The 109,620-nt window shown below is 40.8% G+C and overlaps 4 protein-coding genes and 2 long non-coding RNA genes across 9 annotated transcripts; 2 read left to right on the plus strand and 4 right to left on the minus strand.

Annotated features, from left to right (window-relative positions):
• Positions 1-8,042: 8,042 nt before the first annotated feature.
• Positions 8,043-17,314, minus strand: DNAAF10 (dynein axonemal assembly factor 10). Of its 3 annotated transcripts, none has more exons than XM_057423379.1 (8): positions 15,762-15,862; positions 15,457-15,676; positions 14,586-14,716; positions 14,010-14,111; positions 11,838-11,953; positions 11,440-11,574; positions 9,910-10,007; positions 8,043-8,936 (listed from the first exon to the last, which is right to left on the minus strand). In XM_057423379.1, exons 2-8 carry the CDS (start codon positions 15,588-15,590, stop codon positions 8,729-8,731), a joined length of 924 nt encoding a protein of 307 aa, XP_057279362.1. In that variant the 5' UTR covers positions 15,591-15,676; positions 15,762-15,862; the 3' UTR covers positions 8,043-8,728. The 3 variants fall into 3 exon arrangements, with proteins under 3 accessions (XP_057279362.1, XP_057279363.1, XP_057279361.1); XM_057423380.1 differs by having other exon boundaries at positions 15,457-15,575; positions 15,762-15,779; XM_057423378.1 differs by lacking the exon at positions 15,457-15,676 and adding an exon at positions 17,122-17,314 and having other exon boundaries at positions 8,044-8,936.
• Positions 17,315-17,461: 147 nt separating this feature from the next.
• PNO1 (partner of NOB1 homolog) lies at positions 17,462-22,900 on the plus strand. Its single transcript, XM_057423409.1, has 7 exons — positions 17,462-17,680; positions 17,823-17,972; positions 20,084-20,167; positions 20,670-20,730; positions 21,473-21,590; positions 22,063-22,133; positions 22,616-22,900. The coding sequence occupies exons 1-7, from the start codon at positions 17,462-17,464 to the stop codon at positions 22,681-22,683; spliced, it is 771 nt and encodes a 256-aa protein (XP_057279392.1). The 3' UTR covers positions 22,684-22,900.
• Positions 22,901-24,875: 1,975 nt separating this feature from the next.
• Positions 24,876-67,543, minus strand: PPP3R1 (protein phosphatase 3 regulatory subunit B, alpha). Of its 2 annotated transcripts, none has more exons than XM_057423388.1 (6): positions 67,539-67,543; positions 42,582-42,622; positions 32,570-32,746; positions 29,997-30,056; positions 28,995-29,179; positions 24,876-26,825 (listed from the first exon to the last, which is right to left on the minus strand). In XM_057423388.1, coding segments are annotated over exons 1-6 (513 nt in total). In that variant the 5' UTR covers positions 67,541-67,543; the 3' UTR covers positions 24,876-26,777. The 2 variants fall into 2 exon arrangements, with proteins under 2 accessions (XP_057279371.1, XP_057279370.1); XM_057423387.1 differs by lacking the exon at positions 67,539-67,543 and adding an exon at positions 63,240-63,263 and having other exon boundaries at positions 42,582-42,621.
• LOC130606825 (uncharacterized) lies at positions 43,737-45,201 on the minus strand. The gene is made up of 3 exons (XR_008974075.1): positions 44,890-45,201; positions 44,761-44,785; positions 43,737-44,356 (listed from the first exon to the last, which is right to left on the minus strand). It is a non-coding gene; the product is annotated as an uncharacterized LOC130606825 (long non-coding RNA).
• A 1,982-nt stretch (positions 67,544-69,525) lies between the features above and the next one.
• On the plus strand, positions 69,526-90,922 carry LOC130606827 (uncharacterized). The gene is made up of 3 exons (XR_008974079.1): positions 69,526-72,263; positions 87,913-88,018; positions 90,775-90,922. It is a non-coding gene; the product is annotated as an uncharacterized LOC130606827 (long non-coding RNA).
• A 4,781-nt stretch (positions 90,923-95,703) lies between these two features.
• CNRIP1 (cannabinoid receptor interacting protein 1) lies at positions 95,704-102,507 on the minus strand. The gene is made up of 3 exons (XM_057423389.1): positions 102,172-102,507; positions 101,325-101,469; positions 95,704-96,672 (listed from the first exon to the last, which is right to left on the minus strand). The coding sequence occupies exons 1-3, from the start codon at positions 102,348-102,350 to the stop codon at positions 96,508-96,510; spliced, it is 489 nt and encodes a 162-aa protein (XP_057279372.1). The 5' UTR covers positions 102,351-102,507; the 3' UTR covers positions 95,704-96,507.
• Positions 102,508-109,620: the final 7,113 nt, after the last annotated feature.

Genomic DNA, 109,620 nt, shown 5'->3' on the forward strand with positions numbered 1-109,620 from the left:
CTAAGTAGACACTTTTATCAGGAGTCCACCATAAGCCCTTTCTGGCAATTACTGGAAAGCCAGTACATCCAAGCACAGAGAACCTGCCCTTTTATCCTGTGAGTCTGTGTCTTAAACCTCTAGAGATTCAGCAAGCATACTGAAAATGCTAAACCAAAGCAGACTTAAATGAGATCAAGTCAGTCAAAGTACAGCTACACTGTGATGAAACTAAACTGAGGAATTTTGCGTTACCTCTGTCTGTAGCTTGCATTTAAAAATGTATTCGTCTAAACTTGTGCAACATCACATTTGAAACTATTTCAGGAGTGAGTTAGTCTGCACCGGTGTTACCTGAGCTGCAGATCACTTCACAACAGTTCCTGACCAGGCATATTTAAAGTCAAGTTGTGGCCAAAATCATTAAAAAGCAGAGTGTGAGACAGTACCTTTTAAAATCCCAGGTTGGAGTGAGCAGACCAGTTTGGGAGACATATGTAGTACACTTTTTTTCTGAAGGATCTCAGCCGCATGGGGCATTTCTGAGGTAGGCATTTTGTGATTGAGGCCTGTTTCTTTGCAATGTAATGTAATAAATTTTGCTCTGTGTGGGCAGACCAGGAAGTTACCAGAAGAGGGTGTAGCAGGAGTAAGCTGAAGCATGAATATCCATCTGTTGGCCAGTACCTGCTTGCCTACGTGCACTTGCCACTCAGTGGAAGAGGGGTGAGTATCTGATGTTTCCTTTGGTATGTCAGAAGACAGACATTCACAAAAGGACAGTTACAGGCAGCTTCGTGGCTCAATGGCATATTCATTGTAAGTTATGCCTCTGCCTGTATTCTACAGAGACCAGATATATGCAGGGAGCAGGGAGGCAGGTCAGGAATAGACATTTTACAGTGATTTATTACAAGGCAGATGGTGAGTCCAGAATGAGAGCCCAAGATATCTGGCTGCCAGGTTTGTGTCCTGCCACTAGATAGGGTAAGAAGGGGAATGGAGTCTTGAGGCTAACTCACAGGAATGTCTCACATCTTCAGGAACTTAAAAGCCTATAGCAGTGACACTTAGGACACTGGAAAAGAAGAGTAACCTCCAGAATTTTCCATCTTGTGATACAGTTTGCTGGATTTGGGGACAGCGTATGTGGCAGCGTAAGCCCAAGTGAACTTAGACTCACCTCTCAGTTAAAGTGCTCTGGAAATCTCTTTTTTTTTCTGCACTCAAATTAAATTAGAGGGCTTTAAACCTACTAAACACAGACTCTTTGCCCTTTTGAAAATATAACATTTCTAATCAAAATACAGATGTGAAAGTACATGGAAAGAAGGAAACTGAGTTTGATGTAGCTTTGTTTTAGGGAGGAAAAATAATATAATTCAATAAGACTAGCTTAAACCCTCTGATTAAAGCTTTTTTGACATAACAGATAGGGAGGGTGAGATCTACACTGAGATAAAGATAGTTAGTACAGATCAAAAGAGCTTGTGTTCATGCCAACTAGATTAAATGACAGGATGTGGTGAAGTCCTGGCCACCATATCTGGTTACTTTACATACAAAGCTTTATTTGCTGAATGTAGATATATCTATTAGGTTATATGCATTTATATATGGAAACTGTAGAAATAAATTGAAAGCAATCTACCATGTGTAGAGTATTTGTTCTGATGCTGTTCTAAGATTGCATTTCTTCCAATTAGTGTGGAAAGCTGTAATTTTTTATAGCTGTCCCTCTCCCTAAGATTGTTGAAGTAAATTGTATTAGAAGCTGAGGTTTATTTCTAAATGACACCATTCTTACTTGTTAGCTTCTGTGCATGAATTCAATAGAACCATATATTTCATATTCCAACTTAATTTTAGTGGAAAGCCTAGGACAACTTTAGGAGTAAATTAAACTTAGGACCCAAATTGCAGTTGTCATCTTAAAGGGTTTTTTTACATTTATTTATCTTGACATAGCCCCTGAAGAGGCAGGCTATGAAGCTGGAAAGCTCTTTGGTCTAACCCAGTATGACTGCTTTTATGTTTCTCATACACTCTGCAACAGCAGGCTGTGGGAGGAAGGGAATGTGAATGTCAGAAAGGGAAAACACTACTGGATATGAAGATGCCACAGGCCCATGCCAGTGTGTACTTCTGTAAGGCAGCAGGGTCTATCTTCCACATCTGGTGAACAGGCCAGAAAGTCCTGCCTGGTTGAGCTATGCCAGAAAGAAGCATGAAGGAGAGATTCTGTCATCTCTGCAGGAAGATTGATGACTCAGAAAATGAAAGGTTTAGCATGGGATGCAGCTGAACAGAACAGATTCCATTAGCTGCACCTACCTTTTATTGGTATTTTTCATTATTGCTGCAGTGCTGCCTAGAAACCTGAGGCTCACAGTGCTCCAAGCTGGAAATATTCCTAAGAAAATTGTCTCTGCCTCAGAAATCAATAAGCAAAAGACAAAAAATTGAGAGACTAGGAGGGAAAACCTTCAGTATATAGAGGACATCACTAGTGTTGAAGTATTTCTGGCAGACAGATGCAGGATGGGCTGGAGCAACATCCCAGCATAATCCCAAACTGGTTTGAGTTGAAAGGGACCTTAAAGTTCATCCAGTTCCAGCCCCCTGCCATAGGCAGGGACACCTTCCACTAGACCAAGTTGTTGTAAGCACCGTCCAACCTGGCCTTGAACACTGCCAGGGATGGGGCAGCCACGGCTTCTCTGGGCAACCTGTGCCAGCGCCTCAGCACCCTCACAGTAATGAACTTCTTCCTTATATCTAATCTAAATCTCCTCTCTATCAGTTTAAAGCCATTCCTCCTTGTCCTGTCTCCACATGTCCTTGTAAGAAGTCCCTCTCAGATTTCTTGTAGGCCCCCTTTAGGTATTGGAAGGCTACTGTAAGGTCTCCTGGAACCTTCTCTTCTCCAGGCTGTACAATCCCAGCTCTCTCAGCCTGTCTCTATAGGAGAGGTGCTCCAGCCAGAGCCAGAAACAGCTACAACTGTAGTATAAGAGGTGCATGTTTCCATTATGCTCCATGACACAAGGAAGAGGGCAAGAGGGTGCAGTTCCTTTAGTGCTCCCAGCATATCTACAAATAAGAACAGCTCAGGGCTTTGTGCCTCACATCTGTGCTAAGTGAGGATAAAGCAGCATTTCTATGCTGACAGAAATGTTCACACAAAAAAATCAGGTCCTCGGTATGTTATGAAACACAAGTATTGCCCATGGTGGGTTTTCATGTAAGCAGCCTGCACTTGTAAGAGAAGGAACTGGAAGCAGCTGGGACTTGTAGACTTAACCAGTAATTTACTTGAAAGTAGTTTCAACTGCAAGACTGGATCAGTCAAAGAGTGGGCAACTGCTATATGCAATCTGGTAATCAGGCTGAGCTACTGTTTCTGAATCACTGCCACACAAAGATGTCCCATTAGGGCTCAATTGCTTTGCAGTTCTGAGGGCCTTAATGCCTTCTGCAGCCCACACGTCCTCTGGCTTCAGAGAATATCTTAAATGTTTCATAACCTTCAAATCCCAAGCAGCTCAGGAGAGCTTGCCTGTGCTTGCATTATTTATGTTGCTGATGGGCTTTTCAGAGCGATGAAAAACTTCAGCTTCACTGCCATGTTTAAGAAGGTCAGGGCATAATGTTCTGATCAGGAAGTATCCCGAGAGGCTGGCAGCCTTGGGTGGCCTCTTGCACACTGACAAGAGCTCGAGAAGCCATTGGTCTGGGATGGGAACCCCAGTTTGTGCCTTCTGCACAGGCTGTTTTTACTGCCATGCTCAATAGAGGAGGGAACTTAGAGGTACCTCCACATGGTTCTGCAGCCCAGCTCTCTCTCCACATCCGCAGATCTGGAGATGGTGACTAAAGATTTACTACCATTGTGGAGGCAGGGGAGTACAGTCAGGAGGGAAGGAGATCTCTTGGGAGTAGAGAAAACTGGAGCAGACACATCTGTCCCGGAGGCTGTAGCTTTAATACTAATCTAACCAGGCTTGTTCTCTGGCTCAGAGACCAAATGGCATAGCTCATGATCACACTGTTCAATGGAGCTGGTCTCCAAAGCAGGGCTGCCATACACAGGCTGCCTATTAGGAACACCTCCTGCTCATGCTATAGTCCTGAATCCCACCAGCAAGTTACTGGGCTAGTTGCTAGCTGGTCCAGAACGACTAGTAAAGAGTGTAACACTGAAGAGGATTACAGGGAAAAGATACTCTGTTATGATCCCCTTTGCTGCAGGATCCTGCAAAACTTCATAGAATCATAGAACCATTAGGGTTGGAAAAAACCTTAAGATCATCAAGTTCCAACCCCCCTGCCATGGGCAGGGACACCTCACACTAAACCATCTCACCCAAGGCCTCCTCCAGCCTGGTCTTGAGCACTGCCAGGGATGGAGCATTCACAACCTCCCTGGGCAACCCATTCCAGTGCCTCACCACCCTAACAGGAAAGAATTTCCTCCTTATATCCAATCTAAACTTCCCCTGTTTAAGTTTTAACCCGTTACCCCTTGTCCTATCACTACAGTCCCTAATGAAGAGTCCCTCCCCAGCATCCCTATAGGCCCCCTGCTATCCCTATAGGTCCCTGCCTTTTCACTGACAACTGCCAAATACAGACCACCTGCACAGAAACCTTGGAGGGCTGTCATCTCCAAGGAGCCGTACAAATGGTGAGAGCCAAATATTTCACTATATTGATGCGAAAGAAAGAAAACCCACCTGATCTGTAATAGCTGAGGATTTGGGCAACCACCACAACTGCGTCACACGTACCTGTATTCTGGCTGCAGTCATGCCCATAAACAGGGATGGTCTGCACAGGAAACAAGCGGTAGCTGTCAAGCAGATATACTGTCTGAATGTGGTCACTTGTGGCAGAGCCACTAAACTCAGTAGCACATTCCACTCCCTGGCCCTGGGCAAGGCAGGGGTTTTCCAGAGCGCTGCGTCAGAGGATTTGGCCCCGTGCATTATGATTTTATTTAGAGCACACTTCTTCAGCCTGCAGAGGCAAGGTGTCAGTCTTGAGCAAGAGAAAAAAGGACTATAAATAGAGCAGGCTAGGTTGCCATAGGCAGCTTTTGGTCTGATTAAGTTTCTTGTTTAGCCTGGGAGAAGCAGAAATCCAATCTGCTGAGGAGACGCAGCATAGTACAGGCACTAGCAACAGCTTTCCTCTCCAGCCAGGAACTGTCTTTCATTTCCTAGGTACACAGATAAAGCCACCCACCTTCCCTGAACAAGGGCAGCACTACCCTTCACCTGTGCTTCCCTCCGGCTCTCTTTGCTTTTTGCAAACTCCTGCTTTGCAAACCATCACGTATTTTCATCAGACCAGCTACTCATGAGGCAAATGCATTCCCTGATATTCAAAACAACAAATGGTGTGAATCCCAACATTAGGTACCCAGATGTAACACACATTTCAGCTTCTTGAGGTCTATGGAGCTTTAAGAAGTGTTGTTTATTAATCCTTGCTCTAATTTGGATCACCATCATGCAGGCTCAATAGGGGCTACCCCTGGAGTTGGTGGTGTAATGGACATTTTTGCTGCAGGCCAAGTACATAATAGAAATACCACCAAGAGCTCAGTGCTGCACTCAGGAATTTTGTTTTCCCTCACAGGTACCTGTATTTCTGCCCTTAGTCTCTGCTTGATTCAGAAAGAAACCCTATTTCCACAGATTTCTGGTGCCCAGCATACCTTTTGGTGGGTATATTTTATTTACAGCACAAAGCTAACGGAGGCCATCTTTGAACAGTGATTTTAGACTCAAAGCACTTGAATTGATTCTTTGAACTGTGCACTGCCAGCTTTTCAAAGCTGCAGCCAAGATTGCAGAGCGGTAGTTCCCCTGTTCCCTCCTGCCGGGATGCACCCGGAGAGGGACAACATTTAAAATTAGTTCAGAATATGCTCTCAGCATTGTGCTATGCACGCAAGCAGATGGGATTACTTGTGTCAAAAAAAATCATATACTAAATATTACGCTTGAAAGCAAAGCATCAAGTCTTAAGGACAGCTGGATCTCATAAATCTTTGCCTTCCACCAAATATGTAGCCTAGATCCCTTGGAAGAGCACTTGCAGACCTACGTACATCTAAGATGCTACACAACCTGCCACTTGCTTGCCAAGCCAAAGTGTAACTTGCACGTACACCTGCGCCAGAGGTTAGCACGGCACGTTCTTGACAGATGGTCAGTTCTCATTAGCCCTTGCTCGGGGATCTTGATATCTTGGGCTCAGCAGCTTTGGTGCCAGCTCACAGCACTGGGAACCCCCCTCACCAGGGCATCCCCATGGCTCTGGCCATGCTGGGGCACCTTCCCTGTGCCAAGCTGCCAAGCAAGACGCCTCCTTCACAGGGAGACAGATTCCCACTGGTCAAACCTACAGGCTGCTTTACTGCAAGTGAGCTTTTTAACAGTTTCATGCACCTTCCAGTTTATTACTATTGGTTACTGTGCTTTCATCCCTGCTGGTCATTGCTAAACCTGAGATAGAAGGCTAAATTTGAAGGGAGGCTAGAGCTGAGGATCAGTGACCTATTAAAACCATGGACTTCCACAGACACATTGAGTTTATGGTCTACTGCAATTTTCCTGCTGGCCCTGCTCTGCTACAAGGCATTAATGATTTCTCCATTCCACAAGGGTTAAGGTTTAATAGCCTGTGAGCCTTTTCTACCCACAGGTGCCTTCCCTCTTTGTCCTTAGCTGGTTTAATCAATTCAGATACCCAGGAGTCACTAAGGACAATTTTCTCTCACTTGTATTTAGCTGGAATCCTGGATGACAGAAAAAGTCCAAAGACTCTCAGCCCAAACTCTGTCCCTTCATACGCTTCGAAACAGAGCTGCTCGACAATAACAGGCAAATTTGCATTTCATTTCCCTTTCAAATTTGGGATTAAGCTCTCCCAATATAATTATTCTGACACAAGCTGTTATTTGGAGGGGCTGTGCTTCTAGATTTTGGGAAGCTGTAATTTCTTATTATAAATAACTGTAACACTGTAGTAGCACAGAAGTATAGCAAGGTCCAGTTTGGATCCATGTGGACCTTTTAGACCTGCCCACCCCCTAACATGGGACTCGCTGCAGTAGAGGACTCTGCATTCCCCAGCACACTGAAGAGGCAGATAAACTTTGGTAAAGGTGCCGGGTCTGCATGTTTGCCATGTCTCACTATCTCATCCCAGCCACAGTGTCGTTCCTCACCTCTCCTTTAAGCCCAGGTTCTCTCTACTCTCAGTAGCCTCTGGCTTCCACACTGCCTCATCTTTGGCTGTTTCCTCTTCCTCCTGCACCTTGCTTGGACAGCAGTTGGTGGCAGGACCAGTAAAGACATAAGGTTTTAGCACCTCTCTGCAAACCAGCCTCTAGTTTCCAGGAGCAGTCCCCAGATTAGGATTAATGCAACTGACCTGAACTTGTCAGACAGGAATTCCTCATTCCAAAATTGAAGAAAACAGAGCATCTTCGCAAATGGCCCCACAGGGGCTTTTTTTGTTGTTAACCTGGACAAAGCCAACATTTTCCCATCACAACGTGGTTTTAGGAAAAGTGAAATACTTTTACCTGAAACTTGCATATGCACATACAAGTCAGCAGAAAGCTAATACCAAAGATGTGACAAGTGAAATCATTAGAGTTTACTGAAATTAGGAAACCCTTCACCATACACCCACAAATGGAGGACAGTAACTGGACATGCCTGCTAACAAGAACTGGCAGCAGCACACACTGGTAAAAATCAGGAAAGAAACACACTGGAGATAACAGGGAATTACAAAGTGAAGTTCAGGCAGGCGAAACTATGGTAACAAAGCTACTCAGGGACATCAGGTTTTGAAGAAATACTGAGTTCATTAAAAAAAGATAGGCTGGTTTTTCCCAATGGGGATAAGTTTTAGAGACTTGCTGCAAAATAAGTTCAGTTTTATCTAAGTTCTGTTCTTGTAAACCTATACAAGCCCATTCCTTCTCTAAATCTCTCAAAGTTTGAATAACATACTTTTTGTTCATATTAAGACAACACTTCGTATAATTTTATTTGCAAAATACCAAGTTGTGAACAGATATAAAAACAACGGAATATAAAAACTTGTCACAAAACCAAACTAAAAATAACAGAAAGGTGCATTTTGCTCAACAGTTTAATTTCAATATGATCTCCAATAAAAAGCTTACTCTATTGAACCTGAATATTTCAGCATTCATTATAGGATGCTTTCACATAGTATAGAAACTAAGTCATCTAACAAATCCTCTAATTAATATAGCCAATAACATAAAGACTTTCTGTGAGGAAGTATATAACAGTTTCCATAGCATGAATGCATATGGACAATACTATATATAAAAAAGCCAAACTATTTAACAAGTCTGAACAGATTTACACTATGATTAAACCGAACACAAACAATTTAAAGTGATTTCTGAAATTACAGGTTGAGCTAATACAAAGGTACCTTTTATTTTAAAGGTAAATTCACATTTCTAGAAGGTAAAAGCTTTGTGCCCAGGCAACTTCATGTCATTGAGGCACGATCAGTCAGACAACTCTCACTGCATATATCTCAACTTTCAATAGAAAGATCTGGTTTCTATTTCTTTAATCCAGTTTTTAGTAAGGGAGAAATTAAATTAGGAAGAGGAGGGCTCTCCCTCCCATATTTACAGGCTGCAGACTACTCTGCTCTCTCATCGGAAATTCAAGTTTTCCTGTCAAACTTTGTTAAGCTTTGTGACTATCAGCACCCTCAGAGTTTGGTCAAAGGCACCACAAACACACAGTCCCTTTTTGTCAGGGCTCCAGTCTAGGCTAGAAATCGGCTGCGTTGACAGAGTCACATTCTGCAAGAGACTGACAGAACCTGCCACCCCCATCTCGGCTCCTTCAGAATCCTTCTTCGAGCGCTGAGCTGGGTACTCGCTGGCAATAAGGAAAACAAAAACTTGCACTTAGAATTCACTGATACAAACACGTCATTATCCTCGTTACTTTTAAAAGAAAGGTTTTCTCTGTTCTGTAGGCGATGCAAACAAATGCCTTAACAATAATGAATAATCGTAGAATCACAGAAAGGTTTGCGTTGGAAGGGACCTTAAAGCTCATCCACTGCCAACCCCCTTGCCATGGGCAGGAACACCTTCCACTAGACCAGGTTTGTCATACCCAGCTATATCCACACTGCATATTTAGTAAATATTTCATGAAAGAAAAAATGGGGCAGGAAGCCTCATTTGAATTGAATCCTGACAGCTCTTTCCTATAGCACTTCATTTTTAAACTGTTTGACTTTTGCCACAGGTAAGAGAATTTTATCTCAGCTATCCCTCTGAAACAGCACACCTATTTCACTGCATTTAGGATGACTGAATAATTTTGCCATGTAGCATAAGAAGATGCAAACATAAGAATCACTGAAAGTCCAGGCTTTCAATGCTCTTCTCAGGCATAACCAGTACCATGAAAGAATTTTAAGAAATCAGTTTTCTTCCATTTATCACCTTGTTAACCAAGGATATAATTAGATCTTGATTATATTAAGAAAACTGACAAGGATAAAATTCACCTGTGCAGCTGTCACATTCTTTTATGGATTAATTATAGAATCATAGAATAGTTAGGGTTGTAAAGGACCTCAAGATCATCCAGTTCCAACCCCCCTGCCATGGGCAGGGACACTTCGCACTAAACCATGTCACCCAAAAATGCAGCTTCCAGATCAAGTACTGGCCCCAAAATTACCCTTTCTGCTGCATTTGTAAGCAATAATTTTAACGAGATATTCTGAGGTTGGAAGCAGGACCCTAACTCATCATTTTTAGGGAGATTCTTTCTTAAAACATTAAATGGCTGGTTTCTTATTGCCCCTGTTGCAGACTGGAGAGTGATCACTTACTATTTCCAGAGATGAAGGCTCCCAGCTCCTCCACTTGTCATAAATATATCTCTGTTCTGTGGTAGGTGTCGAACCTGCCAGATGGTAGATTTTTGCACCTAATAAAGAAAAATCAGTGTTGTATGGAAGTCACTTACAGATGCAATTAAAACAGCAATCACTTGCATGAAGAGAACCTGGCCTTCTCATGAACATGCCTCCCGACCTGCTGCCACAGGAGCGGCCAGTTCCCACACAGGAGAAGCCAAGTCAGGCCTCCAACACACCCTGGTCTTCCACAGGGATAAGGCAGCATCCCTACCAAGGCCACCACTCACTGATACTTCAGCTTATTTGGGACTGGCCACATGAACAAGGTTAGAGAGAAGTGAAGTGGCTGTGTAGGCACATCTTTTGGAACTGCTGTGGAACTACAGGATTGCCAAGGGCTCTTAGGGGACACAGTCACCACAAGGTTAATTTCACTCTCTGACATCTCTTAAAATCATTACTGGAAGGGAATATAGTGCAAACAATCTACAATTCCAATTTACATCTTAGCCAGGGCACGGCAAGATCACATAGCAACAGAAATCACTTAGGGAAATAAACCCAACATGCATACTCTGACTTACTGCATATCTGTCTGCAAGTATCCAAAAGGAAAAGCTTAAATGCAGTGAGTGAAACGAATGCCATTTTCACACTTTGATTATCACAAACACTAATTCAGTAAATACTTTTGTGTCATCTAATGATAGTACTTCCAACGTCTTATCTGTTTTGAATGGTGGTATGGAAAATAATAAAGATGTTGAAATTCAGCTTTTTTCTAATTTAGGCATTCCTAGAGAAGAACTTCACCAGAAAAGTTCCTTTTCTCCAGATTTATTATCACCAGATCGTGTTCACGAAAACAAAACAACAAAAAAGCCCACCTCAACAAAAGAAAAGAAAAAACAACCTGTTTTATAAAGAAACTAATCAGTGCAGTGGTCACAGATGGAGGAAAAAGGTTATAAGAGTTCTCCATATTTAAGAGCCTGCAGGCCACTAAGTCTCTCCAATAGACTTTTTCACTCACCCTCAATATCCCAATCCAACAATGCTTTGTTCTGAAGAAAAATAAATTTCTTCTGTGTCTCATATGAGGTCTGGTGACTGCAGGAAGAAAAGTGCTTGCAGAGGGCTCATGTTTTGGGGGATATATTTTAAGATTTGAATCTGCATGCTCATCACAATTTAATATGGCCTCTAATAAACATGACTCCCAGATTAAGGGCAGAGCTGAGTGCACAGAGGTGCAACTGCAACAGAACCCAGAGACACCCAAGTATCAGGTTATAAAAGGGAGGAAAGCTGGGTGAGTGCTGGCAGCTGATGCACACAAGCCCTTTCACTGCTGCACCAGGGGCCACATCAACCATGCTGCCACAAAGTTTGTACCAATTACAGGGGCATTATCAAAGACAATAGTTTTAGACCTGTAGTTCTTCAACAGCAGATATTCAAAATGCTTGTCTCTTACTAAGAAATCCTGTCTCCCCATACCTTCTCTGAAACAGAAGCAAAACCTTTGGTTGGATGCTGAGTTCTCATATCGAAAACATGAAATTTTCCCTCAAGTGACGTGGCCACCAGCTTGTTCATATTTACATCTTTTCTGTCAAACTCCACACTGCAAACCTGGAAATATATAAAAATACATTCAGCCTTGAAATTTAGCCACTGCTAAAAAAAAGAAGGGGAAAAGTTTTGCTAATTGTAAATATGTATTAACCATTGGTTCTTTTTACAATGACAACATCACCAATTTGGAAATAACAATCACCTGAAAACACAAATCCACTGAAAAATACCCTGTGCTGTCCAGACCAAAAATCTGGGGGCTACAATTTCCTGAACCTGCATAGGACCTGGGGTGAAATATACTTTTATAGTTTCCTTACCCCGTTCTTAATATTGGTCTCCCATCTTAGTGACATGGTTTTTAAGTCAAACAATTTAATGTCCCCATTGTCATATCCAGCACATACAACGCGTTCCTCTTGATTGTAAGCATTGCCTGGACACAGAGAAAGAATTCATCAGCATGCACGAACCTTCTTTAATCTGTAAATTTCAGACCTCCTAAACCTGCAATTTCAACTTAAGAGTTACGTCAGCAAAATATTACTATTGGGATACTAAGATTTAAAGAATTGTCTGGTTTTCAAACCTGACGGGTAGAGAAAAATACAGCTTCAAACCTGGCAGTCTGTTTCTTTTAAAATATTAACAAAACTCTTATTCCCCTTGCCAAAAACTGCCTAAACCACATAAAGTTCTGCACTTGTAAACCTACATTAAATACATTCCTTCTCTTAAAACTTTATCTGCTCTCAACCATGCTCCCCAGACAGCACAGCAGCACTGGAGCATAAAGTGGTTCAGCAGTTCCTTAGCCAGCCTCTCAAGCACGAGCTATTACTGCAGACACAGACTTGTCGAGAAGCCCTGGGTGTTACCAAGGCATCACAAGACAAACACAGAAGCCTGCAAGCAAAAAACTCTCAGCTGACAGGATCAAGGAAACATAGCAGTGTCTGAAAGAAGTTAGCCCAGAGCATGTAGTTCAAGATGAACCCAGCCTTGGCTCAAGCTTCAGCAACTTGAAATAAATTGAAGAAAATATGAGGGCACTTTTTTCCCCATTCATCAAAGCAGAAGACAAAGATAACAACAGCAATGAGTATTAGAGTTGCACCTTCTTGCCAGGGAAGGTCATGTCCTTACTATCAATTCTGTAATTACAATCCATGCGCTTATTAGCAGTTCATAAAACTTACTCTGGAGACAAAAATGGAGCTAACCCAGAAACACCAGCTAGTGTAGAACACAAGCAGCTTGCCCTCTCCAGAAGAAAAATGCAGAGCACAGATAAAGCATCACTGTTGTCTTTTATTAGCTCTTAGCTTCATAGATCTTCTCTTAAATTAATGCTTTAATGTTTGATAATTGGAACTACAGTGCAACAGCGACTGGTTCCTTGTGTGCTGCAACATTTCATAGAATCACAGAATCACAGAATAGTTATGGTTGGAAAGGACCTTAAGATCATCCAGTTCCAACCCCCCTGCCATGGGCAGGGACACCTCACACTAAACTATCTCACCCAAGGCTCTGTCCAACCTGACCTTGAACACTGCCAGGGATGGAGCATTCACAACTTCCCTGGGCAACCCATTCCAGTGCCTCACCACCCTCACAGTAAAGAGCTTCTTCCTTATATCCAATCTAAACTTCCCCTGTTTAAGCTTTAACCCGTTACCCCTTGTCCTGTCACTACAGTCCCTAATGAAGAGTCCCTCCCCAGCATCCTTATAGGCCCTCTTCAGATACTGGAAGGCTGCTATGAGGTCTCCATGCAGCCTTCTCTTTTCCAGGCTGATCAGCCCCAACTTTCTCAGCCTATCTTCATATGGGAGGTGCTCCAGTCCCCTGATCATCCTCGTGGCCTCCTCTGGACTTGTTCCAACAGTTCCATGTCCTTTTGATGTTGAGGACACCAGAACTGCACACAATACTCCAAGTGAGGTCTCACGAGCAGAGTAGAGGGGCAGGATCACCTCCTTCGACCTGCTGGTCACGCTCCTTTTGATGCAGCCCAGGGTGCGGTTGGCTTTCTGGGCTGCAAGCGCACACTGAAGCCAGCTCATGTTAAGTTTCTCATTGACCAAAACACTTACACTCTCATCAACAAAACATTTACACTCCTTCAGGACCATGCAGCTGAAGATACTGTTTTTAACATTCCTAGGCATAGAAATTAAGCTTGCACAGCTTCTCAGTGAAATCATAGAACCAGTTGGGGTAGAAAAGACCTTCAAGATCATCAAGTCCAACCACAAACTATGACCAAAGGTGGGAGGAGAAAGAATCCAAAACCCAACTATCACAAAATCAGCTCCTTTTGGGAAAAAGTAAAAAATACATAAATCTGACAATGCTGAAAAGCAAAATGTGCTACTTATGTGCCCATACAAAAAAAAAAAAGCTATTCCATAGCATCCTGAAATGCTCTGATAATCATCAAAGCAAGTCATATTACAGGAAGGAATGGCTATAATCTCATACATTACCAAATGCTACAGTCCAGCAGTCTCTTTTGCTCTCCCCCTGCACAGGTTCCATATTAGCGACAGGCATATCTTTCTGTCTCGGGTCCCACACCTTCACAGTTCCTGGGAAAGAAGGAGAACAGATTTTGTGTTATGCATACACTGACACATTGTGTTAATCTTCCCAGGGAAGGCCTTTGCTTTTGAGCCTGATCATTGAAAACACAGGAGCATTTCTCTCCATAAAGAAAGCCTGACTGCGTTTAGTGGATACAAAAAAAACAACCAAACAAAACCCAAACCCAGCAAACAAAGTAATAAAGCAAAAGTGTTTGATCAGCATGTATTTTCTCTAGCTATCATTTTGCATTTATTCTACATTTGTATTCTTACTGTCTCAGTGACAAGTTTCTTTTGCTTATCTGCAGCTTCTGAAAGAATTAAGAGGAAATTTGTCCCAAGCAAGATTCATGGGACAGCATAGGAAGAGCTAGGAACTAGTTGCAACAGGTTTGTAACTAGTTCAGATGGCAGACTCTGCCCTGCCATCAGAGTTCTCAGACCAACTGAAAAGACTTTCAGAGTTCACTGACTCACCATCTCGACTGCCAGTGACAATTTCTGGTGCACCTTCCCCAATTCCTAAGCCACCTACACCATCTATACTGTTTATGATTTCCTTATGACCTTTCACAGAATACACTGGTATTTCAGGAGCTTCTAAATTCCTAGGCAAGAAAGAAAAAGAACAGATAACACAGCATTTTCCTTGACACTTGGGATTTGTTTAAAAATGAGAGGAAATTGAGCACAAATTATATAAACTCAGATTAACAGTGGGACCAAAATATGGGTATCACCATTACGAACCATGAGTCTCTGATTCCTTCTTTGGCTATGGCTTTAGACTGGTTTTGCTCGGCTCTGGACTTCCCTGTTTGTAAAGGCAGCTGTGGGATTCAGCACAGCAAGAACCAGTTTTTATGCTGGGCTTTAAATGAATCATGCCACAGATCAAACCACTCTAATTAGCTGTACTCTCTAAGTATATAAAATGACTTTGTTCACTGATCCCCACCTAGCTCTAACTCCTGCTCTTCAAATGCAAGCTGCATCCAACCGGGGGTTTTACGGTTCTTTGCCGATTCCCATCCTTTGAGAATCCTTCAGAATTTTATTCTAAATTTCAGCTAGGGACTAATCCGTGCTGCTATTCCAACAAAACAGAACCAACAGTTCCTTGTAAGTGAAAGATATTATTACTATGATTATCAATAAAACAACCATATAGAGAACACCCCCTTTTTGACCACGTAACTTAAATTTGTGGCAAATTGATTATCAAATAAAATTTACAAATAATTCAGGGACCTGAAAAAAACATTTGAAGATTAAAAATTTAAAATCTGTATTTAATCTAGACATCAGATTTAGGTTCTTACACAGGTTAGGTTGTTGTATAGGTTACCTTAATTGGTATTCATGCATCCATTCAAAGCCTCTTTTCAGAAGAGGACCGAGCAGAACTGTAAGAGGTGTTCGTCGCTGCACACAGAAGATGCCAATGGAACAGACTGAATTAAACCACTGTGCAGAATTCATGCTGATTTACAGAACAAGCATGGTCCAAACACAGCGGCCAGCAAAGCTTATGAGCGGATCTCAATCACGCACAGCACAGAGAGCATCTTACATAAAAGCCACACACAGAAACATCGGTTCAGACAAGTACAACATGAAGTGAAAAAGCTTCCAGTGAATACCTGTGCTTACCATATGTTAAGGTTTCCACCAAAATCTCCTGTAGCTAAGTATCGCTGCTGCAGAGATGTAGCACCAAAAGTTCCACATTTTATAGGTTTAGCCTTTTCAATCTTGTAAAGAAAGGATACATTCTGTGTCAGCACATGTTAATAAACAACACAACTGCAGACTGCAGGAGCACTTCCTTGCGAGTCCAGGGGTGACAGATTTCGGTGACATGTACGCAGGCTATTCGGGGTAATACGCAATGGAAACGCTATCAAAGGCAAACACTTTGTGTTTATTTCTTTGCACAAAGAACAGACTTCAGCTTAACGGTCTTAGAAAAACAGAACAAATCTCACTTCAGCTCAATAATGATGCTCATTAGAGGCTGCTGTCTCTGCTGAGTTGCAAATACAACGCGGAGGGACACCAGAGCCCCGCTGGTACACCAGGACGGGAGAGGGACACCAGAGCCCCGCTGGTACACCAGGACGGCAGAATTAAGCAGTTAATCCGTAGCAGCTTCGCGTACGTACCCGCAGTGCCTCGGCCCTACAGACCCACAGCTTATTTGCTTGTGCCCTGCGGGTCTCTATGGACCTGAGGCACTGTTACCCCGAAAATCAGCAAATCCAAAAGGTCAGTTGTAGTTAAAAAAACAAAAAAAAACAACCCCAAAACAATAACAACAACAACAAAATCCCAACCAAACAACAAACCCCACCCTCCTCCCCCCAAGACCCCAAACAAACCCACAAAACCAAACAATGAAATCCCCCAACACCAAACACAACCGGAGCCGAGCCTCCAGCGTTCCCTCTAACGCAAGCCATGACAACAAGGCAACAAACGCACGGCAGCCTAGGGCGACATGACTGACAGGAACAGCAAATTCAACAGGCAAACCGGGTCCGGTACCGATTATCCTTCAGTTTTTTAACCAGCTAGCTCTGTACAAGCGCCCGTGTCCCCCATCCCAGCCGAGATCAGGCCGGCGCTGCGGCCCCACGGCAGGGCCTGGCGGGCCTCATCCCTGCAGCATGGATCACAGGATCACAGAAGCAGAGAAAGATCGAACGGTTTTGTTGGAGGGGACCTTCTAAGCTCATCCAGTCCACCCCCTGCAACGAGCAGGGACATCCTCAACTAGATCAGGTTGCCCAGCACCACATCCACGGCCTTGAACGCCTCCAGGGATGGCGCATCCACCACCTCTCTGGGCAACCCGCGCCAGCGTCCCAAGGTAAAGCATTTTCCCCTCGGGTGCCCCCCGTACCTCCCCTCTCCCAGTTTAAACCCACCACCCGCGAACCCGCTCCCACCTTCCCACAGGCCCCTTTCAGACACCCGCAGTCTCCTCACGGGACCCCCCCCCTCCGCTCACCTCCCGCAGCAGCTCCACGCGGGCTCCCCGCAGCTCGTACAGCTGGATGACGCCGGTGCCGCGCGCGGCGCTGCCCAGGCACAGGAGGCGGGCGCTGCGGGGCACCCACTTGCAGTCGAACAGGGTGTAGCTGAGCGGGTGCTGGACGTGCGCCACCACCTGCGGCCGCTCCAGCCCCGACGACATCCTCGCACACCGCGCACCGGCCCCACCGCGCACCGCTACCGGCACCGGAGGGGGCGGGCGCAGCGAGCGGAAGTGAGCGGTGGCGCTGTTCCGGCGAGGCGGTGTGGAGGCACGCGGGGCGGCGGTTGGAGCAAGACACCCCCCTCCCGCTCCGATGGCTCCCCCTCCGTGCCTCGTTACGGACGCTGAGGCGGCGGGCGATGGCGGAGGCTTCACCAGCGTCGTGTCCAAGCGGAACCGGAGGAAGCGGCGGGCGACGGCGGCGGCGAGCGGGGAGGAGCCGGAGCCGGCGGCGGGGAGCGCCATGGACACAGCGGAGCCGCGGCCCAGCAAGAGGCCTGCATTCCCGCCGGTGGCTGCTGAAGCGCTCCGGGTACGCGGGGCGCCGGGCGTGGAAACGCGGCCTGGCCTGTGCGGGGCCGGGAGGAGCTGGGGCGTGCGGGGCAGCCCGTCGGCCCTCCGGCACATGGAGCGGTGCGCGGAGCTCGGCCTTCACGGCCTTCTCTTCCCGCTAGGTTGGAAAAGGCGAAATACGGAAGGTTCCCGTGCCGGCCAACAGGTACACGCCGCTGAAAGAGAACTGGATGAAAATATACACGCCTATCGTGGAGCACTTGCAACTTCAAATCAGGTTTAACTTGAAAACGAGGAACGTGGAAATCAAGGTAAAGAGAACTCCTTCTGCTTCCCACAGCTGGGGCTGATCAGCCTGGAGAAGAGAAGGCTGCGTGGAGACCTCATAGCAGCCTTCCAGTATCTGAAGGGGGGCTATAGGGATGCTGGGGAGGGACTCTTCATTAGGGACTGTAGTGACAGGGCAAGGGGTAACGGGTTAAAACTTAAACGGGAAGTTTAGATTGGATATAAGGAAGAAGTTCTTTACTGTGAGGGTGGCAAGGCACTGGAATGGGTTGCCCAGGGAAGTTGTGAATGCTCCATCCCTGGCAGTGTTCAAGGCCAGGTTGGACAAAGCCTTGGGTGACATGGTTTAGTGTGAGGGGACTGGAACTGGATGATCTTAAGGTCCTTTCCAACCCTAACTATTCTATGATTCTATGATACCGGAAACACTGTGCCTGTTCTCATAGGTGTTCCTGTTCTGTGTATTAGACTAGAGAAGCATTCTAAATCCCAGATAATGCTTGGAAAGATGGAAACTGCACGGTTTCACTTAACCAAAAAATCCTCACGGGGGTTAATCTTGTCACATTTGTTAGTTTCTGCTTAGAAGCAAGTTATTAATGCAGGTAGTTTGAAAGTGTTAATCCTTTCTAGAAGGGGCCAGCCTAAGACTGGGGGGTGTCAGTTTTTATAGGAGAAAATGACATGCTTAAGAATTACCAAGACTCTTACTCCTTGTGTTAGATGTGATTTTGGATTATAATGTTTTTTTAGATTTTTAAGGCTACTAAATACTTATGTGACAATTTTGAGCTAACAGTGTCTTGAGGGGGGCACCAAACCTAATGGCTTTTGTTTGTGGCAGAAGATAAGGGCTGGTCGTTTAATAGCTTGTGTTACAGATTGCACTGCAGTAGCTTAGGATACAGACACCAATATAGAATTGTAGCTCTTGTAGCTGCTCACTTTATTCTTACACCTTCTCAGGAGTGTTTATAGTAGCTCTCAAGCGTGTAGCTAAACCTCACACTGTGCCTTTGACGTACAGCTTACTGTGTTAGCACTGTTGATGTAGGAGATCCTCTAATGTAAGAGTGAAAACAGAGACACCAACAGTGATTTTTCTTCCGAACCTTAAAATCTTACCACAAGTTTGATGGTAGCAACTAGAGAAATGACTTGAAGGAAAAGGGAGGGAACAGCAGGAACTCCTGCAGTTCCATTGAGAAACTGCGCAGGTGAAAGAAGAGACCTGGGATTTCAACAGTGCTTTTTGGTATGCATCAATGGTAGAAAGCCAGGCGGTTTTATTCTTGCTCAAGCCCATTTAGTGTTGCCCTTATCTGTCAGGAATGTAAAATGCTTGAGAATTTAAAATCCGTTTCTGTCATTTCTCTGACTTGGTGCAGAAGCTGTAAATGACAGTTCAGAAGAGCTTTTACATACTCCAGCTCTCAACATGACTGTCTTCCTTAATTGTTCCTTGGTTTGCTTTTGTTACAGCTTCAAAGACTGCTCTTTCCTAAGTTGTCCTTGTTACGGTCTGTAAATGCAGATATACACAAACTCTTCCACGGTGGCAGAGGAATGGCCCAGTATTAAAACATGAACTGAAAATAAATGGCCCCTAACAGCAAATCCTGTGGTGTGCTGGCACGGGAAGAAAAAAAACTAAAGCAGCCCAATACTTGCTGCTTCTCCAGGTCAATTTGTTCCTGTTCTAAATATCATCTGAATTCATATGTTTTATTGAACCTGTCTGGGTTTCGCTGAAACATCTCTAGGCTCTTGGCATTAGAGCAACTTTTGGGGTTTCCTGCCACCATCCACTTCTTTTTCTTCTGTGCTGCATTTAGCTTGTGTTCTTTGGTTTTTTCTCCCATAAAAGGGCTCTCAGTCAGATGTGTGGTGGGGAGGGCGTTCAGCAGTTTCTCTCTTCCCTCCCCTCCAAACACAGGCTGTGGTAGTTGATGCTTTGTTCTTGTTATAAAACAGCACCATGACTAGTTACCTTAGTGCCAGTAAAACACGGTACAGCACTGTCACCTGAATGTAGGTGTTTATGGTTAGAACGTATCGCCAAGATTTTTTTCCCCCCAAGTCCTGACCCTACTTGCACAGCCTTCATTTGCAAATGTAACTTCTTGTCTTGCAGACTTGCCAAGAGACAAAGGATCTCAGTGCTCTAACAAAAGCAGCTGATTTTGTGAAAGCATTTATCCTTGGGTTTCAAGTAGAGGTGAGTCTCCCAACTCCCAGATTGTGAGAGTGCTTCATTGGCTTCCCTGAAAATTACAGGAAGAAATAACAATCCTCGGGTGGTTTTCTAGAAATAAATGTTTGAAACTGTGACTAGAGTGGAAGTCTTAATTTCTTAAGCTAATGCAGAGTAAGAAAGTAACCTTCAAACATCACTTAATTAAAATTACAAAGTTGGAGGACATATTTAGCTGTGTGCAAGAGGCAAGCATGAAGCAGTAATCTGGCTCTGACGTGCTCTGCATGTAAAGGGACTCTCCATTTTGCTGCCCATAACCTTTGCTCTGTTAAAAACTCAAACAAAACCACTCTTCGCAGTATTGTATAAGCTGCTCCTTGCTGCAGACCTGTGCTGGCTGTTGTTTGATACATTAAGTGGAGAAATACTACTGATGCTGTCTTTTTATATAAAGGAAATGTGAGCTTTCAGCTCCCTTGTGGTACTGCAACGCTCATGCTGATAACAGATCTCTTTATTTTAGGATGCTCTTGCTCTTGTCAGATTAGATGATCTTTTTCTAGAGTCGTTTGAAGTTACAGATGGTAAGTAGTTTGTGCTGTGGTGTTCAGGTAGCTGTGGGTACCATCTGCAAGTACATTGTTTTTGTTCCTTTCCCCCTGCTCCAGTTATGTCACTTACCCTCAGGGTTAAGGAAAAACTTCATTACACAGTTACTGTCTGGGTACAGGTGGCTTGAAAGGGTTGTAATTTTTCTAAGATGTCTTAACAAAGCCCCTCAAACCTCCATCCTTGAAAGTACATCACTTTATCAGAGAGATTTGATTTTTCTTGTCACAGGGTAAACGTTTTAAAGGTGAAAGGGAGAATTTTGGTGAATGCATCCATTAGATTTTTAAACTAGAATGGGCTTTGCTCCTCTCAGAATCCTGACAGCAGCTGGTAGGAAGTAGACAGCAGAAACATCTATTAATTCATGTATTTGTGGGATTCCTTGGAGCATCTGAAGCTGATCTATTTTATTTCTAATGGTGCCAGCTGAGTGCACTTTGGCTATTTTTTTCCTCAACAGTAATTGCTCAGTAACACAGGGAATGCCTTCTGCAGCAGTTCTGTATCAGAATTTCTCTCTGATGCCAGAGACCTCATGGTTACACTTAGCAGCAGATGCAATTTTCAGTTCTAGTAACGTTAGTGACTATAGATATTTATATATTGCACTTGAAATTGCTTTTGTGCTGCTTACACCAAGTTGCTTCCAGCAAGGCAAGCATTATAGAAATACACACCACTGCTGTTACACTGAGCATGTTATTCTTGTTTTAGTCAAACCTTTGAAAGGCGATCATCTGTCAAGAGCAATAGGGAGAATAGCAGGGAAAGGTGGAAAAACAAAATTCACTATAGAAAACGTAACCAGGACACGAATCGTTCTCGCTGACGCGTAAGTATTGACTGACTTCCTCCTGGGCAGAGCACAATCCCCCAACTAACCCATGTCCTTTTCCAGGAACAAAGATAACCTAAATTTTATCATTTAAGTGTTATTTTTAACAAATGCTATTTGAGTATTTGACCTTTTGGTCTGAGAATGATGGGTGTTACCAGTACACATAGAATTGAGTAATGCCCCAAAGCACAACTTCTTACAAGTAATCCAAGTTGAACCCACTGACCCTAGAACCTTTTCCTCCTAAAGCTGCTACTGCTAAACTTTCAAATTGTAAAAATCTATTTTAAAAAGGATTTAGAACAGCACAGGGTTTATACTGCAGGTTTTCTGGTTTTGAGGTTGTTTCTATTTACAAGTGTAGAAAAGGCACTAGTACACTAATCTGAAATTCCAGCTTTATTAACTATGTAGTAACAGAAGGTTTTTTTCCCCTCATTAACTGCTGCTACTTTGGTTTTTACAGAAAAATTCACATTTTGGGATCTTTTCAGAACATTAAAATGGCACGAACAGCAATTTGCAATCTAATTTTAGGTGAGTCCTGTTATCTAATCTTCTCCTTTGCATACAGATATATCTTGCTGTTTGAGAAACTGCTTTCTGTGCTGTGTTAACTTTCTCCCCTGGTGGCCCATAGCTGCATTTGGAGCAGGTAGCTTGCTAGGAGTTGGCTTGTTTGGGTAAGAATCAGGGAGCCCAGCACTTTGATTCTGTCGTCTCCAAAGCCCTGTCTGGGGTGTGGGAGGAAGAGACTTTCTGCTCTTTGATTCAGCCTGTAGCATTCTCTGCAGGCTATTTGGAATGCACTGTCTAGAAGATGCCAAAGGGGACAACCCAACCCACACTGGCACCAGTAGTTTAACTCTGCGCTTGCAACCATAGGATGCAAGGTGATGGCTAACCTTGACCATCCTTCTCAGCTGTGGGCTTATCACAGACGTGACAGCAAAACATTTATTTCTGTAACACACACACATTATCTTGTTTATTGACTGAGTTCGTGCTTTCTTCTGCAGGAAGTCCTCCATCAAAAGTTTATGGCAATATTAGGGCAGTGGCCAGCAGAGCAACTGAAAGGTTCTGAGCTGCAGCACAGGTGCACCACCAAGGACCGGGGCTGAGAGTTGCGTTTTCTGTACACACAAGAGGCCTGGAGCTACAGAAGCATTCAGTCTTCTCCTTGATTTGGAAGCCCAGAAGAAAACTGGGACTGTTCCTGCAGTCTGATTTCCTTCAGACATGCTGCCCTATTTCACCACACCTGGTATTTCTGTATAGTCATTAAAAGTCATTTTAAAGTGGTTGTGTCTATCAGAAGTACGAATACCTGATTTTACTTATCCTCAAACAAAACCATGCTTCATTACTGACTCTGAATATCAAAGTATCAAGAAACTGCTGTCAGAACTTCAGAAAGCCTTTAACGTTTTGAGCCTAAAGGGAATCAGCATAGTTGAGTGTTTATAACCACACATCAGTTCATTATCCTCCTGGAAAGAGGAGTCAACTGGAACACAAAGTTCAAAAGCAAGCTACCCACCGAATCGCTGCTACTTATGGAAGAGCACATGAAAACGGTAAGATGAGAGAGGTAAATACCGTATCTACACCTAATCCTAGAATCTGCACCTATAGATTATTTTTTTTTTTTATTCTCTTGAAAATGGTCTGTATAAGGCAGCCTTGTGAAGCCAAGAGCCATTGGTTAGGTACAAGAACCTGCCAGTGCACCAGAGGAAAAGAACTGGCAAGTGCCGAGTATCTGCCTTCTTAAAATGCTGTGTGCATGAAACAGAGTAGAGAGACAAGAGACCTGTCACGTCCCCATTTAATTTAAACAAGCCAGACTTGTTCCAAAGTCTCTTGCTGGTTAGCACATTTTCAGTTCAGGCTTTTGAATGAAAAAGCTTACTTGAGATTACCAAAAACATTAGGAAATCGAGCAAACATTTCTCTTGGTGTTCAAGTTTCCAGTGCAGCACTTCATTAGGAAGAATTTTTTCACTAGGAGGGTGCTGAGGCACTGGCACAGGTGGCCCAGAGGAGCTGTGGCTGCCCCATCCCTGGCAGTGGTCAAGGCCTGGCTGGACAGGGCTTTGAGCAACCTGGTCTAGTGGAAGGTGTCCCTGACCGTGGCACAAAGGTTCAAACTAGACAGTATTTAAGGTCACTTCAACCCAAAGCATTCTATTGATTATAGCCAGATTCATTCAAGTCTTCAGTTGCTACAAGGTTTAAGACTTGCCATGTTACTTAAATGTACAGCTCCTGGCAGTATGAGCTACACAGGGGAGATCGTGTCCATTGAGCAGCTGAAGGTAGAAGAGCACTACCTGGTTAGCACATTTTGTTTGTTCATTAGCTGCTTATGTCCTTTCATCTCAATTAGCTCAAAAGATAAGAAGGGAGAGTGAGGGAAGGACATACAAAAGTAACCTGATCTTCACCCTAAAGCAGCTGCATGCTCATACCAAAAGCAGCAGAAAGGAAGAGAGAAACGCAGAGGAGGGCCCAGATAACTGCATTACAAAGAGCAATAGCAAACGGCTTCCGTAAGGGATGTACCTACTACAGCGAGGATTAATTCCACCAGCAGAGGTCTCACACCTTCCCTTGAGAAAGGAGCTGCCTTTAATTCTCCACCTACATTCAAGGTTAGGGCTTTGTTTTTTAAACCACTTTCCACTTAGCCCAACCATTCTGAATTTAGCAGGATTCAAACCAAGGTATTTTATCTAATTTGGACATTTAGCAAAAAGAACCAGATGTGCCTTTAGTAAAAACACACACATAAGTGGTCCTGAAACACTGAAATAAAGCCCGGAATTATTCAGTAATTTCCAGTAAACCTTTATAACTGAAGAGGGAACAAACAACTACAAACAGCAGTTTTGTTTTCTTTAGAGCAGGCTGCAGCGCTGCTTCAAGTTGAACAGGGAAGATCCAGGTAAATACTGAAGCAGCTCAGCCAAGGTTCAAATATTTTATTTTGTATTCATGTAGTATGAAGGTTCTTATAGTTCCCACAACGTATGATGGAGCATGCAGAGGAAAAACTAAACATTCAACATAAATCAGTTTTCCCCACACAAACTGAAAAAAAAAAAATAATCCAAAAATAAAAACCCCAAAGAAGAAAAAAACAGAACAAAAAAAAATTGAAAAAAAAAAACCAAAACAAAACCCAACCAACCTCATCCCTCCCCTTCCAACCCCCCTAAGGAAATAACATAAGCACTAATTTCTAGAATGCCAGCCAAGATATGCACAAGCAAGTAAGAGAAATCAAAAGCATTTGCTAAATGTTTGTAACAAATACTTATGTACAAAAAATTCACAAAAGACTAGTTCCCCCTCGAAGCAGAGCACATGGCAGTTGACACTGGAACAGATACAACCACTGGCTGGGATTATAAACCACGTACTGATCCAGAGGAAGAAAAGTTACATGTAGTGGAGATTTTTGTTTTGAACATTAACATTTACCAAAGTTTGGCAACATTTACCTTTTAAATTATGCAAATTATGTAAACAAGAGGAACATTTCAAATCGATCTACATGCAAAACTTTATGTCATGCAAGGACACCAAGCACCTGGATTTCTCTCTCACAGACAGAGCCCATGATGTGCAGCACTCAGTTGAAGGAACAGCTATGGCAGATAGGTGCTCGACTGAAGTAGGTTCAGACAACCTGCACTTCCCACTGCTGATTATAAAACAATTTTTTTTCTCTTTAATAGAAAAACTACTATACAGGAAAGATGAACTGTCCTAAAAAAATCTAGCAAATGTTTTTCTTCCAGCCAATAGTACCACTGCAGAAAAGGGAAGGGATGATATAAAGTTGTAAAACATGGCTCACTACTTTTATATCACACAAATATATCAAGTTACCATCCGTTACAAATCATGATATGGACAAATCTAGAAAAGAAAATAATTCCCCAGGCAAAGGACTGGAGAACCACAAGAGGTATAAATTTAGATAGTGTGAAGTTTTCCTCCTCTATGGCATAGGTTAACAAGATTTTCCCCCTGTATGAATCCTATATACATATATATATATATAAAATATTACCAGTTATTTATGCTACCTGTAGTATTCTTTAAACGCAGAGGGGAAACTATCATGGTTGAAAAACAGAATTTAAATGGCAAGAACATTTTCTAATGTAAGTGCTGTAGAAAATAAGTAGATGGGAATCCTGCAGAGTTACATCAATCCTAATTTCATTAAGCTAAGCACAAGAAAAAAATCATGGATGTGTCTAACACCTTGAGCAGCTGTTATCTAAAATGAATCCAGAACAGCAGATCTGCCTTTGCTTCAGGGCAGCTGTAACTGCTCCCAATTCCTAGATGACGAAATCTAGCGGCCATCAAAGCATTCCACAGTTACTATATGCACGAGGGCTAGTTCTTGGCAGTAGCATTAAACTATATTCTCATATTAAGTAGAACTGTACTAAGTTATTTAGCAAAGAGACACAGTCCCTGGTAATATATTAACAGGTATAAATAAACTTAGTCTCCTGTGTTACAAAAAATGTAATTAAGGTGAATTAATAAGAAGCAATGCTTTGTCAGCCAGTCAATATATAGAAACATCTGAACAGTCACAGGAAAAGGAAAAGAGCTGACCTAACACCCAGTTAAAATTTTACATTCTTCTACTATATATATAAAACTGTGTGAAATAAAAGTAAGGATGTATATCCATATATTGAACTGTTAATATTCTGCTTGGCACTTTGTACTCTAGTTTTGTTTCTGAATCAAGTATATTAAATTAAAGCCCACCTAGCTACTACATATAGAAAGCTACATATATATCTATATATAAATACACACACACATATATATATATAGATAGATATTTCCTTGTTATAAAAGATGAAGAAAAATAAATTAAAAAGCCAACCCCTTCCCTTTCTCCACCACACTGATATGCTCTTTCCATCTTTGCTGTCCTTCAGACTTTAAAGTGCTACACTGAGTTATTGAGAGAATAAAAGTTCAATAACACTTAGTTGGCTTCATGAGGCTCATGTTGGAAAATGTGGCTTCACAGAGAAAATACTTCCATTTAAATACACAGAGAGCATTGCTGGACGTCTTGAGCAGATCTTCAGAGATGGAGAAGAAAGCAAAAGTGTTGGGTGGTGCCCTACAGAGTCACACATCTACCACCATCTTTTTGTGGATATCTAGGCCTCCTACAACCTGGGAGAAGAAAAGTTGTTTGTAAGTAGGTGAGAACTGAAAAATCAGCAACACACAAAGAACACACTTTATTCAGAAGATGCACTCAGGGTGATCATAATTACAGTACTTCCCTGGCCTCCCCAAAATAATTTGCATCTCAAGCACTGCGAGATACATGAATGAATTATGTATGAACCAAAGCAGTTGTATTAGTACGATCTACACACTCAGGGGGCTGAAAAACAGTCTAAATTACATCATTTTGGCTTTTCCCCTCCAACTCATTCTGACTTCGTATTACGTTTCTGTATGTTAAATGAAATGCTGACTTGACTTCTGAAACATCCTGTAAAACTGTGCCTCTGCACAGGGCCTTAGGAAAGGCAGCAAGATTGCTGACAAAACTGCACGCACCCAAAAAGGAATTACCAGTGTTCAAAGGCACATGATTCATGCACAGAGAAAGGAAAGGAAAAGGTGCGAGGTCAGAGGAACTCTTGTAATGGAGACAAATTTCAAAGGCTAAATAATATTGCCAGATGTGACAAACAAAATATTTTTGTAGCTAGATGGCACAAAATTCAAGAAGCTAAACTGCAAGAACAAGAGATCATAGGAATGAAAGGCGTCTTGTCAGGAGGTCAACAAAAACTGAAGAAACTAAAATCCCAATAAGCTAGGAAAATCAAGCCGTAGTACAAGACAAGGAGTCTGGGCAGAAGCTGGAGGACAAAAGAAAAGGCTATGTTATATCTGATGGACGGTTAGAAGACAACAGGGCAAGAAACAGGTATTTCACTAATGCAGGCATTTGCAGGCTGCAAGTCTTTGAGTTCTTTGCAAATGTCCAGGTTTTCACATGATGTGACAAAAATAACTACTAAAAAAACCATGCAGACAACAGAGCCTTTTTATTTTAATAGTCTGTAGAAAGGGCAGGATTTTTCCTTTAAGCTTGCACTGATCATGAAAGTATGAACGAGTTATGTTTGAACTGAAGTAAATTTGAAGAGTAGGAAACAAGCAGTGCTTGAGTGCCTGTTGACTCAGTGCTAACCCAGGTGTACGTTCATTGATACACCATTTAAAATTAACACGAAAACATTCATTATTGCCATTTTCAAGTGTTCAAGTTTTAGTGTGTTTCGATTTAAATTTAAAACTTGTTGTCAACTAATTAAACAACCATACAACACGGGTGAGACTCAACCAGTTCAAGCCTCAAGTGCTACTTACATTCAAGCACTCTGCTCAGTAAAACCCAAAGTTTTTAAAACGTGCCTTTCAACTGTTTGTCCCTTTCAAGAGCAGCACTTGAGCTGTTACCCTGCTTGTAACTGACCCAAATCCTGCTACCCTGGCCCTTGTAAAACCCCTGTGTTCTGCAGATGGTGATAATCTCCCCAGACCTCTCCACACTGTGCAGAGATAAACCTTTCTGAAGGGTGATTTGGAGCAGACACTCAGTTTAGAGACTGGGGGATTAACCTACAGGTTAACCTCTGTGGAATACACTTCTCCCCTCCCACAGCACCCCTGACAGGACACTTTTTGAACGAGACGTGCTGTGCTCATGTTTTAGCACTCTGGTTTTACAGTTTTCAGATGGTTTGACGCACTTCACCTCTACCCTCAGGAACAGGACATGCTGCCCACAGTGCTCTGGATTTTTTTTTTACCCCATGTATTCCATTACACAGCCACAGCCATTTAAAACAACCAAAAGTGCCGTTTCTTTTTCAATCAAGTAACTGTTGAAAACAAGGAAAACCAGCTTCCTACGTCAAGCCAGTCACATCTTTAGAGAGACTAGAATCTGTCTTCATGTCAGGCATTTTTGTCTATATACAAAAATAGTTTAGGATTGGTCTTGTGTTTAGAATGGTATAAAATGACACGGAAATTACCCTGTAAAACTTCCTCTGCTCTGAGTGATCTCTTCAGGCATGCTGGATTCAAGGGGAAAGTCTGCATCCTGAAGAAACCTATTCTTGACTGGCTCATCCACCCTAAAGACACTGTTCTATTGGAAGCCGTAAGACAAAAATGCCACCTATAATAAAGCTGTGTCAAAGAGTGACTAGTGCCAAATCACTCTGCTTTTATAATCTTACCCTTTATACTATTTACCATTTTTCCTCCTTTTAGAATTAAAGGCTATCGAAGTTTTCTTTAGAGGTTACTTACAGCACAGAATTCTTCAAAGGATATTCTTCCATCACCATCCTTATCTGCATTAATTATGGTTTTATCTACAATTTGCTGTAACTGAGTGTCTTTGAGATTGTTCCCAACCATCATCTTCAGCACCTGGAAGAGCTCTCCATTTGAGATATACCCATCTTTGTCCATATCATAAATGCGAAAAGCAACTGCAGAAGACAGATGTATGTAAAACTTTAAGTAACAAACGTGGTCAGAAAAGAGCAATATACATTCATGTGCTTTGCACTAAGCAATGACACAATCCTGCACAAACTGAGAAAAATCCTATGTTTTAAGTGAGATTTCTGACAGCCTTGGAACCATCAGAAACAATATAATGAATGCTACTACGGAATTTAAACGAAAAACCTCACTCGAGAATTGTCAGCTGAAATAGTTCTAGCATCAGCAGTAAAATAACTTTATAAACACTGAACTGGAAAATCTTTACCACCACAAGGTAAAGTACCCACGTAGCAGCTCATTTACAAGCACAAAAAGTAACAGCCTTCCAGGAAATAGATTAATCAAAATCCCACCTGGTTGTTTTGCTGCAAATCTGGCATTAACACTGAATTTATTACTTATTGGAAACTACATCCATGCATGAACCCATCCCTTCTACACTCCGAAGGCTTGGGTCACGTTGTGTTCCTCAGACACAGTTCTCAAAACAAGAACTTGGTGCTGTTCTATGACAGCAGCAAAAAAATCTGCTTTACAGGAGCGTAAGACTAACATCAAAGCACATTATTACACAGTTCTGTGAAGTAAAAAAGAATGGGAAGCAACTGAAGATATTCAGAAGGCAGCCTCAAACCTTCCCCGCAGAACACTGGCGAATTCTTCTACAGCTGTGTGCAAAACACGTACAATCTACCTTCATGATTTCCCACTGGATTTGCCGGTTTCTCAATGTTGACCAACAGAAGCATATTTTGGAGAACTAAGAAAATTTTGTTTAGGAAAATTCAAAATACTTACACCTCAACTTCTGTTCCTTATCTCCTTTGACACTGAACTGGGAGACTCCCTCTATAAATTCTAGAGTACAAGAAAAACATTTACAAAAAGTGTATTTTTTTTAATAAACCAAAGACATAAACATTCAGAACTTTTTAGAAACTGTAAGAAGGATCTAAATTACCCTAAAATCTTTAAAGTTTTGTGACATTTAAGTGTCCATACTTTGATACTTACGTGTTCTTTAGTAGGAAGTACTCCAAATCCAACACTGTGCTCACTGACCAGATTTGTTCACACCAGTATTTAAATAATTTTGTTGCCAGACTTTCGTAAGAATCTGACCTAAAACTCTTAAGATCTCTACTAAAGCTACTCAAACGGGGATTCTAATTTTACAGCTCAAGATTATTTTCTCAAATTAAAGCAAGAATTAGACTAAAAATTAAAACTGTTCTAAAACAACTTAAAAAAAAATCTATTTTGCTATTGAAAAATAGAAAAAAAAGGAAAATTAACACTGTACAACAATGATGCCATTCCAGGAGCAAACCCCTGAGTTGCCAAGAAAATAAAACCCTGGGATGTGCTGTGTCTGGTTAAGATCCTGTAAGTAGACTTCTTGGGAGTTTTGGGTAGTAAAGGTAACAACAGAGCAAAACCAGAAGCTAAACTGTGGTCAGAAAGAATACAGAGGTGCAGCAATACAGCATTAGGTTGAAAGGCCTACTCCAGTTTGAACAAGTTTTGTGACATTTAATCAACAATCCAGGTATGATTTATCAATAAAATGCTGACTGGACTATTTTAGCATTATGCTTTAAGATTAACCAAAAACAAATAAAATGTTTAGGTCTTTCAACAAGCAAAATGTAATTTTGCTTTTCTTGAATTATACAATTGTTTGGCTTGGAAAGGACCCTTAAAGCTCATCCAGTTCCAAACCCCTGCCACGGGCAGGGATACCTCCCGCTAGACCAGGTTGCTCAAAGCCTCATGCTGCCTGGCTCTGAACACTGCCAGGGATGGGGCAGCCACAGCTTCTCTGGGCAACCTGTGCCAGTGTCTCACCACCCTCACAGTAAAGAATTTCTTCTAACCTAAATCTCCCCTATTCCACTTTACTGTCTTTTTCCTCCAAGCTTCCATCTGACAGAAATAAATAAATTAAATGAACCAAACTTGGCCAGATGACAACAGCAGCATTCACTGCCACTTACTGCAACAGCATCATTTCACCATGGAAAATTGTTTCTGACAACTTCCTGTTCCCACCCAAGAGGGACAGCTCTCAATAATTATATTAATCACAGCTCAATGTCACATACAATATAGCATCATCTTTTATCACTGCTTATTTTTCACAAGGGGATTTTGAACAATTATATACAACAATTACTGCTTTGGAAGCGGATACCAAGACAAAGTCTCAGAACTTCAACATTCTAGTTACACTGTAGTTCTCTCTACAGAAATTTAACTGGTTTTGTAAAGGTTAGTAGCTTTTATATTTTAACATTTTATTTAAAATGTCAGCCTGTAATAGACGTGAGATTGAAGAGCTTTCTACACTTAAAAACTGGTTAACCTTTTCTAGTCATAGAATCATAAAATAATTAGGGTTGGAAAGGACCTTAAGATCACCTAGTTAAAACTTCCTTGGGCAGCCCATTCCAGTGCCTCACCACCCTCACAGTAAAGAACTTCCTTATATCCAATCTAAACTTCCCCTGTTTAAGTTTTAACCCATTACCCCTTGTGCTGTCACTACATTCCCTAATGAAGAGTCCCTCCCCAGCATGTTTATAGGCCCCCTTCAGATACTGAGATCTCCACGCAGCCTCCTCTTCTCCAGGCTGAACAGCCACAACTTTCTCAGCCTGTCTTCCTATGTCATGGGCAACAAGAGATGCTATTACCTTGAACAGAAGTTACAAACATCATCACTTCTAAGGGTCAGAGGCTGTTTTAACACCAACCAATAGTGAAGACTTTTAATCTGCTGGCCCGTCTAATCGCAAGTATTTAAGATAAGTCTAAATTTTGGAAGAACATACTAAATCAAAACTTGCAGTTTTCACTTGAAGGGCCTACCTAAAATAATCCTGTACAGGAAGTGTCAACAGAAAAATCTGGACCACTTCCTCAATTTTGAAAGCTTTTTCAAAATACTCCCAAGAAAAGACAGATCGAACATTTGGGTAAGTACAGCTTCTGGACAGACACACCACTCACAGTCTACCCACTTTTTCAGTCTCTTCAGCGTAAGAATATACTTCAGATTAGCACCACAATGAAGAGTCTGAATTACTGCACTTCAAGGGATACTTCATGAGCAGTCCTAACCGAGTATACCCTGGAAAGCTATGACTAAACAATACGCTTTTTTAAGCATTTTGCTCAGGAGCGCTCTAATGTGCCAGAGAAACTAGTTGTACTGGAATTCAGTTCCACAAGCAATTAGGACCTTATTTTGATTAACAAGTTTTTTTCCTCCCCTCTCCTCTCACCAGAATCAAGATTTGAATTCTTAAGCTCCAGAAATTCCATTTATTAGAAATCCTGATAAACAGACACAAAGCACCATGTCTTACCTTTGAAGTCCACTTCTCCATTTCCATCTGTGTCAAATATATCTATTACTCGCTGTACTAATGGATTCTGTTGCAATTCAGGTAAAGACATGAACTCTTCCACGCTCAAAGAACCAGAGTTGTCCAAATCAAGCTTCTTAAATCTCTTTCCTAGCCGTTTGATTTCATCAGCATCAACTGAAAGGGAAAAAAAAACCCAACACCTATTCTCAGAAAGGCTTCGGTAAACCCTTTGCCAGTTAAACACAATGCACATTTCATTGCCTTCCTACCAGAATTTCTCCTAGTTTACTACAACTATTAAAACACTCCTGGAAGATTATAAAGATAAAATCAAACTGAAGACAAACACAAGCCTTTCCATTTTTTGTTTTAAATAAGCCTTACCTTTTTTCCTCCCTGCATCAGCCATAATACAGTTAGCCTCGTGACTCCCTGGATACCCCATGCTGACACAACATGTTTAAGGATTGAGGGTGCTTAGCTAGTTCTTAGTCAGACAGCTCTTACAAATACCAGGTATGAAGAAATTAAGGATGAGAGGGAGTTTTCTTTGAAGGCTGTAGCACTACAGCTAACCGAGGCTAACACGTCAGAAAATCTATTAGTAAGCATATTAGCAAAACTACTGATTCTTCAGCACACCAAACATGGGATCTCTTGGGCTGCAAGCCAAGTGAAGCTGGTTAACACAGTCCCACTGTTGACCAGTTATCACTCTAAACATCACCCAGACAAGACCCAAGATAAGTTTTTTAATCCATCTCAAGCACGAAGCAGGCATACCTGTAGCCACAACCTGCACACATCAATTTTTGCTGTTCCAGAACTTCCAAGCCATTTCAGATCCTGCAGCAGCACCACTTATTTATCCTCTGCAATTTATAAAGGATCTCAACCTTACATTTCAGACTTTGCCAGGAACAGACTAAGTCTGTGAATACATTAAAATGATTAAAAAGAATCTTGTACTCTGTTACTACTGAAAAGCTGAAAAAGCTTTCCCCACAACAACCAGAAAGTTCCCTATCAGCAGCTTCAGTTACAACGCCAAAGTTAGTTCATTAACTGCTTACCATGTTCGGGTATGAAGGAGGAACCAAGAGTCCTAGGAAGTCCTAGAAAGCACCCAGCACACAGTAAACAACACACCGTATAGAACCTGCAGCTTTCCAACTCCCTACACCAATGCCTTTGGCAACATGAATAGTCTCCTCAACATTTCTGAGATATATTTAGTGCATTTGCTCCAATAGTAACAGAAATTGCTTCTCAACTTCTACAAGGCACATACAGACCACCAGCTCCACTTTCCATCATATTAACACCTCCTTGTCTTTTGTAAAAGTGCAGCATAAAACCAAACAGCACTTACTCTTTCCAATACATAAGGTCAAGCCAACATGCAGAGCTTTACGTTTGGAAATTGTAGCCTATTCAAAGACATGATCCTTTACCAAAGCAGTAGTGAACTTCCACTTAAACTTCTCGGTATCTTTCTTGAAAAACCAACTAGACACAAACCCAGAGATGTTCACAACTGTGCTATTTCACAATGAAAGGCAGAGAACACGCAAGAAATCCAGAAGCACAAGATGATCTTCTGTTAGGCTTTTTTTTTTTGCCTAAATAGTAAATTCTGACATGCTGCTGTTAGTCAGTCTTGGTAACTCTTTGCCAACTGCTGAGGCAGAGAGCAAAAAAGGTTCAGTACTCCCAGAACAATCTTCCCCTTTGCTGTACCAGCAAGTGACAGATCTGATTGTGCCTCTAGGGCTATAAAAATAAGGCTAAACAGCATCTGCAGAGGCTTACAAGTTTTTTCCTCGGTTTCTAGTCTGCAATTTGGTATTTCAATTAATTAGGCTCTCAACTACAGTAAAGCTACATTCTTTTGTCCACCAGCTTACGTGGTAGCCTAGTACATGACTGAAGGTGTGCCCTTAACAGCACGACACTGCACTGCAGGATCAGGAGCACATTACTGTTGGCATAACTACACAGAACCAGCTTCCCTCCCAGATCATGCAAAAGGTGCCATACCACTACAGGGTAAGCTGTGTATAGAACATAATGATGAGACTAAAAGGCAACAGTATAAAGAGAATGGCAAAGCAAAGCTGACAATTAGCCTCTACAGTTGCTTATGAGTTCATCAGCACAAAATGCTGCTTCTTACCAATATACTGAAGGTATCTGCCAACTCTTGATTCTGCCCACAGTAACTCTTGGGTTTCCATTTTCCTCACAATCTTGAAACAGTAAATGGAGTCAGACTTTGAAATGGTTGGCTCAGTCTGCCTTCACTCCCTGCCCTGCTGCCAGAAAGCTGTTGGACCCACTGGAGTTTAATACAAAGCTGGCACCCTGGCAAGCTGTGAACATGGGAACCTCATTTCTACTGCAAGCTCTACTCCAGAGTTGCAACTCCCACAGGAGTTAATGTCCCTCCCCCCAAAAAATCCTCACAACATTTGAAAAAGCACAAAAACATTAAGCATGGCTTGTCACACAACATATGTAAATGCATTTTCCAATGTAAAATGCATGTTTGAATAGACATAATTTATACCTATATTACAATAACGCATATAAGGACTTGTCCAGCCAGCACATCAGTCTCCCTCGACTTTTATTAGTCATGGTTAACATGTTGTCCTGGTCCAACCAAAACTCTCCTGCTTCACTATCTGGACTCAGAAATCAAGACTGACTACATCTTTCACGTAACTCACCGTTATTTCGTAAACACAAATCCCTCAAATGATCTATTTTGAAATCAGAAGTTTGCAATTGCATCTAGATCTCATGCCAAGAAACCCTGAAATAAGACCTGTGACAGCCATGAGAACTATCTCCTAGTGGGAAAAACAAGAGCAACAAAAGGTACACGAATTATTTCTTTAAAAAACAAATTCACTTTAATAAAACTAAACAGCAAATGGAAAGTATTACCTGTAGTGTATATAACGTGCTGTCATCCTCCTACCAGATCAGTGAACTCCCACTTCCAATATTAAGATTAGCACTGACTAAAACGGAACAATTTAAGCCACCTAAGCAACCTCAAATACATTATAGTTCTACCATTTCACAGAATCAGAACGGAGAAAAATGAAAGCAGCATTAACACAGATGCATCTCTTCTACCTTACCGCACAAACTATAAAGAGTTAAGGAACTGCAAGCTCTGAAACATTTCTAACTTACACTTAAGAAAACCCTAACACGAGAACACAAGAATGCCATTTTTACAAATCAGGATGTAAAACACCAGGACTAAAGACCAGCCGGCATTACCAGCATAATTTTCTCAGAAGCAGCATTAACCAAAGTCTTGTTTCATAACTCCAGTTCATCTCCTGGTTTGGGAGCTAAAGGTTAGAGTTGGAAAGGACCTTAAGGTCATCTAGTTCCAACCCATCTACTTTTCCTCACAAATATATAAGCAAAGACTGAAAGTGAGACCTAGAGTTCTGTCAGTGTTCTGCTATTAACTGAAGCTAATTACCACACATGCAAGTCAGTCAAACACTGGTCCACAGCTTTAAATTACTCCAGCTGGCACAGAAGACAGACAAGATCAACTATGCCATCACATTTGCCTGCTGAAGCAGAGAGCTAAAATCTTCCATGCAAGATGTGCTACAAAAACTTTTGCCAGAAAGGTACTTTGTATCTCGAGCTGACCTATCCCTAGCAGGGACCTACCAATATGAATTAAGTAAGGAATAAAATTTAACAAAATAAAATAAAGTTTCCTGGTGCATTCAGAAACTGATCCACCACAGTGTTAAAATGAATGCTACAATGAAGACACACACTCTGCCATCATCTGGCTGGGCACAAGAACCACAGTTCAAACAGTCTGGCATTCACAATTAGCCAGATAGTAAAATGTGCAAACCAGCAATGCTTAAGAGAAGCTAAAACGCTGATTTGTTTCTGCTAAAGATGGTACTCAAAGAGGTCAAGATTACGGATAATAAAAACAAGAATCAGATGATGGCAAGGAGAAGAGGTCACGTAAGACTATTTCTCAAGAATGTTCTTTTATGTTTTGCTGAAGGGCAACAAAGCAATGACTGCCTGAATTATGAAATTAAGAGTCTTCATACTTTGAAAATGTTCATTTCTCTTTCTCCACATATACCCACATACAAGGATACCTCATACAGTCAATCCATTCAACTACAATACAGTCCAGGTACAGAACTGTAGCAGCATTTCCTACTAGAAATGGGATTATAAATTTCTCATTTTAAACCCTGAAACATTTAAGCAAAGCATCTGCCTACACTAGTGATCTGAGAGAAGTTCTACTCTTGGGGGGAAAAAGCAAGTCAAGAACAGTAAAGAAAAACTTAGTATCTCTGCCAAAAGCTGACCAAATATCAAATTTAGTCCAGTGTTTTGTTTCTGGCAGTGGACACGCTTTGGAGGAGAGTACTTGGAGGAGGAAATAAGGAAAAAGCAAAGTAATTACAGGAACAGGAAAATTTCCTTTAACAGTTCATGGGCATAAAACCCTCCGTTCATAACTAACATATGGATGAAAACAACATCTGCAGATCAGTGTTTCATAACTGACTCTATGAGAATTTCCTATCAGAACAATTTCATTATTTTTTCCTTAAATACACTGTGAGCATCTCACCTACCTTTAAAATCCTTTCTACAAGCAGAAATGTAACAAGCTTAGAAAAGATAAATCAGTATTTCAGTAACAACTTCGTCATTGTGAAATAGCTTTAAAAACAAAGTAAGAACATAAAATAAGGGCTGAAAGCATTTGAGTATAAGCTTTCAATTTGCATTGGTTTTGTCTATTCTTTCCTCGAGTCACAGCCATAATTTCTACTGACTCTCTTCCTGGAATAAGCTTACCCGAAAACCATGTAGGTTTTCTGGGGTTTGGGGCTTGTTCCATTTGCTTTGTTTGGGTTTTGGTTTTATTTGTTGGTTTTGGGTTTTTTTTTAATAAAAAAAACCAACATTTATGTATAACAGCAGATTTCAATAATACCCTATTTATTTTTTGTTCAGTCTCCTCCCTGAATATGCATATACAACAGCCCTCATCTATGATGGTGTGCCCCTCTCACAAGAGCACTTTTAACTCAGTGTTTAGCAGCAGTCTTTCTTAACATGTCACTGAAAAGCAGAGTACTGAGCAACATTTTCAGAGCCTGAACAAAATACACTTCTTTTCCTTCTCTGAAGGCTCCTTACAGACAACCTAATGTCCACACAAACACCCTGAAGCTATATGGGAAACACCAGGCACAAGACAGTTCAGATACAGTAAAGGTTTCCAAGCTGGAAGGACTGATGGTGGCAGCAACAAGCAGAATTTTACAAGACAAGCTCAGGAGACCAGGACAGAGATGAAAACGCTAGGAAATCCAAGGAAGTTCTACTCTAGGAGGTTCCAAGTCCACAATAGTGTAAAAAGGGCAGTAACATCCCTTGAGCAAAATAAGGAGGCTCAAGCTTTGTTTACATCATTTGAAGCAGAGTTTGCCTCTGACTCACGACAGGGGACTGAGCTTCCTTCAGCTCTGGCTGCAGTGGGCGTTCCTCTAGCCTCGAACTCAAGTTAGCCTTTCCTGTGCTTTGCCCACCAGCTGACACCAGGCTCTGTGCTACCTTATGCTTTTCACCAGAATCAGGTGTCCAATGGTAGCTTACAAATTTACCTGGCTGGAAATGACACCTGCAAACTGTTTTTCTTTACAAGGCTTTGCTGGCAGCCCTGTAGAAACATCAAATTATTCACTATTTTAAAGCACACTTTATTTCATAATCCATTGTGAATTTCACTCACCTTGTAACTAACACAGTAAGGTGGAGGGTTTTAAGCATTTCCAGTATTATGGATCTTTTGTTAAAGAACTATCCATATTTCTAAAAGACTCCTCTTCCATCCAAGTATTAAAATTCTACAGCAAACAATACCTGCTTTGTCATTCATTTGCATATATCAGGTTTAAATGCAAGGACTCCATGCTTCCAAGAAATTACACGCAAATGCTCTGTCTAGCTCCCGTTTTAGTACACAAAATTTCCTTCCAGTTGGATACTAATATATTGACACCTACAAGTGAATCCTCTGCTCCTTCCCCCAACACAACAGCAGAGGATGATCCATTATAGAATCACAGAATAGTTGCAGTGGGAAAGGACCACAAGTCATCTAATTCCAACTCCCCTGCCACGCTATGTTTTAAAATAACTGTTTGTTTCAAGCTGTTATTTACACAACTGATGCTCAGTACTGTAAAAAGCATTCAAGTGGCAACTCAAAAAGCTTCATTAAAAACAAATTTCTGGAGTGCAGCAAGTGCTCTGCACTGAAAAAAAAGTGATGTCAAAAAATGTAATCATATTTTCCAGACAATGTTAAGTTACATGGTTATCTTTCCATTAATATGATAACCCAAAGCAAAGATCTGAAAAATACAAATCTCTCTGAAATCCACTGCAGTGATATTTAACAGGAAAATTGCTTATATATTCAGAAGCACTGTACATCCGTTGCTGCAGAATGCACAACACTTTAACAGGTATCTGTGAAGCATACAAACCTTCAAAGAGCTGGATATTTCTCGGCAGAGGTGCTGAGCACTCCTGAAATCTAAGTAGTTACCTAAGCTTTTAAACCTGTATTTAAGAGGCTGGTTTTCAGGTAGTCTTAAAATACTGGCTTATTGGCTGAAAGTTATAAATAACGAAAACCAGACCAAAGTGCAGTCACAGATAGTTGAGTTTCCACATATTTTTCAAAGATGAGGTCATTATAAACAAGATTATTGCTAAGGTATTAGAAGATTTCTGTAAATAAAACATGCTCTGAAATTGGTTTTAAATGTTCCCAGGTTAAAAAATGAGTATTTCCCTCCCCTCCATAAAAATGGATTGCAGAGATCTCAAAATAAAAAGAGACCTTCAGCAAAAGCCCTCACCTCTGTCTAGAGTCTGGTCTGATTCAGTAATATAATGTTTCAGAGCTCAGCCAAGACAGCCATTTCAGTCTTGGAGATCAGATTTCAAAAAGATGACGCCCTTGAGAACACACTCGACCACTTGTCTTGTATATGCTTACATGCAGCTGGCCTGATCCTTTTCATGACTTCAGATGTGTCAATTACAATTTCCTAAGTTAAAGAAGAGATACTAGCCTCCTTATCCTAAAACCAAAACATACTATAAAACTCTTTATACTACAAATACTATACTATAAACTGTTTTCTATTACAAGATACTGTACTGTAAAATATTGTTTACTACGAAACAGTTTTCTTCACAGTTCTCTGCTATGATAAAATTGTCTCATGGATAATTTTATATTGCTTGGTTGACGCCAAATTACCACCAGGTAAAAAAGTATTAGATTTTCAGTGATTTCTTAGACGCAGCACAGCCGAGAAGCAAGTCCATACTCTTTAAGGTCTCCAACAATCCCAATTCACCCACTGAAGAGAACAAATGTTCTAAAATGAAGGGCAAAAATAATATTCTCAACTATTTAATAGTGTGCATCCTCTGCATAGTATCCTGAATTTGCTTCCTGGAACTGCCAAATTTAAAACAAAATTATTCTTATAAAACAAGATACCAAAAAAGCGACTGCACCACCAAGCAGAGGTTGTGACCTGATGCCACCGTGCTGACAGCATAAAGACATTATTACTGGCAGCTTCCCAAAAGGCTAACCATTCAGACTCTATCAAATGGTCTTAAACATTGATTGGTCTTGCCCTGGAAAGCATTTTTCTTGTCAATAACAAGTACTTGGAAACAGCACAAACATTTGATACTTGAAGAACAAGGTGAATACATACTGAGTGGACTTAGGGACATGCTACTGTACACATTTGTGTCCCAAAACAAACAAGCTCTTTCAAGCTTTTCAGGCATGCAAAATCTTTTAAGCACAGTGTGATCATAGAATAGTTAGGGTTGGAAAAGACCTTACGATAATCTAGTACCAACCCCCCTACCACGGGCAGGGACACCTCACGCTAAACCATGTCACCCAAAGCTCTGTCCAACCTGGCCTTGAACACCACCAGGGATGGAGCATTCACAGCTTCCCTGGGCAACCCATTCCAGTGCCTTGCCACCCTCACAGTAAAGAACTTTTTCCTTATATCCAATCTAAACTTCCCCTGTTTAAGTTTTAACCCCTTACCCCTTGTCCTATCACTACAGTCCCTAATGAAGAATCCCTCTCCAGCATCCCTACAGGCCCCCTTCAGATACTGGAAGGATGCTATGAGGTCTCCACGCAGCCTTCTCTTCTCCAGGCTGAACAGCCCCAACTTCCTCAGTCTGTCTTCATACAGGAGGTGCTCCAGTCCCCTGATCATCCTTGTGGCCCTTCTCTGGACTTGTTCCAATGGTTCCATGTCCTTTTTATGTTGAGGACACCAGAACTGCACACAATACTCCAGGTGAGGTCTCATGAGAGCAGAGGAGCAAGAGCACCTCCTTCGACCTATCACTGCAGTGATAAGGCACAATCAAGCAAAGGAAATGCCTGTGGTAACTACACCTTCCCTAGTGTATGCAGTTGGGTTGCTCAAAGCAGCAGCTCACTTTCTGTGAGAAGGGTCACTGAAGCAGAAAAAGCTTGGAAGTGTGAAATCTCAGATTTACACAACGATATCCTCTACATAGTTTAACAACAGAAAGTGATGATGAAATCTCCTCTTTCTTTGCAATAAGAGGGGTCAAATAAGCTCAGTTAATAAAACTTTAAGTTGGCAGTTGGTACCAATGACCATAGCTTTTCCTACCATCAGAAGTTAAGGATGGCAACACACTGCTTACAACTCTGGCAGAGATGTATCTAGTTAAAAAATAAAATCTTCAGAAGCCAGTTTGTCCGTAAAGAAAAACTGGCCAATGGTGCAGTCTCCCAGCTGTGATACACACAGTTCTGGAAAAGACTACCAAAATCTTCATCAAATACACAACTTCCACCCACATGTCCATATTTATCAAAACATACACTGAGAGCATAACACAGCAATGCAGTGCTGTGGACAAGATTCTCAAGTGTTTTCAAACTGATGACTCAAAATTATAATTCATGTGGACATGTGTATTGGCAGAGAGGACTTGCAAATTACTGAAGCCTCATTTCCCTGAAAAGCGTATTTAGAAAAAAGATTCCTCCGTGATCATTTATTTTCTATTACCATTTGACTTTTGTGAGCTGGAGTTCAGTTATGATTAATGTTGTGAAAGTTATTTAGAAAACATTCCTTATCTTGAGGAATTTATTATCTTGTTTATAAACAAGATCTGATTCACCAAAGATGAGGCAATCTTATCAGGCAGCCCATACACACATACACAGGTCTACACATGATTTAGTGCTGAAGAAAAACATTCAAGTTAAAAAAGCAGTTAAAAATAAGCATAACACCACAGGGACATTTCACAAGACAGCCCTTTCTTTGGGCAGCTTTAAGCAAGCAATACTTTGTTATTTTTACAGGGCAGAATAACCCCACGAGACAGAGCAATGAAGTTTAGACTCACATGGCCAAAAGCAAGTAACACCAAGGGGCTTCTCACCTGAATGCCTGGCTGCAAGCACACACAGGGAAAGAAATGCTCGTTTAGCCTCCATCTCTTTCCTCTGAGGGTGCAAAGACAGCTCAGGCAATACAGTTCACTCCTAACACAGCACACACCACACCACCAACTGCTGTTCCACATCTCTGTGGAACTGGGGCTGCTGGAGAAGCCCCACCAGTTCTGCTACTGGTTGTAACACTTCATTGTTTGTTTTTTTTTTAAGATGGACTGTTTTTTGATTTACAAACCAACAGCAAAAGCTGTATTATTTCTAGGGATAATATTTCACCTTTTAATTTTACTCTTTTGGTTAGTATATAAAGTGAGTAACACTTCAAGCAGGAAACTGATACATGAAAGCTGTGTATGTCTATCTCCAAATAAGATTAACCTAAGAATATGAAGTAGCAATTACACTTACAGTGCGAGCACATTTCCAAGGGGTAGCTTGCCTCATTTCCCTGAAACACAAAAAAAGAACAAAGTTGCTGTTATTCCTGAATTGGCTTAGAGGAACTATTTTAAGTTTCAGTACTGTAAAGATCTCAAGCAATACAAGTTACACGGTTATTTAAATGTGTATGTGTATTTCAAATCCAACAACCATGGTCAGTGTTTTATTTGGATAGGTCTATGTTACCAAAACATACAAAGAAATGTAAAAGCATTGTGAGGTCTCCTCTGATGAGAGTTCCCATGAAAATATCAGCAGTCCACACAGTAAGAACTCCAATCCCATATTCTACGCTCCAAAACCCAAACTCACAGCTTGTATGTTGTGCAAGCGCTACTTTTCATGTCAGAATAATATTTAATTTCAAAACTTCGCATAATGTGCTTTACCATTTTATTGGATTCACAGAGTCACATCCTTATGAATCATGATGACAAATGTTACTCAGTAAGGATAAGAAAACTAGCATGTTTTCTCCTCTCAGCCACCTGCCCATTCCCCCCGTAAAAGATTCACAAAGGAAGAATGATGCAAAAAAGCGGTTTACATGAGCAGAAATTCAGACATACCAGCTTTACACTTATTTTTGCAATAGACTATGTTAGTATGTTACTGTTTTGTAGCTGAATGGGAAGTTAAACTAAGAGTTTAAATCCTTGCTGCACTACAACACAGTCATAGGAAGAAAAGTTCAAACTTTGAGGGTACAGTCACTTTGAATTCACGCATCCTGAAATCTGCAACTACTGCAACACAAACGCCAAAAGACACTAAAATTAAAAGGTGGTATTTTTCCCAAAGGCCTCACTTTGAACCAGAGAAGAACACAGTACACACATGCTTAATGTTTTTTCATAATCAGTCAGCAAAGAAGTGAACAGGTAACTGAAGAGATTCATAACCAAACATCTTCAAAAGATTATTTTTAAGGGAGTGTTTTATACAAGAAAGCAAAACATATTTAAGATGAGTCTAAGACACATTCTATCCAGCAGTGATTCTCTTGCAATGTGGAGCGCAAGGGATTCCATAGGTGAGCACTTGCACAGGAGGACCTCTCAAAAAGGATACAAAATTGAACAAAAATACAGAGATTACTTGATAGAAGGGGGAATTAAAAAAAAAAAAAAGGAGGAACTACATTTAGCCTGGAAGCACGCGTCTGCATTTCCTAATAAGGACAGGAAGGAGCAGAACATCTCATGAATCCAAACATGTCCAAGAGATGTGTTGATGGGGGGGACTGTTTGCTTTTTTTACCTCCAGAACACATTCACTTCACTTATCCCCCACAATCCACAAGCACTCTTGCTTCTTTAAAAAGTTAATACCATGTGCTTTGTAAGAGGAGCAGGAGAAGATACAGCCTTCACTTCTCCAGTGTCTGCTTACAGCAAGACAAAGTAGCAGAATAAGAATGCAGAGGAGGACCATCAGGTTCCTGAAATCTCCAAAGCATAACTGAGATATTTACAAGAGAAACTTATTCCACTGTGGCATCGAATCCAACACAACAGTGCCATGTGGAAAATACTGGATGGAACCCAAAGTCTTAGAAAAACCAGTGAAGACCAAAACAGGTAGTAAAAGCCTAGTGTATGTATATGGATATAAAAGGGTAGGGGGTATAAAACGGGTGAAAGCAGAATTTTGAAACAAGAAGAAACAGGAACCAGGGGATCCAGCTAGGCTGCTCAAGACACGAGGTCATGAAGAGGCAAGAAAAACACCAGACTGGAAAGCTGCAAATTAAAGGAGAAAGTTGAATTAAAACCAGTGCACTTATGCACATGCACACACAAATATACAATCATTACTACATTAGAAGACTGTTCAGGGCACTTGCATCCTTGTTCAAGTGTTGGCAGACAGTTAATTTCTAGTAAAAGCTGCTAGAAGCAATCTGCCTAGAAGCATAAAATGCTTCTGAAAACTGAGCACAAAAAATTAAAACACAGAAATAACTTTTTTTTCTGTTCACAAACTAAGTGTAATGTTCATAAGGAGTCTTACTATGCATCTAGATGCCATAATCAAATTATCTAAAGGACGTATCAAAACTACATGGAGAACAAAGAAAAAGTGAATAAACCTCAGCTTAATTTTTCTGCGTAAATTACTGCTAAAAAGTGTTAAGAATACTTACCTATCCAGGACTGGAACTTGGATATCTACAAAAACACAGAAAAATCTAGTAAGTAAAAATATAAAAACCACACAATTATTCAGTATTTGTTACACAGTATTCAAATAAGGCGTTTTAAAAAGTAGTTACCTGCTATGATGTGCCAAGTGCTCATCTCCACAGGAGAATCCAAAAGTCTAAGTTTTAAAGATTTTCATCTGTTTTTTTCTTCCTTTTGTATAAATAAATGTCGAAGCTACTCATGCCAAGATTCCTGTTTGCACAGCTGTGACCTGGACAAACACAAAGGTGTTCCTCTATGCCAAAGACCTGATCCTCAAAGATGAAGATTAATGATTTGGGTCTGGGGGGAAGGCATTTTCCATCACCTTCTGAACAGCAATACAAAAATGTCACTTGTTTGTTCCCAAGTACAATCAGTACATGTACACGCTCTAGGAAATACAAATACAATATAAGCCCTGAAACACAAGTGCTAAATAGGTCAAGTATTTTCTCGCTGTTTAAGAACAGGTAAGTAGTAGTTCAGCAAAGTAACACTTCACAGATGTATTTATTTATAGTTTTCAAACTATATTAATTTATACAGACAAAAGTCCCTGTAAAATCTCCAAACAGCACATCATTTCACCTCCGATGCAGAGAAGTCAATTTATACAAATGACTGTAAAGTAACAAGGTTCTAATACAATATTGCCAACTTTAAAAAATGATTATAACGTTAGTATTTCCTGCCAGATGTATACTTAGAACACCTCACCATGAAGAGTATCTTTACGTATACAGTATATTAGCACATTTAGAAATGACTGACACATGGTTTGTTGAAGAAACATAGCTTTTACTGCATCAACACTCAACAGCAGATTTACTTGGCACCTAAGCCTAGTATAAACCATGTTTTCCTCAACTGCATCTAGACAGCAGTACTATCACACTGCTGGAGTGGCAATAGCTTCTCTTGAGTTACACAATTAGAACAAGTGGCTGGAATACTACAAATACTTTGAATAGCCTTATTATTTTAGAAGCCTTGACATTTTCCTGAATGCTGCTAGATCCCTTCAAGTTATTCCTGGTTAAACAGCAGCAAAATCATCATGTATACACAGAAGCAATTACAGATGAAGGAACAGTCCAGAGTCTACCAACAGAATGCTGACCAAACACTGAATACTGCAGAAGTACCATTTTACTAGAGAGAAGTTAAAATATGTCACTAAAGTATTTCAGTTTATAGAACATGTAGTTTATTCCTTTAAGAAAAAATGTTCTTTTCAATTTTATTCTCCAATTATTGTTCTATGATTCTATGATTATCTTCTTTTTCTCCTTTTCAGCAGCTGTGCCTTTTTACTGATAAGACTGGATAAGCCAGTAAGAATAAACTCTTACTGGACTTAAGTCTGTATTTCTTCTGTAAATTACCCATAAAAATGGGTAATGTTTCTTGATTTATCTTTCTTTGGTAGTTACTTCAAATACTAATCTCTTAAAATCAGTTTTCTACATGCTCCTCCAAGGTAGGATAGTTAAGTGCAATTATCTTGACAAGTTTCCTCTTAGTGAAAGACATGAAGAGCTGTGGATAGAAAATAAAAAAGGAAATCCGCAATTAGCAAAATTAGGAACAGAATCTAAATTCTTAGTTGAAAGTGTTTTACAAAACAGCTTGTACACAGTAAGACATCAGACTGCAAAACAGTTCTTCAGCACACATTAGAAGAATACACCTCCTGAATCAGTTTGTCTGCATGCTACCTTTCAGCATGATCTACAGCTTTTTGTAAATAGCTGACACTTAAATTAGTATCAGCCTTCAGTTCGTTTTCTGCTTCTATAAAAGCAGAAACTGTGTTTAAAGGCCAGCAAGCCACAATGTCAGCTTAGGATTCATCTCCAACACAGTCCTCAAAAGGTGGTGTGCGAGTGACTATAAATACAAATGAACTCTTGGAACAGTTTAAAGTTACACTGTTTCAAAGCTTTTGTTTTTATAGCAAGACAATGAATTAACGGGACAAGTGTCAAGAATGGTCTCTTAAGATCTGTTTAGTACATGTACAAGAGTAGTTGTCAGAGATTTACTATTTCTGAAGCAACATACAAAAAAGCATAATAAGCTCATCCTTGCTGTAAATGGTCTCAAACATGCAAACTGCCCTGACAGTGCTGTTGGCTGTTACACCCATGGCTGTTAGACCTATGCACCAAAGCTTCACATAGAAACAAAATGGCTTTAAGATAATAGAGGGCAGATTTGGATTAAATGTTAGAAAGGAAGTCTTCGCTATGAGGGTGGTGAGACACTGGCACAGGTTGCCCAGAGAAGCTGTGGCTGCCCAATCCCTGTCAATGTTCAAGGCCAGGTTGGACAGGGCTTGGAGCACCCTGGTCTAGTGGAAGGTATCCCTGCTTATGACAGAGGGATTAGAACTGGATGAGCTTTAAGGTCCCTTCCAACCCGAATCATTCTATCATTCTACGATTACTAATGTTTCTGCATTCGTGTTTTTGTGCATGCACACCTCACCGGGTGTTATCAAGACATTACATGTTGTGCTTCCTATATTTGCTCCTGAACCTTCCACACTATTATCTTTGTTATCACAAGAAAGAAATTACAGTGTGCAAGTGAAACAGTTAACCAAACCATGTCAGCTGTGGGGGAAGAACTAGGGATCATCAAGATAATCAACTTCAGTTCTCAAGTTAGACAAAATGGTGTTTTGCATCATCCACTACTACAACTGGACAGGAATGGGAGTAGTAACAAAAAAAGATGGCAGAAGGTAGGCAAACCTACTCAAAAGACCTTTCTTCCTCTTCCACAGACAAAAATGCTTCTCTATCTTTTTGCATTCTTATTCATTAACAAGGACTTGTGGAAATTACCTGTTGCAGAGAATTCTTCCTCCTCCTCATCCTCCTTTGAGTTCATTTTCCATGCTTTGCCATTTTCATACAGCTTTAACAATGAAGAACTGCCAGCTTGGTGAAGAGAAGTTTGGGTTTGGTGACAGTGACTGCTGTTTAACAAGTTACTAAAGCTTTGACTGTCATGGGTCAGCACCATGTTCTTCAAACACCAGACAAGTCGGCAAACTAAAAAGGATGGTATTTGTTATCAAGGATCTAAAAGCTTTTGCATTAATAGAACATTCCACAGGTACATCCACACTGCTTTAAATATGTATTAATATCAGATGAAGCTCAGGAAGCTGCAAGTCACTTCAGTATTTCAATTTCTGAATCAGATGTTGGTCACAGAAGCATGCAAGCTCTCACGTACTGTAATGTGTATATTTCATATGTGACTTACTGGAGCAATTGAAGCCTAAAAGGAGTTTACCAGAGCACAGATGAAAGATGTGCCCACAGTCTCTGTAGGCACCACACAAAACATGGCCTAAAACAAGACAAACAAGAACAAAGTCTGACTGGAAAAAAGCAGCAAGAGAAACACCTTCATCTACCACATTCAGAAATGGGGGGGGGGGGAAAGGAGCAAACTAAAACAACAAAACCACCACTGTAACACCCTCAAAAAAATTACTCAATACAGAGAAGCAGTGTCTTAGCCCAACAGGAGCATGTGAATCAAGGAAAACATGTTACCAGTTATCTTCCAATACACTTAACAGGAATACCTCATTTGTACATTACAGAAGGAAACTTGTAAAGGAGATGTTATAGATAGTATCAGGGAATTTGGCATTTATGTTTGACTCAGAGTAATTAAGTCACCTTTTAAGTTTTTCATTGCAGTCACTGGAAAAAAAGAAATCTACTTACAACTGGGATATCACAACACAGTTACCCAAAACTAAGACTGGACTTAAAATATGAACTGATAATAGTGCAGACTAACAGCCAAAACCCAGAATTTAACATCTACAAATAAAAAAAAACAAAACAAAACAAAACCCAAACAAAAAAACACCAAAAAAAAACCCAAACAAACCACCACAAGCTTGGTGTCGTATTTTCTCATGCAAAGCAACTACTAAGTGCTCGCTTTGCACAAGAGTATTCCAAGCATAGGGAGTGCAACTCCCACAAATTATCTCCTCGGAATTAGCAGCTCTTTTAGGCACAACGCTTCTACTCAAATACTAACAGAATAAATCTACCTGAGGTTCTTATAATCATACTAATGTTGAGTCAGATATTGTGATGCAAAAGAATTAAGTAAAGCCAAAAAATTCAAGAGCATTATATTAGAAGGCATGTAGAAGTTCAAGCAACTTCAGAGCAGTGACAGTTTCACTGCTGACTCCATATTGTCTACCTAGGTTCTATGAACATGGCCCACAGAAGAAATTAAAGAAATACATAAAAATGCCTGATACCCAGCTCACATTCAGTAAGTTCCAAAATTAAATATCTTCTAGCAATATGCTGTACTGTATTTCCCAATCTTACGTTATTTTCCCAGGCCATCAACAAACCCACACAACTCTTCCGAGGGGCAGCTTAATTCCTTGTCCCTCTAATCCTGAAGCTGAGATAGTATGAGAGCAGTTTAAGGTGCAAGACTTGCAAGCCAAACCCAAAGAAGACAACAGTTTACTGAACCTTCAACAATTACAATTTTCACAGCTTCAGCTCTATGCCCCACTCCTTCTTGTAACCAAATCCGTGCAAGAGTCCCATTGCATATTTCACAGCTATCACCTTGTCTGTCCACAAGTCCAATATAGTATCTGAAAGTTGGAAACCATCTCATTACACTTCTGGCATTTGGAGCGTCAAATCTGGGCACCTTGTTATCTTTTGGAGTGAATATTTAGTTGTCCACAAATTCAACAGAAGGAATTAAACAGGAATTCTTGCAGGTTATCCAGAAAAGCAAGGGATTACATGGGAAAAGGCAAGGAACAAAAACACAGAAGCAACAGTAATGGTACCACGTAAGTAGCACAGACCACAAATCTGACTTGTAAAGGAGTCTGGCATTCAGCTAGTTCATTCAGAGTTGTGCTCTCCTGCTCTTTACTGAGTAAAGCTTCCCATTAAAATCAGTAATTTTTATTATTAACCAAACTTTAATGGCTTCATGTACTGAATTTACAGAATGGCATGGGTCATGGAAGAAACGCAAAACATGGTCTTTACCAAAGAAATCTTGCAATGGTGCCTTATCAAAAAAATTACAGTATTTTTATGGAAGAGTATCCATTATGTTTCTTTAATTCTTTACTCAACCAGAAAACAGGTGAATATTACAGCAACAGATTATAGTTACTTCCTCCTGCACTTCTGAACACAAGATCCATTTGCCGAAGTAAACTATGAAATTTCTATATTGACCTTAAGTCTTGGTTAATGCTTCCTATGACCTGTTAAGAGTTCCCAGTGTATGCAGAGACAAGGACTGGATTCAACATGCACCAAATTTTAAGATGCACCCCGCATATATGCATATATATATATATATATATATATAAATAAAACAAAAAAAAATACCACACAAAGCACGCTTGAACTTGCTTTTAAAGTTATTCCAAGTACTTTGGGGACACAATCGCTTTGCCAACTATGACTGTTGGTTATTGGGAAAACCCATAAAACTGTGAGAGGAAAAAAAAAAAAAAAAAAAACACAAAAGCCTTGCAGGAAGGCTATTTAATCTAGTTCAAGAGTTCAATTTATGTAGGAATTTCTCTAATGATTTTTAATTTCTCTGACTCAGCTATAACACAATACTTGAAGCTTCTCAAGCTGAAGACGTTAAGCCAAACTTGTCCAACACACAGAGAAAAACTGGAAACTGCTATCATCTAATACTTGGACCCATATGGAAAGATTGTTATTTTACAACTCTAAATTTACCAAGAGATTGCTAATATGTTTTCATCTACCTTCTATTCACATACACAAACATTATCCAAATGTTGATTTGGATACAAGAGTTGAAGAAACTGAGAAGCATGTTTTAAAGGCCCAGACAATGTAGTTACGGAAATGTCAAATGCTTTAAAAGGTCTAAGAATATTTTCTCTTAAAAAAATTAATCTAAAAGATGTCATGACAATTAACAGGTTTCATTTAGGATAAAAAAAAAAATAGTTATATTTAGTTAACACATTGTTGTCCAACCAATTTATGGCTTCCTTTGAGGAGACAGAGGCATTTTATTTTCTGGCAGCCGCAATTTTCAAGAGGATACAACTATCTAGCATGATACATCCGTAACTCCTCAGCACCTCTGTTACAATTCCAGCTAGCTGTTTAAGACTAGTGACATAAGCCTGCCAACATACTCTTCTATTCCACCTTCCTCTTTGGTTACGGCCTTTGTTCTGTGACTGCAGCATAAACTGTTCTCTCCTCTGTACCTGCCGATGAGTGTAATCATCAGCCCTTGAAGCTATGGTAAATTCTGGTCCAACGCTTTCAGTTACACGTCTTAGAAGGTTTACTAGAATGCTGATAAACCACTGAACTTGTGTCAGAGTTCACTTTTGATGTGTGATCTTAACTCTAAAGGTGAAACTACAAAGGTACAAGGGACAGATCTTACAGCTGCTGTGAATATTCTCAGTTCCTCACCTCAATGCTAATCAACAGTAAATATCAAGGAAATCTGCAAGTATTCCGTAGTCAAAAAAGGGCACTGCTAAAAAAAAAAAAAATCAAAATCCCCCCCAGCTTATTTTAACTTGCCTTTGGAAGAAGATTTCAAGTTTTAAATGTGTTACCCTCAAAGCAGCCTAGATTTGTTAATGCTGCCTCTCAAGAAAACACTCCGTGACCTTCAGTACTGAAGTAACTCAAAAAAAGATTAATACCTAATTCTTCAGCATGGCATTTACATTGCAAACATCTGAGATAATGAACCAAGGCAAAGGGGATTGCTGGATTTGGGATTACAGTAGAGATCAAGTCAGGTTAAAGCTGTTACAGCATTCTGGCACTGTTGCTCTTTGCAAGTACATAAAGTGTTATAATTCCCTTTGCCACATGTAAAAAAAAAAAAAAAAAGGGAAAAATGAAAAAGTCTTACCACAAAACCCTTATTTTGGATGTATTTATTCAATCTGTTCCTAACAAAAGAAGTGACGATTCTGTAGAATATGCTTCTCTCTTGGGTGTACATCAGGTTCCACCACATCCCCCCTCAGGATGCAGGAGGCAAGAAAGACCATAAAAATCCTTAGGGAAAGCCTGCAATTTACTCCTTAGTCACCATCTAATCCAGCCTGCTCAAGCTCTGTCAGTCATTTTAAGGGAAGCCACTTGTCCTCTAGCTGGCAGTTGGCCAGTCACTTCTGCTATGCTTTATTTAAATCCTCCACTGTCCACAGGTCTCCTCCAGCATGAGATATTAATGGCTTAAGGCCATCACAGTAGCTATTCTAGGATATCACAGGGAAGCCCTAAACCAAGAAGCAAACCCGGAATTAGAGATAGCTACTGTTGCCAAAGCTTCTACTAAGCAGGAAAACTAAAGGAATCAAAAGTGTAACTGTAAGAGGATTCAGCCTTTAATAAAACTTTGGCTTTATTAATATTAAAAGAAACACAGAAATAAAAAGTGCATCTACTAAAATGCAATAAAAAGTCCTTTTAAATTTTCATGTTTTCGATTTGTTTAGGACTGAAAAGCAATCCATAAAGTGTTCATTTATAGCAGGGATTATTTCTATTCATATACATAAATGCCATAGCGTTTCCTATCTGAACTCAATTACAACTGCAGAGCTTCTAGCAAAAATCTAAACTTAATTGATCTTGAAGGTACGATGAAGTACTTGTTTTAATCGTGTATCTACACATACAGACATACAACATTATTTACTTAGCCGCAGATAAATGGTGCCTCCAAGAAAAATTGCCTCCCAAAACAGAATGAGACATAAGGACCAAATAGAAACATGAAAGAAAAAGTTCGTAAAACTCCGTAAGATGAAAGCAGGATCAAAGATGGAAAGCAGCTTTACCCCAAAGTCCTAGTCCTGAATTTGGAGGAGAAAAGAAGTCATCAAATCAGACCATATACCGGTAATACCATTCACTAGATACGAGTCTGTGTGCACAAATAATTTTCCAACAAGTCTGATGTACACATCGTAAAAATCTAAAGGATAAGTGAACTGCTTTAGACTTTGCATCATTTGATTGTTGCATCTCTAATGTGTGAATAATAAAGTTCTCTTCTATGATCTCTCAGTTTGCAATATGTCAAGTAGATAATTGACAGTACTAAAACCAAACATACTGCAGTTTTTAAAACAAGGTGAGGCAGAAAAAAAGACTGCCACATTTATAGAAAACTAACCAATTTTGTTATATGGAGGAGAAAAGCAAAACCTCTTATGTACAAGAAATCATAAGCTCTCATGACAAAACAGCTCGGAGCTCTCACAGCAAAATCTTGCTTAAGCACTGCAATCTGTAAATACAACTTATGAGAAAAACAGTCACAGGAACAAAAGCGTTAACATTATGAGCTAACATACAATTCCCTCTGTGGTATTAGACAATTTCACTTTTGGCAGTTCCCAGCTACTGCTCTTTAGAGGCAAGAACCCAATCTACTTATGCAATCACTACAGAGCTGGCATTTCTAAAGCTTGCATCACTTTTGAAAATTCTCAGAAGCCTGTAATTTTAAATGTATAAATGAATAATGAACTCTCCAAAAGGAGTTTCCCAGAAAGATTCTGGAGCAACTCAACCTTTAGTAGGGGAACAATAAAGTTCTGCCATCACTAGATCAGAGTATGCTCTGATGCAATTAGGAGTTCACATGACAAGTTAGTCCTCCACTGCTTATGGAGGAGTCACAAAAAAGTTTTCAAGATGCTAATTTACTTGTTCCACTTATGTTGACATATTGGTTTCACCTTCAAAACCTCTTCCTAGGTTTACTACAGAAGACTCTTCACCGAAGTTTATTCAATTCCCTTAGCTAAAGCAAAGACCACAGCAGCCTTCTTTCTCAACTTTAAAGATAATTACAATGAAGTTTCCCAATCTATCCACCCCATGACTGCGTTGTTACACAAAGACCACACTAGTGAAAATGAAAACAAAACTATGCTGTCCAACCAAAAAATCTGGAATCCAAGTACAACACAAGTTAGAAGATACAAAGAAGACCACAAGGCAACAGACATATCAATGAAAAATTATATATATAGAAAAATCCCAACCATAAATCCCCATGAATAATGAAAGCGGAGTTGTAAAGAGTTCTAGACAGCATTTCAAAGGCAGCAATTTTGTCAGAATATAATGCAAAAGCTTATAACAAAGAGTATGAGAGAAAGCACAACATGTGACTGATTATACCAGTGACTAAGGCGCCATGGGATTATCAGAGCTAAGGGTCAACGTCTTCATAACAAAGAAATTACATCAACTTACACTTAATGAGGTATTAAAGGGAAACAAAAAACGTATCATGTTGATCTTGTTCTTCAAGATACTGATAGATATAAACTGGGCATTGGCCACTTATGATCATCTCAGATTTAATCACTTCATTTCCAAGAAGGCATTTCCCTTTATCGCCAAACACGAACATAGCAACTGCAAGCAGTAAATTGTGTCATGCTTGTGTGAAAAAACAGCTCCAGATTTGGAAAAATAAAGTAACACAGAACAAAGAAAACAAAGCTTTGCTCAAAACATGAAACCAGAGCATAAGAAGTATCCCTGAAAACCTGGAAGGACTGTGAACCAAGTCACAGTTTTCACTGGCAGTTACACCAGATCATACTCAAGATATTATCTAGCATCTTATAATCTCTGAAATAAAGACAGAACTACCCAAAAGAGTCAAAACACCTGTTTCACAAGTAAAATATTTAGTAGGCAATTAAAGCACTTTCAGCTTCTCCCTTTCTCTGCAACAATTTGGAGATAAAAGTTTCTGCCCCAAGAAAACAGACCATGTTCAAAACTTCCACCCCAATATAAAGCAATAGAACAACAGTCCAGCAGAACTGGGAATTAATAACTGGCTGCCCTACATAGAAACAGGAACAGAACAGCTATTTTACAAGAAGATATTAACTTCACCTAAAGCCATATTGAAATATAATTTACTATATATAGATACACTCCCATACGGCTGCTTTCGATTATACCAACTTAATTCTCAGCTTCCAGGTACTATAAAACCAAAAAGAACTATGGAGCTTCAGCTAACAGCTCTCTAGAACAATCCCAGTAAAAACTCTGCCAAGTTAATGGGTAGCTCAAATACATCCCCCCAGAATTAACAGAAATAGTCAAAAAATGAGCTGCATTCTCTGTAATAGATCCAGTGAGGTACTCTCGCCCCTGGATTCATGAGAGGTGTGAAAGGCAGGCTTCCTTTCCTCTGCAATGGTTTGTAAACATGCTTTAGTATGTTGTGGAAATTATTGTCATTTAAAGGTTCACTACTTATTACCATGCTTGCAAATTTAAACTTTTTCAGGGGGTAATTTTCAGAAGCTAGAGGCAAGCATTAACAACATCTATAGAATCAAAACCCCTACCCTCTTAAAAATATGGTTTGCGACACTTCAAATACAGAAAAAAGTAAGTAAAACTAAGGGTGACTCAGTCTCCAGGAGTTTCTGAAATTCCTGATTTTGTCTGTACCAAGATGATCACATATAACACCGAAAGCCCTAATTGTACAGGCAGAATAGATCACTTCTTTTTTCTATTCCATTCTAATAGAATCTACTGCTCTTCAGCAATGCTATGAGCATTAGAAAAGGAGCACCACAGAATCATAGCCTGGTTTGGGCTGGGAGGGACCTTAGAAATCATGGAGTTCCAATCCCCCTGCACTGAGTGGAACATCTTCCACTAGACCACGTTGCTCAATGCCCTGTCAAGGTTAGAGCACTTCCAGGGATAGGGCAGCCACAACTTCACTGAGCAACCTACTTCAGTATCTTGACTACTCTCACAGTAAAGTATTTCTTCCTAGTATCTGATCTAAATCTTCGCTCTTTCACCTTAAAGCCATTCCCCCTTGTCCTGTCACTACATGCCCTTGTAAAAAGGGCCTCTCCAGCATTCTTGTAGGCTCCCTTTAGGTACTGGAATAATACTTTTCATAGGAGAGGGTTTTCCAAAAGTCAGAGAGTAGCAATAGTCACAGAATCCCAAGTAGAGAAAATAAACCTCCTCCCTAGCTTCTGCAAGAAATGGCTACAGGCCTGCTTTGTGCCTGATCAGATATATCTCACATGTGTATGAGGCTGTGGCAAATATGAAAGATGAGAACCTAGCTGGAAATGAAACAGGAGCATGTTATCCCTAGACAGCAACTGACAAACAGACCAATTAATGTATTTGTTCCCAATGTATCTCATAAAGGTCTCTCAACACAAGCAGCTTGTAAACTTGTGAAAGCAAAAAAATAAATAAAATTAAATAAAAAGGGAGATGAGCATCAGTTAGTAAGCTTAGAAGGCTTCAGTTTTTCAGGAGATTCAGACATAGATTCATCGTTCCACTACAAGCAGTATTTGTAGAGGGGAAAGAAAATAAAGACATTCTAGAAATGAAGCTAACAGGCTGCATCATACAACTGAATTATACTCCTTGGTGCAAAAGACTATTCTACAGTGGAATACAATTCCCTATTCATAGAAAGAGGTTAGAAATACTCAAACCAATGTGATCAGTGCATCTTTCTCTACCAACCAATTATCCTGAATTTCAGATTTTAACAATGTATTCAGTAATGAGTTAACTGCAAAGATTAAGGCTTTGGCAAGACTTGCACAGGTATTTTTTGAATGGATCTGAGAAGGCATGAAGGAAAAATAAAGTTGATGCAGCTGTACTGTATACAACAGTCTACTAAGAGTTTAGAAGAGTCCAACTTGATCAGGAAAGTTTAAGTGCCAATTCAGAGAATATAATCAATTCAGACAGGCTGTAACCACAGGGACTTAAAACAGATTCAGGACAGTCACACAGATCAGCAGGCTACTTGATCAAACGGTCTAAGAGCAGAGAAACAGGTTGCATAAATAGATGCTGTCATCAGCCTTCCCTCCCAGTTAAAAAAAAATCATGGAGAATTTAATACCACTTAGTGCTAGAAAGGGCCATCTGAGGTTGGAAGAAGGGATAAGTGTTTTATGGCTCTCCAAGAGGAGAGAAAATGGAAATAGTACAGTGAAAAAAATCACAAATGGAAAACGACAATAAACAGAATTGTCATTCAGGATCTATCGCAAAAGAGGCTGAAGAACACTGCAAAGAACTGTGTGAAGGACACATATCTGAAAACAGAAAAAGTTATTTGACTTCATGAACTGACAAGAACAGAAAACAATCAAGGAAGCAAAGATGCAGAACTGGGCAAAATGTGCAAGTCAAAGGAAGAAGCAGACTATGCTGAAAGGGAATTGTTGCATAGAAACAGAATGTGCAAAACAGATTGTATTCCAGTATTACTAACCATCTCTAAGAGTTAACAGTAATCTTAATACTTTGGGTTTGGGGTTTTGTTTTTTTTTCCTCCCTTTTCAAAAGGAAAATAACTTCATCAGAACTTACAGCTGTCAGCTATTAAATTGAGACATTTTAACAAGCTCTGGTTTAGGTTATGCCACTCAGGGACTCATGAAGAATTCAGTAAAGAATAAAGATGAGTCACACAGTTTGAAAACAGGCCCTACCAACACTGTGATCCAATAGAAAGGGATCAAAATCATTGTAATTAAAATATCAAGAATTTTACAAAACATTAAACAGGTTTGCCAGGTATTACCAGCTTCCATTTTAAGTCACACAGAAAAATACCACACTGCTTTCAATTAGGGTTTTCACTGCAATGGAATATTCCAAACTCTTGAAACGGTTTTCTTTATATGACCTGTGTCATGGAGAAAATACTGACTTGTTTTTTTAAATCATAACATTGAGGCGACGTCCATTCAGGAGTTGGTCATCTGAAATAGTATTCAAATGCAATTAAAACCATAGATTATTTTAGTTCAAGTTCAACAGGGCAGGAACTAACTTGTATCATATTTATGTAAAGAACACAAATATTTAATATTCAATATCAAAGAGAGACATCTAGCACTTTAGCTACAAGCTAATAAAAGTGTACTAAAAAGATTAAATTAGAATTCCAACCCAGTTTTAATAGCTTATAAACAGATGTCCCATCCCTGGAAGTGTTCAAGGCCAGGTTGGATGAGGCGTTGAGCAACCTGGTCTAGTGGAAGGTGTCCCTGCCCATGGCAGGGGGTTGGAACTAGGTGACCTCATAGCAGCCTTCCAGTATCTGAAGGGGGGCTATAGGGATGCTGGGGACAGACTATTCATTAGGGACTGTAGTGACAGGACAAAGGGTAATGGGTTCAAACTTAAACAGGTGAAGTTTAGATTGGATATAAGGAAGAAATTCTTTACTGTTAGGGTGGTGAGGCTCTGGAATAGTTAGAATAGTAGAATAGATCAGGCTGGAAAAAACCTTAAGATCATCTAGTTCCAACCCCCCTGCCATGGGCAGGGACACCTCACACTAAACCATGTCACCCAAGGCTCTGTTCAAACTGGCCTTGAACACCACCAGGGATGGAGCATTCACAGCTTCCCTGGGCCACCCACTCCAATGCCTTGCCACGCTTACAGGAAAGAACTTCTTCCTTATAGCCAATCTAAACTTCCCCTGTTTAAGTTTTAACCCCTTACCCCTTGGTCCTGTCATTACAGTCCCTAATGAAGAGTTCCTCCCCAGCATCCCTATAGCCCCCTTCAGATACCGGAAGGCTGCTATGAGGTCTCCATGCAGCCTTCTCTTCTCCAAGCTGAACAGCACCAACTTTCTCAGCCTGTTTTCATATGGGAGGTGCTCCAGTCCCCTGATCATCCTTGTGGCCTCCTTTGGACTTGTTCCAACAGTTCCATGTCCTTTTTATGTTGAGGACACGAGAACTGCACACAATACTCCAAGCAACGTCTCACGAGAGCAGAGGGGCAGGATCACCTCCTTCAATGTGCTGGTTACACTCCATTTGATGCAGCCCAGGATATGGTTGGCTTTCTGGGCTGCAGGTGCACACTGAAGCCGGCTCATGTTCAGTTTCTCATCCAATAATCCCAAATTCTTCTGTGCAGGGCTGCTCTGAATCTACTCTCTGCCCAACCTGTAGCTGTGCCTGGAATTGCTGTGACCCAGGTGTAGGACCTTGTACTTGGCTTGGCTGAACTTCCTAAGGCTGGCATCTGCCCACCTCACAAGTGTCAAGGTCCCTCTGGATGTCATTCCTTCCCTCCAGTGTATCAACCAAAACACACAGCTTGGTGCCATGGGCAAACGTGTTGAGGGTGCACTCAATCCCACTGTCCATGTTGCTGACAAAGATGTTGAACAAGACTGGTCCCAACACCGATCTCTTGAGGGACACCACTCATTACTGTAAATGATGTTTGCATAAATTTTTTTGGTAAAGAGTCACAGCACTTGCTGAAGAAAAGATTCATTCATCCTGTTAGAAATCAAAGCTTATTAATTGCTGCAACTAACAATACAATTAAAAACAGCTGTCCTGAAGAGCTGTAAATTCCCTTAAGATGTAAATCTACATAAAAGCAAGCACGAAAGCACATGCAAAGCAGCATTAGAAAAAAATACAGCTATTTATAGGGTCCACAAGTCCCAAAATAAGTCAAGCAGACGCATCCCTGCAGAGCCCCACTGTCTTTCAGTAACAATTACCAGTTGCTTTGGAAGCTCACAATCAAGAATATAGTCATTCAAATTCAAGGCACAGCACAAATCACAAGTGCATCCACTCCGCAAAGAATGATGCAACTGTACATGTAAATATAATCTGCCCACAAAACCACAGGCTACTGTTTTTCTTCGACTTCCTATCTTCTCTTCATACATTGTAGTTCCAAAACTACTGCTTGAAAACCTTAAAGGCACCATATAATACGTATGTATTTGTACACCAGTCTGGCATGAACTGCAACTCAAGGAACACTTCTAATCTTAATGTTTTAACCACGCCTTGCAAGATGCTGGGTAATATGGATTAACGTCACAAAACATTTTTGACACAGCACAGATGCTAAACAATACCTCTGAGAAAGCAACCACAATCTAACTATTGCTAAAAAACACCCACTCTCTCACTTAAACCAACTCCTCCCAATTCTTCTGGAATCTTTAGCTGCTCTGCCCCTACTACCGAGCATTACAGTACTACTACATAACTACATATAATGCCAGACTTTAAACCACCATCTACTACTTCCTCCCAATTTTAGTCCCTTTTACTCATGTGACTTTGTTTTCTCATTAAGAAAGGGAATTTGACCACCTTATAGCTCATTGCTCATTTTTTCTTGGCTTCTTAAAAGAAAACTTTTCAAAAGTGAACTCGCACCAACAAGAGGGCTGCAACTTAACATTCCAGACTACACACAATTCAAATTTACTAATCTCTCCAATTTTATATTTGCCACTAATCTGATTTTTTAATGCACTATATGAAATAAAAAATTAACGCCAGCAGTGCCAAATACAAATGCTTTAATATTATTACTAAAATAACAAACCTTAGTGTTTTCAATGAACTATTTCAGGAAAGCTAACCCCATTTTTATGAGAATCCCTGAAAAACTTTAATAATATGTAGGGAACAAATACTTCACTAGATACCTCTATGAAGAATAACGATTAGAGTGCTAAGATAGTTTCATTAAATGAAATACAAAAATCAAGTTTATTCATTTGGGATTTTTTGTTATTTCTGGTTAGAATTTCTATTAATCCTTTTTTTTTCTAGACTTGTTAGCAGATCTACATGCCGTAAAGCTTTTATCAGAAAAATCCGTGACATGTTGCTCCAGTGTTATCAACAAAGCTGACCCATGACTGCTCAGACACCAAGGTGCTAAGCCTGTTAAGTAGTGGCTCAATAGTAAATTCAACTTCCCCAAGGGAACATCATTACATACACAACACCGAAAGAGCTGTTCTGTCGTTACGTCTACAAAGCATGCAAGAAGTTCTTTGTAAGCTCAGGCCTAATGCCATATCCATGAAGTTTATTTCAAAAAATAAAAAACTCCTTTTCAAGTCCTCTCTGCCAGCCATAGCATCTCTGAGCACAGGGAATTCAAGGGAGTTCTTTCAACTTCAGCGATGCTATTCAGAAACCATGCAGTCAGCAGTGAAACAGCAGTTTTGTCTTTCACTACCTATTAAAAAAACCCCAAACACCTGATAAATGTACAAAAGGGAGCTATTCGCAGGGTGACAACAGAAAAGGGGCAGAAAAAGAGAGAAGCACTGTAGCTGAGGTCTTCCTTACCAAAGTTTCTAGCTGTTTAAAATAAACAGTAAAAAAACCTCCGTATCTGTCACAAATACACCACAGAAAGAAGTTCCACAGCATTTCAAGATGATCCTATGATTATATTGTTGTGAGAATCACAGCTGAAACCATTTTTCCAGTAGCTGGGCTTCTTCACAAAAATATATTAATCCTGGCCTTCACTTCTGGGCTTCCTGTCTGCTATCCCATCCCCTATTCTCCTATCCTTCCCGATTTGTTACTTAAGTTCTTTAGCAAAAGCCTTACTACATTTTTTTAATTCTTACTTTACCTAATTTGGACCATGATACAAAGTGTCTGCGAACTTCAAACTCCATAAGCTTTTTAAAATAGGCACTGTATCAGCTTACTAAGGGAGTTCTGATCTTTGCCTTAAAGAGTTTGCTTAAAAAAAGTCCACCAACACAAGATTTCACACATATTCACCTGAGAGTATTTCCTCACACAACCTGTTCACAGCTTGGAAGCCAAGATTGCTCCTGTTGGCAGTTCATGAGCAATGCTGTCCTTTAATCCAAAGCATTTAAAGGGTTTCTGAGACTTCTTTAATGCAGTTAAGGATTATATATATCACTAGGGATTCTTCCTTAATTGTGGAATGGAGTATCAATAGCAGAGCCAACTGAATGTCAAGTTACAAACAAGTCAGATATAGTCTCCAGCCTGTTTTGCACCATCTACATAGCTTCCCAAGCAGTTAAAGTAGTAACACGCTTGTGGCTGCGCTAGGTACAATCTAAAAAGCAACACATAAAACATTTTAAAGGTCTTTGTGGAAAAGGCCTAAAAAAGCAGGTACCAAATTAAAAATTTCAAGCTATACATTTAGAAAGCTACATTAAAATGCTAAGATTAAATTTTCCTATTTAAAAGAACTGTCACCCCAAAAACTACTTTACTTGAGAGATGTGGGTTTTATTCTTAGAAACACCTGAAACTTTAACAAAGAAATAACCTTGCCACAGACTTTTCCCATTCAGATTACATAGAACAGGCCTAAATAGGAAGACAAGCCATAGCTTAAGTTTAGCCCTGGTTAAACTGATCTCAATATTCGATATTCCTAAGGAAATACAGAATTTCACACAGTGACCAAAACAATCTAGCTACATCATACATCAAGCAGAATATATTGCTTCTAGTCCTGTATTTAAATCACTACGAAATCATGAATTTCAAATACTTTAAGTTTCCTGATCATTGGTCCAGGGAAACAACAGTGAAAATACTCCTACAATACTTGAACTTACATACTGAAAGATTTATCTGTTCCCCAGATTAAAAGATGTTGGTCCATATCCAAGTCTGTCCCACTTCATTCAGCACATTAAAGCAATCTTTGTAGCAGATCTTTCTCAAACTGCTGGTGTTGAGATTATTTTAGGCCACTGACATCTAAGAAACTCAAAAGCTTTTACGGGATATAAAAAGCCCATTTCCAGGTGTAATCTCTAAAGAAATCACTTGAAGTGGGTAACGCTGCTACAGAGATGTTGAAAAAAGGCTGCGTATGCCCAAGCTTTCAATTACTGAGCACCACCACATGCCTTAAGCCAAATGGACTGTGCCAGCACATTTTCTGGTGGCTGCATTCTAACTCCAATAATTCATCAGCCCCAAGACCTCAAAATTTATTTACTTTAGCAATTAATTTGATTTAGACTTATTTTCAGAGCTACAAATTTTCATTTCTGACATCACATACTCATGTATAAAAAGGGCCTTAGATAAGTTATTACACCTCACAAAGACCTCAAACTTTTTCATATGTAAAACAAGAACAACATTTACCAGCTTCAGGAAAGTACAGTAAGGTAAGCTCCTATGGGTCTTTGGGAAAGAAAGAACATATTTAAGTATTTATATAATCAAGTCAGCCAATAAAATTCTTACAGTTTCCCCAGAGTTCCAAATTTTTTTTCTGTTTTAATTAACAGCGGCAAGTAAAATGAGATATTTATTTTCTTACTATATCCTACTCAGAAGGTTCCAACTGTGAAACCTTTAAGCATAAGCACTATTGACTCCTCTCTCAATGTAGATTTATGCCTTTCACCATTCCTTCCTCATCACTTCAATCTTGACTCCCCCAGTGCTTGCTCCTCCAGAAGCAGAGGAGTATGATCATAACAAGGGCCTCAACAGGAGCACCTTCCCCATTTCTGCTGATGATTCTGGCAAAGCAAAAGCATGTAGGAAGCACGGGAACAGCCAGCCCTTTTTGCCCTTGTGGTCTTTCTGTAAGGAACACACAGGAATAAAGCTTAGGAAAAGAGAAAAATATCCTGGCCAGAAGAAGAAAAGGATGGAAAATAGGGAAATGTGTCACTAAATGAACTGGCTGCCGATCAACAAAGAACAACGCAGTGTAATTTTTCTCCCAATTACAAGTTTACAAATGATACTACCCAGAGCAGGGAGAACAGGCTTGAGAGGAAAGAGGAGTGGCAAGGAAATAAAGACCAAATTGCTTTCAAGAAGTCATATATTAGCTCAAATTACAAGAAAGTTTTTCCTACAAACACATTTTCTGGTCACCATTTCATATAACTAAACCAAAGTCTTAATAGTTTCATGTTCAACTCCTATTCAGACTTGTAACATTTTAGGAGAGGGTACAATTTTCTTAAACTCGGCTAAACACAGGCAATAAAAGAGGGCAGGAAAGTAAAAGATTTCTTTTACTAGCAGGGAAATCAAAGCAATGTTGAAAAATATTATGCCAGTGCAATTTATGAATTACAGTAGAATACTATTAAGCAATATATTTAATAGTACAATTAAAAAAAGCTATTCTTTCTGCAACGTTGCCAGGTAAGCACTGTCTCAAAGCCTAGCTACAAGCAAGCTGTAAAATCTTCACTTGTAGATTAATTGCTTCTTGAATGTATTGTGTCAATCAAAACTGATAAATAATTTTCTTATAGTAGCTTGCCTACACTTTAAAAACTTCCTATATACCTTTCTGACATACAAAAATGAGTGAAATGAAGAGACAGCAAGAGACCAAGAAATGGTTTAGCACTAAAATGGGTATTTCTGCCTCATTTGTTTCCCCAGAAATAACAAAACTACTAAGACCTCCCTTTCTGGCACCGATTGACAGAAGACAGTCCCATCTCTTTTAAGATATGAATTAAAAAAAAACACAACAAATTGGATGTTATTAAACTCACTTCTTTAAACCTTCCCTTTCAGTGCTAAGTCAGATGCCTTAGAAAATGAATATTCTGAAGATCCTGATTCATGTCCACCACAAACCACTTTCCCCTCAACTGCTCAATTTTCATTTCTCCCTGTTAAACTGTTTAACCATCTAAAGGCAGAAATCTATTTCTATTGCAGTAACAGTGGAAAAAAATATAATTAGTTTTCAAAATGTCTCCTCCTCCACCAACAGGATCTGTAGATCACAGGGTTAACTTGCATATTTAAACTGGGCCTCTGTGCCTCTACAAATTACTTCCAAAATAAAATATATTTTTTAAACAAAGTGGCTTAAATAAGCCTACCAAATACTTCTTCAGACCTAAACATGTGCTTTTTGAATCCTAGACCAGTTATTCTACCTGTGGTGGAAGACCACCAGTAGGCTGTCAGGCACAAGATGGACTACCCGAGTGCCTCTGAGTTCCTGCTACCTGTCACAAAACTGAACTGACTGTTTCAGATGTCTGTAATGATAGCTGCGAAATGATTTGGTAATGGAGTAACTAGGTTTTTCTTCGGCTAAGAACCAACCTACTTAATACAATCCCTGGTAAACAGTAAACAATGATTTAAGACAGTCTTCTGGGTTTTTTCTGGCTTCTTGTGAAAAATGTTCTGCTGGAACAGGAGGCTTCAGTAGTTTAGAAACACTGTTAGATTAGATTCAATTAGAGAAAATGCACCAGAAGCACTGCTACTCAAGTGAGTCAAAACAACTGAATAGTCTAGCTAAGATGGTGCACCATGTAACAGTTTGGGGTGACTCCTGAGGAATTCTGTCTTCTGTCCTACAATTAGAAAGCTCAAGAGCTGGATATGAAACCAGAATATACACCACCCAAAGAAAACAGAATTTACCTATCCAAACCTGAGATTGTTTAATAGCACCTATCTGTGCTATTTACCTTTTCCTAGAAAATACTACTCACAGAAAAAACTTGCTAAGTCAACTCTGACAGAAATAGCATATCAACATTACTTCTACCATTATGTAATGGACACATCATCTTACGCTCTGTCAATAGATTATTTTAGAACTGACTGCAGCAAAACATCCAGCACTACATTCTTTGACTCACTAGATGTTTATGTTTTATCGTAAGCTACCTACTATGAACACAATACATTCACCTATTCCTTCGCTATAACTGACAGCTCTCCAGTCCTGTACAAATACAAAAGAAATGTTACTTCAAACTGTGAAAAAGAACTGCTCTCTGCAAATTAAGTAAAGGTTGAAACAAGGTCTATCTCATTACAAGTGAATGCTTTCAGTGACAACATCCACAGTGTAGTGACAGTAAAAAGAATGACAGCTAAAAGTTTTTTTTTTTTAATGTTTATCAGCTATTTAGTTTTAAGCTTGGTTTTCAAACTATGAGGCATCCAAGATCAGCTGTTATCAGACCCACCACACTGATACAGCTATAGTGAAGACTCTCCTGGTGTAGTTACTGCTTATATGAGCAAACACCTTTACTGGTAGAGATAATATCCAGCATACCTTTTTTCCCCCAGCATCTGCATTTGCATACTGCAATTGATCAGACACAAACACTGTTTAAGAAATCGCAAAGTAATCGTCAACATTATTGCACCACCAAAATATGCTAGGACAAGTTTAGTTACAACAGAATGGAGGAAAAAACAAAGTAAATCACAGGTTCATTAAAGGTCACTAACACAGGCATCATGATTAAATAACATTTTCTTCACGTTTATACATATTAGTGTATCAGGCAAGTCTTTGAGAACAAAATTTGCATGGAAGACCCAACTAATGAAAGCATGAGCACAACTGCTGTGTGGAAGATGATCACTGTTCATCTATACATTCACAGTAATTAGCAGTACTGCAACTACGGCAACAATTTTTAATCATAACTTTTTTCAAGTCTTTATTTCACTAATACCTTGTTCTCAAAATACAAGTTGTCTTTTCTCACAGTCTTAATGTAATCCCAGACTGCATGAAGGCATTCAGCAAACACATTGGTTTAGTGTCCAACTGAAAACAAACCTTTATACATTTCAAAGTATTTTTCCAAATACATGCCTAACAGACATTGAAGTGCACATGCAAAGACAGACTGAGCACAGCACATCAGCTTCTGCTGCAACTTTATTTTTTAATGGAAAGACTGCAAGCCCCTGCTTAAAACCAAAAGGAAACCCATTTTCGACTCTGTGAGATCTAATGTGAAATGTGATAAACAGCTGGCCTTGCTATTTAAGAACGAAAAAGTTTACACCACTTCTATTTCTCCAGCTGTAAAACCAAGATATTGCCAGAGTCTTCCTGAAGCCAGGGTACTGGATAATTTAGGCTAAAATAAATGTTTATTAAAAAAGGGCGTTGATTTCTTGGCAGCGGTGAAAAGCAGGAGACACCCCTAGTGTCGACGTAAAATACTACAGGACTCCATACTGTATCTCTGGGTTAATTTTACGGCAGCAAAAGGGAAATTTAAATCGTCATGATTTAAAAAACAGAGCGACTCAAATACACACACCTGAACGTACCGCATACCTTCTTCCTGCGGTCTCAAAACCCACATGCCTATCATATTTGAAGTGTCAGCTTTCTAAACGCGCCCCAATTAAAGTATACATTATCTAGCCTGTCTCCCTGCCATGGGCTACGTGCATTATAGCTTTCCGGTCTGCACACGAACAGAGAAACGCTGCTGCACCAAGGGCGGGGGGGTGGGAGGGAACCCCATTGAGACTGTAAAACAACCCCCACAGCACATCGCTACCAAAATGCCGGGCTCGCCGATACATCTGGAAAACAAATGAAGCGCAGGCCGGGGAGGGCGATCCCCGGACTGAGGGGAAGGGGGGGGGGGGGTGGAGAAGCGGGTTTGGGGGCGGGAGTGAGGTGAGGGGGTGCCGGAGGACGAGGCGGGGGGAATGGAAGGACCGAGCGCCATGAGCGCTGCCGGGGCGGGGGGAGGCGGCAGGAGGCGGCGGGGCACACGGAGGCGAGGCGGCGGCGGTAGGCGGCAGAAGGGAAGCGGGCGGCCGTGCCTACCCCCCGGAGAGGCGCGGGACGGCCACAGCGGCGGCCAGCGCGGAGAGCGGGAAGGGGAAGCCCAGCGAGGCTCTCGCCCTAGGGAGGACGTGGATGGCTCGGGGGCGGGAGGCGGAGGAGACAGGTCAGAAGCAGGGCAGCAGCTGCGAAGCGGAGCGGCGACCGGGCCAGGCCGCGGGGCCATTGCCTCGCCCCTGGAGGACAAAATGGCGGCGGGGCGGGCGGGGTGCGAGGAAGCGGTGGTCGTTGTGCTGGGCTCTGTACGAGCGGAGGAAGTGGTGTGGTGGTTCCTTTTAGAGGGTCTTGCATGTTGAGTGTTGCCACAAGATAGGTCTGTGTTTACTGCTGAGGTCTCTGTCCAGGGAGAGGTTCCTTCAGGTGCTCCAGAGCTGCTGTTTGGCTGTGTTCCTCCACGCACACCCTGCTTAGGTTGTTGGAGCCCGTGGTGCTCGAGCTTCCCTCTTTGTTCTTGTGTGGATTCTGCTGTCTGTGGAAGAAAATAACCCATGCAGAATGTTCAGCACAGGTGGCCAGTGGAAGCACAGCTGTGAGTGGTGCCTCCTTTCTTCATCTGGCTGTTTTCTCAGGGTTTTAATGTTACGTTATAAAAGGCTATCTAGGTTGGAAGATGCTCAGTACTTCACAGATTTTGGGGTATCGTGTTTCTAGAGTGTTAATAATGAGTTACATAAAACTAAAAGAAATGTGCTGTGATGAAAGTGTTTATGTGTACGTTTGTGGTTTGATGCTGGTAGCTAATGCTTTGTGCCCTGGGTATTTTGCAAAGTAAAAGGACTGATAGAGTTGAACGCAAATGAAGATGAAAGATGCAGTCTCAGTAACCCCTTTGAGGCAAGATGTAGGGCAATGCAACCGCTTGCATAAGTAAGGCTGCCCCTCAGGGAGTGATCTCTCTATATTGTAAGGCTTTAAGTAGGCCAGATGACACCTTCAAAAACCTCTGTGAAGGGCAGAGCAAAATACTGAGTAAAAATTGGTTGATTTTATGTTCTTTTTAGCTGTTTTTGCTCTTCTTTCTGTGCTCGTTCTGCTGAATGTGTTTATTTTGGAGCACCACGACACAGCACATAACACCGTGACAAATGGTGATGTGAAAATAATAATTGCATATAAAATATTGTTGTGTTAGTACTGCGAAAGAGAAGATTCAGTATCATGTTGATGTTTTTTTTCGGGCATTTGACCCTTGGCTCACAATAGCTACGTATTTTGCCAGAGAAATGCCTGTCAATTCTTCCAAGTTCAAGGTGAATGACAACCTAATTTGTAGGCAAAGGGAGGGCTGAAGTACTGATTTAAAACCAGGTTAATTTTTTTTCAGGACCATAGCTGAGCATGAGCTTTCCAGTTTAAAATCGTAATTTTCCTTCCCTTCAGCTCCTTCTGGAAAAGGAGCTGCTGCATCATTGTTGCCCTGTTTGTGGGAGTCTGAGCTGGTCAAGGGCTAACACAAGTTACCTTCAGATTTCCTGGAGAAACCTGGAATCTTGACATCAACTGCTGATGTGCAAATGCTAAGAGAAAAGGGGCATCTCCTGTATGGAAGCCTGATACGGAACGTAGATAAGAAAGGGTGACTGTGAAGTTCAAGAACAGATCAGAATTTCTCATTTAACAGATTGAAGCAAAGTGCAGCAATAAATGTGCAGTTCTTAGAAACTGTTAGTGACTGACGAGGCTTCTGTTCAGAAGCTGATATCCAGCATGCCTTCACACCTGCAGAAAGGAGTGAGCTTGACCAGGAAGAACGAAGAGTGGACTGAGGAGATTGCGCAGAAAAAAATCTAGCAATAAAATAAGTAAATCGAGAACATGGTGATGAGTGAAACGAAGCAGTGGAGAACAGAAGGTAATTTGCACCAGCGAAAAGTAAACCAAACACTGAGGCATGACTGTAAGCTTTAAGTTAACAGCAAGTCAGCAAAAAAGGCCTTGCTGTAAGAATCTGGGCCTGGCCACAGTGGGAGGTTATACATGGTGGAATGGCCTGATACAGGGAAGGGATCTCCTGCCTTTTCTTATTAACAGGTAGAGGTGGCTAGGACAACTTTTCTTTTTTGGGGAACAAAAAAAAAAACCCAAAAAAAAACAATTCTAGTTGCTAGGATGTCTAGAAATAAAACATTCCTAAATTTCACTGAAAGCTAGTATTAAAACCGACTGGACCTCAAGCCAAAAAAATAAAAACTAAAAATGAACAACTTAAAATCTCCAAAAGACAGATAAATTCTGATATAAACAAATCTTGCTGCTTACATCTGTGTCGCTGCAGGCTTATCTAGCTGATGCAAATTTGGAGTAAAATCAGCTAAATGAAGTTGGCTAAATGAATATGGCTAGAATTTCTATTGCATAATGTAATGGGACTAAAATAAACAGAAATGAGGAATATAATAGCATAATTGTTACGTTTTTAAGTTGAAAGTACAGACAGCCAAGAACTTAGAAAAAAATACAAATTTTGTCTTTTAATGCAGATATGTCACTGTTAGTAGTTTTGAAGCTCTAGATGCAGTACAAATATGAGCTAATTAGTTTTTAATTCCTTTCTGCTGTGCATATTTGTCAAAGGAGCTTTGCTTTTATATCTGACTTCTAAAAGGTGTTAAAAATGTAAGATGGCATTTGTTAGTGAGTAGATTAGAGTCTGCTGAAAACCATGACTTGCATTTAACAATTTGTATTATTTTCTGACTAGTAATTTTGGAAATACTGATACTTGAATATGTTTTTAGACTAAGTTTCAGACAACTCTGTATTTTGTCAGTTTCTGGGTTTGGTAAAGTTTCTCTGCAGCATAATTACAGCCATTCAAACTAGGATAAATATTTGTACCCATATAATTGGAAGCTGTTTTAGCTACAGAGAAATAAACATATGTAAACTCTGTACCTGTTTGGGTTCTTCAGTGTTATTAACAATAATGATGTGATTTGCATAGGGCTTGACCTAATGTTTGGAAAACAATTTCCATGCTCCTGCTTATGTGTCTGGACTCTAGCTGCAGGTCTTAGAATGCCTGTTTTAAAGTGCTATTTGTGATACCTTATCTGTCACTAAATTTTTAGTTCTTTATTTTTAATACAGCATGAATCTGTGATCCCCTGAGTGTATCCTTCTTTGTCTTGCCTTGTGCTGGTCCTTATGTAAACATCCCTTACTCAAAAACATAGCTGGATGCAATTTGTATGGAGCATTCATCTCTCTGTTAACCTCAGGGTGAGGGCTGCCACCTAATCAAATAATCTTCCACCCTGACCCTTAACAGGCTGTAAGCAGCTTTTCCCAGGAAAGCAGGTAAAGTCTTGGGACAGTGCAGTAAAGCTTGAAAATACATGGTTTTTAAGCATATGTATGTGGGTTCCAGTAGGTGTGTCCTAAAAATAAACTCTTCTTTAATGCTCTAGAAGGAAAAAAGGAAAGCCACCTTTTTTTGGCCTGGAGGTAAAGTGCTTTCAGCTGCAGTGGGCAGGGAAGCTGTACTTTGTGAGCAAAGGAGGAAGCCTTTTTAGATGGAAATGAAAACCATCCATTCTCAGCATGTTTGAACTCTAATGATGTAAAATGAACTCTAATGTCTGTAAAACTGATGCACTATATTTATTCGTTTCATTTCGTTTGTAACAACAGGTAGAATAATAAGCAAATCTTAAGATACACAATACTGACTAGAGCTGCCAAGTGACTGGAAAGATAAAGTGCCTCTTATTTTATCTCTCTTACACCTACATCTGTCGTTTCAGTTGAGAGAAATGAAAGGGAGTCTGCCCTTATTTTCTTGTGTATTTGTGACAGCATGTATGACTTGCCAGCATTTGGGAGGGAAGGAGATGGTACTTCTCAGACCCAGTAATGCTCAGCTGAACAAAAGAAAGGAAAGGTCAAATGCAAGAGCTAGAGGCACAGGGGAACATTGCTCTCTTTAACTAGAAAATGAAGAACAGGACTGTCCTTAAGACCAGAAGAAAGGTGCAGGCCACAGAAGTCTTGTGAAGCTGTAGGTTAATAGGGTGATCTTTGGCTACCCATTGGTTTATTTTGCATCACTGCAGAATGCTGGGATTTTAAATTGCTAGAGCAAGTGCAACTGTATAGTTGTCTCTAGCATATGTGCATTTAATGAAGCTGTGGTTGTAAATGCTTCTGGATCTGTAGATCCTGCTGCCCAAGGTGGTGTGAATTAAATGACCTGACAGTAGGGTTATTTCTTCAGTTACCCTTTTCAACTCTTTGTGGTAATTAACAGCCTACAAGGACTGGAAGCCACAGATTGAAAATCCCTGCATGGCACTATTTTTTTCCCCTTAACTGAGTTATAAAGAGTGGTCTTGTGATTTCCTGGACTTACTACCAGTTCTGGCTAGAATAAACCAGTAAAAATAAACTGGATAAATGGGGTAAAAATGCTTTCTATATATTTGACCCTGTGCCTGTAATCATATCACTGTATCGACTAGTGCTGCGCAGAACAAATATATGGAAATAATTTGCAAGAAAGATTGACACTAAAAGGTTACATTTTTCTTGAGACTGTGCTGTTTGCATAATAATTTCATATAGTGATCTTATTTGCCTAGCAGCTGATAACATTTCTTGATGGCATCCAGCTGTAGCTAGGGTTGGTATAATTGGCAGCTTCTTTCTGAAGACATTTGTTCTGGGGAACTCTGATAAGAGCTGTGGGCTGACTGCTCAAAGACCTTGCAACAGCTGGAGGTAAGTGCTGTGAGCACCAGTGCAGTGTTTGATTTTTTCACTGATGTGCTTGTCTACCACTATTGTAAAGGCTTATTGCTTTTGTTTAACTTGCTAGAGATATGCATATATCTGACTTGTGAAATTCTTATCTTTTGTAGTAGCTGATTCTGCAGAAGAGGTTGGCCTGCACAGGATATTAATGAGCTATTAATGTATGTAACTTCAATCTGTGGAAACAATCACTTGAGTAATTTTAAGATGGTACCTGTTTATCATTGGTCATGTGTTGGCTGACTGGTTCAGGTTTTGGACCAGTACAAATTCTGAAGGTGATGACTCGGGCAGCAAGCTAGACCAGTAAGTTTTTTACTGTGAGGGTGGTGAGACACTGGCATAGGTTGCCCAGAGAAGCTGTGGCTGCCCCATCTCTGACAGTGTTCAAAGCAAGGTTGGATGGGGCTTGGAGCAACCTGGTCTAGCGGGAGGTGTCCGGGCCCATGGCAGGGGGTTGGAAGTGGATGATCTTTAAAGTCTTTTCTAACCCAAGCCATTCTATGATAATTTAATAGTGAAACAGCAGAGTCTGAACTTTAACAATGCCAAAAGGTCTTAATTTCTACTTGTGGCAGAGAGAAAAATGGGGAATTGCTTGATTGTTGATCTTCTAATAGTTTGAGTTGGGGACAAATTTTGAATACCAGTAAGTAACCCGACTCTCTCAAACCTAATCAAAATAGATGTTGTTGTCATGTGGAGTACCTTTTAGCATATCCCTATGTGTTGTGGGGAGTTTAATGAATATGTTTAGTGTGAAGTCCTCTGTCTATTAACGCTTTCTGTTGTCATGGAAGAGACAATAATTGCATTAAAAAATGCTGTCTGTGTTATGATATGGTAGATTGCATCCATCTTAGCTATGCATTTTTCTATAGCTTTGATTACCATGATCTCAGTGCTCATGTAATCTCTTTTAATTTATAGCTATCATCTGTGTGAAGAATTAAGCTGCTTGTTAGGACTTTCAAAGGAAACATGATGCAGCATGATCACGTGTATTCATATAAATGTTCAGAGCCCCCTCAGCTGAGGAGATGAGACAACACTGGGGTAAGCACCATGCATGTGTGATTCTCCGCTCTCTGCATCTGTTCCATGCAGAGACTTTCTTGGGACTGCCTGTTGAGGACTCTGGTTTGAAGTTTCAATTTGAGAACTAGGAGGAAGTATACCCCATTGCCAAGTAGGTCAGTTTGCCATAGGTTGTGATTTTTTTTTTTTCCCACAGGAATTCAGAAGTGCATCTAGGAACGCCCAAGGAACTTATGTGATTCTAGTACAGAATACTGCCTGTATTTTTACAGTTGTGACAGGTTTTACTACTGTAGTGAAACTGCATGGTGAAACTGGTTTTGGTGATGCTCTTTTCTTGAGCGGCAAAGCACCTGGTCTGTCAACTGTGCCTGTCTGTTGGTGTTAGAATCATCATTGGATCCTGCCTTTTTCTTACCATGGTAGTCTTCTGATATTCTGGATCTGCAGCATGGGACTAGAAAATCACCTCAGCTGTTAGGTGGTGGGTGAAGTTTCAGTCCTGCTCCACATCTTTCAGTAGAAGAGTGAAAATATGCTGTTGGATAAGGATTCTGTGTTTTGTTCCCATAAAGTAGGTTCAGGTTCTGAATCCAAAGCGTTTTGACATCCTAGGTTTTATCCTTTCACCCTAATGATGGAAGGGATAGACTCTGCCAGTGAATGCTTGGTCTTTGCATTTTTAACATAGTATGGTCACCTAAGGAGTCATAAAAGGATTTTGTTTACTGGCATCCTCTTCTTCCTTAGAGAAAGAGTAGTTAAAAGACCACAACTGTCTTTTTTTTTTTTTTTTACAGTTATTACAGCTGCTGGGAGCTCTTGGTTTACACAGAGGTTAAAGAATTCCTTACAGGAATTATAACTTGGCTGGACTTGATGTTAATCTCTGTTAATCTGATGATCTTGTGTTATTTAAGTCTTTGGGCCTCCATGTTGCAAGAGGCTGCGTAATTAAAGGGGGCATTTGCCAGGGATGGGGTGCAGCTTGTAACTGTGGTAAGCTGTAAGTCATGATGCTTCTGCCTCCTACCTATTTGGCAAAGTACTATCTACATGCTGGTGTGGGATGGATTTGTAACTTCAGTGGATTTTACATTAGCTTCTGATCAGTCATGCTGTTACTGAATTCTCCCACAAGAAAAAAAAAGATCTTCCTTTTCAAGAAGGGCTTGCAGAGTTCCTAGAGGATATTTCAAAAAATCAGAATAAAGACATTTGCTCATATTTTCATACTGGACTTACGCCCCACTAGTTCTGTCTCCCTGCAGACAGGCATGCATAATGAAAATTAAATTCCTAAGTAAATACCATCAAATATTGGGTGACTTAGTCATACAGTACAATTTTATTCCCTCTTTCCATAGGGAAGAATTCTGCTCTTTGGAAAATGTCCCACCACCATTAGAATTCTACAACAGCCCAAACAGTTTTTCCACTGGATGATAATTTACTTAAATGTGCTGTCCCTAGTTTAGGTAGGCAGCATTTATATGGTATAAGAGATACTCCAGCCTGTCCTTAACATGAAATTTAATTTTAAAAACCCACTCCTGTAAGCCTTGTCTATGCAGGAAGAGTAAGACCAGTAGTGATTCTAATGGTTTTCAGCTGGTGGGAAACTCAACATTTTGTGGCTTTCATGCATGTGCTTATGCATAAATAACCAAACCAGAGGTTTAAGCAAACATCATCACACAAAAAGGAGTAGTTCAGATTAGTCTTATCAGAATATTCAGATTATTCTTATCTCATTCTTAATACTAATGAGACAAAACTATTTGTGTTGAAAAATTTATGTTATGATTTAAAGAACTTCATGTCTTTTCCCATTCAGCTGAAGCTATTACGTGACTCTTTCTGCAGACTTAGGGATAGCTGGTAAAATTGCAATGGAGAGTTAGTGCACTGATAGGTGAAATAACTTCACAATGTCACGAGACCTCTGTAATGTATGTAAATCTCAGCATTAAAAAAAGGTGGAAACTTGTTTAGAGTTGTAATAAGCATGTTATGAGTAATGTTACAACTGCATGGGTTGAAAGCAGGTGAAGATTTACTGAGGTGTATACAGTTCTGTTGGGCCCACTATTCCCAAGGTAGCTGTAGAGCCTGTGGATGAGACAATACAGGCAGTCTAACAAACCTCCTTGGTGTAGTTGCAGGCAGTGTCTGTCTTGTTATAGCTCACACCAGTTTTGGACTAGAATAAAAACAACACTGTAGTGGCTTTTTGGTCGACGTAATTTGCAGGTTTTTGGCTGACTTGTGCTCACAGGAGTATTTTGCTACCTTCCTGTTGCTAACCAGCAGAGCTAAAAGCGTAGGACATGTCTGGGAAATGTTTATGTTCTGCCCCTCTTGCAAATAGAAACTATTCTGAGAAACACCCCTCATGGCATGGTGAGACAGCATGCTACTTGCTGATTTTGGCATATGTAGTAAAGAATAAATACAGGTCATCAATACTGTCTTGCCCTGCTGGATATGAGCTCTTCAGCTTGAGCAACACTTCAGTAGCAAGCAGCTGAAGGCTTTCATTCCCTGTGTCTGCATCCTGTAATCATACCATGGGATAAAAGGGACTAACTAATGCCTCAATACCAGGAAATACATACCCAGTCTTCTGCTGATCAAATACAGTGGCAGTTATTATTGGGTTTAGCTTAGGGTCAGGGAAGAGAGAAGGACTGCTGTTAGGAAGGAGGAGTCTTGTTTGTACAGTGTTCAATTAGGTATCTGGTTTATATAATTGTTAAGGAAGAATTTGCCTCTCCAGTGGCAGGTCCTTTAGTTTATTGGTATTTTAGTAACAGTCACTGCACATTTTACTGCTCAAATGGTTAATTTGTTAGTGAACATGTATTCTGTTTTGAATATGTGGATGTTTGCTCTAACTGAAAGCATACATCTGTAGATGTATGCTATAGAACATAACAAGCTTAAAATACTGACTTCTTGGCATTATATTAGCCAGTGTGTTTGCTCAGTTTCTCCATTCATGAGTAGCCAGCTTTGAGTATTCTCCTGTATATTTCATGACAGTTCGGGGTTTTATTGTGAAGGTGGTGAGATACTGGAACAGGTTGTCCAGAGAAGCTGTGGATACCCTATCGCTGGAAGAGTTTAAGGCCAGGTTAGATGGGGCTTTGAGCAGCCTGATGTAGTGAAAGATATCACTGCCTGTGGCAGGGGGTTTGGAACTACATGATCTTTAAGGTCCCTTCCAACCCAAACCATTCTATGAAATCTGTATTTTGAGAGAATTTGTGTTGGAATAACTGCAAGTAACTTCCAGTTACGAGATGAAAATAGTTTCCCAGGGATTGTCTGGTTCCACTGAGCTATGAGATTGAGGTGGAAGCATGCTGAATCCCTGAGCAGATCAGTGAAAGACTGTTGCTGTGGGTAGCTCCAGTTGCCCACTCCCTCGGAGCTAGCATATAGGCTCTCCAGCATCCTTAATGTCCACATATGGTGTGTGGTTCTGTTCAGGAACCACACCTTGGTCAAATGTGTCCTTATCTGCAGCAATGTGCTTCTGCCTGATGCTATTCTGATGAAGACCACGGACCAGGTCCAGACTTTCTTGCCTGCATCAGGTTTAGCTTACACCCTGTTATTTCTGTTCTGTTTTAAGGAATTACTAAGCACTTCAGTATTAAGCTTCTTGTAGAATTGGGGATGACAAGTCTTGATCAGGACCTCAGTGATTCATTGCTACCAGTATTAACAAATTGATCACTTTAGTATCTGTGGGGTGGGTAGGTGTTAACCCTAAAGTTTAAGACAGGTTTTCTAGTATACATGCTTTTTCTGGATGTCACTTTGGGAACACTTCCACTAATACGCTGTTCACGTCACTGAGTTTAAATAGAGGATTTTTTTACCACCAGATTTGTCATTCATTTGCTGTGTGACTTTACACACTTAGTATCTCAGGTGGGCATGTAAACTTCAAGGCCTCTTTTGAAATGTTCTTTTTGAAAGGCAATAGCACTATTAGGTGGAAGTTTTGGAAGTTATTATACAAACACATAGTGTATTTATGTGTGCATTTATATTTATGAAGTATAATCCATAATTACTTTTTAAAGTAAATGATATTCAAATGTGGTAAATTCATCATTGCTTGACATGTCCAGCCTAAGTACTTTGTCATAGAAGGGGAAAATCCCCCAGGTTCTTCTTGACTGAAAATAATTCCAAAGTGTAATATCAGCAGTGTTAGGGGACTTTTATTTTTTTTTAATTATCTGCATAAAAGAGGTAAGCAGAATAGCTCATTAATAAAATGTCAGGTATTAAAAGGGAGAAAAATACAAGCTGCATATTTTCTTTGTTTCAGTACTATGGTCTAAATTCATGGTGAATTCAGTTTAATACTCAACTAAAGTCTTTACTGTTTCATGTTTTCATTTAAACAGGATCCCTAAGACTGAACCATAAAAGTTTGAAAACAACTCAAAATATTAAAGGTATTAATAAAAATATGCACTTTGAGCTGTACAATAAACCATTTATGTGGCTCTCAGCACAACTGATAGCTCTTGTTGCAGTGGTTGGGGCATCTGGTCCCTTGCCACAGATTATCTTGTAAATATAAATTAATATTTTGTGAATTAATAGTGACACATTTTTTTTAAAGGATAAAAGGGGATTTAGTTTGACCTAATTATCCAGTTACTGCCTTCTGCAGTAACTAGATAACTGAGATCACTTCTATAAATATGTAAATGCTTGTAACTTAAAAATCCTTTTATAGAAGATCATAAAGCTGTAAACCTTGGTGTTTGAGAAGATCTGGGTTTGATTTGGATGATCCCTGAATAGCTATTCAGATTATAAACTGAGTTTCTTCCCTCAAATACCTGCATTGTCTTCAGTAATAGATTTGCATGCGAACTGTAGGAAGGTGTTTGGCCTATTCTTAGAGCAAGTCAAAATTACACTCTGCTTCTTCATGATCAGCTGTACATCTTCCTATTATCACTTGTGTTATCAACAATATGTGCAAGGCATAGAGAAAGTCTTTGCCTTGTGGAAATTTACAGCCTAACTGTAAAGGATAACTAAATGTTAATGATTTTATTAGGGTTAAGATTCACTATTAGGTTTAAGAGTGTGGGTAGATACCAGGTGTGTACATTGGTTCCTTCCACGCTGCAGTAAAAGAAGGGTATACGCTGTTGGCTTTGCCCTTCATACTGGAAGTTTCCCACATATGATCTACTTGCATGAATCTGCATGTGGCAGCTTCCTAACTCAGTTCTTAAATTATTATCCCTCTTAGCTTAAATGTTTCATGTACTTAAAGTTTTTCTGAAGTTAATTATTCTGGCAGTTGGGCTGAGGAGTGAATAATGTGTAGTTGTGTTGGTAGGCTGGGGAGGAGAGAACAACTTCAGTGAGTGAAGAGAGCTGTAATAGATGGCTGGGAGTAGAAGCCTCTTTTCTTTCCCACTGTCCCCAGTGCACCATCTCCAGCCGCAGGTGTAGTTATTGACACCCAATGGGTGAGTAAAGCTGGATTTCATGATCAGACTTGAGACCAGGGTTGGATCTGGGTCAGGCTGAGAGTTGGAGGGGGTGTAGTGCATGTGGACAGGAAAGAGCTGGCAACAGATGGCATCATAGTGGAAAGAATGAGGCAGCTCATCATCTGGCAATGTTTCTGCTGCATTTTGCCAATTATTTGTTTTTCTTCAGGGAGGAATCCAGTCTTTGGTTAACTTTTGTCATTGTTTTTTATAGTCATTGATCCTAAGAAATCATCTTGTCTACTCTGAATTTAGTATTCCTTAAATTTAAAGCAAAATTAGATGCTAAGGAGCATGGCTAGTGATTATATTTTAGGACTAGATTTGCTTAATCAAAAAAAAAAATTCCAAGTTTTATATATATATAAATGTTATGACAAAGGGTTCCCCAAACCCTAAGCAGAATATTCATCTTTGTGGCAGATGGTTTTACAGTAATTAGTGATTCATAATCTTTTGAAAAGGAAGTGAGCTACTCATGAGTTTATGAACTAAGCATTTTGACTAAACTTACTTGTTTATATTGGCTTACTGCTTTTACAGTAAGCTTATTGTTAGGAAATACTGTTTATATTTTACAAGTAGGGGTGATTTAGTTTAGTGATTGCATAGAAGAAAAGGACTTGCACTTTAATTTTTTATTCAGTAAGTATTTCTTAAGCTTTGTTAAAGAGTGAGTTTTATTAATCATTCCTGTTTTTCTTAAGCAAGCCTTAAAATGTATAAAACCAAGCATTAACTTCATCTCTAGGGAGTTTAGCAGTTTAGATGTTAGAAGAGATCGGATTCTTATTCACTAATTTTTCATGTGCTTTTATTTTAGTTCTCACCATAGGTTTAAATCATTATTAACTTGCTAATGAAAAATAGTGAATATTAAGCTTTAAAATTTTAATGCTTTTTCTACATCGGTTTAGTTAAAGAGTAGCTGTCTGTGAGAAGGACAACTGCTTTCTTGAAGGGTGAATTAAATTATATATAAACATTTATTCATGCTCATCACCATAGTAACTGAGGCCTCAAGTCAGTGTGCTTTGCTGAAGAGGGTTGCAAATACTGTAGTGAGCCAAGGCCTGAACTTCTGTATCAGAGTGCAGCTTCACATGATTGAGGCACAGCTCGTCCTTGCTACACCTTCTTGACCTCCCCCTTGTGCCACTCCAGTATTCCAGTGACTGCAGGTGTGTGGAAACAGGGAGCTAATGTGACTGAAAAAATACACACACACACACACACACACCCCCCCCCAGTGAGTGTACACCAAATCGTTCTTCTGATCTGGCTGACCATGTGATTGCATGAACATTAGTGAGGAACTGGGGAGAGTAGATAATGTGCGATTGTGTAAGCGTGGGGAGACACAGCTACAAATTAAGCTGATTACAAAACTGCTGCTGAAGCTACTTGTTTAGGGTCTGACTATGTTGTAGCTGAAATCACTGAAAACCAGGTATTGGGTTGGGAGTTAAGCCATTTTAAGTGAGGAAATTATTTAACCTGTATTAATTTTTAATTTTGAAGTGGTTTTGTGACTTTAGGAGCATATTCCTGAGGCAAGTCTATCTACTGCTTATACCAAGTGCTGTTGCTAGAAAAGAAACTGCTAAAAAGAGTGGTAATTTGATGTCTCTTCTTATATGCTCACCTCTGAAAAGTGGCTGCAGTCCTTTATCAGAATGTTCACTTCAGGAGCTCTGTTACAATCAACTTACTGCATCTCTCTATTTTCGGTTTTATCTTCTTTTCGTCTCTGTCTAGATAATTGCTTTCAGAGAAGCCTCATCTTTTTACTGCAGCTTTCTTTTAATATCAGCAAGGGGAGTAGCTGGCTATTTTTTGTAGCCTATTTGTAAATAAATCTCAGACGTATTCCATTTTCAGCTGCTCTCTGACTTATAAAACATTGCAATAGAATGTGTTTCATAACTATAAAACTTTACTGACTCAGCTTTTAAAACATTTCTCTTAAAACTTGATGGAAGCTTTTACTTTTTATTTGCTACATTAACCAGGCTTTCAGTTTGAACTTTTAAAATTATGGTGCCATTTTATTTTGCAGCACGCTTTAGATCATCACTTCACCATCCAAGGTCCTGATCCCATGGAGACGTGCTCACTTGTTTAACAGTACATGTTTCAAGTGATACCACTGATTTATTACTCTTCTTGCACTGTTACCTGATCTGAAGATAGTCAGGTAGTGGGGTATCCACATTACTTCTGCAATATTTGCAAAAAGAGAAATGATTGCAGGTGTACCACTAATCACGCTAGCACTACTAATCACGCTAGCAAGCTCCAGCATGAAATGTGACTTTTGTATAACCATTTATAGTCAGAGTTTTTAAGAGCTGTAACTCTGCTTTTGGCTTGGTTAACTTCTGTAGCTGTTGTAGATTACATTTGCAATCAAGTTGTTGCCAAACTTCCACTCAATGTTAAGGGCATGTTTACTACTGCGCAACTGCATAGTGAAGAGTTGCAGTAAAAGCAAAATAAACTCGTAAGACTCTTGACAAAGCAGCTTAGTGTCACTGTATGGAGTCTGATGGCAAGTGGATGTTGGGCAGAAGCTCAAACTGACTGTAGACCAAAGCAGAATGTTGTTGGCAGCAGTTAAATTTTACTGTTCCATTATAGCTGATGTGTCCTTGATTGCAGTTCTAATAAAAACATCTTGCGAGTGTTCCAAGTACTGTTTAAAAAAGATTATAGATATAAGAAAACTGGAGTCTGCAGCCTTCAGTATGTGGTGTTTGCACTGTGCAAGGTTTTCATCTATCAGCCAGGTTGAGTGATCTGATAGCCTCCTAAAAGGACTGTGCACGTTACGTTTCTGGCACTGTTGTGGAAAAGAATGCTTTTGGAACATTGGAGTCCTGTTACTTCTTCAGGAGTAGATGCAAAGGGTAAATGTGGTCCTTCCAGATGAGGGTTAAGGTATGTTAATAGTGAGCTGCAGTGGAGCTTACATTATAACTGGTTTGGATTGGACATCCACACCCACACACCCCTTTTTGTTTTAAAATCTTAGCTGCATTTTTGCTGGTGTGAACACCAGTAACTGCTTGAGCTTTAAAAAAATGTGGCCAAGGGAAGTAATATTACTGTGTTAACATCTTGAGAAGCCTTTTTTTAGCTAGCTTTAAGGAACAAGGTGTATGCAGTGATTATCAGCTACATTTGACCAGCAGAATTTCCAAAATAGTAAGATCCCTGTATGAAAACAGACTGTAGAGCAGAGAAGAAAGATTTCTGTATTATCCTTACAGGAGGGAAGATATATCCACCTAATTTTTGTTAAACACCAAAAAGTTGTAGAGAACCAGCACCTTATTTTTCCATTTGTATTAAAAGCTTCAATTGTGTTAAAAGGTTTCATGGAATCATAGAATAGTTAGGGTTGGAAAGGACCTTAAGATCATCAAGTTCCAACCCCCTGCCATGGGCAGGGACACCTCACACTAAACCATGTCACCCAAGGCCTCGTCCAGCCTGGCCTTGAACACCACCAGGGATGGAGCATTCACAACTTCCCTGGGCAACCCATTCCAGTGCCTCACCACCCTAACAGGAAAGAATTTCCTCCTTATATCCAATCTAAACTTCCCCTGTTTAAGTTTTAACCCGTTACTCTTGTTCTATCACTACAGTCCCTAATGAAGAGTCTCTCCCCAGCATCCTTATAGGCCCCCTTCAGATACTGGAAGGCTGCTATGAGGTCTCCACGCAGCCTTCTCTTCTCCAGGCTGAACAGCCCCAACTTTCTCAGCCTGTCTTCATACAGGAGGTGCTCCAGTCCCCTGATCATCCTTGTGGCCTCCTCTGGATTTGTTCCAACAGTTCCATGTCCTTTTTATGTTGAGGACACCAGAACTGCACACAATATTCCAGGTGAGGTCTCCCAAGAGCAGAGTAGAGGGGCAGGATCACCTCCTTTGACCTGCTGGTCATGCTCCTTTTGATGCAGCCCAGGATACGGTTGGCTTTCTGGGCTGCAAGCGCACGCTGCCGGCTCATGTTCATTTTCTCATCAACCAACACCCCCAAGTCCTTCTCCGCAGGGCTGCTCTGAATCTCTTCTCTGCCCAACCTGTAGCTGTGCCTGGGATTGCTCCGACCCAGGTGTAGGACCTTGCACTTGGCATGGTTAAATTCCATGCGGCTGGCATCAGCCCACCTCACAGGCGTGTCAAGGTCCCTCTGGATGGCATTCCTTCCCTCCAGCATATCAACTGAACCACACAGCTTGGTGTCATCGGCAAACTTGCTGAGGACGCACTCAATCCCACTGTCCATGTTAGCAACAAAGATGTTGAACAAGACCGGTACCAACACCAGTCCCTGAGGGACACCACTCGTTACTGGTCTCCAGCTGGACATTGAGCCATTGACCACAACTCTCTGTGTGCTGCCATCCAGCCAGTTCTTTACCCACCGAGTGGTCCATCCATCAAATTGATGTGTCTCCAATTTAGAGACAAGGATGTCGTGTGGGACAGTGTCGAACACTTTACACAAGTCCAGGTAGATGACATCAACTGCTCTACCCCTGTCCATCAGTTCTGTAGCCCCATCATAGAAGGCCACCAAATTGGTCAGGCAGGATTTCCCCTTAGTGAAGCCATGCTGGCTGTCACCAAGCACCTTGTTGATTTTCATGTGCCTTAGCATGCCTTCAGGGAGAATCTGCTCCCAGATTTTGCCAGGCACAGAGGTGAGACTGACTGGTCTGTAATTCCCCAGGTCATCCATTTTCCCCTTCTTGAAAATGGGGGTTATATTTCCCTTTTTCCAGTCATTGGGAACTTCACCTGACTGCCAGGATTTTTCAGATATGATGGACAGCGGCTTCGCAACTTCATTCGCCAGCTATTCAGCTTCTTAAAGACCAGTCAACCAAATATGGAATATTAGGGCCCAGGAAACCAAACTTCTTTGTTTCTGGTATTATAGACAGATCTCACCCCCTAGGTTTACACTTCCTGAAAAGTTGGGACAACTGGTATTTGGGAGAAAGGTGTGCTGCAAGTACATGCAAGAAGTTTACAGTACAGTATTGGAATTGGGAGATACAGTAGAGTTATGGCCTGACTCAGCATGGTATGTGTGAACCTGATTGGGTCTGAAATCTTGCCACAACTTGACTCATCCCTTTTTTCTACTGGCAAATTACTTTTGCTCATCCTTTTTTGTTTTAGTTTTATTTTCTGTTGTAGACATGATTAAAAGCAATTTGGAATAATTCCAGTACTTACTGTGGTGGATTGATCCTGAGTGGATGGTAAGTGCCCACCAAAGCTGTTCAGTCATTCCACCTCCTCATCTGAACAGGGGAAAGAAAATACAATGAAATACTTGTGGGTCGAAACAAAGACAGGAAAAGATCATGGGCCAAGTACCACCATGGGCAAAACAGACTCCTCTTTGGAAAATCAGTTCAATTTATTACCAATCAAATCTTTAAACACCTTTCCCCCACCCCTCCCTTCTTCATGGGCTTCCTGATTTCTGTACTGTCTCCACCCCACCAGTGCAGGGGGACAGAGAACGGGGGTTGTGGTCAGTTCATCCTAAATTGTCTCTAATGCGCTTTCCTCCTCAGGGGAGAACTCCTCACACTCTTCCCCTGCTCCAGCACGTGATCCCTCCCACAGGAAACAGTCTTCCATGAACCTCTCCAGTGTGAGTTCTTCCCACAGGCTGCAGTTCTTCCCTGCTCCAGCATGGGTTGCTTCTACAGGGCACAGTCCAGGAACAGACTGCTCCGGTGTGAGTACCCTGCAGGGTCAAAAGTCCTGCCAGCAAACCTGCTCCACTTTGGAGCAGTATGTCTCAAATCTCGGTGAAGATGTCCATATGCTTTCTAATTTTTTTTTTCTTAAATATCAGATATTTTTGTGGAGAATTCTAATTTTTAGCTATTTACACTTCAATGCAGGTGCTTTTACAGGCTTCTGCTCTTTTTTGTTGTCTTCAGAGTATGGAAAACAAGAACGTCTTTATGTCCATTGGTATTTCACAGATGCACATTACTCAGAATTTGCAGTTCGTCATCTAGAATGTTGCAAATGCTCTCTTTTATCGAGTAGGTCAAACACCTTAAAGCCACACTGGATCATAAAACTTCTTTTAAAAGTATTTAATGCTTTCTGTAAATGCTTCCTGTAAAGCTTCATGCATGTTGTAATGATATCCAGGCACCCTGTGAGTGTTCCATGTTCCGTAAAAGTGTGTGTCCAAATCAGTGTATTGCCTTTGCCCCTAAGCTGGAGGCACTGTAGTTGCCCAAGTTCAAGTTTTACAATCAAACAGCAGTCTAATTGAAGGAGAAACATCCTGATAACTGTTCTGGTTTTCTACACTTGCTTCTTGTTCTCGCTGTGCCAGGCAGGAGTTAAATTATGCCCTCTTGAGACTGCAGTTGGACTCTTCAGTCACATCCCCTTTTCTTTAGTTAAAATTGTAGTATGTCTCTTCTGCAGGAGTGGCACAAAAAGGAACCGTGTTGGGATAAAAGATCTGGTACTCCCCGGATAAGCAGATATGTAGCTTGGTAAGGATTCTACCCTACCATGTCTTTTTTCTAGAGAAAGGGTTGAGGCCAAGAGGACCTTAGGGAGGCAAATAATTATTTTAACCCTTCATCTTGTTAGAAAGCAATACTTAGAAAGAAAACAACCCCACACTTGATGTTTCAGTTTTATGTCTACAATCCATAGTAATTTTACAAGCATGATGCAGAAGTAGGCTATAATTTAGTTATATACAGTCTTAGTAATGACATACTAACTGTGAAGCTCTGCTCACCAAACCAGGTTTTTGTCGTAAATTCACTGTTACAAAATTTACAGCTATAGATCAAATTAAGCATCCAAAACTTCCAGTGAACTTTTCATGTGTAAATATTTCACTGCCGCTAAATATGCTTGAAAATGAAAAGGTTTTGGTGAGTTCTTAGTTGGCACGTGTTTTTCTAATCTTTATCAGGAAATGCTTTTCATGACAAGGGGCAATTGTTCCCTTTTCAGAATTGTCTGAGATTTAAGGCTTCTGATGTCCCTTTTTCTTTCAAAGCAAGTAAAGCAGATAGATGCTTGGCAGTTCTGAAAATCAAGCTATGTATCTAGGTATCTAGCTTTGTTTGAAACATTCTGGATCAGTTTATAAGAGTGATTATTGGAACTGGAGTGAAACCAAGTAATCCTGTTGCCCCGACTTGAATTCTAATTACATGCCTTGTACTCTGCCCTTTACTTCTTTATCTTAAGTATAATCTACTCCAGTGTTTTGTGTTTCTCAGTGGCAGTTTCCAGTTGTGAGAGAGTGATTATTTTCAGGATCTTTAAAAAGTCCATAATTTCTTGTCAAATGTTAGGGGGGAAAAATCTACTTAGAGAAACAGGAGTCATGGAATGAGCGTAAATATTGACACACTGTCTTTGAAGCTCCAAGTCCTACTGTGAAACTTGATGTCAGTCACTTTCAGTCCTTGTACTTAAAGTAAGTCAAATGACTGCTGAAATGCAGTGTTCCTCAGTAAAGATTTTTACTTGAGCTAAGGAGATTTAACCTTCCAAGATGATCTCGGCTGCCTTCCAAAATGTATCGCTGAGGATGCTTTTTTTCCTGCTTTCTGTGTTCAAGCTTTATCGCTATTCACACTGATCTTTCAGAAGACTCTCTGGACATTTCAGTTCATGAAACATAAGCAACAGATATGATCGTGATGAAAAAATAAAGGGACAGCTAAGGCAGCTTTACACAGCTGTCCCTTTTCCCTCTGGGACTTATTAAGTGTTACACAAACAAAACTCTCTGGTTGCCTTTGCTTGTGTAGGGACTTGCAGTCTTTTCTCAGACTTTGTGGCTGGCCTGTTTTGTTTCATTATTAATATTTCGCAGTTTACATTTACCATATAGCATGATCATTTTGCAGGGTTAATTATCTGTGAACAGGGAAAGTTTTGTTCTGCAAAACTACCCTGAGCATAGAGTGTGATCTGACATTCTCTGCAGGTTGTTTGGATGTAGGTTTTTTTTTTAATGAAATATTAGCTTGGGCTTTGATTAAAGAAAAGTTAACACCACTAAGTTATCAGGGCAGAGCTTACTTCTCTGACTCAACATTTAGCCTTCTGTTTAGCTGACCATGGCCTGCAGCTGAATCTGTCTTTACTAGTGTTGGTCATGTGTAAGCCAAAACACAGCCTGCATGCTTATACCATAGTTGGCTTTGCAGTAATAGAGCAAGTATTGAAGACAGGGAAGCCTTGTAATATTTCTTTTTAGTTATGACTTTAATAGGAGGAAGGAGTTCAGCATGTGCTATTTTTTATGTGGCTAGTCATACATCAAGATTGTAAGATCTTTGGAGCAGAAGATGTATTTTGCGTAATCCTTTCTACCTCATTTTCTCCACAGAGCTTTGATCTGTGATTAGATCTATGTGTATAAATCTGTTTATGTAGCAGTTAGTTACTCATAGCAGAACCAATTCTTGAGCCTAGTACAAAGCTAGAAATGAGGCAAATAGGGTATTTGTAGTGCTTTGAGTGTACAAACCTTTAATGCGTTCTTAAATACAGAAATTGGTGCCCAAGCTTAATAGCTATCACATGCAAAATATGTTTACCCTGATATTTTGAAATTACTACTTACAACAGGCCTCACGGGCTCCTTGTCCCCTTTGTGTGCATGTGTTATTCCCACTGTTGATGATGGGAATTAGCTGTACACATCAGGAGGAGGATATACCCCCTGGACTAGAACTTAGACAGTAGGGAGTATGAAATCCTCCAGCTATTAGATAGCAAGAACAGCACAGCTTCAGCATTGCTCCCACTTGGCTTGTCACCTCTGCATTTTGTAATTCTGTGCTAAGGAAATAGTAATGGAAGTAGCAGCTGTGAAATGTGATGATAGCACAGTGCTACCTTGATAGAAATTGCAGCTCAGAGCTGCGGACCAAGTGTGGCCCTTTAAGGACTTTGAATGATGGAAGTGATCTGTTTCTTCAGGAAAAAGCAGCCATCCAGGCTGACCCTAGTGTAAAGCTTATGTCACTTGCTGCATTAATAAATGGTTGTCCAGAGAGAGGATTGCTTTCATTTGTGTCCTTTAAAATATATTTTCAAATTTGCATTCAGTTATTTGTTTCATCTATTAGGCCAGATCTCTTCTCAAGATGTTCTGTTCTTTGAATTGCCATGGTTTATTGTTTCTTTTCTAGTACTGTCTGGGTAGCTGTTACCTTCAGTCACATGAGTGAAGTTTATATATGTCAGATATGTCTGGATATAAACGGTGTTGGACTTGACATTCTCAGTTACTTCTATGTAAGTAATTGCATGAGGGGGAGGAGTAATAGTGTGATATAACACAAAGGTTCAAGAATGGTTTATCTTATAAGTGCTTGATCTTTTGTTTTCTGGGGGGTGTTCTTCGTTTTCTGAATCTACTTTGCTAATACTGTGTGGAAGCTGTCAGGCGTGGGGCACTCCAGAACTGTTTAGAGCTCCTACACGTTTCCAAAATGAGAACTACAAAAGATTCAGTCAACTTTGCAAGAGAAAAGCTCCCTCCTGTGGAAGAGGTGAACCTCTGCAGTGACTATGAGCAACGTTGGGGCGTTTAAGACTGTGATTTTACATTAGCAAGAAAAAAAAGCACAAGCCCTGTAGGGGTTTGCAGAGGCTGGAATTTAAAAGCATGTTCCCTGTTATTGTTCCCAAAGCAAGTTCTTCTGATTTTGCATGACTTATTTCTAATATGTATCAGTTGTAGCTGTTTGCGGTCTGTAAGCAAAATTGGATCATTTAAATAACATGTGGCCACAGTGGAACCTTTAGTGTCAAAGGTGTCTGAAGCACAAAGGTGCTTTAGTGACAGGACAAGGGGGAATGGCTTGAAACTGACAAAGGGGAGATTTAGATTAGACATGAGGAAAACATTCTTCTTTGTGGAGGTTGTGAGACGCTGACACAGGTTGCCTAGAGAAGCCGTGGCTGCCCCAATCCTGGCAGTGTTCAAGGCCAGGTTGGACAGGGCTTGGAGCAACCTGGTCTAATAGAAGGGGTTCTGCCCGTGGCAGGGGTTGGAACTAGATGATCTTCAAGGTCCCCTCCAACCCAAACCATTCTATGGCTCTATATTTATACAGATTTTGCTTTCTGTAGCTCTTTGCTGAAAAACCTAAGTATTTTGGGCACTTCTGTGAATTAGAGTCATAGAATTTACATAAAAAAGAATCAATTGTTTTTCTCTTTTCTGAATGTAATAGTTCTGTATATCCTGACAATCTGTACCAAAATTATTTTTGATATTGCTGCAATTGGGGGTCAGAGCTGAACTCAAAGCCCTGTCTGACTTGAAAAATGCAACTGCACAAAAAGCATAAAGATGAATTTGTGGAGGAGCTGGAACTAGAATTCATCTTGATATCAAATTTCTGCTAGAAACAGTATTTTTACCTTTGAGCTGAATATGATTCATGCTTGTGATCTGAAGGTGGAAGGCTGTAGCTCATTAGCACATTAGCAGAACCCTGAGGTGTTTACTTCCATAAATGCTAATATTATTCCCCCAAGAATGAAGCACAGGGGAGTGAGAGGTAGGATAGAGGAGGGGAAAGACAGATTATTTAGCCTTGCAGTGGAGATTAAATTTACCAACTCAGATTCATTGCCAGGTAGAGGACTGAGACAGCACAGAGTGCATTGACCCACTGCAGAAAAATGACATTAGGTGTTGCAATCCTGTTAACTGGCAAAATGCTGAATTACAATCTTGTTCAGAGCTAGCTGGGTTCTAGCTTGTGCCACACAGCAACATGGATGTAACTTTGGTTACAGAAACGTGATTTGACAAATTCTTTGTGACGTGTAATGGTGAAGTCAGGTTTGGTTATCTTCATTTATAAGAACCGTGAAGGTTCTGTAGCTTTAGTGAATAGTCTGTATGATAGTGCATGTTAAGAAATGCTGCTGAACTTGAGGGAAAGCAGAAACTGCTCATGAGGCTGCATGCACTGAAAGCTCAAGTCAGGGTTATGAGGGATGCTGGTAGAAGTGCCCTATTGAAGAGGTTCAGTTCTGTGTGAGCTCCCTGGACCTCAGTCTGTCTCTGATCTCCATTTGGACCACAGAGCTCTCAGTGGCTGCTGCTCTTCAGGTGCTAGTTTGAATTAAACTCAGAAAGTGAAGGGGAGTTGCGTTTGCATTTAAGGAGTTTCACCAGGTCCTGCAAGTAGTGTGTTTGTGTGGGAAAAGTGGCCTACGAAGTTACAAAGGGCGTGGGGGAGTCTTTTTGATGTGGCCTCCAGCTTAGAGATGGCTCCTGTGTCTTAAAGTTCCTTCTTACTATATTTCCTCTAAGTAGCACCATCTAGTGATTGCCTGGAGTATTTTTGATTGCTGCCCCCCCCCCCCCCGGCAGTTCTATTCTGGTTTCTTAAGAAATTGAAGCTAGTGTTGAGCACATTTTGTCTCCACCCTCGATGTTAAATGTTTTTCATGAAAATTGAAAGAGAGGCTAAGGTCCTGTAATTGAGTTGCTTTGAATTTTATGAAATTACATATCAGAACAGGGCATCCATAATGACAGAAGGGCTGCAATATGTGTGGAACCATAGTATTAAAACACCAGAAAATCCACAGGAGATGGAAAGGAAATTAGTCCACAGTTCACTGTAAGTTCCACAGTTCACTGTGATATACTACTGAGAAAAAAAGGCAAAGTAAAAGTTTGACTAGGTTTTTCATATTCACAGGGCAGTGATTTTTGTGAAACAATTGTGAGCTGAAAGAACATTGCTTCAAAACCCTCAGCAGTTAATTTTCTTTTACTGAAGCAGTGGGAATTGAAATAATTATTAAAATACAGAAGAGAAAATTTACCAGAGCTGGGCATTTATTCTTGACTGTAATGGCTAATAATTTGTACCTGCTCACTTCAAATGAAGTCTTGTTTGAAAATCTGTAGACCATGGATAAAATAATTGCAGAGAAATGGTCTGGTGTTTTTGCAGTACTTTAAAGCATGGGTTTGGATCATCTGGTGCACATTGCACTAAATCCTTCTTCTCCTCCTCCAGGAATTCCACATCTAAGGGGCTACACAGCAGGTAACTCATAACTGATCTGAGATATGATAGAGCCAGCCTGCTTTTTCAAAGCATCCTAAGGACCATTACCTCATTTAATCTTTCATTTCTATGACTTTTAATAAAAGCCCAGAAGGTAAGAAGGGGATGGACTAAAATAATCTGTTAATTAAAAACAAGCAAACAAAAAATAACCCCCCCAAAAAATGAAAAGAAAGCACCAACTTTAGACTATACACTCTATACATAGAATTGGCCAGGGCTTTTTCGTTACAGTAAGTCTGAAATGTGGAAGTATCTTAGGTGAATCTGTTGGCATAGCAACTTAGATTGAGCAGAAGAGTGCCATCATAGTCAGAAAATAGTGTATGTTGTGATACTGTTGCATGCTACTGCCACTTCTCTGCAGACAGGGCCCTCTGGGGTTCACATTAAACTCATAATGATTCAGTTCAAGCTTCTAAGAACATTTGGCCCCGGCAGCACATACACTGTAGCTTGATGTAGATCTACCAACAGTCACTCCCATAACAGCAGGATGGCACCTAACCCTGTAGTTACCACGCTGAGAAGGGGCAGAAGGTCCATTTTACCTCCAACAGAGTCATATGGTTTTTGCCTTCATCATCAACTGATAGTTTATTTGTTGCTTCTCTCAGGGTGGTTTGAAGGCTACAGAAGTTACTGGATGGAATACTAGGCTGTGCCTTGCTATGTGGGATAAAGGGAGTAGGAGTGTCTGTTCTCTGGGGGAGGAAAACAAAGGCACTACAGGTAGTGTATGAAGCATTTATATATGGCAGCATTGAGGAAAAACAGACTATCAAAGCCTTACACTTTGTCAATGATAATAACAGCAGATGTTATGAATTATATATTTTTAATTGAATATTTTGCGCATCAACATTGATGGAAAATCTGTCATTACTTTTAAGCCTTGTCTCTGATGGAGATCTGTTTGTATCTATCTACGTACCCATACCTGAGTAGTGCAACTCACTGCAGGTCAAAAAATTACAACCTCCAATGATTGCAGTGGGAGAACTTAATGGTTCTTCATTTGCATGTATCTTCTACAGAGAAATTCAGTGAGTGTTAGAGCACTGTGGAAACAATCTTTGTGATTGTTTGAGTTCTTCAGCACTGTAATGACTGTGGCATCTCCACCACTGACCGTCAGTAGTGCCTTCTGTCCAAATTTACTTCTTTGTATTTTTGGCAACTGCTCATTTTTTTCTTATTTATAGTTGGGATACAGTTGGAATCCCTGTGAATTTCTTCTGCAGAAAGAGGTAGACAAGATTATATGTAATGTGTAAGGTCATTCATGGGATTATCCTTCCTGAGTGCGCAGACCTAAACTGTGTTGACTAATAAGAGAAATAATGACTTTGAAGTAGGACCAGAGAAAACGATGCAGAGAGGGCTGGTTTCCCTCTTCCTGGGTTGATGCAGTCTTGTGTTCCTAAGGCTGAAAGCCAGGGCTCACAGGGATCTGAAGCTTTAAATGCTGGTCTCAGGGAGAGGAGAAAAGGAAGTAGTCCAAGGAATGCTGGCAAAAGCTGCCAGGAATGCAGCAGGGAAGGCCCATGAGCAGGAGTGCCTGTCTCTCCTAGCCAGATATCTGGATTAGCTGTACTGAGGGGACTTTCCAGTCATTGCTTGTGAGCCTTGTAGAGCTAAGGGAAAACATGAATGTTGTAAGACTCATTATACTGCTGCTTTGTGCTGCAGGGTTGACACAGCTATTAATTCAGTACTTTGAATTCTGGAAGCCAAAGCACTTGTTTCAGATCTCAAAAAGGTTAGCATTTACAAGATGCCACATCCTTATTTAATCAAAGCTTCACAAGGAGACTCTGGAAGAATAGAACTGTTCAGCTTGGCACACACATCAAAATTTTACATAGCGAGTGAGGCAGGCATTCTTGACCAAATGGAAACCAACCTCTGCTGGCACGTGAAAGCCTTGCATTATAAAACTCAGGTTCATCATAGAGATGTTCTATTCTCATCTTTTATAGGAAGAATGTAACAGATGAGGTTTTCTGATACTCTGCTAGTCTGACATCTGCAGGGGTCACTCTGCATCTGCAAACCAATGGATGGAACCTCAGCTGAAGCCAGTGAAACCTCCCTACCTTGTGTTAGCAGGGCGTGGAGACGTTAGCAGTATTATTTCTTTTTCAGATGCAGTCAGCTGGTGGGAGATACCAAAGCCTGTAGTGGCTGCACTAAACACAAAGTCTTGTGAAAACTCTAATGATATAAGCCCTGTGCATGATCATAACTGTAATAATCATTACTAATAACTTGCTTTTGGATCCTGTTACTCAGCAGTCTAAAAGTGTTAACTGCTACCTAAATATAGATGAAAAAGTGACTCTGAAAGACTTTGTGTCTTTGTTTCAATCTGTCTTATGAAAATGAAAGCTGGAACGCTGCATGAGAAAAATCTTGAAGTCTTTCACGGATAAAACCTTTAGATATGAGTGTCTTGTGGTTTCAGTGGATTGACACATTTTCAGCATTTTCTGACACTGTAATGAATAAATATATATTTAAGCTGACTGTATTATGTCCTGTTTGAATTTTGGAGTTCTGTACTAAAATTGAAATACTACTTAGAAAAAGCTGTGTAAAGAACAAAGTTGTCTGGAGATTAAATGCTGCTGATTGAATAATGCATCAAGCTGTCACAGCAACAGTTTTCTAGTGACTCAGGCTCTATGAATATTTACCAGAGTTGTCCTGCATGAAAGAAAATCAAACAATTACTTTCCAGGGAACTGCTGAAGTCTGGCGTCACCTTTACTAGGAGCAAATGTTTGCTTTGTTAGCAAAGCACTTGTGCAAGGGGAGATCGATGGGGCTAGTTTGCTTTATGTGTGCCAAGTATCAGCACTAGTGGTATGAATACTCAACAAACACCACTTGAATAATCTATTTAGGAATGATGTAAGGCCATCAACCCACATTTCTGTATGCTTAAACCTTATCTAGGGGAGAAGGGTCTAACAGCTGATCAATGCCATTTCACCTGACCCAAGATAAACCGTTAACCAGTCCTCATCCTTTTTATCACTGCCACTGTTTGTAGAAGGGGTGCTACAATCATGTTCAGTCTCAGGATATGGAGCCTCCAAGAAACAAGTGGTCTCGCTGTTCTTTCTGTCCTTTCGGAAGCAACTCACTCCATCTCCAGGCTCTTTCTTGACCACCCTCTGAACTGAATTGCTACAAGACTTGCTAGGACATAAAGGAGCTGCCCTATTTGGCATTAATATGGGCATGAGTATTTACCATGGAAAAAGTGTGTTTCCCAGCTAACAGCCCTTCTCATGCCAGGATAGATTTATTCATTTTAATGTTTCTCAAATGCTGGAGAGCTAGGACATTACAGGTCAAAGCAGCAGAGCTCAAAGTGAAGGCTTGTCTTACACATTTTAATTTTACTAGGATAGAAGCTTCTCTGTTAATTTATTATCATACATATTTCTTGCTGATGTGCTTTCAGTTCATATGTACAACCAAAATTAGGTTGCCCATAGAAGCTGTGGCTGCCCATCCCTGGAAGTGTTCAAGGCCAGGTTGGACGGGGCTTTGAGCAATCTGGTCTAGTGAAAGGGCAGGGACATTTGAACTAGATGATCTTCAGGGTCCCTTCTAACCCAAACCATTTTTGGTTTCACAGAACCCTAAGTATGCCAGTTGTTGTAGAATACAATTTCTTTCTAGTAGTGCAGAGCTAGAATTGATTGACAGCTGGAAGCTTGGTATCATTTAAGCCTGTTATCTGGAACTTCTGCTGAAGTGCTGGCAACAACACGTCTGTCTGAAGTACAGATTTCATTTGAATTTGATCAGTTCATTTTTTTTTAGTTTGAAGAATTCTTTGTGTAATCTAGGAAAGGCCTAGGAAAGACGTTAACATAGATTACTTCTAGAATTTCATCACAGTGAAATTTGCCTACGTAATACTGCCTCAGAGCAGAGATGCAGCTGGGTAGCAACCTGTTCCAGTGGTGTGTTACAGCAGTGCTACTGTCAGGTTCTTCTGTCTGTAGAAATCTGTAAATGGTCAAGCTTTTTGATTAATAATTCAACTAAAGAAAATATATCCTTGGTATATTACTTGTGTTCCAATTCGGTACCTTCCACACTATGTTAGTGTAATGAAATTCAGCTGCATTTTATCAATAAGCTCTACTGAATGTTACCACATTAACTGTCTGTATTCTAACAGACTGAAACTGTATTTCCTAAAAACTTTGGATAAAGAACATGAGTACTTTGGACTGGATTCTCAGACAGCACTGACTATGAACCCTCTCCTGTCTGACTTTCTAAAACCAGTGACTTTCTTGATACAGTATTTTCAACTCATTTATATGGTCTTACTAGGGAAGAAATTGTTTATGTCCTTTATTACAAAGATCAAAAGTAATGGTAACCATTTACATACACAATTTACAAATTATTCACAAAGGGAATCACAGATATACAAGAACTGACAGCTTCAGCCCAAGTTGGGGATGGGAGAGTGTACTTGTTCCCCTGCTTTTATTTACTGAAATAAAAGATATGTTTGTTTTTTGTTGTATGTATTAAACACTGATCTAGTGTTTATGTAGCACCTTTAGTCATAACCATGCAAATGCTTACATGCTTACCTTTATTTGAAAGAGTGCAATGCATGTATAAACATGTTTGTTGGTTAGAAATCCTGTTGATTTTGGGTACAATACAGTGGCCAGGCTTGAAAAGGTTGATCTGTAGGATTTAACTGTTTTGAGCAATGTGTGTTTAAAACAAAAATGAAGATTACTACCAGAACTCTTAATTTAAGAACTAAATATAGTATGGTTGCTGTATCTTTCAGGAATATACTGTATGATCTTAAGATAGAAACTAGCCATGTTGTTAGGTGTCTGATACCATAGCTGGTTTATTGCTTTTCCCTCATTCAGGTTAGCATATTTTATACAGTTTCCTAGAACTATTTCAGAGACTGCAAAACTTAACAAAGAATCCTATCTTGAGAGATTTGGTAAATTAGGAAACTTCACAAAATATCTTAACAGCACTTACCAAAAGGGAGAATGAGTTTGCAAATTCCCTGGTATGAAAGCACAATATCAACAGTGCGATAGCTGCCATTTAGCTAAACCTACAAATATCCACAGTTTGCACGTTTTGCTGTCCACTGGGATGACATGTACGACAAAATGCTTGAAGCAGCACACCGATTTAGGAGCAAACACAAATGCAAATACAGAAATCACCCAGGTGATGTTGCATCCAATTTCTAAGCAATAAAGCTAAACACTTTGCAAGAGTTATGTCTAGTGGAACCATTTAGTGGGAATAATCCAGATACTTATGACGCTATTATGATGGTATGACTTTCTACCCAGCTATCAAATATTCTTTACCATGAACTTTCAGTATTCTCAGGATGACAGGTAAAGAATGTTGCAGATGCCATGGTAAACTTAATATACAGTAATAGGCAAAGATTTTAGTGACACCACCTGTATATACAACATAGTTGTTGGAACCTCATGGAACAAAGCAATGTTACAGTATGCCTTTGTTAAGGCTTCTTGCTGGTTTAAAAAGGTAGATTCCTCTTTAGGGAGATTGTCCAGCAGTACTGGTTTCACATCTCTTCAGTGTGAATCTGAATTCTCCCCTTTTTATTTTAAGCCACTGCTAGACTCTTCAGCGGAAGGTCTCTTTATTGATCCACATAAGACTGCGTGTTTCATTTGGTTTGCATTCGTACTCAATACAGCCAAAACTGTTACCCCATTGGCAATGATCCCGCTTGTGGTAGTTGTAGAATTTGACTTGCCAGACTGTTTCAAAAACACCAATGTCGTTAAACTGCAAGGAAGAGGGAATATCAGTGTTAGTGAGCTGATTATTTTGTTGGTTTCTCTCTCTTAAGGAAACTGTGGACCATAAAACAGCTGATGTAAGGGTTATTGTTCCTCAACTCAATAAATCAAAGTTCTGTAAAGCCTGCTCTAGCAGTCATAAAGTCTTTTATGGTGAGGCATACATAAACCATGAAGGGTCAGATTCTCCAGCTGCTATCTGCTTGCACTTGCATCTGGAAAGGCAAGTCAGTGAATATGTTCTAGATCCCACATGGATAAATGTTACTAACAGCAAGAATCAAAGCCGTAATCCTTAGGGTGACTCAGCAGTAGTTGGCCCAATGATCTTCAAGTGGCTTGTACATACTGTAGACCATGTAGCAGCAATCTGTAGTGATGTAGGCCATCACTTCACCTTTATACCATGCCTAGAGGCTGCTCCTTCTTTTGCTTAATCTAAAATCTTTAATGCCCCTGTATTTTGTAGCCTTGTGTTAGCAGTGTCTTGACTGAGACATGCTGCTATTAGACCACTTACTCCTTCCCTGGATTCTGTTCCACATTTTACATGAAACAAGCAAAAGAAGTTATTTGTGCATTTCTGTAATTGCTAGCTGTACTGTGATAGTGCACTTTTCAAACTGAGGTATGAGTAACAGAAGCTAGGAAGGAGATAATCAGCGTGTTTAGCAGATAAGTGTCAAGTACAGTGAAGGAGTAGTGAGACATTGTCTGTAATTTGTCTTATTGTATTTGTAACTTTGGAGTGAATGATACTATGGCTCTAGTAAATTTTGTAGAACAGAAATCTCCCCTTTTTATTTTAAGCCACTGCTGGACACCTTTACATCATCAGGAAAACCTTGTGAGGGTTTCAAGGATAGATTATGATTTCAGTTATAATGCTGCTGCAGAATTTGAGTTTCTGTGCCTCGACACGTTGCAGAGAATCTGAAGTGTGGGTGTGAAGCCTGTATGTATTGCAGTTGGTCCCAGTAGCATGGCTTGATTGTGTTATGTTGTTAGATACTAGATGTGGATTCAGTGATACTGAACAGCACTGTTCTTCAACATTTTTTCCTTTTAAATATTTCCATCACTCACTTTAATGACAGCTCCTTCACTTGACTGTTTTCCATTCCCATCATGTGCCTGGGAGCTGACCTTCAATCATCTGCCTATTACAATCCCACTTGCAAAGTCTGTATGAAAGCCCTTTTACACAGTGACTCTTCCCTGAGTTACAAGCAGTCTTCTCTATCCAGTTTTCTCAGAAGGACATGTAGTTTATTTTTTTTTAATTCAAGATGTGGTTTGTAAGCTGCTGCTGTGTAATGGACATTGCTTTAAACCTTCCCCAGCCCACTGTGGTAAGTTAAATTTAGCCTTGACAACGGCAAGAATTGCTGTGTGCTGTTAGGGGAAAGTTTTTATTTGGCTCCAGTTCCAAGTGTTATCTTAAAGGAATATCTGAAATATTTCTGTGCCTTCATTTGACAAAGAGAGAATCAGATATCTTTGTCAAAAGACAGCCTATTTTATCTCTCCCAGCAACTAAAACCTTAATTAAGGTTTGGGGTTGGTGGTTTTGTTTGATAGTAATCCTGATGCACTCATAATGCAAGAGTAAAAGTTAAGCACATTGGATATTACTGTGCACAATCCAGAAAGAGAAATTGTCAGAGAGGAGCATCAGCCACCCTCAGTGTGGAAACTGAGGAATGAAAGGCATTTCTAGTAGCATTTGTAGAAGGTGGTATGATACAAGAAGAGCATTTCATTTTGTTAATGTATGAAGGATCTGAATTTCAACAAGACAGAGGAGGGAAACAAATTCTCTATTCCTCCAATGACCCAGTTTTGCTGAGCTACCCCAAGTAGTTTGCTGTGGATTTCCTGGAGAAGGAACAAATTAACTGCAGGGATTTTCTACTACCCTGTGCCTCCCCCCAAACCCAGTGCTTAGCAGATGCAGCAGCTCTGTGGCATCATGAACATTCTGCATCCTCAGAGTTCCCCTGAATTCCCATGACTCCTGCAGCTAAATCCTGGCTCCTTCACTGGGCCTGTATATGGGCCTCCTCAGAGAGGAGGCATGGCCCTACTTGTAGGTCAGGCTCACTTCCCTGTCTGCTATTCCCTCTCATCCAGTAGTATAGGTGTGAACAGTTAATCATTGCCTCTGAATTTGCATGCTAGGATGATTTGATGACTATTTATTACTGTGAATAGAGGTTTAGCTTCTTAATTCAATCTGAGACTAGTCTGGTTGAGAACAAAATGAGAGGTTTCTAAATAAGTTTACATCATTTACTAGAGAGTTTAGCAGTTTCTCCATAGTGAGCGTAACTAAGCATTCATGTAATAGAAATATATCCTCAGATTCTGGAATTCAGAAGCAGGATTGTTGTTTTACATGTACAGACTATGGCTGTAGCAGGCCAGATGTCTACTAGCCAGCTGAAGAAGGCACACAAATTATTTGTTTGAAGTTTTAAAGCAGTTGGAAAACAATTTTTTTATGGACCTTTATGGACATCGTGTCTTTCAGGAGTATCAAACCAGTGCTTAACTGCAGGATTGACCTCACAATCTGTTTCTAATGTGAGTTCAGATTTTATGCCTTAAATAGTGTCCTTATCTCCCTAGGATGTATTATCAGGATCCTGCCAGTTCTAGAAAAGGAAGTGGAGGCAGAAGTTCCTCATAGTTGAAAGAAGCAGGAAATTTTAAAGCCATTTGTAATAAGCCCAGTTTTGAAGAATCAGGAACTAGGTATTAGAAGCAGCTTTCAGACTGGGTATCTTGAGGCTGGTTGCCTTAATCTGTTACAGCTCTGTCTAGCTGAGCAGCTAAATGATGAGTTAAACATGTAAATCCCAGTTGAGATGCCTATATTTATACATAAAAGTAACAACTGTGGAGATCCTGAGTAAGTACTGAAAAACCTATCTATGAAGATCAGATCCTAAAAAAGGTTGAGGACCTGCTTAATGCTTGAAAATCCTATTAGCATCATGGTTAATATCCCAGGATTTGATTTGTAAAAGCAACTGTTTGGGCAAGTAATGTGGCTTCGCATTCTGATGCTGCAACAAAACACCTCAGAGCTTGTATCTGTAAATCAGACCCTCCTTGCATTTCTTGGAATTGCTTTATTTGATTTGACTTGGTTTTCTCTGTAAGAAAAGTTAAACATCCAGATTTTTAGGGTTCATATGAATGTTTCACTTAAAGCTAAGTGTGGCTATCACAATAAGGATGCCTTAGTCAAAGCAGCTGGGTTTTAGGGAGCGCTGCCCTTTCACCTCCTGGTATAAAGAAATTTAACTGTAGTACTCATCAGTGCCATCCAGCAGCCCTGTTCCACTGGTTGACGAGTCATACTGGGTGTTAGGTTTTCCTGGATGTTAAGAGGAGGTGACTGTATGCAAAAGTGATTAACCTGGACAGATACTTCAGGGTAGTCTTATTAACCTAAGATTCTGAAGCAGTAACTGCTAATGTGATGTGGGTCTCCACAATTAAGTTAGGTGTGCTGTAATTACTAGAAACACCAAATAGAGACACTACAGTTCTTATTCAGAGGGGGACTGCCATGCTAAGTGATGGCTGCAGATAAGAATAGCGAAGATAAAAGATCGAGATGAGATCTTGCATGCTGTGACCAAATGTGAGAAAAAGCTGAAATCTGGTGGGCTTGGCAAGGTCCTAATTTATGAGAGTTGGAACAGACCTTTAAGAGAGCTTTGGATGAAGATAGCTTATTGCCCCATTTCCCCTTTTTGGTACAGTAGGCAAAGAATAAACAGCAAGAACCCCTCAAAACTGTAATCAGGAAAGGGGGAAAAAACCCAAACAAGCAAACCAAAGACAGACCTCCCTCTGCACCCCGAGCATACCAGCCAAAGAGTGCTATGGAAATCTGCCTGCTGCTGTTCCTGTCTTCTGTCAACTCTGCCGCCTTACAGGCTGGAGCTTTTGTCATCTCACTTTGAGGCCATGGCATATACCAGTTCTGGCCCTCGGAGCTTCTCTTTAAGGTTGGGGTGAGGAGCCACTTGAATAAGAACTTGTTTGTGGATGCAGAGATAATGTGATAATGGAAAGATATGGGGAAAGGGAGAAGACAGCCCTGGGTTTGTTTTCACACATGCTTTCAGCCTCTGGTGGGTCCTCAGGCATCCTGCAGATGACAGGTGGAAGGTACTAGTCACCTCTTGTGCTTAGGGCATGCTCTGCTTCAAAACACTTGGTGGTGCTGGCAGGCAAAAGGGAGGCCCCTGTATGCCAAGGGCTTGGGATTGGATTCCTAGCCAGGGATCTTGGTGGGAGCTGCCTGATGTCTGTAGTGTCCTGCAGAAGAGGCGAGAGGTTCAGCTCACATTTCTTCCTGCTGCAGCACCTGAAAGGGCTTTGCAGGTCTCTAGAAATTCCCCTACTGTTTCCTAGCCTCTCTTGGCTTCCCCTTGGGAAGCAGGGCTTGTGTTTTTTAGCTCTACTCTGATCAGCAGTCTTACTGACACAAAGGAAACAGGAGGCAGCAGCTGTGATCAGACTTTGTCCTGGAATATTTCACCTCCACACCTCTCTCTGGGATACAACCCCCTGCTCCTGTCCCTTGTCTTCCCATGCCATGTTTGAGGAACCACATACCTGCATGTTGACCTGGATGGGCTGTCTCTCCCCACTCTTGGTATGGGGCACCCCTTCTGTGTCGTAGATCCCTGTGTAAGTGACCACCTGTGCATCCCTTGATTTCTCCTCCAGTGGGACATTAACACCGCCGATGCCCATTGTCCTGCAAAGAGACGGGATCCAGCCTTTCAGCAGCTCTGCACCTCCTTTCCTTGGCAGCTTGGAGCCAGCATGTGGGCTTGCAGCCTGGCAGGCTCTGTGCTGGGGGATGCCTCAGGGATTTTAGCAGGCCTGCAGGCAGGTGCTGCTGACTCACTGGGGCTCCTGAAAAATGTCAGGGCTTTGCAGTCCTCCAGGGAAGATGTCAAAAGGAAAGGCAGGAGGGATCTGATCTCGAGTAGCTGGGGAGAGGTTAGTCAAATCCCTTCTTCAGGGCTGCCCCTCCACTTGGAGCTGGCTCCCCATCTGAATCCTCCCTGGTCCCAGTCTCTGCTTTGCCATGCTGCAGCAAAGGCTTAGGCATGGTGTATCCTGACATGCAAGGCCAGAGGGGCCTCTTTCCTCTGTCTCCAGGGCAAACCGTGGGGAAGGAGGAAGAAAAGGAGCTGGACTTGAAAGAGCTCTGGGGAGAAGGTGTAAAGGGAGAGGGGAGGAAGCGACTCCCAAACATGGCCTCTCTCCTGAGCCAGAGCACTAGGAACAGCTGGCCAGGGGCTGAGGAACAGGGCCACCAAAGCAAAAAGGCAGGGAGGGAGAAATGACGGAAACCCCGCGCTGTCAGCATGCCAGGAAAAAACATTAAACCTCTAAAAATAAAGCAGGGGGGAAGGGAGGGCCGGGGGAGCCGCCCCGAGCACGGACTTACGTGGCCTGGACGGTGCCGGGCCGCAGGACCACCTCGATCTTGTACTTGGCTCCGGTCAGCAGCTTGATGGTGCGGTTCTGGCCGAAGCGCTGCCCGTCCACCTTGAAATACACCGCGCCGTCGTTGGGCTGGATTTTGAGGGAGACGCTGATTTTCACGAGGCCGGGAATGTCGCCCATCGCTTGTCACCGGCGGGGTGAGTGCGAGATCTGCGCCCCTGTCGCCCCCTCCGCGGAAGGCGGCTGGCGGGAACAGGAGAGCGAGGCTGCGAGGGAGAGGAAGAGGAGGAGGGAGGAGGAAGAGGAGGGGCTGCTTGATCCCCGCCGGCCCAGCCCTTCCCAAAAGCAGCGGATGATATATATTTGTTTTTTCCCTCCCCCAATAGCGACGCAGCATCTGGGCGGTGGATGCGCCCCCCCCCCCCCCCGGCTCCATATCCCACATTGTGGGGATATTTGCAGCTGCTGCGATTGCAGCCGGTTTCCAGGGAGTTAATCCGGCCCCAATTACTGCAGCCGTAATCCCGCCGTTCTTCCCGGAGGGAGCACGAGGGACTCGGACGAGACGGCGCGGCGCCGTTCAGCACCACGGGCGCGGACAGCGGCGCGGGCCGGGAGCGCCCCGTGGGGCTCCCCCACCGGCCGGAGCAGAGCAAAGACGTGGGTTTGTGGCTCTTCTCTCCCTGCGTGGCAAAAGGTTTTTGTGAGCCACCGTGCCTAGACTGTGGGTTTCTTGCTCCCTAAAGTTAACAGTTAATATCTAGTGTTTCTATTGGGGTGGTTTTTAGAATCACTTTGATCTCAAACACTTAACAAAAGCATTGCTAGTAGCTTAACTATTAACAAATCATTAAAGATAATTTGGGTAGCTAATCGGATGTATACGAAAAGAAATGAGATGTGCCAAATTAAGTCTTCTGAGACCCCACCTGGAATCCTGCATTCAGCTCTGGGGGCCTCTAGCATAAGAAGGATGTGGAGTTGTTAGAGCAAGTCCAGAGAAGGGTCACAAAGGTAGATCAGAGGGCTGAAGCACCTCTCCTGTTAAGACAGGTTGAGAGAGTTGGGGTTGTTCAGCCTGGAGAAGGCTCTGGAAGACCTTAGGGCAGCTTCCAGTGCCTAAAGCTGCCGACAAGAAATCTGGAGAGAGGCTTTTTGTAAGGGCATTGTGACAGGACAAGGGGGAATGGCTTTAAGATCAAAGAAGGGAGATTTAGATTAGATATAAGGAAGACATTCTTTCCTGTGAGGGTGGTGAGACACTGGCACAGGTTGCCCAGAGAAGCTGTGGCTGCCCCATCCCTGGAAGTGTTCAAGGCCACGTTGGACAGGGCTTGGGGCAACCTGGTCTAGTGGAAGGTGTCCTTGCCTATGGCAAGCGGTTTAGAGCTAGATGACCTTAAGGTCCTTTTCAACCCAAACCATTCCGTGATTCTATGATGAAGTACTAACTGGGGAAAAGGTTATTCTGTCAGAGGGAGATCACAAGCAGCGATTCATTGACCACTGACTCAGGAACCAACCCCACACCCCAATTAAAGAAAAGTAGAGATTGACCATGTGGACTAACTAACATAGGAGGCAAGAGTTGCTTAACTGGAGATTGAGTAAAATAGGAGATTGAGTAAAAAGTAATGAAAGAGTTATTTAACTTATCAGTGAAAGCTGATGTCTTTGATTGGAAAAAATGTATAAATAGTGTAAAGCCAAGCATAGGTTTCATAATGTGTCCAGCCAGCCTTGTTTCCACAAAGATGAGGGCTGGGCAAGATCCCTTCCTCTCAGAACTGTGTGTGATGAGTTTTGTGTGTAACATTCTACCATTTGATAGCAGTCACTGCCAGAGGGAGTTGGTTTGGGAGATGTTACACAAATGCAGCCACTGCTTCTCCCACTGAACAGTCAAGAGTGAAACAAAAGCTATTAACCCCCCCAGCATATTCCTTTGTATAGTGAGGTAGCAGCGTTATCAACATTAATGTATGAGAAGAATCTTTTGGGTCTGGTGTAATGTCAAAGGGCACCTAATCAAAGAATGGTTGCATCTAATCAAATAGTAAGTTGCAGCAACAACTCATACCACAGTGGGGGCCAGCATTTGATCACAATCATACACTGACCTCCATCGATTTGTTGCAAAGATCTTTTCTGACTTCAGAGGTCCACCAAAATCAGGTAAGATGAATCCCTCCAACCACTGTCAAGGTCAACAATGAATGGTTTTGAAAGTATCTTGGAAGTTAACAGATGTTTTCAGATGAGGAAGCAGCTGCTATGTACACACACGCATCTCATAACACTATGGCTCCACAAAAGAAGACCACATGTGCATCTCTTCCCCATCTTCTTTTGAGAATTCTCATTTTTCTTTGCATTCTGCTGAAAGTGCTGCACTTTGTGGCTGTTTAAAGTTAGGCTTGCAGCAATTCCCAGTTCTGCAAGTTTAAATGTAATTCAGTATGAAATCACAGAGGCCTTATGCATGGGGAATCTGATAGTATCACTTAAAGTGGCATGTGAAGAATAATAGCCATTGCCAGGGATCAGTTTTACTCACCTCTTGGGCCAGACATATCATGTTGTAGTAAATCGTGTGTAGCTGAAGACATTGATTGCTATTAGTTTCCCAAGTACATGAGAGGTCAGATCTATAACGAGTATTTTTTCCCTTATTATTTCTGCCTGAATGGTCATCTTTGGATGCAGCTCAGGCTGTGACTTTATTCCAGACCACTGTGGCAAAAAGTAGCAAACATAAGGGAGAACTGAAAAAGCATATGTCTGAGTAACTGGTTTACCATGTGAAAGTGAAATCTGGTGAGAGTAGAACATTTACAAAGAAGGATTTTTAAACATAAAATTACCTTTCTTTTTATCAATCTGATATCTTTGCATATGTCAACACATTTACTTACCCGATCCTACCAGACACTCTTTATCAGTGCAGATCAAGGGGACAGAGTGGCTTTGCTAAGTCTTCCTGGGAGGTTACTTTTGTTGTTCCCACCTTAATGGCCATGACCAGCCTCACCTGGGGCCTCTACCCACCGCTCTGCCCATAGACCATCAATCCTTTCTTGAGTTATGTTTAGGGGTGTTGGTCTCCAGCTCTGCCACAGATATATCTAGCCATGGATGCTGTTGATTTTGATCTGCAGACTGACTACTTGGCTACCATGGAGGTACCTGATGCTGTGGTCTGTCCCCTCACTGAGGGTGGTAGGATGGGCCTTGGTTGGAGAAACTCATACCTGTCCAAGCCCTATGGGGATTTTCTGTGGGTTCCAGCCCCAAGGCTGCAGCATGGTTACCTGATATTAATTGTTTGATGTTCTGTAGGGAGCAAGATACCTGCAAGAAGATGGAGGCAGTGTGGTTTTGCCAGGAGCACAGAGGAAATGTGCTCATGTTTACCAGGTTCAAAGTTAAATAGGTCCTCACAATCTTAGGACAAGGTTGTATTTCTTCTAAGGCACAGCGGTAATTTATTTCCAGGAGCAAAGATAAATTTGTGTCCATTCCTCCATTCCCTACACCTACATTTAAGGGGTGGGGTTGGAATCTTTAATGTCCTTGTAAAGTGAAAAACTGCTTTTTTTGTTTTTTAATGTTTGTTTGGGTTTGGTTTTGCTGCCCCCCCCCCCCCCCCCAGCCCCAGACCTTCAAATCTATCTTTTGTTCTCCTGTCATCTGAGGCTTCCCAGCCTGTTGTCTGGAGTCAGCAAGGTATGTTAAGCTAATTTCCTTCCCTTGGGCAGGAATGTTGCAGCACTGGCAAACCCCTTAGTGCTTTTGAAGGGAGTGGTGAGCTCCTTCAGGTGAGCTGCAGCCAGTGTGCTGGGCTATTCTCATCTCTTTTTCTTCCCAGAACTAGGGCATTCTTTTCACAGTACAGCTTCATCCTCCAAGACCTCTCTGTTCTACCTAAGCCTTCCCTGCTGCAGCCGCATTACCTGCATGTATCACACAGGAACTACTGTAGGGGAGAGGTGAGGTTGTATGCATCCAAAGAAAAGCCAGAGCCAATATGCAGATAAGCCGTGGTTTATGCTTTGTGCAAGTCTAATTTGTCTAGAAAACACTGTGGAAAAATCTATTTGATATCTTGACTGCATCCACTCAATATGATCTCTCTAGGCATGGTGCTATGTCAACTGCATAAGACTTTCAGTAATACTATTTATGCAGGCCTCCCTACTTGGAGTTAGGGCACTAATCCTGCTGCATAGCTCCACAATAAGTAAATGTATAAAATGTGCATTGAGGTCAGAACAAGATGGTTCATTTATGACCGCCAACCCACAGGATTTAGATTCCAAGGTGATACAGACAATACCTGTATAGTCTTTTCATGTTTGCCCCTATTTGATTCCTTTCTTACCACAGGGCTAAATTTGGAAATGTTCTGGATTTGGGTTTCTTTTCAAGACATGGATGCAAAGCCACAATCTCTCTTTTGCTAAAAATAGCAACATATGTATGATTCCATATGGAGTGAATTGTGCTGAGACTTGCACCTGCCAGCTCTAAATTTAATGCTGTAATTCTTTTGACACCTCTGCCTCTGCACAGAAGTGGGAAAGGGGTTTAATGGACTGTAAGCCAGACTGAGTATTTATCACCTTTGCAAACCACTTGTCTATTATTTTTCCCATCAGTCATTTTGAGCATACAGCATTTGGTTTAATTTCACCTGGAAATTTGATGCATATTTGTGGAGAACTCATGTGCTCAGTTAGACACGGAGTGGGCTTATGGCTTTTACAGTGCAGCAACCATGTTTGAAGAGCAGCTATGCAAGGGCTAGTAGAGCAGTGAAGCTGATGCAACAAGCTGAGAAACCACTTGCCTTCCTTGCAGCCAACACCTTTATTTGCACAGATGGGGTTCCAGTTTTCATTATGAACGCCCATCAGTCTCTCAGCTCAAGCAGATCCCTTGCTCAGATAAATGTGGTTGATCACTTTTTTTTTAAATGCAATTTTAAAAATGCAATTTTTTTTAATTATTATTTTTAATTTTAAAATGTTTAAAAAAAAAACAAGCTGAATTTTCTGAGGAATTACAGCAGCAAGATCTGCTGGACAAGACCAGGTCACTTACCAGTAAACTGAGATAAGATCCTCAGCTCTTGCAGATTGTGCTATTGTGACAAATGTTGCTAATCCATTGTCATTTACCTATTCTTGACAGAAATGGAGAGAACAGGGTAAGTTATATCAGTTTTCCACAGCACAGGTCACTTTCTGCCACCCAAAGCTCTATTTGTCCCTCTATGGAGAGCTAGGAGAAATACAACTCTTCCTCTCTCAGCACAGTGCTGTTTAGGAATAGCATCACAAAGACAACATGCATCTGCAGTCCAGGCTGTTTCTCACACCTCCCATGGCCACTGTACATATGGTTAAGGACCGTTTTGCTTCACATTAATGATTTAGCTGATCAGCACATTTCTGCCTGGGGAAGGATGAAATGTTGATTCCCCTGTGGTGATGTGTGATAAATTAAACCAAGCCTCAGTGTTAAAAGAAAAGGATTGTTCCAGACACATGTAAGGTAGAAGGGGAAAAGGAATAGCTGAGCTTTGAAGATGAAATAGCAACAATATAGAGAAAAGGAGAGTTATAAACTATATTACACACACACACATATATATAAACTATATATAATTAGCTGGTTGCTTCCAGCTAATGCTGGATGGAGGTAATTTTATTCTTTGACACTGAGTTGCTTAAGTATCTAATGGTAAATCCTGGAGTCATTGGCTTTGTGCCACTGCATCTAGAATTGCATTCCATTAAACCACTTTTTAGTATAAGGTCATTTAGATATCCTGTTGAAGAGGATCTGTCTCTGAACGTTTCATATCACCGATTTATTGTGCGGGGCCCTGTCATCCTGACTCAGCACAAACACTGAACCAGCAGGAGCAGGAAAACCTATGGAAAAGCTGCCTGCAGGGAGGGAAATGCTGGCAGATTCTTTTGTGTTTGCTCCACTCAAGCTGTTCCACTTGGGAAAGGGTTTCCTTTCCTCAGGTCTGATGGTCAGCAAGGTAGAGACGTAAGAGCTAACTGTGAGCCAGTTTTTGGTCCCTAATACTCACCCCAGGCTTTGTAGTATTATGGCCTCAAGGCAGCTAATAAGGGGATAGTTTGGCTTGCAGCTGTACAGTGAAAGTTATTTAATATGAGTTGTCATTGTCTATGACCTGTAGTTTTGGCTTATCCACTGAGAGGGGAAGGGGGTGACTTTTCCCAAAGATGGAACCACTGGAATGAAAGGGAAGAGAAGGAGGTAGCTGACCTTCTTAAAGCAAAAGGAATTAATGACAAAAAAGGCATTTTATAGGAGCCTACAAGCTCCTGAGTCCACCAAGCATTTTATGCCTTATGGGAAATGAAAAGAGCCTTCACAGAAATTTAGCTTGGGAAATTCAGTTAGATCATCTCAACTCTGGAATGCATCTTCAATTCATTTCAGGTCCTGGGAATGGTAGGCAGATTCTTTACTGTAAATTTGACAAAGCTCTGTGATCACATTTTAGTGATAATTTTTTACTTTTAGCTGTTTCCAAAAAGCCTGAAGGTTTTATTAGCTAATGCATGAGTTTCTGTCTCTAATAATTTTAGAATCTGTTGGCTGATGTCATGTATACTTGACAGCCAGAGAATTAGAAAGCATATACTGAACCTTTGATTTGCAAACTGCCTAATGGATGATTTGCTTGGTCAGCAACTATGGTATTTAATAGCAATCAGATCCTCAAGACACCATGATTTGCATGAACAAAGGAACAATGTACTGAGACCCTGCAGGTTCTAGAAACAAAACCTGAGCAAGCTGATAATACAGAAAATCATCACAAAAAAGGCATGCTTAGGGCAGAATGCGCTGCAAAGTGCATAGCCTGGTACAGACAGGTGCTCTGCCTGATGATGAGACTGGAGCAGCAGCTAGTTGAGAAAGGTCTGGAAAGGAAAATCTCAATTCAGACAGTGAGGAGAAACATTCAGCAGTTGGGATGGTGAAGCACTAATACATATAACCAAGGAAGGAGTCGAGTCTCATGTGTGGGAGCACTGTTAAATAGGTATCAGTGAGGAATAGCTAGAGAAAAAGCTCTTCAAACCCTCTGATCTTCTATTGCAGACCTTGTTGGACTTCCTCAGTAAAAGCTGAGGCAGAGTCAAATGCAGAGCAGGAATTTCTGACTGTGGAAAAAGTCCTCCCTGTTTGAGGAATCTTTGCAGGTGGTAGAGGTGACAGATGGCATAACCCTGGGCCCAACCCTTATCTGAATGGACTTAGCTATAAAAGTGATTTGGAGTCTTGTGCATGGGAGAATATTTGGCTCTTGTCAATGCAGCAGCCTCCTTATTGCCTCCCCTAGGCCACCATCCTTCTTTCTGTATGCGGAAGAGGGATTGTGAGTCTGGTGTATATCAGC

This window comes from Pezoporus wallicus, unplaced genomic scaffold (assembly GCF_028554395.1).
Source record: "Pezoporus wallicus isolate ANWC-B61680 ecotype Strahan unplaced genomic scaffold, APGP_CSIRO_Pwel_v1 contig_4191, whole genome shotgun sequence".
NCBI classification, from domain to species: domain Eukaryota; kingdom Metazoa; phylum Chordata; class Aves; order Psittaciformes; family Psittacidae; genus Pezoporus; species Pezoporus wallicus.

Coding starts and splice junctions, on each gene's coding strand:
- PPP3R1 (XM_057423387.1), bottom strand. Junction 29,180..29,996: donor TAAGGAACAGAAGTTGAGGT/GTAAGTATTTTG, acceptor TGTCTTCTGCAG/TTGCTTTTCGCATTTATGAT. Junction 26,826..28,994: donor CCTTTGAAGAATTCTGTGCT/GTAAGTAACCTC, acceptor TTCTTCTCCCAG/GTTGTAGGAGGCCTAGATAT.
- PNO1 (XM_057423409.1), top strand. CDS start 17,462: ATGGCTCCCCCTCCGTGCCTCGTTACGGACGCTGAGGCGGCGGGCGAT. Junction 21,591..22,062: donor CGAATCGTTCTCGCTGACGC/GTAAGTATTGAC, acceptor TGGTTTTTACAG/AAAAATTCACATTTTGGGAT. Junction 22,134..22,615: donor AATTTGCAATCTAATTTTAG/GTGAGTCCTGTT, acceptor TTTCTTCTGCAG/GAAGTCCTCCATCAAAAGTT.
- CNRIP1 (XM_057423389.1), bottom strand. CDS start 102,350: ATGGGCGACATTCCCGGCCTCGTGAAAATCAGCGTCTCCCTCAAAATC. Junction 101,470..102,171: donor CCCGGCACCGTCCAGGCCAC/GTAAGTCCGTGC, acceptor GTCTCTTTGCAG/GACAATGGGCATCGGCGGTG. Junction 96,673..101,324: donor CCATCCAGGTCAACATGCAG/GTATGTGGTTCC, acceptor TCTTCCTTGCAG/TTTAACGACATTGGTGTTTT.
- DNAAF10 (XM_057423378.1), bottom strand. CDS start 17,307: ATGTCGTCGGGGCTGGAGCGGCCGCAGGTGGTGGCGCACGTCCAGCAC. Junction 15,863..17,121: donor GCGTGGAGCTGCTGCGGGAG/GTGAGCGGAGGG, acceptor TTTCTTTACAAG/ATTGAAAAGGCTAAACCTAT. Junction 14,717..15,761: donor GGTGGAAACCTTAACATATG/GTAAGCACAGGT, acceptor TTTCTTGCCTAG/GAATTTAGAAGCTCCTGAAA.